Here is a 139,820-nt window from a genome sequence, read left to right on the forward strand (position 1 = left end):
TCAAATATCAGTAGTTAAGACTTTCCAGGCCTTGTTTTTGTCTGAAGCCAATTGTTTTTCCCAAATTTAAAGCAAAACATTTCTGTTGTTTTCCTGAAGAATATATAACCTTCTCTTCAATTAGCAAGCAAAAATAATTACATTCTGTGTTTGTTTTGAAGAACCTTGGCAATAGTGTGGAGAGGGAAGTGAAATGATGTAGAGAAAAATAGGGAAAAAAACTGTCGCCAAAGCAAAGTTTGCGGAAATGCCCTCATGATGGTGCTTTTTATTTTGTGCCATTCCCAGCATTTGCAGGGCAAAGAGAAGCTGAGGTAGCCTCCCATGCACCCAAAACACGCTGGGAATAGCTTGGAAACTAGGATAAGGCAGGGGCATCGGTGACTCTCTTGTGCCCTGTTCGTGTCCCAACTAACTCAGTCAGGGGAGAAATAAGCAGGAAGTGCTGGAATTCCTCCTAGATCATAAAATACCCAAAGGATGCAAAGGATGCTGAGGTATGACCATAAAGGACACCTTGGTGCATCCATGGCTCTTCTGCTCCGTCCCCGGTACAGGAATGACTTGGGCACCCTAGTGCTGCACTGACATTGCAAGAAGCTCTGGTATGGCCGGGTGCTGCTTCAGATGGCAATTTTGGATTTGTAGCAGAAATCCAGGCTAGAGGAGGCTCCATGAGTCGAGAGCAGCTTGAAGGTTAACATTGCTTTCCTCTTTCTAGCAAGTCTCCGTTGAGCAGCCGAAGGTGGGGATTCCGTGAGGCTCTTCAATTGCCCCGGAACAGCAGAGGCCCAGCCCTACATGCCCTGCCAGGTGCCGAGTGACAGCCAGGATAGATCCAAAGCCAGAGCACCAGGCTCACAACATCTTGTCCCATGGGGATTTTGGGGGCGGTGACATTTGTTTGCTTCCTGTCTTGGATCCGGAGGAAAAGTCATAGTCCCAAGGGCTCCACAACCCCACTGGCTGCTTTGCCTGTGAGTCATCCTGATGCTGGGGCAGTGCAGACAGCTGTGCTGGAAGAGAGGTCACAGCCCGATATCCAGCCAGAGGGACACATGGAGAAGGGGGTCATGGGGAGACCAAATGTGCACCAGCCTGCCTCAAAATGAAGCATCACCTCACGAAATGACAGGACACAATGAAATATTTTCCTCACCAGGAAGGAAGGTCAACCATCCTTTTTTTTTTTTTTTTTTTTTTTTTTTTTTTTTTTCAGAAGAAGCTCAGTTTTGAAAAGAAGACAAGGCACTTCTGTTAAAAAAAATGTTCCACTTGAAATTTCTTGAGCAATTTTACCATTGAGTGACTCAATGCTGATGCTAATACCTTGTAAATGAAATTAAGTGATTTCTAGTTAAAGGCCTTCTGCTCTTCCTGAGCGGTTGCTAAGACCTGAGTTACCGTCTTCATCCTTACAGACTTCTTCTGGGCAATGCTCTGTACTAAACCCCCATGACTGAGTCATCACTGCTTTCCCCTCCTATAAGCGTTAGTTGGACGTCATAAACGCATACTGAGGATGCTGCTTTTCTGCAGCAGTTTCTCTGTCGTGGTCATAGTCGAGGGAATGATTTATTTTTCAAAGTCTGCCTTAAATCACCTAAGTCTCCCTCCCCAGAGCCGGGAGGTAGTGAGTTTGGAGAGGACCTTCTTGGAAATTTATTCCCGAACTCCAAATCTTAGAAAGTCTGCTAAAAATGTCCAAGGGAAATTAGAAAACCTCATGCCAGAACCTGTCAATCCATGTGGGGCAGGCCCTGGGGCCGCTACTATGCACTGAGGATCTGTCCCTGTGCGCTTCTGCTTTGCTCAGCAAGGGTGGAAATTTCTCCATTGGAGTTGGCATTTGCCACATGCAATGGACACACGCTGAGACTATAGGATCCATGCAGAGAGCTTAGAAGAAGCCTAATTCTGAATTCCTTTGCTTTCAAATGAGCTTTTAATGACTGTGATTTTTTTCTTCATCCAATTAATTAACCCTTGGCTTAGCTACCTTTATAGATTTGGCCAGAGGACTTGGCAATTACCTGTGATGGGTCTTAGCCCTGCTCCCTGAAGTCCCTGGGAAGGCATGGTTCAAACCAAATCCCTCGGATCAGACCCAACCTTTCAAGCACTTGTGCTAGTCTTGCCAGGCCAGTGTGCCAGGAAATCCCCATTTAATGCTGGCCCATGGGCCAGTCTTAGTGACCCACAGAAGAACAGCTGCAAGTGGAGCAGAGTTATCAATATGGCATGAGCGCTGCAGGTCTGATGGGCCGATCCTCTGCCCTTAAGACCCACAGCTCTCCAAATAGAGCAGCCCAGAACCTAATCCTGTGCTATCAGGAAGAAGGAAAGCAGGAGAATGTGGGTCTTGCCAGCATCTGATGGGGCATAAAGGATGCAAGCCTGGGACTGCCATGTATTTTGATTGTTTTGGATAAGCCCTCTTTTTCTATCCTGGAAGTTTCCTGAAGGCAGAAAAAGAAGGATTTGGCCATTTCTCCTGGGTTCTGGAGAGGACACAGCAGCAGAAGCAACATTTCTGGATGAACAAACTTGCTGGCACTCTCCGAGCCCCACAAATCTCTCAAACTTTCCCACCACAGCAAAAACAAACAAGCAAACAAGAAGCCCGCTTGGGCTCTAGCAAGTTCCTTTTCCATTTAAATGTTTTTTATGGCACTTGCTAAAATGTAAAGTTTCAAAACACAACCTCTGCCAAATAGAAAGTTGTGCTTCCAAAATATTACAGTGAAATATTTCTCTCTCTCTCTCTCTTTTTTTTTTTTTTTTTTTTTTTTTTTGTGAAAAGAAATAATAAAAAGGATTTTGGGGCAGGGACAACTCAAACACAATTTCTTTGTTGAATGGAGTTGGCCTGAATATTGAGAACTTTTCCTTTAAAATAATTTCTTTCACCTCTTCCATTAGCTCACACTCACTCTTCACATTAACTGATGACCCCAAATTATGTGCATGAAGCTAGAGGTGCTTATTGCTGCCCTGGACAACAAAATATTCCTGTAGCAGGCCAAGAACACAGGTAGAAGTACTTTAATTTATTTATGCAGACAATTAGCATAACGGGCCTACTGATGGCCCATTAGGCCTCCCAAGCAGGCTGACTCCCATGTTCCTTTCCCTCATCTCATTAGCGTTAGCAAGGCAGGTTAATCTCTTCTTGATGACATCCTGACCAGTGTCACACAGGCCCTCTGTTTGCTTCCTCTTTTCTTGCTCTCCTTTGATGGCCCAGCTTGGTCTTCCTGGGAGCTGGGGTATCTCCACCTTTGGGGTAATCCATGCTTGATTCAACAAGGTCATGAGTATCTTGGTCTAATTTTTCTCTGGGCTGAGAATCTCCCTGGGTCCCTGCCAACCTCAAAGATTCAGGGATTTTCCGGTAATCCAGTTTTGCAGAGTGCCCTTTTCTCCCCTTTGATCTTGGCCTCTCATCTATTTACTGCTGCTCTTGTGTTTCCAACAAGGTAAGTGTAAAGGCAGTATAATGGGCAGGGCTGGTCAGCACACAGGGCCCTCCAGGCCTTGCTCTGGTGTGAGTGAGTTCAGCCTGGCACCCAAACTTTAGAACTCCATCAACTTTTCCTTCAGACTTGCTTTAACCAGGATTTTCCCTCTGCAAACCACCGATAATCCTGCTAGCTTCATATAATCCATTTGTTGGTTGTAAAGGTGGCACGGGGCATCCAACTCATGGACCAGCTTCTCACAGCCTCCTGGGCTGTTGATGATTCATATCACGGCTATTATCTGGAGGTTTCTCCAAGGTTGAGGCATTTCTCATTGCCTCCAAGGAAGCTGTCAGTTCTCAAGCCTTTCACTTGACACAGACCTGCCAGCTCCATTGCAGAAACACTACCAAGAGGAACATTCCCATGCCCCATGTGAGTGCTCTTTCCAGCAGATACCTCTGTCATGTTCTGAATCACCCTCCTACCACATCTGAATGCAAACAGCCCCAAAGGGGCAGGTTTTCTTCATGAGCACAGGGTCCTGTCCTGATTGGGAATCACCCAGCATCCCCAGACACATGAGCCCTGGGAATGGAATGTCTCCCAAAGTGGCCAGAAGGATTTTACAGCCCTTAGGCAAACCCGGTAGGTCACATAGCTCCAGCAAAGCTTCCCTGAAGGCTGGATATTGCTCTACCAAAGCTAGTTCTGAATCCGAGCAGTTGAACTCCAGCAGGAGATGCACTCAAGGCCCTGACACTTAGCACTTATTCTGACAGCATGAACAGCCTTATGGATATCTCAGTGCCCTCATAAGTGTGTGCTTACATATCTTGCTGGTTTGGACCCACAGGCCTCTTCTTTGCATCAAACACTCAGCAGCAAGAAGTGCCCAGAGACAGTAGACCCCACTGTCGTCAAATGAGTGAAACAGAATTGATGTTTGGAGCTCACCCACCTTGGAGATCTGCTGTTTCCCAGCTCAGAGCCTATGAGTAACGCTCCCTGGTAAGGAGGCAAACCCTCTGTGTTCCTCTCTGCTCTTCAGAATAGCTCTCCTCACTACCCTTCACGATTTCCATTTTTCCAAGGCTGTGTACATGGGCATGTTCTCTGCAGCAAGCTCACGCCACGTCTGTGGGTGAACCACAGGGCTGGGCTAGCCTGCTGTACATGGGTAACAAATGTGTCCTGGATTCATCATTTCCAAGGCTGAAGACCCCAATCTGCTCATCGACTCTAGCTTTCCATGGGTGAAATTCTCCCCCACCAAAGCAGGCTTCCCCCAGAGACTCTGCTGAGGATTCATTCACTAGCCGCTTATCAGTTGCCAGTGCTAGTCACATTAATGTCTAGTTACGGACAGAAACTTCTGACTTAGAATCCAAGTCATTGGCTTTCCATGGAAATCCACTTGAGTCTCTTACAGACCTGCTTAAATTACTCAGCTCTCCCAGCTTCTGGGCTTGGAAACGTCTCTTAGTAATCTGTAATCTGCTTTGATGCATTTTATTCCTTCTGAATGACAGAGAGCCAGAGACATTCTCCTCAGCCAGGCAATGCTGTGCTGTGAAAGGCATCAGGCTCATCTGAGAGATTCCTACTAAAAACACTGGAACAGTATCTTTTTGAGCCAGCACCCTGGCAACTAGGGCTCATTTTCAAAATCAGCAAGGAGTAATACTTCCCTATTGCAGCAGTGGTTGGTTTTAATCAACATATCTGGGGGAGAGAAGGATGTAGAGACATAAAGTATTGAGTCAGGGCAGTGGAGGCACCAGCGTGAGCACAGGCCCCTTCCTCTGGCTAAAAGCAAATGTAGAAGTAGTTGGATTTGGCCACAGAGCCACTTTTACAGAAAATAAAAACAAACAAAAATTACAACAACAGAAACAGCAGTACTAAGTCACCCTAATTACTTCCGTTAAGGAGAAACACTCATAAACAAAGTCTTCTCTTGGGTCTCAGCCTCCTTCACCCTATCTCCCCATCGCCAAGGGATGTCAGTGGTAGGGGAAGGCCCAGCCTCAGGGCTGGTTTTAATCTGTCTAAAGCTGCTATGCTGGATGCTCATGGGACTCAGCTAGAGCTAGCTTGCACTTAAAACCCATCCTTCTTTGCTAATTATTATTACTTCTGGAAACTCTTCTGGAAGGTCTTGTCTCCATGTTCTGAAGGACTCATTCCAACAAGCAGATTAAGTAACCTGAGCATTTTGTTTTCTGAAAATACATGCTTGTAAGAGGTTGTACCAAGCTTTGCAGCAGCCAAGGTTGGGAAGATGTGATTGTCTTAATTTTGGAACAGAGTAGTCCAGTCTCTACCTGCAGAGGTCTCCATACGAGATCACATCTCCAAGTCATCCTCTCACTGTTTATCTCTTGGTTCAGTGCCTAAAATCTAGACATTTTACAGAATTAGGCGGGCACATGTAGCTGTTTCCACAGAGAAAAGCATCCTGTATCCCAGCCATCCTTGTTGGCACTGCCTGAGTCCAGCTCACTGGTGCTGCAGACAGGGCTCTTGGAAGGCAAAAGTGCATGGAGCAGAGCACTTACTGGCAAGGTGGTCTCCTGCCCTCCAGCCCCCTCAAGCTGTTCATCCACAGTAGCATTACACCTGGGAGAATAGGTCATTCCCTCCTCATGTGTTCCCAGGAATGAATTCCTCCCATACAGTAAGCAAGAGGAGGGACACACTTCAGTGTCACTCGGAATGCCTCTCATGAGGGCTTCATTTCTATCCATTTTTAACCTTTGAAATTTTTATCCTTATACAAGGCAGGAGCTTTCCCAAACATAAAGCCAGGCAGTGACAGTTCCTGGACTCTGGACATCAAGATTTCCTCTATGAGAGATGGGCAATATTTGTTCCTTTCCATCTCCAGCTGATCATCATAACACAAATGGAAGCACTGCCAAGTATTTCCTCACTACAGCAGCTGCTTAGCAACTGCAAGAACAGTCTGAGAACATGTTTCATGCTCAAGACTTCTTGTTTGGTCTTCCTGACTTTTGTAAAGTTAATCAGAGTTGAATGATTTTCGGGATAATTGAATCTACTCTTATCTGATCCTAACCCAGGCCTGCAGGCTTTGCTCAACCCCTCTCCACCATCACTTGCCTTCTTTGCAAAAGTGCCATTTGGTGAGGTTTTTCTGACATGAGAGAAGCCAAATCGAACCTTTCCACTACTGCTCTGCAGAAAACTGTACCCTGATGCCTCTGAAACAAGTAGGCTACCAAGGAGCCTGCACCAGAGCGCCCTACGCACCCTCGTGTGACAGCTGCCCTGACCCTCAACAGCACTTCACATGCACTTGTGGCTAAGGGCATGATAATCTTAAGAACATCCTCACTGTCTGAATGCCCTGAGAAGGGGGAAACTTGATGCAGATTCTTCCTAGTGTCTTCCTAGCGGCTAGCCAGTTTCTTATAGGGAGTTCACAGAAGGAATGGCTTGGAGCCAGGAGGTGGGAGACGGGGCTGTCGATTCAATAATCTGAAGGATGCTCCTCAGCCTGGCCCTTCTTTCTGCATCCCCTTCCTCCCAGCTGCCTCCTTCCTTACCTGATCACTCTTAGACTCTTAGATCCCTTTTTTTTTCTCTTCTCTGGCCTTCCTCAGCTTTCCCACCTTTCTGCACTCTTACTTTGACTGCTTCAGTGAAGCTTATGAGGGCTGGTAGGAGCAAACAACTCAGTGGGATAGTTTCCTACACAACACTAGAAATCTGTGGGCAATGAAAGATATAGATATCCTGGAGGAAATTCATAGGAGAATGAAATTTCCACTTCATATGCTTTTATCAGGCATCCTCATTATTGTTGTCACTTCTTCTGTAATTGCTTCGTGAAGAAGCCCCTTCTCCAACATGTGACAGAGAAGAGACCAGAGGAAAGCAGGAACCGGCGGAACAAGGGTTGAAGAAAGTATGTGAGAATTAACACTAATTCTCTTTATAGACTTTCAGTCTTTTAAAACTACTATGGATGTGCTTCGCAGACTGCTTTTTTTCTTTTCTTGCCTGTTCTCTTGCCTTCAATAATGACAGGGAAAATAGAGGCTTTCTTATCCATCAGAGAGCTTAGTAGAAAAGCAATTCCCAAATGAAAAATCACCCTTTCCCTGCAATATTCCCACTTCCTGAGTTCAGCTTTTAGCAGCTGGGAAGCACTGGGAAACTATGAAGGAGCCACACTGTTGTGTGTTGTTACCCAGGGGTAAGAAGTGTGACTCAGGTCCTGCCCTTCCTCTACTTTCCGGCTGGCATCGACCTCCTCTTCCTCGCTCTATGACCGTTGTCCAGCCAGGCTTATTGAGAGGTGTCACAAAGTGCCACACAGTTGGCAGGAGAAGCCACTCTTTGGAACAAGGTATTCCTCAGCACAAACTCCAAGAGCAACAAATCGTGTCAGAAAATTAAGGCACTCTGCCAAACTCTCCAATCCCGCTCCTGCAAAGAGGACATGTTTGATCGCTCTTCTTTTTTTGTCGACAAATTTTTTTGTGCAGGAAATGGTTCAATCACTTCTCCTGAGTCAGATTCTGGTCGTCGCTGAGGGTTGGTACTGTCGGTGACAGCAAGGAGAGCTGTGAAACGCCTGTCTGGCTTGCCCCTCCAGGGCAAAGCTCGGCATCTGTGAACACTCAAAAAAATGTCTCATCCTCCCCCCCAGACAAGGCGAGGTTGCACAGGATAAGGAGATGTTCGGTGTTGCTCATCGGCTGCCAGAACATCTGAAGTATCCAAAAAATTCTGGGGAGATTAAAAGGCCTGTGGCTGAACCTGGAGTCAGCCCTGCCAAGCATCTACCCTCAAAGGCAGACAGAGCAGCAGGGAGTCCCAGCACTGTTATCTCAGATCACACAGGTCAGCCAGCCTCCTTGGGATGTGGATAATTTGGTAGGTCATGGCTTGAAGCAGCATTTCCCATTGCTTGGACTACTGCCAGGAAGCAGTGGGGGCGGGAATGTTGCTTGTGTTCATCTTGAGCAAAGATGAGCAGAGGGCTTTGGCCACATGCAGCGTTGTGAAACCATTTCCTTGCTTTCCTTTTAGCCTGGGTCTGCCATTAGAGCGGGATGTGGACTTGAAGTTAGCCCAGCCTGGTGATCTGGCTGCAGGACAGGTCTTCTGCAGCCCGCGCAGGACGGGGAGGAGGAAACTGTCCTTCCCTCGGCGGTCGTTCCACCTCGCTGCTGACGGAGGCATGAGTCCCCGATCCGAGGAATGTGTGATCCGGCACCCTGTCCCACATACCAGCGCTCAGGCGACGGGGCCCTGACTCATTTTCCAAGTGAAGTAACGTACTTGGGGAGGGAAAGAGAAAAAAAAAAAAAAACAGCAAATCCTTACAGGAGCAAATGCCATTTGTTTTCATGGCTGGATGGCTGCAAGGAGCAGGGTGCAGGCAGCATGCATGAAGCCTGAGGATCTAGCAGGGTTCTGTATTATTTTTTTCCATGCCTCTTCCCACAGGCCCCAGGGGGGTCAATCTGCTGCCAGCAGGGCTGGACGGGATGGCTGGGGTTTCTGTGGAAGTCCAGGCAAGCAGACACCCGGCTACCACCAAATCAAGCTCCTTGCTCGTCTGGGTTCCTTGCTCACAGCTGCTCCATTCGCCCTGAGAAACACATCTTCTAGCAATTGCTTTTGGGACACACACATTAAAGAGCACATGCAGCATCCCTTGTCCTGTGTACAGGGGACCCAGCAGCTGCTAAGCTCCTGTGAGCTGCTATATCCCTGGGGGCTCCACTGCCAGGGGAAGACTTGCCAAAGCAACCCCAGCTGCCTCAGGCTCAGACAATCTATGGGAAAGGTGCCCAGAAGACCAGATCCCACCAAGCCCTGCAAGCCAGGGTGACTCCGTTGCCACGTCTTGCCTGCTACATGGCCAGGGTAGCCACACGCCTGGTAGTGGGAGCGCAGTTGGGGAGTGAGTGTAAGCAGGGAGAGAGCCAGAAAGCCCGTCTGCCTGGTTTTTCAAGGTCACAGAGGTGGTGGGAAGGAAGGAGAAGAGAGAGAGAAAAAAAGAGTTGACTCAGAAACCGCAGGGAATTTTTTGCCTTTTTAGAATACTGGGAAGAGAAAAAATAGCCACAGTTATTCAAAGCATCCAGGATAATAACAGCCTGTTTACTGTTTATATGCAAAGATGGCAGGCAGGCTGCACAGCGCAGGGAAGAGGAATGAGGAATTTGCCGGCCTTGCTCCGCAACACGACCACTTCTGCTTATCCAAGCAAAGCGCGGAGCGAATCTCCCGGCCTGCCTTCACCCAGCTGAGGGGGAAGGAGCTGGGATGTTGCAGGCACCTCATCCCCACGGGCAGCACAGTCTAGGGGTGAGGAGCGGGCATCCGAGTCGAGGTAGATGTTGTCTTAAGGTTGGACAAGGTTGGAGGTGTCATTGGGGCCATGCAGGACCCTTCCGATGGGTAGCAGAAGATGTGGGTGGCCTGTCTCACCCAGGGTGGCTTGCAGCCTGGTGGAGATGGGTTCATGCAAGGGGCTAGATGAGGAGTGAGAAGTGCGTGCATGTGTCCTCCATGCCCATCCACCACGTCTGTCCCACACAGAGCAGCCTCTACAAAGAGGGAGAGCCTAGGGGCACCAAAGAAGCACCAAGGCGCTGGGCAGGCAGTCCTTGGGGCCAACATTTTGAACATCGGTATTGAGTGGGTCACCCTGCTGTGGCCTGGGGGAATGAGTCTGGGGTGAAGGAAAGCCCAGCAGGCCTCACCAGCTGCTTGCAAAGGGGAGGAGGTAAGGGCTAGAGAAGTGGAGAGGGACACTGCAATACCTGGGAGAAAAGGACAGATGGAGGATCCCATCTGAGGCAGCTGGGAGGAGGGAAAGAGAAAGGGCTTTGAGATGGATGTCAGGCAGGGCTGATGGAGGAGAAACAGCTGGCTGCGCTTTCCTGAGTCCTCATCTCCTCGTGGCCAGTGCTCGACAGGCAAACAGAGCTCTGCTGTTGGAGGAAAATGGCCATCTCAGAAACACAAGCTTGCAGGATCTCCCCCAGCTGCCAAAAAAGACAGAGGTTAGCAGGAATTTCACTAGAGCCATCGGGTACATTTTTAAAATAGCTGAGGAGTGAATCACAAGGAGGACATTTCTCTGCTCAAAGACGAACCTGGCAAATGCAAGCTGTTAGCCCCTGGGTGAATTGCCCAGAAAGGGGAAAAGAGGACAAGACAGAAGGTGTCCCTCCGCCTGTAAGTCTCCCACAAAGCAGCATACTCCCAAAGAGTTCGTACACAAACTTAATGAGCTCTTCAGCCATCCACCACATTCAGTTCATGCCATCTTCTCCAAGCTCATTCAGAAGCGCTACCGGGTGCTCCCCTAGCCATGTTGCTTAATAGCTGGAGCATCCTGGCCCTTCCAAGGGGAATTGCATCCACCCTGCACATGCAGAGTGCTACAGAAACTCTGGCTGGCTCAGACATGCTCCTGACACAGTGCCAAGGTCACAGCACCACTGGGCTTTCATGAGCCACATTAGGAGGCAGATTCTGCAAGGAGCATGCACAACCCTTGGGAGAGATAGATCTCTTGCCTAATCATCTCTGTGTGTTTGAATGGTCTTCTCTGAACCACAACATCCACGCAAAACTCTTGTCCTCTGCTCCAGCACATTCAATGCAATAATGCACCACAATTGGCTGCAGGAGCAGAAGGGTGACTTCTCACGAAGGGAGCAGGTGGGAGCTTATGACTGCAGTAAGATGCAAGGTCTTGAGGAGGGGCTCGTTCACTTTCTGGTAGGGAGGAAATAAGGGGCCAGACCCTGCTCTCCACCCAGCACTTTGCAAGACCTGTGCACAGAATGGAGCCCCTGAGCCTGACGGTCTGGGCAGCGCGTGAACCCTGCCAGGGAAGGCGGTGAGATGAGGAAGGGCTCTTCATCAGGATGTTTGGGGGTTGCATTGCCCCCAGCACGGCTGCCATACTTTACTAGGAAGTGCAACCACGTGGTTCCCTGGAACATCCCAAAGAGGATCACTTAGGCTGAGCATCTTTGCAGGGAGCCGAACACCAGCCCCACATCAGAACCTTCACTGCAGCCCTGTGTCTTAGCACAGGCCGCGAGCACAGAGCAGCTCCAGCTTGCACAAGTGGCCCCATTTCCCAAAGCACTAGCCCATCCGTGTCTGTGGACGCTCCTGCCGTCCTGCAGCTCCCCTGTTCCTCTCACTGTGCCCTGCTTTAAAAAGCCTCCACCCAAACCATCTCCCCTGGCCATGGAAGGAACAGGAGAGACACAGTGTGCAGGTGTAGGAGTAAGGATGGGCGAGCCCCGGTTGTAAGGGAAGGCAAAATGAAGAGCTGAGCAGGCATGGCAGGGAGATCTTCATTCCTACGGAGCTAGAGAGCAAGCCAGGACTCGAAACATCAGCGTACGGGAGAATCCAACACGGTTCGTCGGACTGGTTTGCTAACAAGCTTGCGGCAAGGCTGGCCTGCAGCGGGGCTGCAGCTCCTGGCAGCTCCCCCGTGGCCCAGCCTGGGGTCAGGGCAGCTGCGGGTGCCGCTCGGAGCTGCTGGCAGTGCCCTCGCAACCGCAGAGCAGAGCGGAGGGCGCTGGGGATTAGCTGGCGGGGAAGGTTTGGAATAGTTATCCCATGGAGCGGGGCCTTCCCCTCGCAGCACCAGGTGTCATCTCCATTGGAAAGAGATGGAGAAATGAGGGGGGTGAAAGTTCAGAGCCTTCCTCCTCCGACATCCTTCTCTAGCTGGGGGAGGAGAAACTCTTTTGCAAGGGGGTCTTTCAAAATTTCTTCTGCCAAAATAAATAAATAAATAAATAGATAAAAGAATTATTTTTAAGATCAGTGAGATTCCCTTTCTCCCCAGTCCTGTTGAAAACCTAGGGATTTTTCTGTTTCTTAAAGAGCCGCATTTCATCACAAGGGATTCATGATGAGCTTTTATTTCCTCATCCAGCTCTGACATTTGGCAAGTAGAAATGAAGAGGAGGTGCTCTGGGCTAGGGCTACAAAGGCAGAAGAGTGAAAGAGCCAAAGACTCCTGAAGACACAGCCTGGTGGGAAAGAAGAGAGGAGATCAGATGGGGGAAAGGACCAGAGGGAGAGGGAGAGGCGAAAAAGAAGGATAGTCCAGGCTCCAAGGATGTCTGGAGAAATGAGGAAAGGCTCTTGTGGAGACACACAGGGGAGTTAACAAGATGCTCCTCGATGGGGATGTGACTTTGGGAACAGCCATGGGACTGCAGTGAGATGACCAGCGAGAGGAGAAAATTAGTCCTATCCTGACAAGGTCTCTGCAGAGCCCCGGTCTTATTGTAGCAGACGCACTGTGACCACAGGAGGGACTGTCCCTGTCTAAATAGCTCCCAGGTCAGATGAGCCATCTCCCCGTCACCCACAAGAGAGCTGGTGCCCCGGGACGTAGAGTGACTCACTAAAGCCACCAGGGCGACCGCAGTGGCATTCGGAGCAGAGCCTGCTGCCCTTTTCCATCTCTCCAGGCTGCAGATGTGCAAGTGCTCCCTCGGCAGACGATGCTGCAGGCGCCAGCCCAGCCAGCTGCACGGCAGCCATCCCCCAGCTGCCCCCGCCGCAGAAACGCGGGGTACCGGGACCTGGGGAGGAAGCAGCAGGAGGAAGATGGGAGCTCATCCATAGCATTTGGACTGTGGTGATAAAAGAGGCGCTTTGCCAAAGGGCACCACTGAGCAGCCCGGGGCAGCCACTTCTCCAGGTGGCCCAGGTTCAGTGAGAGGGTAACGCTGTGGCCTGAGACAGGGCCTCATCGTGTTGTTTCCAGAACAGCATCATGATGCTCCCAGGTTACCCTCATGAGCAGCCCTGTAGCTCATGCAGTGAGCTGGACCATGTGTGGGCTGAAGGAATATGTGTCCAAGGGATGTCAGTAGTGAAAAGAAAAGAAAACAGTGGCATGAAGATGGCACGGAAAGGGTGGAGGGAAATGCCAGTGATGACAAACTCATGAAATAAGGGATAACACCCTCACCCCCACCACCTCCAGGCTCAGAGCTGCCCTCTAAGGAATGGTAGTCTCATTTTTCAGAGCAGCATCTTCACGCCTCCTCCCTTCCCCTGAGAATCCGGAGGCATTCCTCGCCAGCGGGGACCCTCCCCATGCCCTCACAGACACGGCCACATCTGGAATGCAGCCGAGCCGGCCTCCCCTGGCATGGATGTCCTTGATGCCTGCAGTGGATGGGCTGGATTCAGGTCCCCCACACCCCGGGGAACCTGCTCCCTCCAGGTTTCAAGTCCTTCTTCCCTCTTTCCGCCTGGGGAGAGCAGGTTCCTGCTGGACCAGGCTACCAGGCTCCTGTTAGAAACAGGGAAGCCAGGGAGCTACATCTTTGTGGACACGGCACCTTGGTGTCTGCAGGAGCTTCCTGGCTCCTGGAGACCTTCCTGAGAAAGTCCTGCTGGAGAAGGGCAGCAGCAGGAGCCTCCAAGAGGAGCCGACTCCCCCATTTGTGTCGTCCCTTCGCTTGACAACCTGCCTGCAAACAGCTCGCCCTGGCCAGACCCGCCGCGAGGACGATCTGCATCCGCATTTGGGTAAATAAACTGCCGGGCGTGCGAGCTGCGGTATGCCAGGAATGCCGTAAAACCTTCCTGAGCAATCGCCTGCAGTTTATGGGAAGCAGGAGGGGGTGGGGAGGAAAGCCAGGTTCTGGGCCTGCTCTCAGCATTGCTCAGGCTCTTCCCTGTTTTTGCCGACCAGGAACAGAGCTGAGGTCCCATCGTGCAAGGAGCCAGGAGCTGCTGGGGTAGCCTCCAGCCAGCACTGGAATGAAGACATGGAGCTCACCGGGGAGACCAGCTGTCGGAGCACCCGAGTGGAGACGTAGCCGATTGTGATCAGCTACAAGTGGACGCCGGGCAGTGGCTTGGTGCTCTCCGGTGCTTCCCACGCGTGCCTCCTTGGCCCAGGGATGCTGCAGCCCATGGAGGCCAACGGAAGGCAGAATAAGGGCTACTGTCTCTCTGCTCGGCTAGGAACGGAGAAGAGGCGGCTGCCAGGCTTCCTCCTCCTCCCTCGAGGGATTCAGTGCGGGCTTTGTGCACCCCAAAGGGGTTGTCACCCTCCATCCCATCAGCGACACCACATTGGGTGACCTGTCTCCCCCCAGATCTGTTTTCAAAGGCGTTTGGATGTCATCTTGTCACATTTCCATGACCGGCCATGTCTCCACCTTGCCCAAATCAGACCCCTCTAATGGAGCCCATGACAGGAGAGGAAGCAACATTCCTGTAGGTCCAGGCTGGGCACCTGGGTCTCTGCATTGCTGGCCTATGTGCAGAAGCCCTGCCATGAGGTCCTTTCCCAAAACTTAAAAACAGAGTATTTAGATGAATATTGGGACCTTATTTCCCTGCTTGCCAAAAATATATATATACATAGTAGAAGTCATGGCCCAAAGATGGGTCCCATCCAGGAGTTTCTCTATGGATTTGGAAATCTGTCCTGAAGATCCAGGACCCCTTAACTTTTCAGCTACTCTCCTTCCAGCCTCCCTGCCACTGCTACCACGTGGTCTTAGATAGGAACAGCCAAGGCTTCTCACTGCTGCTTCTTTTGCAGGAGCCACAGGTGCCTAGTAAGAGCAAACCAGTAAGAGATGCTCATGGAATTGCTGCACATCACACCCCATTGGAGATAAGTCCCTGAACTGGGTCGAAAAATGTATGGAAAGGATCATCAGCATCACCATTCCGCAGTACTACGCTGGGACCGGTGGTGCTCAGCATATTCATAAGTCATCTTCCAGCAGGATGAGAGTCAGCAGCCAAGCTTGTTTCTTATGCAGTGATCTGCATAGTCAGAGCTAAAGCCGCCTGCAGAATTGCACAAGACCCTGGTCCCCAGGGATGGCATGATAAAACCGCAGGGGAAATGAGCTGTCAGTAAATGCAAAGTAATGTGCAAAAGGGAAAGCCCCAACCCAACTGTCTGTGCATGCACTGATACGTCGGAGAGGCTCCTAGCACCCAAGCAACAGATTGAAGAGACCCCATGAAAGCTCCCTTGGAAGCGTCATCTCAGTGAGATGGGCAAGACTGGGGAGCATTATTATGTTGCTATATAAATCCCGAAGCAACCCCAGCCTGACTATCAATCAGGAGCTTTTCTGGTCTCCCCCCACCTCCAAAGAGCCAAGTAGCATGAAGAAGGCTTGGAATTGGCTGATGAAGGTGCCTCACTGCTGGTACCTTGCAGCGTTGGATTGGGAAGCTCTTCCCCCTTCAGGGTTACCATTGCCCACTTCCATCTGCCAATGCCACCGAATTCTCCTACCACCACCACCTCTCCGGAGGCCTTGACCAGCCACCAGCATCTGACCACTTGGCCAGACTGTACCTGGGAGCAGGTATTTGCCTGCAAGAGCTTCACGGCACACTAGGAGCAACCAAGCAGAGAAAAGCCCAAGCCTGCACCCACAGACACGGAGCAGGTCTCTTCCCTCCTCACACCCATTGCCAGGGTCCCTAAACCACAGGACACCACCCCTGTCCCATGGGCCAAGCCCCTGCCTGGCCCTGTCTCACTTGCTTTTGCTGTGTCGCGTGGTAAAAGAGCACCTTTGGGTCGATATTTGTACTTTTTTTATTAAAATACTGTTATACCAAGTGGAATGCTACAGCAATCTCGGTATAGGGCGGCGTAACGAAACAGCCAGGTTTATGTTTAAATACTTAAGATAACTTAAAATGCACAAACAAGAACTCATTGTCTTTGGCAGAAAAAAAAAGTTCACAGCACGAAAAAATACTTAAAAAGAAATAACCAATATTAATATAAAATATATTAAGTTGTGTTTTTTTCCTCTTTCATATTTTTTTTTGTTTTCCACTTTGTAAACAATGCACGAGAACCGAACGCATTTTTTACGTGTCTGGGAGAGAAAATAAAAAATGCAGTTGCCCAGCAAATGCATAGGTGTTTAAAGAAGAAAGAAAACAAAAATATACATGAGGGCCAAGGCTGGAAAGCACCCGAGTTCAGAGGAGTGAGAAACTCTCACTAAAATCAATGTTGGCTACTGCCAGAAACCAGCTGCCAGTAGACGAGGGAGGTATGAGGATTCCCAGTGAGAAGAGACCAAGGCAAAGCTCGGAGCAGAGCCAGAAAAGGGTCACAACGTCCCACCCCAGCGAAATCAGACATGCTTGTTTCTCTTCAAGAGTGTTTCACCTTCTTCTCCTTAGACTTCTCCTCCACCTTCCATTCTCTTCTTTTTGCACAAGCGTCATCCCATCCCCTCCCTTTATAAGGAAAATCCTGGCGATTGACACATACCTAGAACTCTTCTGAAAGCTCCTTTCCAAATCCCTCTCCCTCCCGCAGCTGCGCCCAAAGGTACCGTGCCGGCAAATAAAGGTTTTGCCTCCTGGCCCCAGGACCACTCGACTTGGCCACGTGGATTTGGATAGGGCTCAGTCGATGGGGAGCAGCTGGAGATCCCTCCGGGCTCTGCCCCTACGAAGAGCAGCTCAGAAGCAGAGACGTATCCGTACTCGCACACAGATATTTGGCTCACGGCTACTGTTCAGACAGAAGGGAAATTCCAGTCGGAGGAACCACAGGAAAGCACCTTGAAGGACACGTAAGGCAGAGATACAGAGACAGGATCCGGGCTGGAGAACATGAAGGGCCTGACAAGCGAGGGGGAAGGAGAGACACCCCAGGGTCAGCAAAGGAGAAGGGGGGAAGGGAAAGGAACTGAAATGATAAATACGTTTGCGGTATCCTGTTCTACAAAACACGGATGTATATACAAGGGGGATCACGTCTCCTGGGCTGCAAGCCCCTCGTCACTGTACAGCTTCCGCACGCCAACACCTCCAGGATCCGGAGCGCTCCAGAGCGCCCCTTGTCCTGTGCAGCCCCGCAGGACATGCCCGTGGCCACGACGGGATGCCGAGGGGTGACGTCCCAGCAGCAAGCCCCGCTCCCCAGCCCTGGCGGTGCAAATCCGCGGTGCCAGGGGATGTTGCTGGGGTCTTCTCCAAACCAGTCCACCCACAAAAGATGCTGCTGTCGTCCCGGTCAGCACACTGACCACAGCAGGATGTGTGGAGGGCCGGGGCACAGCCTGCTCCCCGCAGACTGTGACATCCTCCCTGCGAAGCCTTCTTCCCTCAAACTCCGCCATCCAGGAATTTGCTGCTATGGAGAACAAGTCCCGTCCAGGCAGCTTGTGACCAAAGGGCTTCTCTGACCACACAACAGTCTGTGAGTTGGGAGAGGATGACACGTCTGCCCTGGGTGGCCAGAACTGCCCGTCTTTAAATCAAGATCTCCACCATGTCAGACAGGTCAAGGGCTCTGGCTGCAGCCAAGTTCTCTGTGAAGAAACAAAGTGAAAACCATGAGAGCCCTGGAGGAGCAAAGAGCTTCACAGAAGTTGTACCTAAAACAGCGGCAGGTGATTTTGAGAGCTCTGCACTTTGGCAGAGGAAAACCCAGCCTTGCTCCCCTCCCTAACCTTTTCCCTTGCGCTTTTCCATGCTCCTTCCCAGCCAGCGACTCCACTCAGCCCCTCCAGCGCCGGCCGCGTGGCACCCACGGTACCTCCCACAGCCGTGGGAGGCCAAGCCCTGGTGGCTGGCACAGAGGAACCAGTTCCTTGCTCACGGCTCGGCTATGCAAGATGTGCGGAGCAGAGCCGGGGAACGGCCCCAGGTTTCCTCTGTGCCCAGCCCCACCGGGGCCTGGACGGGCGTTTCGGGTGGCAGGAGGGAAGCAGGACTTACCCAGCGAGCTGGCTGGGCACTCGGGCCCCTCGCCCTGGCCGCTGCTCTCAGCCAGGCTGTCCGTCTGCGTGCTGCCGTCCTTGCTGCCGTGCTTGGAGTGAAAGGGCAGGAGGGCAGGGGCGGGCAGCGCTGCTGCTTCTTCCGCTGGGGCTTTGCCTGCTGGAGGAAGGCAGAGGAGATGCTGTTGGAGCTTAGACGCTCAGCTCTGTCAGGGACCTGAGCGTTTTGTGACAAGTCCCCCAGACGTGTCCCCCAGTCACGCAGCTTGGTGGACAAATGCCACATCCTCCAAGAAACACCCCAAGTCTCTTGAATGCCAGAGAGTTACTCCCAAATGTCCAGAGAGCAAGGGGGACTTCCAGACAACTCTTTACCTCAAAGCAGAGGCAAGGAGCACGCGGGAACCTCCATTTACCTGCACATCCACGGGAGGTGCCCTCTGCCAGCCGCTCGCTCGGGCCAGCACCCTGCCAGCTCTGGCTCCCAGAGGCTGCAAAGATGGATGGCACAGACTTAGCCGGCCGCAGGGAGCCTTGGAGGGCTTTGCTGGGGTCCTTCCGCGAGCGCTGCTGCAGCACTTTGATGATGGCATCCTTCTCCAGGATTTGGGCGTGCAGGGCTTTTAACCTGGAGAGGTGAAGGGGTAGAAGTTGAGAGAGGGCGAGGAAAGGATGATAAAGCCTCCGTTGGACAAAGCACAGCTGGTCTGGCCACTGGTAGCCACGGAGAAGCCCCGCGGGAAACGCTCAGGGATGGTGCTGCCCAGCTGGACGAAAGAGCAGCGTGTTGCTGCTCTACACCAGCTGAGGTGGCACTACCTGCTCTCCATCTCCTGGTGCTTGTGGTTGGCCAAGAGGAGGTCCTCGTTGAAGCTGCTGTTGGGAGAGTGCCGCGGGGAGTGGCTGATAAGCGTCGTGTCCCGCTGGGCGGCCGCGGTGGCCGCAGCGTCCATGGCAAACTGCCGCATGGTGCACTCCTCTAGATACTTCTGCTCCCACTTGGTCATGTCGGCCTCCAGGGCGAGAATCTTCTCCTCCTTCTCCCTCAGCTGCTCGGAGAGCGTGTGGGCGCTCAGCTCCGAGGCTCCCGCACCTGGGGCGCCTGCCTGCCTCTGCAGGAGCAAAGAAAAGCCCCGGAGAGGGTGAGCGGGGCCAGGAGGAGACACTGCCTGATGCCCGATGCCTCCCTGGCCCCCAGTGTGCGTCCTCACCCGCGGACCCCTCACCTGCTGAGCCCGCAGCATCTTCAGCTCCTGCTCCAGGCGAGTGCGGAGCCGCAGCTCCAGCTGCTCCCGCTTCTCGCAGGCGGCCTGGAGCTGGCCCAGCGCTGCCTGCAGCCTCTCCACCTTCTCCACGTACGCCCGCTTCTTGCGCAGCTCGGCCTCCGCCTTGGCCACGCGGGCCTGGGCGCTGCCCAGCGCCTGCTCCAACAGCTCTGCCCGGCGCCGCTGGTCCTCGTTAGCGCTGCGCAGCAGGGACACTTCCCGCTCCAGCTTCTCCTTCTCCTGCTGGTGCTCGTAGCCTGCAAAAGGCAACATTCGTGTCAACCACGGCCCCAGCGCAGAGCTCTCCTGGGCTCCTGCCCTGGCAGCCCGAAGGCTGACAGAGTCCCCTGCCCACTGCATTGCAGCACAGGGAGCAGGGCACGCAAGGCAGCAAGCTCCAAGGGCTTCTCTCCTCCTCTCCTCCCCACGCATTCACAAGGCATTTTGCTCCCATAACTTTGCTCCTGTGGCCCAGCCTGCCTGCGCCATGTGGCCATCCCTCCCTCAGCAGACAACCCGGGTCAGAGCCAGACATCTACCCAGGAGCATGGAGACCCACAACAGAAAGTGCCCAGGCCTGGCATTGTTGAGCCTAACCTCGGACTCAGGCCTGGTGTACACAAGGGGAAAAAGCTGTCCTGGTGGCATCTAGCCACCTTAGGGAAGGGAATGCCCACTAACGTCCAGTCTTTCCACTGAAAAACATGCCTGAGGTGGCCTCCAGACTAAAGCAACCAGTGGGAACAGCCATGAGAGGCTATCAGATGTGCTCCCAACCTCTGGCAAAAACAAAGCGATGAATCTAGATATATTTTTCCCCTTAAAAGCCCAACCCCACGTAGTGGCAAGGTGTAAGGCAAGGGAATTACAGGAGGGCTGGGCTACAGAGGGGAGGGAGTGCGGACTTTGAGCTGGAAGAGCCAGAGCAGTGGCTGGAATGTGGAGAATGCAGGTCACACCACCAGGCCGGGATTAATGGCCCGCGTCCAGTGCCAAGAACAGCTTAATTCTCCCTAGGGAATGGCAAAAGCTTCCACTCAGGATCCGCCTCCTCCTCCAGCTTAAAGGGACTATACCTTGTCCCACCGGCATGGGCCCATGAGACAGGGATCAGGAGGTGAGTGGGCAACTCTGTCCCTGCACTGCACCAGCATTGAGCGGTCTGGTGGGGACTTACTTTGCGCAAGGAGTTTCGTCACAGTGCCTTGATTATTCTCCTGGTTTTCCTGGGTCTTGCTGGCCAGCTGTTTGTTTGCAGACTCCAGCCGTTCTGGTCCAAAAGCAATTAAAAACGATTACATTCAAATATCATTTCAATGGAATTAACTGGGAGCAGCCTGGCTCCCAGTGAAAATACCCACCCTAATAAAACTAGCTCAAAATAGATGTGCTGGGAAAAGGCCAAGGGCACCCACTGGGATGGAGGAGCAGAGAAGTGCTGCCAGCTAGATGGAAGCACCAAACCATCCTGGCCGAGGGCTCGCATGGACGAGAGGGATGGGGTGACCTGGCAACATGCACCCACTATCACTGGGAAAGGACTGACCTCCTGGAGAAGGGCAGGCATTTGTCTGGCACGTGGAGAGAGCTCCACCACCCCAGTCCAGATCACAGGCCAATTATAATTGTCATCCTCGCTCACTCTGAACAGCAGAGTTGAGAGATGCTCCCTTCCCAGTGCTGCCTGCAGCCCCTCACCTTTCAGGTCCCGGTTGAAGTCCTGGAGCCGACGCATCTCCCCATCTCTCTTATTCCTCATGGCTTTCTCCAGTGCTTCCCGCTTGGAAGAGGCCTTCATGAGGTTTTCATAATCCTCCGAAATGCGCTGAATCTCTGTTTCCAGCTGAGGGAGGAGGAAATGACAGGCTGAGGTTAGATATTCTTGGAATGAGGAAAAGAAAGGGAGATGTTGGCTAAAGATCGCCCAGATTTCTCAACTTGACCTGAGCTGCCAAAGGAGCATTGAGAATCCACAGGACCCTAGAGGTCAGTAATTTTGTCTTTCGCCTCCACCAACCCAAGCTCTCATCTCACACCTGAAACCAGCCCCTGGCCCACAGCAGGGACAGGGACAGCAGGAACTTTGCAGGTCATGACAGAGATGCAGAGCAGCAGAAAGCCAGTGAGTGCAAGGAAAAACCTGCCTGCACTTGCCTGGCCCAAGCTTTGCCCATAATTATTGCATGCATGTCAATAAAACACCTCCAAACCCTTTCCCTTCACCTCATGCGAACCTGAGCTGGCAGAACCATCTCCAGATCATTTCACAGCTTCCAAAACTCACTCATCTTCCCTTGCCCCTCTGTTTGGGACCTGCCTTTTTTCTTCAACCACATTGTGGTGCTTGGAGAATTGGGGCTTGGCTTGAGCCAGGGTTTGCTCCATCCCTGCACCATCAACTCCCCGGGAGGACACCATCAACTCCCCGGGAGGACACTCCAAGGGTAGCTCTAGCTGGAGCGCTTATCTGCCCACAGTAGTTGTGGGTCCAAGAGGCCTCCCAGGCCACAGCTCAGCGGTGGGACGCCAAGGTGGCGTTTGCTCATGGAGAACCATAGAGCTTGTGGTGGTGGCAGAGCGCACGCTCGAGCCGGACCAGCTCGACCGGTACGGGTGCATTTTTGCCCAAATAACTGCACTTATCCAAGAGGCTCCCAGCAGCGGAGATCAGAGCCCTCCGCGCCCCAACCAGGCCTGCTGGAAAGTCCTGCCTCAGCCCAAGCGCGCTGCCACTCGCGCCTTCTCCCTCGCCGTGCCCGAGCCCACCGCGCGCCTCCCCGCACTGCGCTCTGCTCTGGCTGCCGGGCCCTGGCGGTGCCCCCGGCCCGGGGCTGGCGCATGCCGCGGCCTCCACGGCACAGCCTCCCTCCTCGCCAGGAGGCCTCCAATGGCCCGTTTGTTCTGCGCCGCCGGCGGGGAACAGGCCTCCCCTTGTGCGCCGCTGCACAAAGGGCTTTCTGTGGCGGCCGGGCGCACACCCGGCGCAGGAGGGATGGCCAGAAAGAGAGAGACACAGAGAGAGACAGAGAGGGCCCAACTGTTACCGGAGACAGAGAACGGGCTCTTTTTCCCCCCACAACGCACAGCAGCTCAGGCGAGGACCTGTTGTGTGCCGTTGAAGCACAGCTGTTTGGAGGGGTAGTGTTGAGGGGTAAAAAACAGTCACTGGACAGAAGGGGAAGAGATTTAAGCCCCAAAAGGGGGGGGAATTTTCACAACAGCTGTTTGATCCTCCTCCAGCCAAGCGCGCGAGAAACCCAGGGACAAAGCCAGGGCCTGGGCATGCACGTGCCACAGCGCGGGCCCAGCAAGGCCTCCACAGAAGCCCTTGTGGTGGGGATGATCAGCCATGAGTTCGCGGCGGGTTGGGTGCGAGCTCCCATGGCCTCACTTCCCTCCTCCAAGAGCGATGAGCCTCGACGGAAAAGGCCAGGGTGAAAAGCAGGATGCTCCTGGCCCCGCAGGTTGGGGAAACGCCAGCTATGTCAAGGCAGCACATGGCCAACAAGCTTCACATACAATGTATGTGCACCACAAGGGCTTAAGTGCCCTTCAGAAAATGTCCCTTTGAGGGCCACCAGCTTTTCCAGGGAGCTCCTTGACCAGCATGTGCCAAGTTTCCCCTGAACCACCACCAAAACCAGGCCAGGTCACCTCAGCTTGATCCCCAATGCCAAAGCGCCTTGGGCTCCTCTCAGAGCCTCCCCAGACGGTAGGCGAGATGCAACATCAACGTGCAGCCCTTGGCCCTCCCGCCCCACGGGGCACTCCAAGCCGGCCCGCGGGCACCGCGATGGGCTCCTACGCCAGTCTACAGCCCCCGCCATCGCAGCTCGTGTACCTTCTGGATCCGGCTTGCTTTCTCGGCGTAGCCCTCCAGCTCCCGCCGGAGCTTCTCGCTCTCCCGCTGCAGCTTCTCGTTCTCCCGCAGCAGCTTCTCGTTGTCTCTCAGCACGGTCTCCGCGTGGGCCAAGCGGGTGCTGGCAGAGGCCACCTGGGCTGTCATCAAGGCCTCCATCCCAGCCGGGCTGAGCGAGCCCAGCGGGCTGTGGCACAGGGGACTCTGCTGCGGCAGGAAAGCCGGAGAGACGTGGGGCGGCATCACCCTGAGGAGAGGAAGGGGTAGGGGCGCTCAGAGGCCTCGCAGAGCTGACACATGTCGGGCAGCCCAGAGCACGGCCAGGCTCCTCACTGCTCTTAGGAGCCCGTTACAAGCCCCTTCACGGGACCCCCGTGTCATCAACCTCCAGCTGACCCATGTGGAAGAGCAAAGCAACAGGCAGCCCCTGCAACCCCTGTAGGCCACGCTATGCCTTGCCAGGGAGGCAGGCACTGGTCTGTGCTGACACATCTGAGGACATAGCAGGCCTCTTCAGACAGTACCTGGCTCAGCTCAAAGGAGGGGAGGCTCTCAGGGGTTTCTCCCGTGTTTTCCAGGCAGAGCTGGGAAGCCTCTGCTTTGTAACGGAAGGCCAGGGATGCACCTTGCCCTAACATCTTGAGCTATGGGTGCCCAGAACATTTCCAAACCTGGGATTTTTCAGTGTCTGGGTCACTCCAAAACCTAAGGATGTCCACCCTAGGTCAGGATGGACTCCCAGACCCACCCCACTGCTGGGAGCACCAGTAACAGAGGCATCAGGGGAAAATTCAGCTTCCTGGCCTTCTCCTGGGGGGCCAGGGCAAGGCTGCAGGCTCCTGAGGTGGCTCTTTACTAAAAGAGCTCACCGAGAGATTATTAATACCCTCTTCTTCTATCTCCAAGGCGGCCGGGCTCTCCCGCCACCCTCCCCGCCAGAGCAACTGCTCCGAGTTCCTCGACATCCCAGCGGCAGCCTGGAATGCCCAGAATGCCGCGCGGGCGCCCTGCCGGAGCCGAGGCAGCACGGGACCCACGGCTGCCCGCCAAGGGCCCGCATTCCTGCGGGATGATATAGGACCGGGAAAGAATAACCGCGTCGCCCCTGCAGCCTCCCCTTCCCCTCTTTGTTCCCGCGTGAGGAGAAATGTTTCCTGCCGGAGACACGGCCCGCAACTCCAGCCGGCAGAACAGGAGGCCTCCGTCAGCTTGCCGGAGGCTCCCCCAGGGCACGGAGAGCAAGTGAATCCAGTGCTAATCCGTCTCCCTCGGATGGCATGCCGGCTCATTTTGCCAGGGTTATTTGCTCTGTCACCAGCCCACAAGCTCCCCCCAGTTTGGGACTACAAGACTGGGTTTCCACAGATTGGTGAGAGCATTTTCCTTCCACCCTGGCCCATGCCTGTTCCAAATTTAGCCATTTCCTGGTCTGGTTCCAGCTTCTAAATTAACCCAAAATTCCATGCAGAGCATTAGGAGGGGGAAGGGTCTGTGGAGGCCATGGCATTTCATTGCCAACTGGAAAAATTTACCTCCAGTTTGGCTACACCAGGGAAAAAGTGTGGCCTTGGTGCTTCAATGGGGAGCTGAGAGGACTGGTGCACTCAGCGGGTATGGATGGTGCCCCAGCGGGGGGCTACAGGATCTCCCATAGCTTCATGAGCCCTGTTGTCCTGAGGTTGTCCTGTGTCCCATGTGCCCACCTGGCTCAGTTCACCTGCAGGGAGCGATGTGCCCTAGAGCCCCTAGAGCTCCCATCGCTACCTGAGGTGCACGGGCCGCTGTCCCCACGCTGGGTGGACAACTTGTGGCTAGTCCCCCCAGCCCAGGATCTTCTCCACATGCCAGGGCCACCAGGACACGGGGCTGGGAGGCACGTCCGAGCACGCAGCTCCCCCAGAAGAGCACAGGTCCTGCAGGTTACCTGACGCTGGGGTGCTGAAATGCCGGACCTTCCTGAGAGCAGGCTCTGGGATCTGCCAGGTAAGCGACGGAGGTGTCCTGGGAGGGGAGGATGTAGGGGTACTCCGGTGGAGGTCCCCGCGGCTCCGTCCCCTCCGAGTGCTGGCCCCTGAGGGCAGAGAGCTGGTAGTGCCTGGAAAGCTGGGGGTAGCTGTGGGACGAGCTCATGTGGTTCTGCGCCTTGGCCCCGTTCCTCTCCAGAGACATCTGCATGAGGCGCTCGCTCAAGGACCTCACGTGGCCGTGCTTCAGGTCCTTCAGGGAGTCGTCCGGGCGCCGGGCACCGCTCTCAGCCTTGCGCTGCCCGCTTTCAACAGGAGCGCCCTGGCCGTGCCCGCCGGACTGCTGGCCGCCCCGCTGCGAGGCATAGTACTGCGAGTGAGCCTTGGCCTCCTCGTACGTGGGCAGCTCCTCGCCCTTGTGCTGGGGCTGATAAAGCCGATAGAGGCTGTTTTCCAAGTAGACATGGTCGGAGTGATGCTCCTGGCCCTGGGGCTCCTGCCGTGTGGACTGCTGCACCATTTGGCTTTCCTCTTGGGTAAGGCTTTCGAGGGACGAGCGGGGGCTGCCCGTGCCGCCTCCGCGCAGCGCTTGCTGCTGGATGGCCAGCAGCGTGCGGTTCTCCGTGAGGTTGCCGTATCGCAGCTGCTCCTGAATGAGGCGGTGCAGAACGGTCCCGCTGGAATCCTCCGCCGTCCTCATCGCGGCCGCTCGCTCAGCGACCTCCGCTTCCGACGCAGAGAGGCGCCCAAAGCTCTAGCGACGACGGGGCGCGTGGGGGCACCTGTGTGGGGAGAGAGGGCACGTCAAGGAACCCGGACGGCAGGGAAGCGACACAGATGGGAAGCACCCAAAGCGTCTCCTCGCGCTCTCTCCCGGGCTTTGGTTTCCCAGGAATCCTGCTCACTTAGTGGGGGACAAGCAGCAGCCCAAAGCGCCCGCGGGGATGGCAGCAGAGGGCTGTGCCCGGCGCTGCCGTCGCGGGCGGCTCGGCGGGCTCGGGGCTGGCGGAGCGGGGGCAAAGGCGGCGCTGGCCCCGCGGGATCGGGGCCCCTCGGAGCGTCCCCTGCCGCTCGCCGGGGGGCCCGAGGGCGGCACTTACCGCGACATGGCGGGGAGCGGCGCGGCGGTGCTGCCCGGGCGGCGCGGGCGGCGGCTCTGAGCTCCGCGCCGGCGGCCGGGGGCCGCGCCGGGCCCCGCTATGCCAGGAATGCGGCGCCGGGCCCGCCCCGGCCCGGCCCGGCCCGGCCCGCCCCGCCGGGCCCGCCCCGCCGCCGGGGGGAGCGCGGGCAGCGCGGCGGGCAGGGGCCCCCGCCTCGCACTCGCCACCACCCCGGGGCTAGTAACACCCCCCCAACTCAGCCTGTCCCGGAGATTTTCCCCTTCCCAAATCCCGGAGGGAAAAGTCACCGGAGCCGCCGGCCGAGGGGCAGCTCGGAGCGGCCGCGGCGGCACCGCGCGGGGCCCCTGCCCGGGCTCGCAGCTGCCGGGGACACGCGCCTGCCGGGGGGGCTGCCCGGCTCTGCCCGCCAGCTGTCCGGGACAACAAACCTGCTGCTCTCCTCACAGCTCCCAGGGACGCTCCATTGTGTCCCGCCACCAAACGGGGCCCGGTAGCAAGGAAAGAATTAAAAAAAAAAAATCACCCGACAACTCTGCCTTGCCCATCTGCTGCTCCCCCCGCTCGGTGCGTGATGTCAAGCCGCAGCCGGCACAAGGAGCGCAGATGCTCGGGGCCCCCCCGGGGCTGCCGCGGGCCTGGCTTTCCCGGCCCTTCCTTCGGAGCAGGCGGTGGGAGCACCCCGTTTCCTCGGGATGCTCCCCAGGACCAGTGCGGGGGATCGGGCTGGGCTCGGCCCCACTTTGTGTCCCCCCCTCTCCTTCCCAGTTTGTGCCCGCCCCCCTTTCTCCCGACATTGCATTGACTTGGTAATTTCAGGAATGTGGTGATTTCCTCTCCCCTTCCCCGCACAATGCCGGGGGGAGCTGGAGGCAGCAATTTGCTCACCTCAGGTCAAAGATTAACTCCCTCCTCTCCCCTCCTGCCGCATATTTCTTGCCCCCCTCCGCCCCTGTTATCTCAGCAAGGGGGAATGGAGGGAGCCTTTCCTTCCCTGGCAGGAGACCCGGCCCATGGTCCTCCCAAGAGGGAGCTGCAGCCTCCGGAGCATCAGGAGGCCCAAGAAGCCCCTGGCTGGAGCCGTTCCCTACTCGGATGTTGGGCTCACCCTCCCTGGCGGTGATGGGGCTCCATAGCCAGTGGCTTTGGAGGAGCTGAACTCTGGGAGGTGGGATCCCATAGGAGCTGCCTTGGGAAGAATCGGGTCACCCTCAGTGTGGCAGAGACTCTGTGGGAGGGTGGCCAGGCTGGTGGTCCTCTGGCTACCAACCCACAGTAGCTGTACAGGGGTTGCCCAGACAGGTACCATCCCTGGAAAGGGCTCGCCGGGAAAATAAGGAAAAATAAGAAGTCTGTTCCCCAAGCAGGAATGCGAGTGATGCAGAGACGTGCTGAATAAGCCACTGAGCAACAGAAGAGCAACACAAGGCCCACCTCGGCCTTTCCCTAGTGCCCTGGAAGTCAGCTGGAAAGCTGAAAGTCTCCAAATCAAGGTGTTCAAGTCATAGCCCAAAAGCTAATGCCAATAGGAGTGAGGTCCTTGGTTGGGCATGTATCCTGCAACACCTTCCTCCGAGACATGCCTCAAGGCCCGAGCTGTCCACGAGCCCTGTGGCTCTTGGTGCAGGCCATGGGGCTTGCCAAGCTGGAGGAGGCTTTACTGGCGGATACGTCTTGGGGATCAGCCCTAGAGAAAGCCACCCGTGCTTCAGCCACTGTCATTTTCCTGGCTTGAAGGACTCCTAGCACCATGTTATTGGGGGACAGGGCAAAGTATTGACACTGCCGGTTGCTGTCACTTGCCCCGCTTGCTTGCAGGAGGCTGCGAGCATCACCAATATAGTCTCTGGAGAGCCAAAACCATCGGGGCAACTGGAGAGAGTCTGAAGTAAGCGACAAGCGCCAAACAGAAGCTGGCCCGTCCCCTGATGCCCCACGGTCACGGCCACCCGCCACAGGCAGCTTGCTGCTTCTGCCACTAACCACCACCCTCCGGTCACTGTGCTGGGACGCCAAAGTGAGGTGACCGCGCTCAGTTACCGGCAACCCTCACACAGAGGATTCACTGCAGCTCCCTCGCGCGTCCTCCAGCCTCAGCCTGCCCTGGCCTCCGGTCTCTCTGCCAGGCTCGAGGGCTGCGCGGAGGAGAGGGCGGCCCTGCACACTCGTCCCCTCGCGCTTTCCTGCAGCGCGCACGCGTGCTCGCCCGCCGCCGCGACGCAGCCCGTTGGCCGCGGAGACGGCAGATGGTCGGAGGGGCTGGCAGAGGGGCAGGTGCAGGGAAAATTGCTAATTAGATACGGGCCATTAAGCTCCCATTCTGCAGAGAGAGAAAGAGGGGGACTTCAGCACCTTCCAAAACCCACACAAAACCCCTCGGCCTCAGGCGGGACTTGGCGCTTCGCTGGAGACACCTCAGTGAGCCCTGTGGCTGCTGCAGCACGGAGACAGTGTTGAAAAGAGGGGGCTCGGGGGAAACCTGTCTGCTCACAGGGCCCTGGGACAGAGCCAAAGACCCTTTAGAGTCTCCATTTCAGGAGCAGGTGGGGAGCAGCATCCTCCAAAGAGCCAGTGGCAGTTGCACGCGGGATAGCAACAGATGCAAAGCCAGGACAGCACAAAACGAGGCAGCGGGTGCCCAAAAATCGCTCTGCTCACGCCAGCAAGTTCTTTGCACGGTCCTTACGGCGCTGGAGTGGCTGGAATGGGGTTGGTTCTAACTTGGGTCAAGCCTGCAGATCCCACGTGGTGCTTTCTCACCAGGTCTTTGGGGGAGGCCCTCCATCAGCTGCGACATTTGAGTTTCCAACCACTTCTTCTTGCTTTGCTCTCTCTACTGGGCTGATTCCCGCCCCCTGGGCTGGCATTAACATCTGATGGCCAAGCTGCCTTTTGGCAAAAGTCACTGTAGCTCCAGATAGGCATCAGCATTTGCAATCCTCTCACTCCAGCTTCATCTCCAAAAATAAATCATGATTAAATAAATAAATAAATAAATAAAACACAGCTCCCATGAAGTAAGCAACAGCAGCAGTGACTGAAAGCGGAGGAGCACAGTGAAGGTGCACGTGGAGCTTGCGGGAAGGGCGAAGGTGCCAGGAGGGAGAGGGACATAGCGTGGTGAGCGCTGAGATTTGGGGCAGATGCAACCCGATGGTTGTGACGCTGATGTGCTGGATCTGGATTCCTGCATGACAAAGGCCCACAGTGTCCCCAGGGATGTAGGTGCTGAGCTTATGTTTAGCACTCAGGAGGCCACCAAGCAACAAAAGGCCTAAGAAACAAGAGCTTTCAGAACAAATATTTCCTGGTGACGGGTCAAATACACCCAACCAGCCTCTTACTGGGTGGAAATCAGCACAGGCCCTTGCAGAAAAAGGAGATACCCCCAAACCCAGCTGTGGGTCTGTCCCTCTCAGCTGTAACTGGTCCTTGGAGAGAAGAAAGGATGGTGCACACAGACACCATGTTCCCATGTCCCCAAAAACATGGTAAGTCTGGTGACACATCCCAAGAGCATCAAGCAAGGCTTGGCCACCTTGCATGGTCTCCAGCAGAGCAGGGCTTCTTCAAAGCCCTCTGCTCTCCAGGCAGGCCCAAAGTGGTGAGCGGGTTGCCCAGCTGGGATGCAGCAAGCCAGCATCCAGGAGGCACCGAGATAACCGGAGCTCTCATGGAGCCAGCTTGGCTCCCCGCTGCAGCTCTTCTGGCTCATCCGCTGGCCTTATCTTCGCCTGCGTCATCCCGTTTCCCTTCCCTTGCTATCTCAGCCCCGTTCTAATTTTGGCAGCAGGAAACCCCTCCTGGGCTGATAATAACAATTTGGAAAGTGATCTGAAGAAGAAAACAATCCCCTACTCTTATTTTTTAACCTCTTCGCTGTATCCCATGCATCGCCCCTGCCTCCGGAGTGCGTGTGTCGGGCTGGGCGCCCAGCGGCAGGCGGGAAGCAGGTTGGTGGCTCATGTTATGCTCCTGTTCCTCAGGGTGGAGCAGGGTCCACGAGCCCAGATTTGGCTGGTTCCTGGGACAGGGATTCGTGCCTCTGTTTAGCTCGGCAAAGGAATGGGAACATTTGCCTGTGCAAGAAGGGACCATGTGGATGGCATGATGCCTCCTCCTCTGCCATGTCCCCGATGCTCTCGGTGGCTTGTGATTGCCAACTTCTGACCTGGAGCTTGAAACTGCTCCAGTTTTCTAGTGACCATCTCAATGCTGCCTTGTTGATGAGACTCAGAACATTTTCCTATAGCCGTGAAACTGTGTTCTTGATTCATCCAGAGAAATGCTATCTCCTATCTTACCCTTCCTGCTTTGGAGGGACTTTAGAGGTTGCAGGGAGGAGCACTGCACATGGACCATGGCTTTGGGAGATGGACATGAGGACCAGCTTCTACAGCAAATACCTGAGAAAAAAACTAATGGGCTGCGCTTCATATCTGGGAGAAGCAACCAAGATCTTCTTCAGCCTCCACCCCAAGCGTGCTAGGGATGGCAGAGCGGCCTGGGCAGCTCTGGGCAGGGTGGCGAGGGGCACTGCTGGTGCAGCAGTGTTTGCACCAGTCCGGAGGGCAGGCGACTGCAGGTGGCCCTGTGTCCTGCGTGACACACTGCTCCACAATGCAAAACCCTCCCGCTGACCTCACCGCCGAGCCTTATCTGCAAGGCGTTGGAGCAAGATGAATGAGCCAAGAAAATACTCCCGCAATGAGATCACCTCGGCTCGCTCCGTGGCTCCGGAGTGCCTCAGCCTTTGCAAATCCAGAAGCAGGGCAGGGAAGCTGCGGGCGCTTTGGCGAGGAGAGGAGGGTGGTTAGTGGCCAAAAGGAGGTTGGCAGCCTGTTCTGAGCTTGGCTGAGTGCATCTGTTTTGGTGGGGAAAGCTTGGCTCCAGCCAGGTGCGCAGTCCCCAGCGCTGGGCTGCGTAACGGCAGGGCCGTGGGATGCTGAGCTCTCCAGAGTGCTCCATGATTTTTCCTGGAAAGCTCCCTTCAGGTATCCGGTTCCTTCTCAAGCTCCTGAGAAGGGGCACCCGGGTCTGCACAGGCTGTGCTTGGGCACTTCTCCTCGCCACACAAGCAGAAGCCTGGTCTTGCTTGCCCCGACACAACCGGGAATGGGCAGCGGGCAGCCCGGGGGTGCTCCTGCACAGCATGTCCTGAGGAGGAGCTGCCAGAGATGGAGAGTTATGAGCTTAAAGAGGACCAATTGCTTGAGCCATGGAGGCTGCCTACCCACAGCTCTGGGCCTGCCATGTTAGGTGGTATTAATAGTCCACTTGTCTGACCTCAGATACTTCCCTTGGGACACAACCCAAAGGCAAGTCCACCTGCCCCCAGGGATGTTTTCAGCCCATGCTTCCTTATACACATCCCGAAGACCTCCCACCTCAGACTTCTCCAGGCTGATCAGTCCCAGCTCTCTTAGTCTTTCTACGCATATGAGAGATGCTCTAGTCCTTTAGCCATGTTAGTAGCCCATTGCCAAACCTGTTGAGGTCACTTCAGTAATATGTCTTTAAATGGCAAATACCACGGTCTCCTGGATAATGTCTTTGCTGACGTAGGGATGAAGGTTGGATGCAGCTCCCATGCTGTAGCATCTGGGCTGGAGTGCAGCTCCATGCCAGCATCTCCATATCACCAGTTTCAAAATCACCATGTGGTTCGCAGGAGATGTGGACGTTGGCCCCTGATCCCCCTTGGAGAACTGGCTCCGCGGCGGACGGGGTGCCTCGTGTGTCCGGGTGAGTGACGTTTGGACAGGGAGGCAGTTGCTGATCACACCTCCACACTCTTGTCCCTTTTCCAGGCTCCTGGACATTGCACTTTGAAGCCAAATGCTCTGAAATGGAGGCAGTGCAGTTTGGGGCTGCCTCAGTGCACAAAGGCTGGAGTTCCAGCATCCGCACCTGCTCACCCTTTGGTCCTGGAAACACCCTCAAAGCACGTCAGGCCTGAACAGGGCTCTTCTTCCATGTCCTGTGCTGTTGGTTGCTCTCCTGCAACGCTCAACAGGAGTTGCATCATTTTAGGAGTATCTGAGCTCTGACGCCAGCAGAAGGTTGGGGCTGCGATGGTGCTGCAAAGTGGGGCCGAGGGAATCCCACTCCTGGGACTTTCCCAGCGCTTCCGTGCAGCTACCGACGTCCCAGCTCGCACAGGGAGCCTGCTCTGGAGAGAAGGGGCAGGACACAGGCGTGAACGACTTCCCCTTTCTGTTTTTCTTCCCGGCTCCCTTGTTCCCCTTTTCACTGCTTGGGAGCCAGTGACTGATAAGGCTCCGTGATAAGGGCACTGGAGGAAGGGGAGGATACATCCCGCCCAGTCTGATGGGAAACCCAAGCAGCTTTGGCGTGAGCTCAGCTGGCGGACCGGGGTCCGTACTGCCAGGGAGAGGCTGATGGGACAGTCCTGTCCCCAGGACACAGCTCCAGCACCAGGACATCTGCTTTGCCTCTTGTGCATGCACCAGAGACCAAACTCACCATGGACTCCCAAGAGTGATCCAGCAGCTCTCAGCGAAAACCTCATCCTGGGAAGAGGATCACCAAAACCCAGTGCAGAAACATATGGGAAGGTGGGTCTCCATGGGGGCCAGGCCTTTTTAGACAAGGAAGATAAATATTTGGGCTAATAAAAAAAGGAGGATGAATCAGAATACAAGAATGAGCTGCTTGGCTCAGGATTCAGGATGATGTGATGATCTTCCTGAGGACATCAAGGCATCTCCTGAGGAAATAGCAGGTTGTTCTCCTTGGCTTGGGCAGAGCTGGTGTCTCGCCTGGGTCCCCTCGCAAGCAGCACAGAGACTTCCACTAAACAAGGGAGGATGCAGGGTCTGGCTGCAGGTGAGAGTCACGCAAGGTTGGCTCTAGGCCTTTTCCTATCCACACCGCATCTCTCTTCTCAGACTATGTCTTTGCCTTCAGTCTCTGCCCTGTGCTTCATTGGGGCATAACCATATCTTCTCTTCTTCTGAAAGCAAAAATTGGAGCAAATGTGTGCCTGAAGAGTGACCTCTCTCCAGTCATCAAGGGTGCCACAACCCTGCAGCAGGACATCAGCCATCACCTTGGGACCAAGGTGTTCCCTGGCCAAAATAGGCCTTGGCTGGATGGCATCTTCCAGGGGCTAAGTCGTGGGGCAGGGAGAGTTCCAAATAGGAGACATGGGCTGAGCCGTGACATGAGGAGCGCTATAGGAAATGCCAGGGACAAGGTGTGAAATTTTGACAAGGCTGTGAAAGACAGGCTGGGGTCCTTCTCTTCCTCATTTCTGCATTTCAAATTTCTGTTCCTGAGCTGAGTCATTTCCATTCCTGGATGTTAAATTGCCCTTTTTGCTGCTCCTTTATCCCTGGTTTCCTGAAACGGGCTCATTGCTCCAGGGCTTTATTTTCCGGTGCCTGCCCTGCAAACAAAGTGTTTAGCAAGAATAAAGGTTGAGCGAAGATGCCGAGAGCCATCAGCAGGCTCCAGGAGCCCCAGGGGACGCTCCCTGGCATTTCCATAGCAAAGCGCTCCGGCCAGTTGCCTAGAATGGGGCCGTCTTGTCACATTTGAGGCATTTTCACTCATCCCTGAGAAATGCGAAGCTTTGGGCGCGATTTCCTGCCCGCGGGAGGGCTCCAGGAAAGCCCCCGTGCCCCTGGTTGACGGAGCAGCAGGATCCTGGAAACGGGCCCCGTGCACTGGGAGTCCCGCCAGGGTCAGGGCATCTCCATCTGCCCACTGGTGCCTGGACCGGGGGCTGGTGACAGGCTGGAAGCCCGTGCATCTTCCATGTCTTTCTTTTTGTTTATTTACCTTTATTTTTAATAAGTTGCTGCCATTTGTTGCTCCAGTCACCATCCCAGTTTCCCTGTGAGCTGATGTTTAAAGCTGGCCTCCAACCCCACTCCTGATGCTTCAGAAACCCCACGTTTATCTTTCTTTTTTTCTCATAAAAGCAGCCCAAGGAGCCCTGCATGTGCCACTTGGAGACCTTCCCCCAGACAGAGCTCTGAAAGAGCCAACCCAGCTGGATGCCCCCACCCAGGACAGGAGAAAGACCCGGGTTTGAAGCACGACACAAACCATTTCAGCCCCACATCTCTTGTGGGAAGGATCAGCGCCGCTGGCTGCTTTCCAGGGAAGGCTTGACAAGGCTGGAAGGAGACTGAGAAGATCACGAGACAGAGCTTTTCTCAAGGCGGGGAATTGTTTTCGCTAGAGAACCAGAAAACTCTGCATGGGTTTTGATGGCCAGAAAGAGACACAGGCATTTCTGTTTCCCGAAACCTGAAAACATTCCTTTTCCTTTGGAGAAAAATGTGAAAAGTCAACACAACTTGTAAATAAGAGCTCTCAAAGAATCTTGTTGGCAGTTTTCTGAGGCAGCAAGTTTCCTACTGTGGCTGCCTCAACAGGGAGGTGAAAATCCATCCCAAAGAGGGCAAAAATTTTGCAGTTCTTTTTATTTTGCACCTGAAGTGATTTCCAAGCAGGTCTCCTTGCAAAGCAGCAGGAACCTCAGCAGGAGGCTCAGGGGTCTGAGTCCAGCCCAGCCCTGACTCTGAGCAGTGTCCATTCCCTATCCACATGGTTGAAGCACACACATTTCTGCCCAACGTGTCCTTCCCCAGGCCACCTTCAAGTCAACGTGACTCCTTCCAACAACTTTCCACTATGGGGTGGCCACAGGGCAGGAGAGGAACACGTATTGTAGGTTGAAAGATCACTTTACCTCGCAGCAAGTCCTCGCTAGTGGGGCTGTTTTCTGGCTGGTCACAGAGATCCCAGCAGCCTGTGTCCACTCTCCATCACCAAACAGTGTTTAGATCAGCACCCTACCCTGCAAAATGAATTGGAGAGGTTTGCAGCTTTAGGGGCAGAGAATCAGAATCACAGAATCCTTAAGGTTGGAAGGGACCTCTAGAGGTCATCTAGTCCAACCCCCTGCACACGCAGGGTCACCTAGAGCATGTGGCACAGGGCTGCGTCCAAGCGGGTTTTGAAGATCTCCAGAGGAGACTCCACAACCTCTCTGGGCAGCCTGTTCCAGTGCTCTGTCACCCTCACTGCCAAAAAATTTTTCCTTAAGTTCCTGTGGAACTTTTGATGCTTCAGTTTCTGGCCGTTTCCTCTAGTTCTCTCAGTGGCCACCACTGAAAAGAGGCCAGCACCATCCTCCTCACTTGAGGTACTTGTAGACATTGATTAGATCCCCTCTCAGCCTTCTCCAGCTGAACAGGCCCAGCTCCCTCAGCCTCTCCTCGTAGGGCAGATGTTCCAGGCCCCTGATCATCCTTGTAGCCCTGCACTGGACTCTCTCCAGCAGCTCCACATCCCTCTTGTCCTGTGGGGCCCAGAACTGGACACAATACTCCAGATGCGGCCTCACCAGGGCTGAGTAGAGGGGCAGGATCACCTCCCTCGACCTGCTGGAGACGCTCTTCTTAATGCACCCAGGATCCCATTGGCCTTCTTGGCCACAAGGACACACTGCTGCCTCATGGTCAACTTGTCGTCCACCATGACACCCAGGTCCCTCTCTGCAGAGCTGCTCTCCAGAAGGTCAGTCCCCAGTCTGTACTGATGTCTGGGGTTATTCCTCCCCAGGAGCTGGACCTTGCACTTGGCCTTGTTGAATTTCATGAGGTTTTTCACCGCCCAGTTGTCCAGTCTGTCCAGGTCCCTCTGGATGGCAGCGCAGCCCTCTGGGGTATCGGCTACTCCTCCCAGTTTGGTATCATCAGCAAACAAGGGACAGCAGCCCTCTTGTTTCCCACTGCTCCCTCGTGAATATGAGAAGAAACCTGGAGCCAAGCATCTGGGCTCCACACAAGCTCCAAAGCTTCTTGGCTATGAGCTTAACCTGCCAGGGATGCAGCCAAAGCAAAATCAGCTCAGCCTTGCGTTCCCAAACGGAGCAGTGGTGTGAAATAGTCATCCTGGAAAAGCAGCCCTGTCTGAGTCATGCCAGGGGGGCGGGAGGAGGGCTGTTTTTAACTCTTGTGCCTAATGATGCTGTTTTATGCTACAAGCTGTCAAATAGCTCTCCAATGCGTAGATTGGCTAAGTGAATGTGGAATAAGAAATGGCTCTCACCGAGCTCTGCTACAAGTGCAGCATTTGTGCTGGCAGGAGAGCCGCTGCAGAGCAATTTCTCTGAAAGTTCCAGCACTTCAGCTAATTCCTAGCATTATCTTGGGGAGACACTGAGCCACGCGGGTTTCCTTGAGAAGCGTTAGCCCAAGGTTTGCATTTTTCCTGTGCTGGAAAGAGATTCATCTCCATACATCAGAGCCATTCCTTTTGCATGCCGAGGTAATCAGCAGCAGCCATCTGGTTGTGTCCACTGGTGGTGGGAGGGAGGACCTCGCTTTGGTTTGTAGTAGAAGTGTCCAAATTCTGCAGCTTCCCGGGACAGCTCAGGATTTACAAGGGTGATTCCAGCAAGTGCTATGGGACCAGTGGGTGCATCAGGGGCTGCTGAGCCACAAGGCAAGTGGTGCTTTACTTCTGTAAGGACAAACATGTAAGGACATGTCAGAAACCAAGCAGAACCTCATCTGTCATGGTTGATACTCAGTCCTCCTGGATCCTTGACGTCCTGGCTCTGGCAGGAGCAGAAAGCACCACGTACTCTTTGGACGTCTTCTCCAGACTCATCAGTGCCCAGTGCAGGGAGCATATCCTGATGCACCCACCTCTCCAGTTGCATTTCTGCATATCAAGGCATCCATATAGGATCCTAGGCTGAGAAATCATAAAGACCAACTTAGGGCGGACTATACACCGGGAGCATTAGGTGGATGGGTAGCAGGATGCATGGGTGGAAAGAAGAAGGATCTTCCTCTCTCCCCCGTTTAAACACCATAGAGATTAGGTTGTCTTATCTCTACACCAATTACATGGCCACCTCCTTCAGAGCTGTGGTGACTCCTCCACGCCTTTGAAGGCTGCCTGGCTATCCTGAAAGGAGAAGGTGCCCCCAGGTGATGTACCAAGCCCAGATGCAGCAGGATTAATTGGCCAAGCAGGGCGGAGGGTGAGAGTGCAGACCGCGAAGCCCCACGGCTGGTGGCACTGATCCCCGTGCAGACCATGCCCCACGACAGCAATTGCGAAGGCCTGTCCACGCTCCTGCGTGATGTATGTGAAGGAGTCAACACCACCCTAGCCCAGGAGGGTGGCCATGTCCTCCTGCCCACCCTGCTACCCTTCCTCTGGGAAAAAAAAAGGAAAAAGAGAGAAATCCTGGTGATGTGCAAATCCGCTGCCCAGAGACTGGTCCCAGCTGCCTCTGTTTCCAGGTCAGTTTAAGTTTTATTGGTCTTTGCGCTTTGTCTAGCGCTGCAGGAGCTGCCTGCCTTGTGGTGCTACAACAAAGCATTTGGTTGCACAACCAGGGATGCGTGAGTTCCTGGGAACCAGCACGACGTGGGAAATGCAGCCCCAGGCTGCCGAGGAGCCCGGCGCGGTGGCGAGCGCACGGCCACGCGGCGCCCGTCCCAGCGCGGCAGGGGAACCTGGCGCGGCCGGCGGGCTGAGCGTCCCTCCCGGCGCCGCGCCGCGCTCCCGCGCTGTCACACACGGCGTCCCCGCTGCTCTGCCTTTGAGGGGGAGCCTGGCAGCTCTCACGGCCCGACTTGCAGTGACAAGGCTGCCAGACACGGCCTGATCAGCACCTTTTTTTTTTTCCCAGCATCTGCACGCTTTGGAGCCACAAAGGCCCGGCAGAGTCCACGTCTGCCCCTGTAACTCTGCAAACTGTTGGGCTGGTTTGGTGTGGAGATGAGGGCAATGTGCTTGGGGCACGGCAGTGTCAGTGCAACCATGAGCTCATCCCCTCCGTGGAGTTTTGACAACGTTGCTGAGCTTCACCCAGAGCCGTGGAGGTCTCGAGACTCCCAGATGTGGGAAATCAGGGGCGCTGGGCAGGGGAGGGAGACACAGTGAGCCAACCCAGCCCCTCAGCTGATGCCACAGCCCAGGTCCTGCCTGCTCACCTGCAGCCCTAGCAGCGTGGAGAGCCTCCCGGCTGCTCTGTGTCCTGGCCACTCTGGGCACCAAGGCCAGACAGCGCGGGACGGCCTAGGCCGGTGACACTCTAGGGACCGGGCCCTGTTGCATCCGAAAGGGAAAGACTAGGACAGCACCTGCCCCGAGCGGTTTCCTCCCTTGGGACGTGCACGGCTGTTGATAGAGGGACTCCAGGAGAACTCCAGCTCTATTCAACACCCATCACCTATTTACTAGCTGGTAGGACAACGAGAGGCAGAGCCTTGGGAGCGTTCAGTCTTGGAGCAGGGTTCCCAAGGCAGCCCATGGGAGCCTCGGGTTCCCCCCCAGCAGCCGTCCCCTTCCAAAACGGGCTCTTCTCTCATACTTTCCTGTCCTCATGCTTTACTCCCTGCCTCCACAGGGGCTGCTGTTCCCCACGGCCCTGGGAACTGGAAGTTTGGTGCTTTCAGCTGAGCCATGGCAGGAGGCTCCATTCTGAGGCTCCATTCTTTGAAATTCATCATGGAATCTTTTATTTATTTACTTATTTATTTACTTATTTATTTATTCCTAGAAAACAGAAAAAAAGACTCAAATTTTCAGAGCTTCCTAACTTCACTGCAGCTGGCACAGGCTGTCAGCGCTGAAAAGAAACAGCTTTGAGCACAGGAAAGGATTCTTGAATAGGCCGGGTCTGTCTGGTTGCCTCTTTTCCTCAGCCTGCTGTTTTGGAGTTCTTCTTTCTCAAGCTACTGGGCTCGTGGCAGGCCTGTTGGTTCACAGCCTGTAGGTCTACTTTATGAGCCCCCGTTTTTGCCAGGATTATCCTTTTCCAGCAGCTGCTCACACAGCTCCCCCCAGCAGACACACAAGGGCAGGTAGTGGAGAACCAAGGCAATGGGCGATGAGGGTGGATGGGATCTCCAGCCCTGGAGATCAAAGCTCACATCGCCGTCCCCAGTGCTGGATCTCACGCCGCTTTCCTAATCCATCTGCCCGGATTTATGCCCATGACCAGGGCAGTGCAAGGGGTCCGGGTCCTTGAGCAGCCTCCTTGTCTGCAGTTGCTTCTCCCATGGAGAAGTCATCACCTTCTTATCAGGTAACCATCACTGTTCCCCAGGCCAAATCAAAGCCCAGAACGGCCTGTTTTAGCCAATGATGCTCTCAATGATACAACAGAAAAGGCCTTCGGAGCGCTGGCGCTCCAGTACATTTCCTTTGCTTGCTGGAATTTCCGTTCCTTTCTTCCTCTCCCAGGCTCTCACTGGAAGAAGAACAAAACGGGGTCACCACCACATGTATCCCCTCAACAGGGCCGGGAAACGCGCTCTCCTGGTCCAGGATTTGTGTGCTGGGCATTCGGAGGGAGCGAGTTCCCTCCCTGGGGTGTCAGGTTGGGCTCAGCCATTCATTAATCACCAAGGACCGCTCTGCCAATCAGCCAAAGATTTACAAGGCGGCCAGGAAGCTCTTGTTTTTACAGGAGTGTCTCAAACACACGCACACAGTAGGAAAAGCAAACATTCCAGGCATACCAAGGGATCCACGGGATAAAAATTCCCCAAACAGCCGAGATTAAGAGACTTGCGGCACATGGAAACACTAAAACCTGAGCTGAAGGATTTAATTGTCTTCTGCAGCGGACAGCCCTGACCACTGCGTGGAACAACCTGAACTGCATGGGAAAAGCCACTCTGGAGGGGCAGGGAGGGGGTCACCGCCACCGTGCCCTTCACACAATAAAGGTCAGGGCTGGCCCCCACCCCTCTCCTTGCTCCATATGGTCACCAGAGCCTTCTGGCAGCGGTTAATAGGAGTTTTCCTTTGGAAATGCTCGGCCCGACGCCTCAGCGAGGCAGGCGGGGGTCACCGGTCGAGTCAACGCAGCGGCGGCTCCAAGCCCTTCCGAGCGGGAGTGGGTGCTGTTCCAGCTCCGCACGGAGACCCCGAGTCTGAGGGTCCGCATCCTCGCTCCATCCAGCTGATAAAGCCACTGGGAACCCTCCCGTCCTCCCCGGTGCCGCCATCCCGACCCTGGAGACGCAGCCGCTCTCCGGCCGCCGAGATCCCCCTGCGGCCAAGCAGCAGCAGGGCTGGCCAGGAGCAGAGCTGGGCCAGCCAAAGCACGCCAGATCCCATCGATCCCTATGCTATTCCTACGGAATAACCCACCTAGCGGAGACCCCCTCCACCCTCGCTGGTGGTTCCCCAGGTGTTGACCTTTGATGAGCCAGACAGCAGCAATATTTTTCATGCAGGAGTTTGCAAAGGAACTGGGGAAAGTTGGGAGGGAAGTAGCACTTGCACTTAGCTTGTTTGGTTTCTTTTAAAAGACGTCCAAATTACGTTCTTCCCCTTTCTCTTACCCGCTTTTGACCTTCCTCTGTTCAATAGGAAGCAACTATTCAACAGAGCTCACTTTTCCATCTGCATTTTCCAGAACTTGTACCTTTTTCTCAAATTATTTGCGTGACTAATTTATAATAACGCAGTAAGTCCTGACTTTGCATCGTGCGATAGGCCAATCTGGATGTCAGGAAAAGCTTTGAATCTCTCTTGGAAAAGAGGAGGAGGACACACTGCAGGACAGCAGTTAGAAGGCTCCGAAGTCTGGGGAAACTGAAAAAAAAAACTCCTTTCTTAAAGAATCAGTTGCCTCCTAAAAGCTCCTTTTGATCTTTGTGCAAGTCACCACTCTGAAGATGGAATTTGACCTCTTTTGGTTACATATAACTTGCCCATATTTTTGCTCCTACTCTGGCTACCAGTCCTCAGTGGAAGCTCCAGCTCCCACTCCCAGATGGAGTTTCTGAAGAGCTGGGAAAGGAACCAATGTGGAAATAAGCCCTTGTGTTAGCGACAAGAAGGTACTTGGGATCATTACAGAATGAAGGGCTTCCTTGCTTGCTCAGTCAGCAGCCTGCCGAGCACCGGGCGGATACGGATCACCCTGCGTGCCCGCTCCGAATCCCAGCTCGTCCTCACACGTGACACTGCCTGCCCGTCCCCAAACCAGCCTGCTGCTCCCCTCCCGCAGCCATAAAATTCATGGAGCTCCCTGGGTGCAGGAGTACGACCTGAATTATCGAGAGTTTGCATCTCACTTAAATCATCCTCTTACAGTTTCCTTGTTCTCCTCCCTTTCCTGCCTCCATGTATCACAGGCCAATGGCAGCAGAAGCTCAGGAGACCTTTTGCCAGCTAGCTCATGGCTTGGGTATGAATGTGTCCTTTGGAACTGTGTTTTGTCCTGGATAAACACGTTCCTTCTTCTGCGACTGCGGGAGCCAGTGCCGCGGCCTCGCTGCTGGGCTGCGCCGTGTTCCCCGCCAGCTTTCCTGCTCGGATCCGCTTTACACGGAGTGGGAGCTCCCTAACATGGTCGTCGCTTTGTTGTCCCGCCTGCCAGCGTTTTACCTGTGTGAATCCAAATCTGGATTTCGTGGTCGCAAAGCTTAGCACGTGTTGAAACACACTGCAGGCTCTGCCCTTGGCGGGACTGCACCCCGCGAGGGCAGTTGTGAGAAACAACTGTATGAAAGCGGCGAATCCTTCCCTTGCTTTGGAAATGGTACATTCAGACACATTGCACATTTCAACGAGAACACTCAGTTTTGATTTAGGTTTTTTTGGTTAATTCTTGCTCCCTGCCAAGCCAGTACAGCTGCAATAGGATGGGCTGGGGCTGAGTCTTTCCCAGGCTTCAAGCCTGGGTAGTTTCCTAAGCCACGGAGGGGACAAGGGTGGCATGGGCTGTACAAGGATCCCAGCCTGCTGCTTGGCAGGAGGGTCACTGAAAGCCCTATGGCCCAAGACAGAGCCAGGAGGGAAAAAATAAAAATAAAATAAAACAAAATACCCCCAAATTAAAAGCTGGATGGGCCTGGTAGCCGTTTCTAAGAGTTCACCCGGGTGCTGCAGCGAGAATGCAGCTCCCCGGCGCTCTCCTCCCGCGGATGGCTGAGCCGGGCTCGGCGGGAGCCTGGAAACGCGGAGCGGGACGCGCGAGCAGAAGGCCATAAATCCAGCGGCCGCTGCTGCGGAGCGATCCCGGCTCCAGGAAGCAGGTGGTCACAGAGAATAGCTCGCTTGTGTCGGAAGGGGTCAGGGATAAAACCCCCGGGAGCACCGTGGCCAGGAGGCCCTTTGTCAGGAGAGAGGCTATTGTCAGGCGCAGAAGGCGGCCGGAGGGCCGCAGGCCTTGACTAAACGGGCTGTTTTCATGCCAGGTTTTATTATTTTTATTATTATTAATACTATGTGAGGCAAGAGCTGCGGATCACAGTTCGCAGCACTTCTAAGAAATGCGAGTTGGATGGGAAATGCCATTTTTTAACCCCCGCCACCGCTGGACCGTGCCAACAAGGCAGCTGGGGATGGAGGTGGCTGCATGGAAGAAAACGTGGTTCCCTCGGGACCTCCCCACCTCCTTGGCAGCCTCCCTTTTCCCGGGAAAAGCCGGGCTAGAGCATCAGCAAGCACGTGAGCTTTCCACGGAGAAGCGGCCGCATGCCAGGCTGCCCCCCTGTCCCATCCCGGCCCATCCGGCCGGGGGGGACACAGGCCCCTGGCCCACATTCCTGGGCCGCTGTTTGTTGCCCTCCCGGCGGCCCGTTGCCGTGGCGACGCGGATTCCAGGCGCGCGGAGCCCCATTCCTGCAGGTCTCCTTGGAGGAGAGCCGGGCTCCCCCCCTTTCCTCGACGCTGGCGCTCGGAGCGGGGCCGGAGCTGCCCGAAAGCTCCGCTCGCCGCCTCCTCCCCGCTCCGCCGCCCCCGAGCTGCGCCGCGAGCCGTCGCTCCAGATGGTCCACGTTAAAATTCCCCATTTCTTGGTCGCTCGGCGTTTTTGCCTTCAGAAATGAAACGCCGTGGATGTTGGCCGAGGGATCCCCCTGCCCGCGTTTCCAGGGTCCTCCTGAGCCCAAGGAGAGGTGCAGGAGGCGGTGGTCACCCTCAGCTCCACGAAACGCGCCACCACACCAGCCTGTGGGCAAGGAAGTGTCTTGGAGATGCCAGCGGGTGGGCGAGAAGGGCTCCAAATTCACCCCTCTTAGCCAGGGGAGCAGCTCAGTTGATGTCCTGCAACTTAAGAGCTGGAGAAAGGGAATTTAATGCTTGGAAAACCCTCGTTTTGTTCAGCGATGGAGACACGAAGCACGTCCCGCTGGCTGCAGCGAAATGCAAAGATGTGCAGCAACGGGCAGCCCACGAGGGCCGCGCTCGCACGCGTGCACGTACCCACCAGGAAACCAGGGGGATCACGAAGAAGTAGCTGCAAACGTAACCTTCAGCTACGCACACTGCAGGGCACGGGAAACACAGCTGAAGCGAAGCAGGGGTGTAAATGCACCTTGGCTGGACACACCACGTTATGAAGTGCAATCCTGCTGAATCAGGATGGGGAAAACTGCAAGCTCCAGCCACAGAGTTATCTGGGGTGAAAAATATTCTTTTTCCAACCACTTCTGCTGTCACACGATATCCCCCTCCACAGAGCGCGAGGGTATAGAAACGGGCCGGGCGGCCAAGCAAGCACTAGTCATAGGGTAGCTATGCTGGCGGATGGAATCACATTCAGCGGGATTACACCCAAGGCAAAGGATTCTGAGGGTTGGCGAGCGAATGCGAAAGCGGCAGCTCGTCCTGCTGGTTTGGGAGCACCGCGCTTCCAAGCTGCGCTTCAAACCCCTCCTCCTTGCAACTGGGAGCTGATACCAGCGCGATAAAACCAGCACACTACAGTCGTGCTTCCATACGCCCCAAATTACCCATCGCTCACCTACCTCCAGAATTCCTCACTGGAATTATTTTATCGCCATCGTGCAAGTCCCTGTCAACCCTCCCCGTGCGCCTGGGACAAACCCTTCTGGTTGCACAGGCTTGTGTGGATTTCAAAATGAGTTTTGGAGTCACGTTAACCCTGCTGTTACTGCCGAGTACTTTCCTAGCGTCTGCAAAGTCAATTATGCAGATGTTTTGTGAAGAACTAACATCAATCTTGTGCTATCTGGGGGAGGATAAGGAAATGGTGCTGGCAGGAGGCTTGTTTAAAATTGCAAATATGTTTCCCAACCAGATTTCTCATCTTTTCTTCTAAACCTTAAGACTTCTCCTGCAATGGGTCAGGGCACAGGAGGGAAGAAGCACAGGACAACTGTGCGAGCTCTGGGTAGGACAAATCTGCCTCGGGTTGAGGGAAGGCTCCTTCCCCAAACGTCCAGCTTTCTGCTCTTCCGTGATTACTGCACTGCATTTTTGTGGTTGCAGTTTGGGGTCCAAGTCTCAGGCATTCCCCTCCTTAGCCAAATCCCTGAACCTTGAATGGAGCGGTAATTAATCGCCTAGTATAATGAGCAAGGTCATTTCAATACAGCGGGACGATGCAGCACCAGCAGTTATAGTCCCTGCAGGCACGAACAACTCATGGGACCTCCCGCAAGAAGCGCATCCTGCGCGAACACCTTCCCTGCTCCAAGCACGTTAGTCTACTCGACTCATTAAGATTTTATTCTCCAGCTTCCTTACAGCAGCTTATTTTTTTCTCTTTAAAAAATAATTTTAAAAAAGCAATTTTCACGTGGAAGGTCTGTGCAGGAGGCGGCTCCAGCAATGCCTGCAGCATCCCCTGCTGCCAGCACAGCGGATCGTCGCGGTGACACCAGTGCATCCTCAAGTAATTGCAGCGAAGCCGAGTCCCCGAAGCGAGTGGCAGTTCTGGAAAAGGTGCATTTCACAAAGCTGGAGAGACAGCAACCTCCAACCCCACCATGCCTTGGGTTTAAAAAAAAGGAGGGGGGGGAGCAGAAGCTCCAACTGTCCAACTAGGAATGTTCTGTCTTGTCCCTGAAACGCAGTAGATCTCATTCTCGGGTGACTTTTGAAACCATTAAAGTATTTGCTTTTAAGATGCCCGCTTTTTTCCTCCAAAGAGGAACCCATGAGGCAAATCCTGGCAACTCGGCATCGGCGCAGCTCGTGAGCACCCCCTAACGGCAGCCGGGCACATAAAAGCGAGGCAGCAGCCCCCGGGCAGGTACTAAGGAATTAACCCGACGCCAAGCTGATGAACTGAGTAGGGTCCGAGGCACGAGCGCCCCCAAAAGCCCGCCCTGCTCTAACGCACCTGGCCTGAGAGGGCTTCGCACTACCCACACAGCAGTCCAAAGGCAGCGATTCCCATCGCTAAGGCCATAGCCAACATTTGTCTCTCGTCTGCTCTTGGGACTCAAAGTGAAACGCCAGAAAACACCGTTAACAGCGAGACAGAAGCGCGACGTAAAACCCCCGCCTCACGGCCGCCATCAGAGGCCCCCCGCCGCGGCGCCAACGCGCATGCGCCCGCGCAGCACCCCCACCGGGGCGCCAACGCGCATGCGCCCGCGCAGGGCCCTCCCCCCCCGCCGCGGCGCCAACGCGCATGCGCCCAGCGCCTCGCGCAGCCCGGCCCGCCCCACCTCTCGCGCGCTGAGGCAGAAGGGGCGGGGCGCCGCGGCGCGGGAGCCAATGGGAGGGCGCAGCGGGCGCGTCGCGCGCCATGTGCGTACTTCCGCCGCGTCGCCGGGGCCTATGTACCAATGGCTGCTGGGGGCGCTGGGCGCCCTCGTCGCCGCCGCCGCCGCCCGCCGCGTTGCGCCGCCCTCGGCGCCGCTGCCGCCGCGCAAGAGGCTGCGCCGCAGGTCAGCGCGGGAGCGGGTTCGGCCGCGGGGTTCGGCCGCCGGGGTTCGTTGCCTGGCGGTTCGTTGCCGGGGGAGTGGGGTAAACACAGAGGGTTCGGCTTCCATAGAGAGCGCGGGTTGCGGGGGCTACGCGCTGCTGTCCGCAAGTGTCCTGCAGCCCCGAGCCTCGCGCAGAGCCACCGGCGGGGCCGCTCGGCCTCTCTGAGGCTGCTGCTCGGTGGGGCCCATCGCGCCACCTCCTCTGCGGGGACTCGCAGTCCCCCGGGCTTCACGTCGCGCTTTTTGGAGCGACCGTGAAGCTCCTCTGAGCCCGAGAAAAGCAGCTGCTGCGTGAGTAGGTGCTCCCTGCCGCTCTGCAGGAGCGAAACCCCCACGGAAGAACCCGCCTCTGCGGTGCTGAGCAGCTAGGATGAAACGCCAAAGGAAGCGCAATAGGTGACTGCAGGAGCTGTCCTGCTGCTGAAAATGAGGGTTTCCTTTTAGCTGAGGGAGGCTGTAAAATGTCAAGATACACTAAGATATCGTCAGGTTGGCTTTGTGAGCCTTTCCTAGGAATTTTAAGGCAAAAAACCTTAACTGGAGTAGGTGGCGGTTATTAAAGTTGCGGTTGGAAAGCAGATGAGCTAATGCAGCCCAACAGGTTCAGGGTAATCTTGAGCTGGGAAAAATCCCTTCCCTTGCTCAGAACTAACGGCCAGAGCGACCAGATATTTTCTGCCCACTTTTGTTAGTGTGTCAGTCGCAAACACAGTCTGTGTTACATGAGTGCTGCAGTTAAGGGTATTGGGGTGTGTGTGTGTGTGTGCCTGCTCCAAAAGGAAGGTAGTGATGGTACCAGCTGTGTTTGGGGCATAACAGTTTAAAATGAGTTATTTTCTTGTGCTCAGGTTCTTTCTGCAGCTCACGTAATGCAGTGATACATGTGTTTATATGTGACTTTAGATGGCTTGGGACTCTTTAGTGTGCCCCTCTCCTGAGGACAAACTTTACAGCTAAAGCTCAGTAGTATTTTTTTGTTCCTAGTAGAAAAACAAACAAACAAACTTGGGTGAAATACAAATAAATTAATAAAACAAATGTGAAAAGAGGCCAAAGATTCTTCAGTAGGAGAAGTGAGTGCTCCATTGCCCGAGAGAGGTGTGTGGTCTGTTGATGAGAGATGCTGCAGAGGTGGCAGTAGCTGCCGGTGAAGAGGTCCCAGAGGTTTTAGAGGGAAAAACGTTGGCACCCAAGAGCCAGTTTGGGAAGTCTGGGCCCTGCGAAGGGAACTCGGTCTCGTAGAAGCTCGTTGCGAAACTCTGTTCTGCCTGTTCTTTCCTCAGCCTTCAGTCACCTCTGGAAGATCCTGAGCAGACCCAAGCCAAAAAGCAAAAACCAGGTATTACGCACTATAGAAATAATTAATACACATTTTTTTCCTCAGGCTTCGTGCATCTCGGAAGACTCTGGCTTTTGTGCTTAGTCGTTATTACTGAAGTGACTTTCCAACCCTTCCTTTCTCCTTGTGACCGTCTTCATCAGGGGCCTGAGGCTGCATCACCACTTTGAAGGAAATTTATTTTAAACTGAGGGCAGGCAGAAAAAAAAAAATGGTATTTCTGATTGTAGCCATCTAGGGAGCTCTAGGAAAAAAAAATGGATTGAAAAGGGAAGACACTTTTTCACACTTGTAAAACAAATAAAAATATGCCAAACTGATGTCTCGCTCATCCTTTTAGCAGCACAATCTCCCCTGAGTCTCAGTGATTTTTAAGTCTTGGTAATAAGACTAAATCTGCTTCTAGGAACATGGTACCATCGATGCCCTCGTGTGCTTAGACATGATTCTCTCACCTTGAAGCCAGTGCTGTTGTGTGCTATCATTTAACCTTTAATGTGGTTGTGTATTAAATACTCTTGGCTTGGTAACGTTTGCAAATGAGCTTTTCCTCTAACTAGTGTTTGGAGGTGAACTTTTATTTATATTAAAGTCATAATGCCCTTCTTAATTGTGTTTATATATGGTCTTCCTTGTTCTTCCAGGTTACATCACCTGTAAGACTAAAGAGAGATTTGAGGAGGCTTCTTCTTCGGGGAAGTTTCCAGCCAAGGCAGCAAGTAACCGCTGGAAGGCTCTGGTCAGCAATGCAGGACCAAGCACAGAGTCTGCACAAGAGGTTAGTGAGGACTTTAAAAATAGGTCGTTACGATACTGATATTATTCAAGGTCACTCTGGCGTGCTGGGTTCCGAAGCAGTAAACCTTGGTCCCTCTGTGGTAGCAGAGTTGACTTTGAAGGTTCAGGAGGGTTATGTTTCTGTGGGTTGGCATTCATGTTGTACTCGCGCAGTGACTTTTTTGTTTGTTTTCACTCCAGACTCCGTCCACTGCTGCTGACAGTTTGTCTCGTAGACCAGAAGATCGTGCACAGGATATAGAAATGCTGCAAGTCGGTAAGGCTGGCGTCAAGTTATTTACTTATTGCTTTTTCACCTTACCTCATGGGCTGTGTGACACTGCCCATTTTTGCAGTGCTAACATGGGTAGAAGCGATAGCAGGTAAAATCTAGTACTTTCATATGAAGTCTGTTTTCTTTTCTGAATTCTTGCTTTGCTTCTGATTTGGGCCAGTAATTGCCTTGTCATCTCAGTTTTAAGTGTAAGGCTTCAGATAGAGTCCTACAGTTCTCATATATCTATTGCTGGCTTGCCTGAAGTAAATTATTCTGTGCGTTATTTTTAGATAGTAGATTTCGATAATTACTTTTTTTATTCCAAACTTAGGCTGACAGTATTGTGTGTGCACAAGTTTCTCTAGCTGCCAGCATGAACACCCGAAATTAAACATAGTAGCCTAGTGCAAATAGTTATTATGATATAGCAGAGAAAATGAAAATAATCCATTTTTGGTAAAACTCTTCATCGTTAAACTCAAAACTTTAGTTTACTATTATATTTACTGGTGGCTGGTGCCCTTTCCTAGATAAAATGCCTTGTGGATCCAATGCTCATCTGAATAAAGAAGCATTGTCCTGTTCGCATAAGACAATCCCTTGCTTGAGGTAAGAATCCTCTGTTTTTCTTTTAACTTTTGCTCCAAAAACTTTACTGTCTTTCACTTTTGTTCTTGAACTTCCTGCATGTTTCCTGACACTTGTGTCCGTCCACCTACCTCTTTCCAACATATTCTGAAACTCTTTCAAGCCACAATAATACAGCAAGGTCTTCAGCTACTTTATTTCCAGCAAAGTTTGAGCTTTTTTATTTAAATTCAGATTAGTGGTCTGTGGTAGGTAGAAATGTGGAACTTTAAGGTGTTGAGAGCAGGGAAGCTTGTCAGAAGCTCCTAAACAACCTGATAGGAAGCAAATAAGTTGCTGCATGATGTTGAGCATAATGTAGCTCATAAGTTTATAAGGGGGGTGATCTTCACTTTGTCTTTGTTTCTACTTATGTTTGGGCATGCTTTACAAAGAGGTGGTTGGTGCAACTGGAATCAGGAAGGGCTCCCTTGAATGTTATTGTTTCTTTTGCTGTTGTGTATTTAGCACGAGCAGGAATGGCAAGCACCAGGTCAAAGCAGCTCTAGAAGACACCTTAACGCTGCGGCCACCCATCAGGGAGCACGTTATGCTGGAAGCCACATCATCAGAATCTGGCAAAATGGGGAGGCCTTTCTGTACTGCTGAAGAGGTAAGCTTGAGGGTGTGGGAATTCCTGCCAAAATAAAACTGAAGGCTTTTCCAGAGTTCTGGAAACACCTATGCAGTATGCACCAAACTTACAGTATTGTGTTGCTTCATATACAGTGGTTATAATATGTGTGCTTAATTTTTTGCCTTTTTTTCTCTCCCCCTCTGCTAGGATGTCCAGCGAGGTGAAAAAGAGAAATACAAACAACTCTTGAAACTAGTAAAGGAGAAATATCCTAGAGGCTGCCCTACTCCTCAGTCTACAAACTTCTGCAAGTAATTACTGTACCGAAAAAAAACCAGTAAATTTTTGATAGCAAGTTTAGCTGTTGTACATGGGAACAGGAAGGAAAGTTGATACTCCTTTGTATTTGCATTAAGAAATATTTCCTAGTAGCATAACTTCTAGTATAAAAGTCTGTAGCAGTGATTGTAGAGTATAAAAATTCAGGACAGTGACCAATTAAAAGGAATTTATCTTCCTCTCATTTGAAATTGCTGAGTTTTCCTTTGGTCAGGTGTCCTAATTTATTTAAGAATGTGAAGCTTAACTTCAATGCAGAAAATGTCAGGTTTCTGCCTGTGCCAGCCCACTACCCTGCAAGTTCTCCTACACTTTAGTAGGAAGGTCCCTCTTTGCAGTGCACAGCCCTGTGTGTAGAATCCCAGGGCTTAGAACAAACAAAAAGGCATCTTGTGGGTACTTTTGATTCTTATATACCAGTTTTAAGTATAAATGTATCTCATAGCTGTCCCAGTGTCAGCATATTGTACTAAATTAACTATGCCAGTGTAAAACAAAACCTTAAAGGTGCTTGTGGAGAAGTAAAAGCAGCAAATTTCATGACTTATTAGTCTCTTAAAATTTTGCAGATAGAAAAATTGACTTCTATATCTCCAGTGTGTGTGATTAGAAAGCAGTCAGACTATAAACTGCCCAACTATTAATAGAATACTTTTTGCATTTTATGATGAAACCAGTGTGGGAGATGCCTCATTTTTATTTTGCAGGCTTCTATTTCTTAAATTTATAGTCTCCAACTCTGTAGTGCAGGCACTCCTGTAGAAAGAAGCTGTATTTTTTTAGTATATTGGTATGCACTGATAACAAATACTAAATATAGAAATTTTTGTTTTTCTCTTGTGTTTCTTGCTGCATCAAAGTGCTCAAGCCTATTCCAAGGAACCCGTGATGCCTGCAAGTCTTTGGGAAGAACGAGGACAAGGTGAAGCCCACTACCCATATATGACACTAAAAAATGGTGAATATCTCTGCTATTCATGCCTGTTTATTTTACAGGTAGCATTGAACAAACAGAGTGTTCTCTTAAGTCTTGAAGGTACAGTCTGTATTAAAAAAGATTTGTTGGTACTACTGTATTTTCAAGCTGCATTTCTTTATAAGGAACTCCAGATGGGTTAGAGCATTTATTCTGGTATAGCTTATGTCAATCTTTGAACGAAGAACCCTCTGGAAGGAAAGGGAATAAACTTAGTTACTAGATGAAGGGGCTTTGTAAGGCTTTCGTTGGAGTGAAAAGGTTTGTTTAAGTTAAACCTGAGAGCTGTTGCTGTGTTAATGATGGTGTAGACATAACTCTACATACATATACACACACACACCCCAGTAAACTGTTTAGGATCTGGTTGTCTGTGGTGGTAGAGTATGATAAATTAAATGTGCACTCTTAGGTGACTTAACTTAAAAATTGGATCATACGCGACTCATCCCTTTTTAATCCTATGCTTGACTGTATTCATGATAGCAGCTTCAAAAGCAAACAAGCTAATTGCATCTTTTCTGGATAGGCACAATAACATTGTTTTATTTTATCAAGTTAGCTTCTTTTATATATCTTCTTAGTTATGCACCTTTGGCATAATAAATTTGGTCAAGCATACAACCTAGGCTTCAAAACTTAGTACATTTCCTGCTTCACTTTCCATAAATATGCATGTGATGTCCAAGAGGTGTGTTGCTGGAGTTCAAATTTTCTAACAACACACTCGGAAGTCTTTTTGTGTGATCACCCATAAACTGAGAACCACGTGTGTCTCCTTGCTTTTGCGAGTAGCCTTTTTGTTTCTTCATTAATGCTTTCCTGTCTTTCTGTGCAGGTGTGAAACATGCTGATGCTCGTGGCCCACAGTGGTCCCAGAAAAATGACATGCTCAGGTATCAAGTCCTCTTCTACAAAAAGAGAGTCAGCAGAGGATGAAAGCGGTGGCATTGCCAAGCTGTCCTTGCAGTTGCAGGGAATGTGGCCATCTTCATCCCTTGCCAGTGTCCCAACCATTAACAAGTTGACTTTGTACTCCTTTAGCTTTGGAGCTACTGTATCATAAGCATAAGGTTGAGGACTCTTGTAAAGCCTGATGGGACTGAGGCAGGTTTTGTAACTTACAGGATGCTTTGGGTTTAAACCAAAGCAATGCTTTGGGATGTAAACATCTTTTAGCTGCCCATTTTTAACTGAATGTGCTGGTCTTCGTTTCAGTAAGCTGACTGTATTTGGATGCAAGTACAGTTGCAATATTTCTGTTGCACCTTGTAGTATAAAGCTTAGCTGGCAGTATTTCTCACCAGCATATCCCAGAACATGTTATAGAAGAGGGGTTGGTTGCTTCCCTGTTTTCCGAATAATGAAACTGGTAGAGAAACAAAACGAATCTTGCATGTATTGATGGAAGGAAGTTGGAAAGACTCCCAGCTCTTCCTTATCTCCTACTTGGGCTGCTCCACAAGCGTAGTGCTGGAAGTTGAGGTGATGTCTCCTTTTGTTGGTATGTGTCACTGAGCTTCTGGTCAGAGGCAGCTCCACAAAAAGCGTTTCCTAACGAGAAGATGATTCTGTGGAATTAAATGCAAATAACTCCTTTCTTTCCTTCTTCCAGGTATTACCCACCAGCAGAAGGCTCTCATGAACGCAGGAGACTAGTGAAACAGGCCAGTGCAGGGGTAAGCCTATCTTGCTTAGTAGTTTATTATTGGTAAAATATGACTGGCTAACTTTGATCACACGTTTCTGCACTCTATCCTTACATGTCTGTATATATGACATGTCCTTACATGTCATATCCTTACAACTTGCTGAGTAAGTTAAGTGTTTGGGAGTGGTGGTTGTTTTTCTCAGGAAGGTGGGGAGCATTATTCAGTTGAATGGTGCTTTCACACAAAAAAATAATAATGGCAGCAGGAAACTTATTTCTGAACTGTTCTGTCTTGCCTCTAAATTTTGGATGTAGCTTCAATGGCACTACAAATAACACTAGAGTTTGCTGTTTAGATGCACATACAAAATATCCTTTTATTTTTATGCAGGAATAAGACTTGCTGCATTTATTCTCAAGCCAAACAAAGCTGTATCTGTTTGTATCTTCATGTCCTTTTGTCCTACAGAGACAACGTGGGTCAGAAATCTCAGATGAAGTGTCATTTAGACTACATCTGGCTCCTGTTTCGTCCAGAAATTCATCCACCGTTGATGTGGAAGAGAAGAAATTCCCAGGCTCAGAAAAAAGAACAGAAGGTCTTTCTCTGCTCACAGAGGTACAACAGCTATTAATCAGTTCAAAGCAGAAAGGTTTGAAACAGCTGTGAGCGACTCCATTAGTTTCTGGTGATTTTTAGGGATTTCTGAAGTCTTAAGGACTTGCATGTGACTTCGTAATGCTGACATAAGGGTTTGGGGACTTCTGTGACCAGGGCAACAACAGGTCCAGGTTTAAAAACAGGCTACCAAGGACAATGTTTAACACAGGTTTGCTGACTAGTTTCATACTGTTTTGCTGGCTTTGCCTCTTAACCTATCCTGCCATGCAAAGGGGACCCGAAGGGTAAGTTTTTGCTGATCCAGAGTGTTGCATTACTTCCAGGGAACTTGAGCATCTTGCATGTGTCTCCAGGATCTCACAGGTGCATGTACACTGCCTATGGCCAACGTACACTCGCTCTGCATGTAACAGCTATTCAGGCTATTCAGGCTAGGTTATTTCAGGCTTATCTGCTTGGTGTGAAGACTACATAAACATCAGTTTGGGGAGGGCTCCAGCTTTATGTGGGAGGTTTGCTGTATTTCTCTTTCCAGGACTTCAGGTTAGCATGCCCAAACCCTTTTTGAGCTATTTCCTGTTTCTCTTTCAGGCCATGGAGAGAGAAATTATTGCTGCGTTTGATGAAGGTGAGCCCGATGAAATCATGAGCAGTGCCTTCAAGCTAAAGGTCACCCGTGAGGACATCCACACACTGAGGAACCTTCACTGGCTGAATGATGAGGTAAAACTTGTAACACAGAGATTTTCTAATTCCGTATCTATTTTAAAATACACCTTGAGAGTATAAGTTTTCTTTTCATTCTGCAGATCCCAAAGGTACCTGAAGGGGTCTGATTTTTTTAGGCCTTTAAGAAACCCATATTACTGGAAGCACCTTTATTTCTTCTTTCAGAATTTAATCAAATCTGTAGCTTGCTTAGTTGGAATGTTTGCCAGGTGTTTATATCAAACTGCAAAAATAACTAAGTGCAATATTCTCAGGACAAAAGCTGAGGCTGAAGATTTGTCAGCTGCATTCTTGGTGGTAGCCAGCAGATACGTGCTGCTGTACTTTTGGTGATCCAGTATCCTAATTCTCATGTAATGTTTGCTCTCGATTATACAGATCATTAATTTCTACATGAATCTGCTGGTGGAAAGAAGCAAGAAAGAAGGATATCCAGCGCTTTATGCTTTTAGTACTTTCTTCTATCCCAAGCTAATTTCTGGGGGCTACAAAGCAGTAAGACGATGGACCAGAGACGTGGATCTGTTCAAGCAGGACCTCATCTTAGTGCCCATTCACTTAAGAGTGCACTGGTCACTAGTGGTGAGTCAAACTGACTTTTCTTTAGAGTTGGATGTGGAGGGGAAAAGAAAAACAAGCAAGAAATGTCACTTAGCACAAGCTTGTGCTGTGTCTAACCAACTTAATCATGTTCTTCTAACAGGTTATAGATGTCAGAAGGAAAAGCATCAGATACTTTGACTCAGTCGGACAAAAGGGTGACAAGATTTGTGGAACTATATTGTAAGTAACTGCTTTGGTTTTCAACCATGAAAAGTTTCTTGTGTGTGTTGTTTTGTTTTCTTCAGACTTCTTCCCTTAACACATGGCAAGATGTGCCAACTTTTCTCATAGATATAAACCAGAAAACTTGAAATCTTTCTGATTCACTTGCTGAAAACTGTACATGAATTTTGCCATTGGCTATTTACCTACTCTTGTGTTGTCCCTTCCATGCCTGCATTCTACCAACTTGACAATATATTCACAGCCAAAGCTTCACTAGCAAAAATAAAATAAGCCTGTGACACAAATACATTAACACTGTTAGCAGAACATAAAGCTGAGCTGTTGACTAGGGAGAGGAATTTAAGGGATGTGTTTCAAGATACATCACATTTTCTCTTCCAGACAGGGTGTATGTGATGTCATTGTATTTCTCCAAGCATTTTTCAACTCTTCTTGCACTCCACTCTTACAATTTTTCAAATTACTGCAGCCCAGTAATGTTAGCATCCTATGGCATGTGCTCTCCTTTTGAGGATAAGCTATGCAACTTGCTTAGCTCTTTATCCTTTTCCTTTTTTCATGCTTCTAACATTCATCCCTCTTGCTGTAGTGAGCTTGTCACATGCTTCTCCTCGATTCTTCTGTGCCCCTGCCCTTCTGGTTTGATGTTTTAACCACGCTCTGGCTCAGCTCAGCAGACCACCCTCGTGCTGTTACTGGGTGTTATTCAGACTTCTGAGATTCCAGTTCAAGGTAGATGACATCTGGAAGCATTTCCTACAAGACAACTGACAGACATTAATCTTTACCATTATAACTGTGTATAAGCCACCAGTGCAGAGGCAGTAGAAACTCAACCCTACAGCTTTATCAACCAGGCTTGTGAAACCTACTGGTTCCAAGCAAGTGCTGTTTTAGCTTGGGGAAGCTTTTAAGAACAAGGTAGTGTAATAATTTTTTCCTTTCCTTAGAGTATTCTAGCAGCCCGTGGCCTGGGAACTTCCTCAGCACCCAGTATGTGGGACGAAGGCGTACCATGGAAGCACAAAAAGATGTACTGGAAGAACTTGCCTTTTCTATTCTCTTTCTGATAGCATTTTATTTGCTTTCTTGATCTCCAAGCCATAAGCTTATGCTTTATGGAAATTGGATTTCGTTCCTGACCAATAGCCAGTAGCTCACAACCTGTCACTGTACACAAAGTTAAAATCTGAGTTTTCCCTCCAAGTGCCTTCAGCTGAATATCCTCTGACATTTTCTGTGCAGCCATTCACTATTCTTTGATCCTTCTGCAGCTTGTTGTTGTTGTTCATATGGGCATGAAGAGTGATTGTGTTTTTGTTTCAAACAGCCAATACCTGCAAGAAGAAAGCAAGGAAAAAAGAAATCTGGAGTTGTCTTTTTCAGAGTGGGTTCTTCACAGCATGGAGCCACATGTATGTGAGCACTATTTGGATTTGAAATGTGAACTCTAACTCCTCATCATGAAGGTCTTAATGTATACTAATAACTCTAAGGTACTTAAGAGGTGCTTAAGCAGTACCTCTCCTTGCTGACTGAATGCTTTTGTAAATTATAGTTTTGTGGGGTTTTTTTGTTTGTTTGTTTGTTTTTTAAATGGAGAACATCCCGAACAACCTGAGCTGAATCTGGTTTTTGTCCCAGGTTCGCAAGTCACATTTAAGAGTCTGTTTAGTTGGTTGGAGGATGTAAGCTCCTAAAAACAGTTTTGCATTTGGTCTTTAACTCTTCTGTGGTGTGCAACAAAGCAAAAGGTTGATTTTTCAACAAATCTAATAGTGAAAGATAGTATCTAAAGACTCAGCTTTAGAAACAGAGGCCTGTGTGCACTGGGCAAACCTCAAGACACCTTGCAGAAATGGAGGTTGCTGTCCACTGTTGGCTTGCCAAGAACTTGGATTTTAACATCTAAGCAAAGGAAACAAAAGGGAGGTGATGGTGTGTGGTGAACTGAGTATGTTCCTTGTGTGTGTGGTAGGAGTCATTAGTGGATTATAAAAGTAGGTTCACAAGTGTCTCGGTGAGTGTGTTCTGCATTGAGTACTTAATGCTACTTCCAAACTGCCTTTTGTTTAAGATAGAGGAAAAGTCAGCCGCCGCCTCCTCTTTTTTTTTTTCTTTTTTTTTCCTCTGTATTAGGAAATTCCTCAGCAACTTAATGGGAGCGACTGTGGGGTTTTTATGTGCAAATATGCAGATTATATCTCCAGAGATAAACCAATCACCTTCACACAGGTGAGTGAAGCTCATTTAGAATAACTATATATATGTGTGTGTGTGTTAGATTTCTCACACAAGTGAAAACGGGGGAAGTTACGTAGCAGCTAACTGAAGTCTCAGAGGTTTCATTTTTAGTGCAAAAACATTTAATAGGGGAGTAGGGTAGGCCCAAAGCAGCAGATGTTGAGTATTTGTAAAATGAACTTGGTCACATTAAGGAATTAACAGCTGGATGGCTATATTGTGTGTGTGGTTTTTTTTTTTTTTTTTTTTTTTTTTTTTTTCTGCTCTCAACTATGACTTCCTTTTTAATGAATTTCCTTTTTCCTTTGCAGAGTAACATGCCTTACTTCCGCAGGAGGATGGTGTGGGAAATACTCCATCGGCAGCTGCTGTGACACATGCACTATTAGAGTAACACTGTGATCACCCTGTGGTGACTAACTCTCATTTTAATTATTTTTCTAATGCCTTATTTCAAAAGGCAACAGGCACACAAATTTTCCTCTTTAGGCTATAAAGTAGTGATTTTTTTTTTTTTCTTTTTAATTCTGGGAGACGGTAACTCTCTTTGAAATTAGCTAATGCACCATGAGTGCAAGACAAAGATTGCTGTGCTGTTGCCCAAGGAATGGTTAAGAACAGCTGCTATGTGAACCTCTGCTCATACCTTGCAGCACATGTGGGCCAGATTACGGACAAATGGAACTTTTATTTGTGGTGGTAACGATTCTGTTACTAAAACTAATCTCCGTAAGGACAATGTGCTTAGCTAATGTTTCTTCAAGGAGAGTTTTCTTCTGTTTCTGGACTATCCACAAACTACTTGATTCCTAAAACTGGATTTGTGATGACCATAAGAAAGCATTTACAATCCTTGATTTGTAACAAATCCATAGTGAAGCCCCCATACTTGGGGTTGGTGGAGTTTTTTTTTTGTTTTTATTATTTTTGTGCGTCTCCATGAAAATATCTAATGTGAAGAGAGAAGTATTTATTTGTTTTCTTTGTTAAAATAAATATGTAACTTATATAAAGAAACTTATTGAAATGAAACTCTACCTGGTACTGAAGTGTTTTTTTTTCCTTTCAATTGAAAAGGTTTGACAGAAACCACTTTGCCATAACTCACTTATCTGCAGTGAAAACAACTAGACAGGGTCAATAGTGGGGCACAAAAGCCTCTAAGCATCTGTCACAAAATCCCAACAGGGCTATCGGGATGTCATTCAGCAAAGAAATAAACAAGTTTAGTACAGGCAATATCTAAGTACAGGGCTGAAGAACAGATCTCTTTGGGATAACTCAGTAGGCTTCTCAATGAGATAAACTAAAATAAAACTCCACTGCTTGGAGAACGTGGCCTGTGCAGTAGTCTCCACGTGGTATATTAAAGAGCAGTGTTCCTCTGGGGAACTGGAATAAAATGTATTTCCAGGTGCTGGTACACATGCAGAGGTTTTTGAGCTGTGTCCTACCCCACACACTGGTGTTGCAGCAATGTACTGCACTCCCCAGCCGCTTCTTGTCTCTGTGCTGGAGGGTGGTCTCCTTATATCTGCTCCATGAAGTGCTTGTGTGAATTCTTCCTGCTCTGCTCCAGTCAGACACAGAGGTTAGTTCAGGCTAGTTTATCCCCTTCCTTACTTTTTTTTTGCCCTTTAGGTTTTACTCCACAATGGGAGGAGCAGTATAGTCTTTCAGGTCCCAATTTACCATGGTGGAGGGAAGCTTGTCCTGTAGTTTGTGAGGAGCTTCTTCTAATGTTAGTATAAATAGATACAGAAGCCTTGTTTCTGTGCTCTCGCATTTCTGTAACACGGATGGAATAGTGTCTCTAATGTAAGGGGATACCTCCACCTCACTGGTGACAAGGAGGGTCTCTTCTGCCCTGGCAGAAGGGTGCTGGCTTTTCAGACATCGTCTCTGTCACGTGGTTACAATTCCAGACAGGGCCATGTCTTACAGACTTGGACGTTCAAGGAACCGCTGCTCTCCACAAGTCCTTGTGGGGACATTCAGCTTTTACAGCACTGCTCTTGCCTGAGGAACAGTTCCACATCTGGAAAAGCAGGTAAGTTGGTTTGTCTGCACTGTGGGCCAGGTTCAGGCTTTGCTTTCCAACTGATCAGCATAATCCATCACAAAAATCAGATTCTCCAAAGAGAACAACCACTTAGGCAGTCATCTGTGATGTTTTGTCCTTAGATGAGATTATTTCTTATTTTTTAGCTGTGTATTGACCTGTGGATTTGGCAGTTGAGTGCTGTGCTTTAAGTAACCTTTCCTTTTTGCTTCAGTTCTTGCCTTGTGATGATGTAATTTTGGAGGATGACCCTGCACTTTTCTGATCTGTGAAAACAGATTTTTTTTTCTGTTTTTGTTTTCAAAAGCAAACCAATCAAAACTGACAGCCCTGCTGTGCTGGTAGCATAAGAGGTTGTGAAGCAGGAGAAGGCTTTCTGTGTTCCTGTGCGTTCTCTTAGAGGATGCTCACACAGCCAGACACACAGACAGCTAAACGTGCAAACTCCTAAACTAGAGTATAAACCTTGCTAGGAGATAACAGCTTTGGCCCCTGCAGCTTGGTCCCCCTAATTAAAAGTTAGCTGTGTGTCCAGAGCACCAGGCTGCCCAGAGAGCTTGTGGAGACTCTGTCCTTGGAGATATTCAGAAGCCATTTGGACAGAGTGCTGGGCAACCGCCTGTAGGTGACACTTCTTGAGCAGGCACTTGGACCAGCTGATCTCTAAAGGTCCCTTCTTGCCTCAACCTGGCTTTGACTGCTGAAAGCCTCAGGAGACATTATGAAGAAATTCTGTATGCACCAGCTAAGGCTCTGCTCTCTATGCAAGGTTATTTCACAGGTTCCAGCAGTAGTTTGGTTCCCTACATAAGATGCTTTGTGTTACCCAAAAACATCCTTTGGAGAGGAATAACCTGTTTGAAGTCTTCCATGCTTTCTGGCCCTCAGACCTGATGTGCAAACAGTTGCGTGTTGGCTCTGGGCATCTCTTCTAATTGTAGCCGGTAAAGGGGCTATCAGAGCTCATCTGCTTCCCCTCTGTGCTGGCTTGGGAGCACACGTCAGGCCTGTGACACAGTGTGACTAACACCGTGGTCCCTGGCTGCCTCCGTGGGCATGGAGATGTGCTCCTCGTCCTGGTTTGCCCTTTTCCTGCTGCTGCCAGAAGCAGGGTGACTGCTGCCTTACTCACAGGAAGGAGTAAGCGAATGTGGGTCAAGCAGGCCTCATTAAAGCCTTGGTGAGCACGAGCCTCCCCAGAGCTGAGTCACTTGCGACAGGAGTGATTCATTGCCTTATGTTGCCTTGTTTTTGTTCCCCTTCTCTCTTTGGAGTTGGCCCTTCTAACACCATCAGTCCGTGGAGGTGGTGGGCTCCTCTCCATTGCTAAGCCCAAGCTTTTGGTTAGTCAGAGAAGCAGCTATGGGAGCTGGTAGGGATGACGAGGGATCCCAAGCAGTGATCCCCATTAATAAATGCCATAGTGCCATGCTATCAGTTTGGCTTTGCTGGCCACAAGGGCTAGTAACAGTACAAAAATGAGGCAGCTTAATGGTGGTAACAAACACCTCTGAAGAGGTGTCAGCTGTGCTCAGGGCACTGCTGTACCCACCACCTTCCTCCAAAGGATCCTGAAAGCTCTGGGATGGGAGTTGTGGTGTGTTTTGAAGCCATCTCTGGGTGAGACAGGAAAGATTTGGGCCCAGCACTGCTTCCCTGTGCCCTTAAGGCCGGAAGCGAGGGAAGATACATAGATAGACAAATAAATGAATAAAATTCAGCCTCTTGCTCGATGGAGATGCCGGAAGCAGCCTTACCAGGAGGCCAGGAGGTGGGTAAGATGGGCTGGAGGGCCTCAGAGCAGAGCCAGGACACCAGAGGCCACATCCCACCCGCCACCAGCCCTCACCAGGGCCCAGTGGCTGCATGTGGCTCCCCCACGGCTTTGTGACTGTGGGGAGGGCATCACCACCTGGTTTGCTCCTCAGGAAACGGCCCCAAACCCAACCCCATCACCCTGGTGGTCCAAGCAGGGCAGACCCCACTGCCGTGACCGCGACGGAGACAGCAGGAGCCGAATGGCCACCTGGTGCCATCACGGCAGCCCAGGCCGGGACCTGCTCTCACGCCAATGCAAAGAACGTGAAAGAAAGCGACAGAGAACAAACACGGGCTCTGGTTAGCTGAATATATATATATTTTTTTTCTTTTTTGGTGGTGGTGTTTTTATTTTTCACAGAACACTGTTTGTAGAGAGAAAAAAAAAAAAAAAAAAACCTGGCGTCGCAGTCTGTCATCCCAACACCAGAGACCGGTCACCCTATCCAGGCTAAGGATCCTCGAGCGGTGCCGTGCTGGTCTGCTGCTTGGGTTGGGTTATTTGTATTTTTTCCCACTGGTTGTGTCGGTCTTTTTCTTCTTTTTTTTATTTATTTTTCTTTTTTTTCTTTTTTTTGTCTTTTTTCTTATAACCATTTCTTAAGCTTTCTCTGAAGGAATGGCCGCTGGCTCTCAGCTAGCAAAAGGAGACTACAGAAGAGCTCTGGGACATGTTGGGCTGGTTTCCTTCTCCTGCCTCGCTGCTGACTTGCTCTAGAGTTTTTATTTTTCATTTTCCAACTTGTTTTTTATTAAAAAAATAATAAAAAAAAAGAAAAACGCTTCAACTATCAGTTTTACAAGGCATACAAAATCTCTAAAAGGGAAACACAAGCGCAAGGTGCTGAGGTACGAAAACCTGAGGTAGTTTTTCTTTTTTTTCAATCTTTTTGTGTGTGTGTACATGTGTGGGGGGGTTATATTTAATTTTTCTTTTATTAAAAAATTGCCTTTTTTTTTTTTTCAAGCCCTGGGCCAGCAACCTCTTGTAAATTGGTTCTTCCCCCTTCTCTCCCTCCAACATTAAAGAAAAGGGATCTTTCGTCAATGCAAGTCCCTAGTGGTAGCCCCTTGGCCATGCAAGGTGAGGGGCTATCCCACTTCCCTGGCTGGGGTGGGGGCAAGGACACCATTGTTACTAGTACAGAGCTGTTTTGGATGCGGTTGCTGGGTATTTTCTTTTTTCTTGCCAAAAAAGAACTGCTGGCTTCAGTACCGGGGGGTGAGGCCAGTGCTCCCCACCGCAGATGCGGCTCTGTCGGTGGCGGGGAGCAAGAGCGCTGCGTTGTCCAGTGGCGAGGGCAGGACAGACAGACAGAGCAGGGCACACAGATGCGCAACCCAGGTGGGACTCAGCGAAGCTACGAGGAAAGGGCCCGGGGAAGAGAGAGAGAGAGAGAGAGAAACAGAGAGATTCCTCCATGAAGGACGGTATCCCTGCGGTTGGCTTAGACAGGCAGTCCCCACTGCACGCGGGCGCTGTTCCCCTTTCAAAGCCCTTGAATTGCCTTAATTTCACCCTTGTTTTTCCTTCCCCTCCTGGCAATCCCGAATCTCTGCTGTACCTTGCATCAGAGAACCGAGACACAGGTGTCTTTCCTGAAAAGCCTGTTTTTTTGCTTTCTTTCTAAAAACAACCATCTCCCACCCCAAAACTCCAACCGTTCCCCGCTTTGAAATTACAAAAAAAAAAAAAAAAAAAAAAAAAGAAATTGGTATTAGTTTAGTTATTGATACATTAATACTAAATATATATTGACGCTGCTGCACAGCAGCTCCCCATGTGGGGAAATCTCTTCTAGGTAACGGCCATGTGAGTACAAAGAGCGGGTTGCAAAAAATAGTTGTCGAGGGGTTAAGTTTAGGGTGCGAAAAACAAACAAACAAACAAACCAACCCCAAAATTCAAAGAATCTCTGCCTGTGTCAGTCCAACTCGAGGGATAGCGTCGGGAGCAGATAGAGCGAGGTGGCGGCGGGGGCGCATTGCCCGGGTCTGCAGCGCTTCGGTGCCGCGGCAGCTTTGGGACCGAGGTGGGAACCCTTCTCCGTCCGTCCGTCTGTCTGTCCTCCACAGGCCCCCCCTGGCCACAGGCAGACTTTCGTGCCTCAGGACGGGTCTTTGGTTTGCGCCGCTGGCGGGCTCGTCATGGCAGACATGGGCAGGGGTACATTCATCGGGGGTTGCTGGCCGGCCCGCCGGGAGCCTCCTCACTTGCCGTGCTGCGAGGCCGGGGCGCCCTGAGCGTGTTTCTGCTCCTGCTGCTTCACCTGCTGTACGATCTCCCTGATCTTGCGCTGCGCGGTCTGCGGGCAGAGCGAGAGCAGGGCGTCAGGGTGGGAGAAGAAAGGCCGTGGCCCTCAGCTCCTTGGCCATTGGGCTCTTGGAGGTAGAATGGGCCAGGACCATGATGGTTTGGTGGGAAACCTCATTACAAGCTTTCCCTTGCAACTGATGTATTCACAGAGTCACAGAATGGTTGAGGTTGGAAGGGACCTCTAGAGATCATCTAGTCCCACCCCCTGCTCCAGCAGAGACACCCAGAGCACGGGGCACAGGGTGGCATCCAGGCGGGTTGTGAAGATCTCCAGAGATGGAGACTCCACACCCTCTCTGGGCAGCCTGTGCCAGGGCTCTGTCACCTTCACAGGAAAGGAGTTCTTCCTCATATGGAGATGAAACTTCCTGTGTTTCAACTTGTACCCATTACCCCTTGTCCTGTCACTGGCCACCAGTGAGAAGAGTTTAGCCCTTCACATCCTCCCCTCAGGTATTTGTACATGTTTTTGATAAGATCCCCTCTCAGCCTTCTCTTCTCCAGGCTAACCAGGCCCAGCTCACTCAGTCTTTCCTCATACAATAGATGCTCCAGTCCCTCCATCATCTCTGTCACACTGCGCTGGCCCCTCTCTAGCAGCTCCATGTCCCTCTTGTCCTGGGGAGCCCAGAACAGCCCCCAATGCTCCAGGTGCCTCCCCAGAGCTGAGCAGAGGGGCAGGATCCCCTCCCTCGCCCGCTGGCAACGCTCCTGCTCCTGCAGCCAGGAGCCCATTGGCCTTCTTGGCCACGAGGGCACATTGCTGCCTCATGGGGAACTTGGTGCCATCCAGGACTCCCAAATCCCTCTCCATGGATCTGCTTTCCAGCAGGTCAACCCCTCATCTGTGCTGGTGCCTGGGCTTATTCCTGCCCAGGTGCAGGACCCTGCACCTGTCCCTGTTGAACCTCAGGAGGCTCCTCTCTGCCCAACTCTCCAACCTGTCTAGGTCCCTCTGAATGGCAGCGCAGCCCTCAGGAGTGTCGGCTACTGCACCCAGTTTTGTGTCATCCACAAACTTATTCAGGGTGCCCTCTGTCCCCTCATCCAAGTCACTGATGTTGAACTGTCTACTCACATAACCCACACTTCCCGAGGATGTTATGGGAAATGATGTCAAAAACCTTGCTGAAGTCAAGGTAGATAACATCCATGGCTCTCCCCTCATCCATCCAGGCCATGATCCCATCATAGAAGGTTATCGGGTTGGTCAAACAGGAATTCTCCTTGGTTAATCTGTGCTGACTACTCCTGATCACCTTCTTTTCCTTGACATGCCTAGAGTTGGTCTCTAGGATGAGCTGCTCCATCACCTTTCCAGGGACAGAGGTGAACCTAACCAGCCCGCAGAAAATATGTTTCTGCCTGGTTTCGAACCGGGGACCTTTCGCGTGTGAGGCGAACGTGATAACCACTACACTACAGAAACACCCTGTACCTCATCCTTTTTGCATCCACAGCTTCCAAGTGAACTTTTTGGGGTGATGCTGTCCTATCTGAACAGCTGCTTGCAGGCAAGCAGGCTGTGGCTTCTGCACTAAGGTGGGATTCATCTCCTCCCCCATCATACACCTATGGTACCTGTGGTATAGATGGGTCTCAGTCTGCTGGGCCCCCCTCCCAGCACCAGCAGTTCGGATACAATCCCAAGGAACCGGTATGTGCCTGTGGGAGAGATGGTTCCCACCCTGGATGCCACCACGTGGGGTTTTTAAGATAATTTGTGGGTGTCTATTTTCAATTAGACTAGTGCTGTCCTCATGCTTAGTGCCAGTGCGCCTGAGGAGAGCTGCTGAAATAGCTCTCACGCGTCCAGGAAGAGAGGGACCCATCAAGACCAGAGATGCTCATGTACAAACAGGAACACTCATGTGTTTGGTGCCTGCTGGCAAGACTGACAGGTTTCCCTTCCAGGGATCCAACCAACAAGGAATATATATATAAATATATACTTACCTGGCTGGCAAAGAAATGTCCAATGATTTTAACAATGACCTCCTCGTTCTCATCTGGGGTTTGGTCTCGTGGCACAATGACTTCTGCACTGGTTAAATTTTGTAGTTCATTCACCTGAATCAAAAGAGAGAGTCCTCATTTTTGTGCAGCTCTTGAAAAGGCTAAAATCCCATTTTTGGTGTCTTCCCATCCTAGCCATGTGGCAGCATCAGGAATCCCTCAGCTCCCACCATAGGCTGTGGAGGGCCTGATTCTGCACCACCGTAGGGACCATCGTCACCCAGCAAGAGCCACCATCACCTCCAGACCTGACCACAGCAGGACTCTGAATGTTGCTGGAAACAGCCTCTGGATTCAGCCTTCTTGACATGCCCTCTGGAGATGGCAGGGGCAATTGCACGGCTCTGGTGGCCCTCCACCCCAGGAGAAAACCTGCAACCGTAGCTGCATGTGTGAGGCATGGCTCTGTGCAGCCCCAGCCCACCCCAACGTACCGTTTTGCCACCTTTGCCTATCACGCGGCCGGCTGCAAACGAAGGCACCTTGATGTGGGCTTCAAGCTTCACCTCTTCTTTCGGGTTAAAAAAGTTTTCTTCTTTGAGCTTCCCAAATATCCGCCCTTGAGCCTGTGGGAGGACGAGGCAAGGTCAGTGAGTGGTAGAGAGGAGCACCTGGGCCATGCTCCCTGCAGGAGGACACACAGGGCCCCAGGCCCCCTTGTAGACCTGGTGGGACTATATATAGAGGAACGGGATGCTAAACTCAATATGCTCTTCCAGGCATGCTGAACTTGGGGAGCAAGGTGCTTTCCTTGCCTAACCAGGAGCACCCAGATGGAGCAAATGAGCAAGATGGCCTCACTGTTTTGGTGCTTTGGTGCCCTTTCAGCCCTGGTGTCTCACAGCTGCTTTCACTAGACCCACAAGTACCTGCAGGGCCAGGTGTCCTACCCGTGGGACCAGTGCCCAGGAAAGGCACTGCTGCCTTCTTCCATGGTCTCTGCCTGCTGCATCTTCCGGCAAGAGGGGTTGTTCCGCAGTGTCCCTTGGTCCTCCCCCTCATGCAGCCCACGTCCCCAGATGCGTTCTGCAAGCAGCTCACCTTGAACTGGGCCTCAGGTGGTCCTGTGATAACAACCATCTGCTCGCTGGCCTCAGGGCCTTCTGCTGGTGCAATCTGTAAGCCATGGGAGAAGCCAGAGCATGAGTGGCTTTGGCACAACCAGCCCACCCCAGCAGATCCCCATACAGGATGTTCCTCCAGACAGGGATATCCCCCATGTAGCAGCCCAGTGACTTCTGCTCAGGAACAGCTCAGGTGGAGGGACAATTTGATGGAGAAGAGCAGGTTCTGCAAGCTGCCCTTTACCCTTGGGGCTTTGCTTTGAGCAAGATCCTGCAGAGACCCTCCTGGGAGCCAGGCACCATGGAGCTCTCCACCATTTGGCTACGGGCTGGTGGCTGCAGGCACCCCCAGGACAGAGGGCACATGTCCAGCTCGCAAAGCTAATGCAGGTGTTGCAGGGCAGGGATGATGGAGACAGAGCAAACGGTCTCCCTAGCAGCTGCTAAGTAAGCAGCAGGTCCTGGCATGCGCTTCTAGTGCTGCCCCCCTGGAAGAGAGTCACGGCCCTACAGCAGAGCTGTCTCTCAACAAGACTGCAGGGGCATGGAGTCTGGTGGACACCAGCTCATCACGCTGAGCTATTTTTGTCCTCTGAGTGATCACTCTCTTCCTAAAGGATCCAGGAGAGCGGGAAGGATGAATCCGCTTAACGTCACCTTTGGCACATGCCCAGCCTTAACAAGCCATTTCTACCCAGCTGAGGGTTTATAATTGCCTGTTAGGAGGCAACACGTGGGAAAATCTGGATGCCCTGCAGGGTGGGGAGACACATTTGCCACCTTCCAGCAGGCAGGGAACTGCAGAGCTTGCAGCTTGGCAGGGATGAGGAGGTGGCGGGTCCCCAGCACAAGCACCTCCAGGCTACCACCATTTGGGGAACCCTTTCATCACACCCAGCAGCAGAAATGGACACACAACCCCCAGGAGATGAGTAATGAGGAGAGGAGGAGAGACAGCGAATGGCTGTGGTTTGGGATACCCCAAGAGCACGGGGACAGAGGAGACCTTGAGGACCATGCAGCACCCGATGCTCTGCTGACCTTGATGGAGGCTCCGGCAAATCTCGCAAGCTGTTTGATGTGTTGCCCCTTCTTCCCAATGATGGCCCCCACGGCTTGTGTTGGGATGAACAGGTTCACAACCTCCTGCTCCGGGAGCTGGGAAATACACAGAAGGGTGAGATGTTTCAGAGGAGCAACTAGGAAGGACGGTGCTTCTCATCCGACCAGCAGGCAGGGCTCTGTGGGCTCCTCTGGCTCCCGCATCTGCACTCAGATGACTTCTTTGATTATAGGAAAATCCTCCACCAGCCCTGAGAAAGCTACGGGACCTGCCGTGCTGCAGGACACACACGCCTGGTCCCCGTGCGCATACAGCCCCAGGTTGTCCTGCCTCTGCTCTCTGCTGGCACGCAGGCCACTTGCCCATGTTCAGGAGCTCCGCCAGGAGCTCCCCACCACAGGCACAGGTTCAGATCACAGGATGACTGCATCGCCCATGCCCAGCACCTCCCCGTCACCACCCGCTAGCTGGGCTCTCACAACGCAGTCAGCGTGGTCCGGTGGCTGCGTGGTGGTGACCTCCAGAGCCACGAAGCAGGAGGACAGGTTGGGGAGATGCGAGGTGTGTTGCTTGAGAAAGGGAGGGCAGGAGAAAGGGAGCCCAGTGTTTCAGCTCCACCTTGCTCTTCCAGAACCAGGCAGGGCATGAGGTGAAGCCAAAGGGATGGAGACGCAGGGCCATTTCTGCCCTGCAGAGTCCAGACCTCTGCACACACACACGTGCCTCCTGCCCAAGGCGTCTCCTCCAGGAAACATCTACCTTGCTCTCAACGGTCCTTGTGTGCGGTGTCCGGGTGCTAACCTGCTGCCAGAGGGACATCAGCCTGTCCACAGAGCTTGCCCAGAGGGCTGAGCTGGGGGAGAGGAGGGAGGCTGGCAAAGAGATACGGGCAGCAAGTCCTGCCAGCATGGAGAGCTCCAGGGAGGGCTGGAGCCCTGGGAGGCCCACGGGAGCCTTGGAGCACCCCTGCAAGTGGCACCCCAGAAACAGCCCCCTCCTTGCGCGGCTGGAGAAGGGCAAGGGCTGCAAATGCATCGGGGAGACGGGAAGGGGAAAGCAGCCCCCAGCAGCTGCGAGACGGGCCGAGGGGAGCGCGCGGGCAGGGCTGTGAGCAAGGAGCACGAGCAAGGGGCAGGGGGGCGCGTGCGCCTCACGCGGCGAGCGCCGTGCAAAGGCCGGGGGCCAGGCACGAGCGAAGCAGGGTGCAGTGTGGCGGGGAGGCCGCGGCACTTACGGGGTGCTGATGGGGGAAGGCACCAACCGGGGAGGCTCCGTACAGACCCGAGAGGTACGCGGAGGAGCTCTACGGCGGGAGAGAAAACGAGAATCAGTGCGACGTCCCCGCCGGCAAGCGCTTGCCCGCTCCCCAGCCGGCCAACCACAGCCTTGGCCGTCCCCAGTTCCATGAGCAGCAGCGTGTGGATGCCAGGCTGGAGCCCAGTGGGGACCCAGGGATGGCCCTCGGGCCAGGAAGTCTCATCGCGCCCTGGCCAGAGTGCGGGTGCAAAGAAGAGGACCTTGGAGGTGAGGGTGCAGAGCTGCGTCCTCGCCTCCGAGTGCAACGGGACTGCAAGGTGGACAGGGACCTCTAGTTGCCTCCAGGCCCGTCACGTTGCTCTTTTCCCTCTGGTTGTCCTCTCGCCCTGTCCCACTGCTATTTGTAGCGGAAAGCACTGCAAGCTCCAGCCCTACCACACGCCGGCACGCTGGCACTTGCATCACGGCACACACATCTTGGCAAAGAGAAGGCTTTGCCACCTGTGCCACCAGAAGGAAAGAAAGGGGAGGAAAACTCTGCAAAACTGAAGACGACCCATGCAGGACCCTGCATGATAAATGGATGGATGGTGGGGAGTAACTGCTGCTCTGTGGGGTTGAAAAGGCCTTTTGGCTCAAGAGCCAAGACAACAGTGTGAAACCAAGGTGGTTTCACCTGCCTATCCTCGACAGGAAGAATCATGGGACACCTGAGGTTGGAAGCAACCTCTGGACATCATCTAGTCCAACCATCCCTGCTCAAGCAGGGTCACCTACAGCAGCTTGACCAGGCCCGTGTCTAGTCTGGTTTTGGATATCTCGAAGAAAAACATGCTTGAGGAGAACTAAGCAGAATCATTTGTTCAGCCCCAAGCCATTTCCAACTACGTTTCTCTTTTCCAGGTTGCACCAGAATGGCGTCCAATCCAGCCTTCTTCCTTCCTGCCCCACAACAAAAAAATCACAACACAGGCCAATAGACAGGCTGCATGTGAAGATCTCCCACTTTCATTTTGAACACAAGTGTTTTGGATGGTACTACTCAGAAACAGAAATTCTGGCAACCTCCAAAACGGACAATAATCTGTTTGCCTACGAGATTTATGCTGGGTCTCACTAGTAGATGTTTGTTGCTGGGTGAGCTCAGGCAGTCACACTGGTGGCACATAGAAGACCTGCGGTACATCCAGACCAGGCTGGAGCGTTGCCCAGCAGGGAACAGCCTCACTCCAGTGTCATCGTGGTAAGCAGGTCACTCACATGATGAGGCCATTCGTTCAGAGGGCAAGAGGGATCCTGTATGCCACGATACCCTGGGGAGGATGGCAAAGGCACTGAGGGTCCTGTGAAGTTACAAGAGCCCGAGCACAGGACAAAGATGGAGGTGAATATCTCACCCATGCAGGGACCATGCTGAACCACCTAGATCTTGGGGCAGAAGGAAGGACTTGGGCAGTGCTTTGCTCCACTTGAGTGTGGTTGGGGGCTCAGCCATGCAGGGCTCAACCTGCAGCTTTGGGGACCCGTTGGTGGAGGGAAAGGACAGGCTGAAGAAAGGAAGTTCTCTTGAGACCCGGTTGGGGGAGTCATGGCCAGGCTGGAAATGGAGAGAAAACAGTGTGTCCCTCCACAGACCAAAGCAGTGGCTGAGGCTCCAGCATCCTGGAGCACAGGACCTCTGGGGCTACAACATCTGGAGCTCTCCACATCACCCTCAGAAACCCAAGGGACCCTGTACCTATCAGAAGCCACGGACAGCAGAACTGGTGGCATTTGCTGATTCCTGTTGGGGACCGGGGCCTGGCTCATAGGCTGACTCAGTATCTTCAAGGAGCCCAGTGTCTACACTCTAATGTCCAAAAACGTGACTGATGCCCTCTGAACACACACACATTCTCAGCAACTTCATAGCCTTTCTATCCATCTACTTGGAGCTGAGCTGTTTAATCAGCCCAAGAAAACCAAGCTCTCTAGCTTGCATGGATCCTACTGAAACCTCCTAAACTGATGTTACCCCAGCGAATGCACCAAGCACCAAGGGAAAAAATGGAAGCCTCAACATCCAAAGCCATTTGTCTTCAATTCTTTAATGTCTGTAATACATCAGAAGGGCAGAACGCACAAATTTCTTCCTGGAAGTAGAAATAAGTCTTCTCTCTGGATACATGGAAGAGCATCCAGATGGTGCATACAAATCACAGTTGCTCCTACTCAGGAGGGGAACCAGGTCCCTCGCCTGCTGCACACTCCGCATTAGCTCTCAGCTCTCTCTTTCAGCTCTGCACCAAGACACTACCACTCTTGCACTAAGCCTGGTAAATCATGAGGGGCTAGCACAGCTCCATGGGCACCACGCCTGTATGCACAACCATGAGGAGATGGCCAGACTCCCACCAGACCTTGTCCTGCCTGCTCACCCATGCACTGAGCTTGTAATTGTCTATTCTGTTGGACTTCTGCTTCTGGCCACGGGCTTCTCTTCCTGCAGCCTTCTTCTGTATCAGTGAATCTGTTCATCTTCAGCAACTTCTCAGGAGACTAGGGCATGGAGACCAGAGGAACTCTCCAGTTTCCTTAGAGCGTAGCCACCAGACTGATGTCCTCAGTCTCATTGACTCACCTGTCTCTTAGCTGCCTGGCTGAAGAGCCTTGGACAAACGCGCTCTCCACTCCTCACTATCACAGACCACCCTTGTCTTCAGAAACAACCTCTCTGACTTGTGCAACAGATGATGTTTAGAGGGAAGCAACAGCTTTCCTTGTGCTCCGGCTGCTCCCAACCACTGCGCTAATGCTTTCAAAGAATACTATTAAGATGGAAATCAAATGTCACTTCCTAAGAGCTAAGCTGGCTTCCTTTTAACTGTTTGACTACACTTTATGACGGAGAAGAGAAGGCTCAGGGTAGAGGTGATAGCTCCCATAGCCCGGGTAGCTTTAAAAACTCCATGCAAAGTTTGGGGGAAACAAGTCCAAGTAAGGCAAGGATGCTTTTACGTTGACCTTCCCATCGGCTGCAGAATCCCACCTCCACTCCTGACTGGGAGTCTGAAGAAGGAAAGTGAAGAAGCTTGGCTTGGTTTTGGACTCAAAAATCAGCTATGTGTCAGCCCAGGTGACCAGATGTATTCACAGGCAGTGGGGAGCTGTGCACACACATCCCACAGGCACAACTACCACGTTCACACTCATCCGTTCAGCCCGTGCATCATAACCCTAGGATTTGGGCTCCCAACTCACCGTTCTTCTCCGACCACTCTGCTGCTATGGTTTTCAGAAAAAAAGAAAACAGTAAAGATAAATTAACTTTTTCCTCCAGTCTCCACGCATTCATAGTATCTAGGCAGAAATATGTAGAAAGACTAAAAGACGCAGAGTTGACACCAGACTCCTTCACAAGACTTAAACGCTGCCACTTGGTCTTCCTAGGGCTGATTTGCAGCTTCTGAGAGGTAGGAGACAAACCATCCCTAGCAGCAAAGCAGACAACCTGTCCAACCCCTGCCCATGGTCTTCACGGGCTCCCTGGCTGCCACCCAGATGCCTTAGGAGAAACGGGTATCTGCAGCCCAGGCACACAGGTGGATGGATGCACCGTTTCACGAGCAGAGCTGAGGAGCTCCTCCCCAGCCTCAGGACACATGCCCTTGGCCAGTGTGTTTTGCAGGTGCTGGCCCGTTCCTGCCCACGTGCAACCTCAAAGGCTCCAAAACAGCCTCTAAGGTTTGCTTCAAAGGTGTCACGGCCCAAAAGAACTAAAAACCTTGCCTGTAAAACCAGACGAAGAAGATAAACCCCCAGCAAACACAACCCTTTGAGAGCTACAGCAAGGATCGGGGCTGAGCGAGGCAGCTGCAATGTGTGCAGTACTCAAGTACTTTCAAGCCATGCTCCAAGCGTATATAGTAATTTCACCATTTCCTACGTCACAGAGGTCACAGTCTGTGTCCTCTAGCTAGGACTTCTTGCAGTACTTTTTTTTCTGAAGCCAACCATTGACATCACAGCAGGAAACCTCCCCGTGTTTTCTAGGCTGTGCTGGCATAGCCCTGACGCGCAGGGCTGTGCCCAACACACACATCCTCCACTTGCACCAGGGAAGTGTAGAGCCAGCAAGGGACGTGGCAAGACGGTCGTCCTTGCCATGGCCAACGGCCTCTGCACCTCCTGGCAGAGACCCAAGGGAGTCCCGGACACAACACAGACCCTCACAGCAGTCCCAGGCTGCTGCAGCCACCGCAAACAGCCCCATGGTGCACGCACAGAGTGAGCACCATGAACCACTCCCACAAAGACTCAGCTGTGGCTTCAAGGCTCTCCGTGATATGGCTCTTATAGGCAACTCTAAGAGCTAGACCAAAAGTATCTAGCAACCACCCGGCCCCCAAGATAACTTCCCAGCACCCCAAAGTGTCTTGCACTTACTGCAAATGGGTGGTAAGGAGCGGCGGCAGCAGCACCTCGGGTCCCTGTTGCAGATGGGAGCATGGACAGCCCTGTCGAGAAGATGCCCAAAGCGCTGAGGTTCAGTCCTGGAATCAGGTTGGCTTGTTGCTAGAAAAGCAAAGACACAGGCTAAGGCGTGGTGTGAGGTTGGCGGGGATCTGATCGCGTAAGCAATGGGTGAGCCCTCTCCATAACACCTTGACCCCCTCCCAGTTCTGCCTGGCCTCCTTGGAAATGACTCTGAAGCACTGGTATCCCAGGCAGGAGGTCCAGGAGCTTACATTGACGGCCACGACGTCGTTCTCGTAGGCCTCTCGCAACTTCTTCATGATCTCCACTTCTGCATTTGAACACGCCTCCGTGCTGCCCTTCACTGTGATGGTCCGCTCAGGGTTATAAATGGTCAAATCCTGCAAACTAGCTCACACACAGACAAAAACAGAGAGGCTGTCAGCCAAAAAATAGGAAAACTGTCAAATTAGGGAAGAGGATCCCTCCCCTGAGGTAGTGTAAACACCTCCTAGGCTACAAGCCATCCCCTAACCAACACCACTGTCCATACAGGAAGAGGAATGTGTACAGGAGGACGTGACTGCGTTCTGGTTCCAGGGTCAAGTGTGTCGGACTGTGTGAGACCCAGCCCTGCCCCTGGAAGGTCAACGTCCACCAGGACTTACGGAGAGATTGTGATCTTCGTTCCGGTGTCTTGCTCAATCTTCTTGAGGTTTCGGCCCTCCTTGCCAATCAACCTCCCAACCAGACTGTTGTGTGCTAGGATTTTCAAGGGAATTTCTTCTGCTCTAAAATAAATTAAAAAATAAAAACTTAATTTACTGGGTATCTATGACCCTGTCCAGGCTCTGCAAGTGACAATGTCTTTACAGACTCCTATGATCTCCCTCCCCAGTCTGTCCCTCTCTAGATTGGAGAGTTCAGAGTCAGTTGAGAGTCCTAAATTCCACCAACTGCCCATCATCTGTCATTGTCTGTGTGGTGATAAACCCCTCACTCACAGATCATTTTACATCTATCAACCCTGAACTTCACAATTATTTTGTTGCTTTCCCCCACTACTGAAGAGAGAAGGGTGGGTGAAAAGAAACACCAGTGCAGAAATGACTTTCAAGTAATGACTCTGTGTGGGGAAGGTAAATAGAAATTGGTTTCTTGACTCTGGCAATCCAGGTCTGGGACTCTTCCAGGGCTCATTGGTGAGCTCTCCAAACACGCAAATTAGCTGATCGAGTTTCCATGCCTTCCAGCAAACATGCTGATTTCGCTAGGGCAGGCATGCTGGGTATTACACTTACGATTTCGTGTCATCAGCCTCCTTCTGCATGATATCAAGGATCATGCGACAGGCTTCAGAGCACCCTTCTGGTGTGGCATGGATGGTGATGGGCTTTTCAGCTGCACCGGCATTCTCTTTTCGATGGATGTCAACCCTACAGCGAAACAACCAGCAGAGAGGAGCCCCCTGAGATCAGACTGACTTTGCAAGGAGGCTTTTGAGAGCTTATGAGCTCAATTCATTATTCAGAAAAGCTCATTTCATCGTCTGCTCAACCCAATCTTTGGGGTGAACCTAGGTCTTGACTGTCACCCTGTCTCATGCAAGCCCAGGTAGCATTTTGTTTCGGCTTATTTAAAACAGGTTTGACTCAGATTTAGACTCCAATTGCTTCTACGATCTGCCTAGGAACTGAGGGACATCAATCAAAATGAAACGTTGCATCAAGACAGGGCAGAACAAATCCTCAACTGCACAAGGCACTGAGCAACCTCATCTAACATGGAAGCTAGCCCCGCCTGGGGCAGGAGATTGGACTAGAGACCTTCAGAGGTCCCTTCCATCCTCAATCTTTTCTGTAGAAAATACCTGAGGCTGTACAGAGAACAGCTTCTGCCAGGACTGTTGCATGTTCTTCAGGAGAGAAAGATAACTTACCAGTAGCCAGTGTTTTTCACGACATGGAGTCATACATGCACATTAACAACAGCACTTGTACTCACGCCCTTCCATGTGAGACCAGAAAGTTTTCCCTTGCGGTATCTGTAGAGACTGTGCTCTAGTTCCTCTGATCCTTCCCCTCAGCACATGGCAGAAAGGAAGAACATGCCTGCTTCCATTTCAGTTCCTCACTGCAGAACCGTACCTGGCAAAGGCCCTGAGAAAGAGGGAGAGAGGAAAGCAGGGTAGGAGACTCCCGTACGTGAACCACGCATTTTGAAGAACATGGGTTACTTGTAAGCAACCTTTCCTTCTTCTCCAAGTGTGTCCACACGTCCTTTCCACCAGAGGATGACTCTGCGCAGTCATCCTGCCGCCAGTAACCTGGCGGCGATCGCAGGGTGCTGTGGGCCAGCCGCCGGTGGCACTAGCATGGAAGAGGCTGTGCGAGCCTGGATCTTCTGGGTACGCTGCAGTACTTGCTGCTGACTGCACAGCAAAAGCCTGGCATGGCAACGCTGCACTCATCTCCAGCATGATGCCCTCTGGTCAAGACCAGACGCTCCAGCTTTCCATTTTTGTAAGAGATCCAGGTGCTGACTGAGACTGGCATGGGTCACTGCCGGGCAGAGGCTGCAAGACCAGGGGTTGTGGTCCAAGGAGTTCCCTCAATGAAATGTTTGGGCATCACTGGGTCGTGGAGACTTGGTACACACCGATCCTTCCAGGAACTCCTGAACCAAAGTGTTGGAACATGGATATTTAATCAACTGGAATGCAATGGGTAGAGAGGGAGCAGTTATGTGAACCTTCCCTAAGCTAAGAGAAAAGCCTGACTCCATTCACTTCAAAATGCACCCCAGTGTGATTAGAGCTAAGCACTGAAGCAGAGGAAAGGAGGGACACAGTCTGATCCCTTTAGAGGTTTATATCTGTCTGGTAGATCTACGCCTGCCAGCTAGTAGTGCTTGGGCAGGACAACTGTGGTTGTTGAAGGGGCGCAGGATAACTGCACCCCTGAGAACCCAACCTTGCTAGGCCTCCATCACAGAAAATAAGGTGGGCTTGCCTAGCCTTAGGCTACGTCTGCTATGTCACTGTGGCCACGTGGTATGCTGTCACTTGCATGTGACATCCTCTAAGATATTCTGGGGACTCTGTGGAGCTCCAGTACGATGACATGAAGAATTTATTCCTCCGGAGACTCTAATCCTGGGACAACCAAGTGGTTGAGGGAAACAGGGAGACGTCCGTTGCAATTCCCTTTGCCATAGCAGGGAAGAAGGCAAATGCATTATGATGTGCCAAAGATGACGACGACGGGCTCGTACTCTGAAGGGGTGCAGTGATATCACATTGGCTTGACGCTGACAGTTCTGTTAATCTCCCGGGGACAGACTCAACGGGAAACTACAACAGCCCTGACAACCCCACTGGAGGGCCGGAGTCACAGGCAACATCTGAAGAGTTGACAAGGAACTGAGCTTGGTGAAGATGGGAAGCGTTGTGAGGCAAGAACAGAAAGCATTGCACCGTGGTGATCCTCCACCAGTCCATCACTGACGTATGAGGACAAAGCCATGCTGAAAGCAGAGAGAGGCTTTTGTAACACAAAGGAGCTGAGACCATCAGCAGAGATGGATTGAAGGGAGGGACCGAGAGGACCATCATTCTGGACAAGCACAGGCGAGGGTCTCGCTGGCCTGCTCACTGCCATCCCCCACCCCAAACCTGAACGGGTGAATACGGGAGTCGAGTTTGCATAGAGGACATAGGGTGCCAGGAAGCAGCTATGTAGTCAAGCATGTCCCACCCCAAAGAGCAGGAAGGTGGAAGAGGACTCCAGACTTCCCAGCATGTCCTGAGGTTGCTGTTACACAGCACCAGTCCAACAGGAGGATGAAGACAGTGACCTTCAACCCCCACATGCCCAGCAGCAGCTGGCCTGGGACCCTGGGTCACTACAGGAAGAAGAGACTGGGGCAGCAGACACCAGGATCAGAGGGATGGGGAAGGGGCAGGTTTGTCTATGCTGCAACTGCAAAAAACTAAGGCACTTTAGGGTGGCCTGAGAATGCTTCAGAGACCAAAGGCTTTGAAGGGAAAGCTCTCACCAGAGGACTGCACCACATGCGTGTTGGGGCACCCCAGTCCCTTGGAGGCTTAGGAAAGACAGTCCTCCCTCATTAAATTAGAGAGACTGCAATGACATTGAAAGGTCTTCTGGACTGGGTTCTTGGTCTGAATTCCTTCTCGGTCAAGAGAGAAGAAGGCTCAATATAGTGAAAATCTTGCCTTCTAGAGCTCAAAAAAGCATTTCTGGTTATCACCACACATAGAAGCAGGGGTGAACCTTTTAGCTACCCACTCGGAGGACAAGAGCGAGGACTGTGCAATGGGATTTTCACTAGCTCCCTTGACCCCAGGTGCTCCAGGGTCAGTGCCCCTATGTATGCACTTCAGGAGGGAGATCCCAGCAAAAGACACAAGGGACCAGGGTGCTTAGGACTCCCAAGGGCGCCCTGAGCAAAGACAGAGCTGTGGACTCCAGGCTGCTGCTACAAAGTCAACTCAGGAGTGCAATGTTGGTTGTGCCAAGGCCTCGCTGGAGGAAGAAGGTGCACTGGAGGCCAGAGCTGCCGCTTTGGCCTGGCAGGAGGCAGAGCGAGGCTGTCCCCCTTCCCAGAAGAGGCTCTTGCACGGCTGCACGGGCCAGCGAAGTCCCAGGCCTGACAAGCTCTGCGCCTTGTCAAGGCTGGGGCAGAGGTGGTGGCACGCTGTGGCACATGGCAAGCCAAAACACAGGTCAGAACACGGAGCAGGGCCTTCCTCTGTGGCACGAGGTCTTCAGGGCAGGCACCGGAAGGCAAAACGCAAGGAGAGATGGCTCTGCAGGGGAAACCGTTCCAAGCAGCGGTGTTTCACCTCAAGCGCATGGTCGGGAGAAACTGGCAGCAGGCGCATCCTACCTTTCACACCACGCATGGAGCAGGAGTCAGGGCATGCAAAGGAAAACTTTCCAGTCTCGGCTAACAGGGCAAGGAGACACCCACTGCTGAACCTAGGAGGGGACTCACCTGAAGAAGAAGGGTTTGAGGCTGACTCGGATCGACTACAATTTACTAGCACGTTGCAGCTGGGAGGGCAGCATGTGCCTTCACAGCTACTACGTGGCCACACTCTATGGTTAAACCGAGCTGCTGGTCTCATAAAAGAGCTCCTCTCCCTACAGTTCTGCCTTCCTTTCTGTACAAACCTTTTTTGATTTTGGCAATCTGTGCGAGCAATTACAGCTGTGAGAACCAAACGACGTAGTGTGACTTGTTCGGTTGCAGAGCATCGCTTCGTGCTAACGGGAGCCACCCACCACCTCTACGTCCTGCCAGGGACCCTTCGTGTCTATGTCGCTCCACGGACAAGGTGAGAAGGTTACACACAAAGAAGGGCATTGGCCTGTGATCTTCTCCCAGCTTTGCTCTCTGCAAGGTGCACTGAGACCCACGTTTTACCCTCTCAGGGCAGCTTCTCTCTCAGTTTGACTGAGCAGCAACATTTGAGTCCTAGGTTCAGTCAAGGGACATAGATATGCAAAATCTTCACATATTTCTCTTACCCAGACTGGAGGTTAACTTTCATACCAGAACAGTCAGGCTTTGTCATCGGTCTTTTGCTAGTACTGGCAGAAGTGAACCAGGACAGCATCCTCCTGAGCTATGCTGAGCTAAATGCTACTTCGATTTGCAAACCACTAGGACATGCACATTGGAAACCATATTACAAAACTCAGTAGTGGTCAGCACATTTCAGAGACAGCTGATTACCAGCTGGGTCCAGAAGAAATTCGGCTCAAGCAGGTGCACTATTACGTTTTAAATAATTTCCTCTAAAAGCTTCTCTGAGAAATAGGCCGCCCTGGCGGATGGTTCTGGTACAGGAGTCCTATGTCCTGTGGGATCATCGGTTTCGGGATGATGAACATGGGAGAAGACAGCTTTGGGTTAAACACAAACAAAATCTGGGCAGGAACAAACCGTGCAAGAAAACCATGCAGAAAATCAGAAATGAAATCAATGCAAACATTAAGAGGAGAAACATGGAAAACTTCCGCAAGACAATCTTTTTTTCTTTTTTTAAAACTAAAAAAAAAAAGTTAGATCAAGAAAAAAGCTTCAAACAGTTACAAAAAGCACATCCTTTTCAAGGCAACCTTCACACAATGTCACATCTCCCCCTACACTAACTCTAGGGCATACTGAGCACTACAGGATGAACGAATCCCAAGGACAGAAACCCCATGGGCACCGGGCACTGCTTTTAGGATTCCCCTTACACAGTTTTATCCCAAACTCATCATTTTTTTCCCCTCCCGCCCCAAGCTGGGCCCAGGCCACTCTCATAGAGTGAGACTTATAGAATCAAAGCAATAGTGGCTGAGGAAAGCAAGTCCATTTGTTTTGGGGGTTATCAGGGCTTGCTATATTCTGAAGTTCAATGCATGGCCAAGGGTCTTCCCCTTTTTTAAAGTATTGGGCCTCAGAAACCTTCTTCTGGTGGTGGTTAGAACGGATCCCCCTCCAAGAGACATGCTGCCCTCAGACCTTGCTGGCCAGCAGCAACAACTTAGGGTCTGGGGCAAGACTCAGTGTTGCAAATTGATGGTAAAGGGCCAGGCACTAGGAGCACCCAAGGAGACAGGTAAAATCACTGCCCCAGCAGGAGCAGGAGGTACCAGGTTGTTTCTGGGTTCAGGCTGCAGGTTTAGCTGGCCTGGCCCACCTTCCCCACACTGGGTAGGAGCAACGTGTTGCACCTCCCTCACCCTCCTCTGAAAGCCACAACCAGGTAAAATAGCATTTGCTCACAGTCCAAAGCAATGAAGCATCCTGCCCTGCCTCTGCCCCCCGTATGCCATGTGCCAGGGACCTAACAGAGTCCTGTGGAAGGAAACAAAACCATTCGAGGTACTTACTTTGACTGGGTTTGCTTAGTAAGGTTCTTTATGGTCAAGCCCTCCTTTCCTATGATCGCACCAACAAACTGCGTGGGCACCAGCATCCGCAGTGGGAAATCGAGCTGTTTGGGCTGTGAGGAGCCCCCCGGGGAGGAGCCCTGCTCCCTGGAAGAGTGGCCCCCGCGGCGGGATCGCTGAGGGGGCGGAGGGGAGCTCACCTCTTCATCCGGGATGTAGGAAATCTTGAAGGAATAGTTCTCAAACTGGTGACCGCTGAGCTTCTCAATTGCTCTGAAGGGCAAGCAGAGGAAGGGAGTGGTGAGCAGTGTGACTCTTCAGGAGGTCACTGCTTTTCCAGCAGCTCTGGGCACCCGTCCTTGCAGAGACCGCACCAGGACCATGGCCCCTCTCCCACCCTACTTCCTTCTTCCTTTCTCTCCTATCCTACTCTCCGGATGACAGAGAAACCAGGATTTGTCAGCCATCACCGCACTGAGGAATGCGCCCCCAGCAAGGTGGGCCAATGGTCCCTTCCTGGTTGGGCCAGCAGCCAGGCTGACCCTGGTGTGGGGGTCAGAGAGGGCCTCTCCTCAGGCAAGGTGGGAAGAGAGCCCAGGAACACACTGCTTCATGCCGGGGAAGGAACACAGCCTCGAGGCTGGACATGAGGGAGGGAGAGGATCTTCAGAAGGGGCTGGCAGAGCAAGGCCAGGCAGGACAGGGAGAGGGAGGGAGAACCTCCCATACTGCGTGCCCGCACATCCATCTCACACATCTGCAAACAGGAGGCAATACCAGGACACAATTTAAGTGGCAGAGAGGGTTCGTTAGAGATGGCCAGTGCACGCTTGACCACATGCCAGAGAGGCCTCTTCAAGCTGCTCAGCGCAGCAGACAGGGTGGTGGAGGAAGCCGCAATCTCTATATGTGTCCTAGTTTAGGTTCATTCCAGTCCATCATCACGTTTCTTTTTTTTTTCTTTTCTTTTCTTTGGCAAATGCACTTTGAATTCTCTCAAGCAAGACTAGTGATAAATTCCTTGGCCAGGAGTCTGCCCTTGGTACACCCAGCAATCTACCATCAGCTAAAAACCCAGCTACAAGTGCTTTTCCATCACAATCAAGCTTTTCATTTCAGGCCTCTGCGGTTACCTGATGAGTAGCAGGCACCGAACAGGCTCCAAACTTGTTAACATCTGCATTTGGGAACTAGCTTGACTATCTGTGACTATATTAGAAATACCCTGACCAATAATTATGAGATACATTAATCACTTTGTAGCTAACTCAGTGCTAGTAGCTAACATATCACTGAAGTATTTTTAAGTCTGTAATAAAGTGTTTTGCTTGAAACAGCCCTTATATTTCTGAATTACAACAGAGTTCACAGTTTTTTCCTTGTTACCTTCCTTTGGATATGGTAGACCTCGAGACTGAGATTTAGACAATGACCACTTTGATCCACAGGTACAGTCAAGCAGTCAAGTTCTTCCCTTTTCTTTCCCCCCCCCCCCTTTTTTTTTTTTTTTTAGTTTTTCTTAACGGGGGGCATTTGTTGTAGCCTATTCTGTAGTGTCTCTACACAACACAAAATATTGCCCACTGCTGATCTCTATTCCCTTCAGAGACTAGTCGTTGACAACTCTCCTCTACCTCACATCTTTTAACCAGTTATCCAAAGACTTTTTTTTATCTTCTCCATGGCAGGGGAACTTTTTGAAAGGCTTTTAGAAGGTTGTTGGTTGGTTTTCTGCTGCCCCCTTTCTTTTTTTTTTAATGAATATCTTTATTTTAGGACATTCTCCTTTTCTTTTGGCATAAATATGACTGTCATGGATGTATTGTATGGTTCCTGTGAGGAAGTTAAGTCTACATACATGGCAGTCACAGTTACCAAATGGTTTTTTCACTAGAATATTTTGAGCCACGCTGCCCGAGGCCAAGAGAAGGGATGCAGGAGTTGATGCTCTCCGAAAACTTTGGTCTCCAACTTGAATTTTCTCCAAATGATAAGGAGTACCTGGCCATATTCCACAGCTACCATCCCTCAGACTGGGTGGCTGGATGCACCAATGATGAACATAGTGTGTTCCCAACTCACTGCTACGATTCCACCTGCCTTCAGGGAGAAACAATGACTTGGTGTAATTCTAAATAATATCCCAGAATTGTACAAGATCCACAGAGCTGGGCTCCTGATGAGAAGTGGGACCCAGACATCCTTCCTTCTTTGACCATTCACATCAGTTTTTTCTCTGCCAGGTACTGCCTCAGCATCCACATCTTGATACAGAGGATCCTTAAGGATCAGCAGACCCCTGGAGTAGAACTCAACCTCTCCGCCTCATTTTTAGGCCCATTGATGGCACAACTATGAGCAAAAGGGGATGTCTTCAAAGGGAACAGAACCACAGCAGAGACAGGACACAACACAGCTCAATTTAAAACCAAACACGTGTGCTGTATGGTAAGGAGAGCTGCTATTAGAAAGTTTGGCAGGATCCACTTAGATAACAGTACAGCATTTGGTGTTGTATCCAGCAAACTTACTCCCACTCTATTAAAAACACCTTGGATACAAGAACAAGCAGTCTGATGGCTTCAGAGGGGCTGGACAGACTGCCCTTGAGATGCTTGAAGGTTACACTATAAGATTTTAGATACAAGCCCATGAGGCCTGCAGAGAAGAAAAAATGGTGCAGTTTGGAGAAATGGTCAAGGGAAAATACTGAGACTTCTTTGGGAAAGGGAAAGGTGGGGATGCTGGCAAATTTGTCCTGTCTGCAAGGTCTGTAGCAGGGGCAGCTACCAACAGGGTCAGTCAGGACCTGGATCATCTAGGGTCTACTCTCCCTCAACACCAAAGGTTGCAGTCTTTTATGGACATCACAGACAACATTTATCCTCATTATATGGAGATAAACCAGCTCTTGACAGTTGAAGAAAAAGTGGCTCCCATCCGATTAGGCAAACTGCACACATTCCCGAGAAAGAGTGGAAGGTAAGAGCAGAGCAAAACAGGAGCCACTTACACTTTTGCTTCTTCTTTAGTTGCATACGTTACGTTGACAACTGCTGTTTCTGTGTCTGTGTTGACTGTGGGAAAAGCAACACAGGGTACATTAGCTCATGGGAGAAGAGGGCCTTCCCCTCCTCTGATGCCCCCCCACAGTATGTTGGCCAACCATAAACACAGGAGTTGAGAGCTAGAGCATGGTACTGGCTAACCACTGTGTGGAGGGGGAACTTGCTCATGGACCTCATCTGGATGACCAGGGTGATTACAGGGCACAGCTAAAATGCACATGGGACCCAGTTCTGCTAAGGTCAACTTAATTCATCATGCCCACCTGGTTATATTTCGGAGCAACATAGCTCTCCTTTGACACTAGTACGTATGAGGCAGCACAGTTTTATTTTCCCCATTGCCTGTGCGCTAGTCTGGTCCCCAAAACAACTTGCTTGGCAACTCTGTGAGGCAGGGCTGGGGCCTCCAAGACAGGAGGGGGCATCCCAGACAGCACTGCTGTATTTTCTCCCCAAGAATATGGATGCAGCTGGACAAGCAAAGGAGATGCCCTTTGCTGGTTTAAGATGGAGATCTTGGCAACTCAAGGTCTTTTAGTCTTGAGCTGCAAGCAGATGACTGCTTAGCTCTCTCTTACAGCTTCTCTAGAAAAGTGATGTTCCTGCCAGTCTGTGGCACGTGGGTGGACACTGGGTTTAGCTGGTGCCAAGGCTACACAGGGCAGCAAGTTACCGTTACACCCAGATGCCATCTAAAGCTACCTGGGCTTTAGGCATCCAGCTGACCATGGGGAGTTCAACATGTTCAGCTGGAGCCCCTGGTTCTGAAGGGCTGGAGGAGAGAGCAGCGGGTTGGAATGTGGCTTCTCTGAGCTGCCCACCTCATCTTGGGACCTTTTGTCATACTTTTTTTTTTTTCCCCTCCTATTTTCTTCCTGACCCAAACAGTAACACGTGTTTTATCTTCATGAGAGGATTAATGCCAAGCGCTGTCAGCAGAGAAACAAACTGCTGTGCAGTCCCAGCCTGGCCCCGTGCCTCAGCAGTAAGGGCAGCCACATGCCTCACAGTTGAGGGACGCGTGGGACGGGCTCCTGCGGGCACCTCCTGATGGTCGGCACAGGCAGCCCAGTGCTTCCCAATGTGCTCTGGACAAAACCCCTTCCCGTGCCCTGCTCAAGCAGCACGAGGCTGGTTACGTGCCATCACCAACCGTGTGCCCTTCACAGGGACAAGGGCGACCACGACAAGCCAAGGCAGCAGAAGCCCAAGTCATCCTGTCCCCAGACAGACGGTTCCGCCTCTGCCCTGCGCTGCCAGCAGAGGTTGGAAACATTTGCCAGTGGGGTCTAGCCCAGCTCCAAATTACTGGGCAAAGCAGATTTCACCCTATTAGGTCCTTAAAAGAGTGGGATTTTATTCTCCTGCAGAGGGGATGCAGAGCTGGGGAGAGGTGCTGGGATTTCTGCGCAGGTGAAGACCCACGTCAGACTGTCTTACCTTGCTCTACATTGTCCACAGTGCCATACTGAGCTAACAGGCCATCCAGCACCTGGGAGAGAGAGCAAGCAACGGAGGTGAAGCAGGCGGCAAGGCTGCTGGGCAGGCGGGCGCTTCTGCCGCTGTCCTCAGCCAACCTTGGCAAGCAAGGGGCAGCAGGAGAACCAGGCTCCATCCCCGCCTGACCCATGATGAAGAAGTCACCTGCAGCAAGGCGACGAGTTTCCTGGCCGCCTTCCGCCGGCTTTCAATACCCAGCCGTTGTGACAAACGGACTAGAGGCACTTTGAGACTTATTAGAGAGAGTGCTGCCCCCCCAGGGCGCGATCCGGCAGCAAGCCCAGTTTCTGCAAAGGGCACTGAAACACATGGGATTTGCGTTCTTAGTGGCCAGACTATTTTCAGAGTTGGCAAAGCAGCAGCCTAAGAGAGAGATGGCTTTCTTAGCACAAACAGGGCTGGCACCAAAGGAACTAGAGAGCTGGGTCTCTCTGGCATCGGACCTGGAAGCCACTCTCAGGGCAACGCAGCCACCATGTCTCAGGCTGAGCAGATATACTCATCCCAAAGAGCACTCAATGCTCCTTCTCCCTCACATCATGGCATATATCGACCACAGAAGGGCCAAAGACCAGGAACCCAGACTTGGACACAAGACATGTGGCCAGCATTGCACCAGAGTGTTATTCACTTGTTTGACCCGTCAGTTGTGTTGCTTTCAGGAGGACCCATCTGTTCCGTGATCCTCACTTCGGTCTGGTTCACAGCTGACGTGTTACTGTAGCTGATCTCCTTCCTACCTTGCTCATCCTAGAACCTCATGGTGATGGAAACCATAGCTGAGCATGAGACCAAATGTCCCCCATTTCCTCAAAGCCGGCCACTTGCACAGCAAGACGAGAGATGTCTCGAAAATTGTCTCAAGCCTTTCTGAGTCTTCGCCCGCCTGCTGCCTCCATTGTCCTGAAGACCCTCTAGTGCTCATAGCAGCCCAGGGAGCCACCAGGCAGGAGAACATCTTCTCTGCACCAGTTTACTCTGTGTCTCCCACCCTGGGTTAGTGGACAGGTAAATGGGGAATGTGTGCTGATCACACCTGCTGCTTGGGTACGAACAGAGGAGGAAATAAATGGGGATGCTTTTAAAACCGCCTTGCCCTTGGAGGGGAGGTAGAAGGGGAGCCCAGTGCTTCTTACCTCCCACTGCAGGTGCGGGGGGATATTCCGGATCTGAATCTTTCGGCTCCTGAAAAGACAAAGTTCCAGATCATGATCCGAAGGACCAGGCACGCCGGCCCTGGGGCTGAGTGAAAGCGGCCCTCCCTGGGGGGCTCCAAGAGCCAGGCAAGGCCACCCCATGTAGCTCTCAGCGGCCACCTCCCACCGGCGCTGGACCTGTCACAGGAGACATCTCTTCCTATCACGGCTGCTGCTCTGTGTTTCCTAGGAAACCTCTCAAAAGGAAAACCTCCACATTCATTGTTCCTAGCAAGACCTGGCTGCTTTCAGATGGGAAACGTGCAGCCAGATCCTACATCCACTCACCTGCTCTGAGGGCTTCCCTTGAACGTGGCTACCATGCCCAGATTGGCCATAGTGTGACCTTGGGCCACGGGAGCTCACCGAGCATTGCAAAGGCATCTAAGAAGGAATGGCCACCAAAATCCTCCTCGGCCTTGCTGCAGGAGGACTTGAGGGCAGTAGTGACTTTGGGGAGAGCCGAGTCCATGGAGGACCCACACCAGCCATCACCGTCCCACTCTTGTGATCTGGAAATCAGAGGCCGAAATGTTCCCCAAATGGGAGACTCCAAGGCAGTTTGGAGATAGGGCCCACATCTGCATTCATAATCCTGCTCTTAATCAATTAGCTCCAACTAAACCATGTCCTATATTGTCATCTGGTCCAGCCCAAATACCGCAGTGCTTATGCAGTGATACCTGCTGGTGCATGGTGCACCAACACCAGGGCTGGTGCTGTCAAGAGAGCAGGATCCTTTCCTTTTTCGATGCTCTTCTCTGACAAGATCAGTTCATGAAGTTAACTTACTCTGCACCTGCGCGACAACTAAACCTGATGCAAGAAGCAGTGGCAGTTGCAAAGCAGAGCGGGGCTACCTCTCTCAGTCGCAGAGTTTAACATTAATGCCAAAGCACTTCCTCACACACGAATGCCCAAAACACATGGCATGGATCAGCAGCTGGAGGCATTGCTCTTTCTGCAAGGGTTTATCCTTCCTCCTGGAGCTTTTTGTGTCAGGCTCAGTAACACAGTAGAAAAAGATGAGCTCAAGGAGGAATTAACTCCAGCTAGGGAAAGAGCAAATCTGTTGCATGCAAAGGCTGCCCTGCAGCTGCCCGTGGGGCTGAAGGGTTCTCCTTCCTGCAAGCACAGAAGTTGAGTAGTGAACTAAAGACTGTAGGAAAAGGCAGACCTGAAGGAAAGAAGAGATTCCCTTGGTCAAGTTATTGCCAGCCCCTAATGGCAAGTCAACCGAGAACTTAGCTTAGAACAAAAAAGAGACTTGAAATAACAAAAAAGAAAGAACATCTTTTAAGACCTGCATGATGAACCTTGGGCCATCGGCAGTGGTAACAGAGCTGGGACTAGCGCATCCTCTCCAAACCTCCTCGCCCTGGCTACCGGGCCCGTCGCAGGGCCGAGCGCTCCCTTCCTGGAGCTCGGGCACCCTCTGTGGCACCCTGCCCCTGGCTCTGGGGCCGGACGGCGCCCGGCTGCTTGCGGAGCTCACACTGAACAATGAGACGCGAGGACTGATGACAGGATGGCCAGTGACAGCCATTCCTCAGCAGCCCGCTGGGACAGAGTCGCTGGCGGCGGCGTGCAGGCCGGGCAGCGCTCCGTCTCAAAGAGTCCTGGTGACGGGTGACGTGATGACACCAGGAACCCTGCTCTGCCATCGCCGCCAAGTGCCCATGGGAGCTGAGGGAACTGCAAGAGCCAGTGTTTGCAGGGGCAGGTGAACCAGCGACTCGTGCAGCACCATTCTCAAGGGGCTGGAGCATCCAAGCTGCTCCATTTCTGCAAGAAGCCACCGATTTAGCCTCCCTTCCACACTGCCAACCTTCAGCAAGCAGCACACGCTCTGGAAAAACATTCGAGAGCCACCGCAGCCTGTTCACAGACCCCTACTTGCTGCTGCCTGTGCAGCCAGCACCCCCGAGAGCCACGGTAGATGCTCTTAAGGAAACCATAGAGCCATATGTCATCATTGGCCACCTCTCTTCCAATGTTTGGAAAATGAGACTACTGGAAATGTAACACATGGAAGAAATCCACACCTTGCACCTTTCAAGAAACATGCAATAAAAACAGCTATATGAGCCAACAACCACTTATTATTTGGAAGGGGTCTAAATAATGGTGTGGCATAATAAAGGGACACCTTTGTGTTCTGCAGGTCGGCAAGACAAAAGAGGAAACACGTTCCTGGTTTCAAATATTTCCTTGCTGGGAATTAGCCCTGCTCAGAGTTGGTTTTGCTGGGAAACCTGTTCCGCCCGCTTGTTCTGAGCGGGAGAAACCAGCTCAGCGCACACCGGTTGGTGAAAGGGGACTGGTTCCTTCCTCCACGGTGAGAGCCCAAAGGAGGACTAGCTGGTGGCCCAGCTACATAAAAACACACGCTGGAATATGTCAGTCCAGGAGAAGACATGGCAGGGAGCAGGCGTCCACGGGTACGACACATCACTTACGGATCGCTCCCGAGACATCACGGATATTGTTATTGGCCCCAGTCCTTCAAGTGGAAAGGTCAAACCCCTGGAATCAGAAGCCTTCCTCTGAAGGAAGTAATACAAGACAAAGACCAAATTTCTCAGGCAATTTCAGACATTCAGGGCCAGAACACTTTCAATAAGGCCCTTTTTTGTCTCATGAAGGCTAGCACTTTTGAAGCACTTTGAGACAGACACAGGGGATCAGGACGAAACCTGGGGCAAAGCACAAGGCACAGGGAAAAGAGAAAAGCCTCTTTTTCCTGAAAATCCAAAGACACCAGAGCAACAGGAGATCTTCTACCCAAGAAGCCGGAGGTCACCGTGCTCCCGACACGGGATCGCTTTGCCTCTACAGCCACGACTCCTCCGTTAGCCACGTACCTTCCTCTTTCCGATTGAACCATGTGGGACGAGCAGGATCAGACCCCATCTCCATTTTTAAATATGACTTAGGGGCCTAGCACTAGCTCCAATGGATGCTGTAGGATATGAGTTCACCTTGGCAGAGACCTGGGGTACCTGACCCACATACGGTACTGGAGCCCACCAGCCACACGATAGATAAAATAAAGGCTCCAAAGGAAGATGTAGGCTACACAGGCAGGAAAAATTCCACCTGCTAAATTACCACTTGCTCAACAAAATATCAACCCCTGGGCACACTACCTCCTGGCCATGGTTCCATCTCAAACCCTCTGCTCTGTGAATATACATGGTGCCCAGCCAGAGAAACAGTGACTCGTGGTGCTTCAGACACCTGCGCTGTGGCCATCAGCCCACCAAGAGCATCCGCTGTGGTACTCAGAAGAACAAGAAGGAAGGTCAGGGTCTCCCGGCCATCATTCTCCCATCTTGCAGAGGAGGGGCCACCAAGGAAATGAATGAGAAGCAAACAGGAAACCAAAACCAAATCAGCCATGGGCGCCAAGACCTCTCCCACCTGAACAAGGACCTGCTAATTCATACAAATGCTGCACGCAGATGGCAAGCAACTCCCACATGCTGGTCTCTGGGCTCCTCCCTGTCTTCCTTGTGGCCCTCCAGAGACCCAGTTTACAGCTCCGGTTTCTAAACTGTCATATCCCCACCACAGCGAAGCAGTTAGCTGGCTTCGTGCTTGGTTAGTGACTTTCCCTCCGTGCCACGTGTTCCTCTGCAGGGTCAGCTCTCCTGTTCAAAAGAAATCCATGACTACAGAAAAAGCACAGAAGTGAGAGCTAAAAAAAGCGACTCTCTAATGCTAGCAAGCACTCCTTCCCCAGAGGGCACGGGCTCCTTCTGACTACAACCACCTCCAAGGACTTCAGAATAGGACACGTACCTCTCAGATCCTTGAGGAGCCTCTCCAAGGCTCTTGTCTCCTTTGGAGGAGCTACCCCATCCCTAAGGAGCTTCTCCCGAGAAAGGAGATACAGCTTAGCTGGTTTCTCCCTGCACATCAGAAGCTGTGGAGGAGCAGTCAGCATCCATGCTGACTCTTAAAGCTTCATCAACGATGACCAAGACAGACTTCTACTCTGCTAGTCCTTCCTCAGCAGATAATGCCCTTCATGCAGGCCACCATTCTCCAGATGGACTCTTTTTTAAGGTGTGCAGGTCTAAGCCTGGGCGGCCTCAAGCACCCGGTTCACACCCCTATCGGCACGTGGACCTGGTCAGGACAGTGAAGATGGAACAGCTAGGACACGGAGCTGGCCAGGAAGCTCTCCACATCTCACAGGGGATGGCTAGGAGGAGAAGGCAAAGCAGGGGCTGAAAGGAGGAAGCATAACAAGGGGCTGGGGGAAAAAAATGGAGAAGGAAGATGAGGGAAAGACAATGGAGTGAAAGAAGAAAAGTCAAGTAACCTAAAAATAGCTGCTCTCCAAACACAGCTGCACGTGATGCTGCTGGACCTAGGCCACGCTGGGAAACAAAAAGCAAACAAGACACCATCCTCTGTTCCCAGATGGAGAGATGGGAATATTTCCATTCCTCAGGTCGGGCGTCGCGCCTCCGGCGCCGGCTGTTGCTGCCCTGCAGCACAGTGGCTTTGGGCAAGCCCAGCACCTGGCTTTGCTGTTATGGGAAGCCACCAGCAAACAGGTTGTCCCTTCACTGCATCAGGTGCCACAGTGTGGCCTCGCCAATCCAACCCGCGTGGACACACGTGTCCTCTTGGGATCTTTCTGTCCAGCCTGCAGCCTCTGCAATGTGGTTGGTGGGCAAAAGTAGGTTCCTCACAAGGAAGGGCTGGGAAGAGGTTTCACCTCAAGCATCTCTGGACTTCTCCGGCTTCCGCATGTGATTTCTGGTGACCTGTAGGGAATTTCTGGGAGCCTTTGGGATGAATCAGACCAAGCAGTCTTGAGATACGAGTCATGGATTAATACAAAAAAAAGACCATTCATTTTGGAGAAGTTCTTCCTAACTCTTCTGATAGAGAATAGGAAAATAGATGGCTGATGTTGCAGGCCCTGGATGGGTTGGAAACCATCCTGCTACCCAGGAATGCCCAAACCATCTTCTCCGGAGGGGCCTGGCCTAGGGAAGGAAATGTTCACCTCCAAACGCCCACGGCTCCTTCCAGGAAAGCAGGAGCAGGTCCCGGAGCACAGGTCCCTAGCCAGGCAAGGGGTGACGACGCATGGTCACCTGCCAGGAGGCTGCGGATTTTGCACCTACCCTTGCTACCTTCCAACGCGGGTGTTTTGTGTTTGCGGCAACTTCTGATGGATCCGCGAGCCGGCAGGGAGGAGCTCCCAGGTGCTCCAGCCCAGGTGACGGCTACCGAGTCACCTGCCCAGGCCTGGCAGACACCTGTGGGTGCAGTCACCAAGATCTGCAGTGAAACCCTCTGAGGAGGCTGGCAGAGCTCCAACACGTGGCAGAGTCCAACCATAAATGATTAACCCTCGGGCCCTGCGGCTGCGTTGGCGAACAAAGTCCACGGGCCCAGGCCTTGCCACGCAGAACGAAGCTCGTGCTTTGCTTCGGGATAGGGAGGGAAAGCGCAGTGTCCATAATGTCATTCTGAAAATGAGCCCCTGCGCTGGTTGCCCCACTGCTATGGGCTCACCAGCCCCATAAGGGTAGCCCGTGCGAGGCCAGGAGAACCCCCCTGCCCTGCCAGCATCGGCAGCGCACTCGGAAGTCATCTGCTCCCTTGGGGTTCCTTCTCTGGGGCATTATGAAGATGCCAGGTCTCCTTGGAAGGAGACATGGAGAAGATCTCAACCAGCAACCGAGCAAACGCGAGTCCCCCAAGACACAGGCAGGCTGCGCACGCAGACCCACGGCCAACAGTTCCTGCGGCACGTGGGCCAAGCTGAAACACTCCGAGATGCTACATTTAAAACAAACAAGTGAAGTCCCCCATCAGCATGTTCGATCCTCTGACTACAACACCAAGGGAAGGAGAGAGAGAGATGTGTAAGAAAAGCAAAAGCCAAGGTTGTTCTCATGGATCCATTGACTGTGCTAGGACAAGGCTTTGGTGAATCTGTATTTTCTGAGTTGCCTGTACCAAAATCTCCACAGCGGGCACTACCTCTCTTGCCCTGTGATCTGTAAGGCGGGTCTTGCAAAGCTCTGTGTGTTCCTTTGACTGCATCTCATCCCTGGAGACACCGCACTCAGCACGCTCTGGTTTGGAGATGCAAACTCCCGTGTTCTGCCCTTGACGCATGCGAGCCCTGACTTAAAACCATCCCCACCGGGAGCCCAAGTGCAAATCCACGGGTGATGGGAACTGCATGAGCATGACCCTGAGCAGGGCCAAGCTCGGTCTAAACATCTGGCTGCTGTTCTTCAAACACACTTCTGCCGAGATGTCAAAGAAGTCCTTATCGTGATCCATGCTTTGAGGTATGGATACCATCACCTGTGTCCTTATTTCCTTACAAAGGAAGTGGCAAACTCTGATGAGACCTGCTGTACCCTGTGCCCCAGGCCATGGAAAGCGGGTGTGGAGCATCCTCATGCCGCCACCTCACTCTCATCTTCTGTAACTCGGCCACAAGAAAGGCTGATCTGAGCCTGCCAGCCAGCTACGCAAAATGAAATAAATGAGTAAAGAGGTTTTGCAGGTTTGGAGTGTCCCTGGGAGCTTTAAAAGATTCATCTCCCTCCAGAGGGCTGGCACATGCCTGCGGCAGCGCTCGCGGTGGCGGCTCGTGTGCGGACGCGTGTGGAGCAGCATCACCAGCTGGTCGGCAGCAGGGTCACTCAGTGCCACCCCGTGCTGCCGAGCGCCTGGGTTCCTCATTACTGCTGCACCACACACTGCAGCTGGAAAAAGACCTTTTCGGGCCTGAAAATTCAACAAAAAGCAAAGGCTGGCCTCTCACAGCAGACAGACCTGCTGCTCTGACGGCTAGGAGCCGATGGGACATCTCTACCACCAGACGCCTTCCAGCATTGAAACAGAACTAGTGACACCTCTTGGCCCAAGAGGCCATCACTCAGCAGCTCAAACCGTCACCCAACACTGTCCCACTGTCCTCCTCCCACTGAGGCTCCCAGTGCTTGGAGACATCTATGCTGGGCACCTGGATAACACCATGGTTTGGACCATACACCCTCCTTTTTTGTTCGTTTTTTCTCTTATCTTTTTTCTTTTCCTTGTGCTTTCGATCACCACCCCTGCTTCCAGGAGGAACATCCTTAAACAGGGACACAAACCCAAGGTTCTCAAATCTGCCTACAGCCTCACCCTGACAACGGGAACCTGTCTGCCAGGCTTCCTGCTAGAAGAGCAGCAAAAGGGCCATTTAAAGCCGACTGTCACAGAGTCACTTGGTAGCAAAGTGGGCAAGCGCTCCTCGGAGAATTCAACCGACTTTCTACGGAGCACAAGGCAGGATGACAAACAGAGGGAGATACCTACAAAAATGGGGAGAGGGAGAAGAAAGGCTAGAGTAACTCTACTGCCCCACACAAGTCTGGTCTACTGTAATGGGCGGCCTGACACAAGCATCACCTTTGACTCAGTACCTTGCCTTGGGTTGAGGTTGAGTGACTTTCCACCGGCCACTGGCAGCAGACAAACATCTCGGCCACAAGTCTATGGCGGGATCTTCGTCGAGCCTCCCCTCTCCCTGCCCGAACGCTCCCTTTGCTCCCTCCTCCCACACTTCCAACACAAGAGCCCGCGGGCGGGACGCCAGTTGTGCCAAGGGCCATCTGCTAGCGCTGAGCTGGGCCGCTGCGAGGCCGAGCATCCTCTCGCCTTGCCAGGCAGGCCATCTGCTGCAGCACCACGCAGGTGGCAACCCTGCCCTGCCACACAGCGGCCCCCGGGGCCCCTCCGTGCGCGGACCAGCCCTTGGGAGCTTTAGCGGAGCGTCGTCGAGCGCAACGGCTCGAATCTGCACCCCAAAACCAGGGCCACGGAGGGCTGCTACGCATCCTCGCCCAGCACCTGCATGCAAGAAGAGGGCCAAAGCAAAGGCGGCCTCTTGGCTGCCTGGGGAACAACGCGTTTGGAGGCAGCTCCGCCAGCTAATCCAGGCAGAAGGAACCCAAACACCGGGGATGGACGGCTCCGCCGTGCGGCATCACGAGGAATGCTTAAAAAGCCTCCTTCTCGCTTGAGCAACCTGCTGGCTGCCAGACCTATAAATAGAAAGGAAATGGGCCACCAGCTCCTGACCAAGTGTTATCGGCTCCCTGCGCTGCACATCCCGGGCTGGGCTGCTCCGCAAGCAAGGATTCCCGGTGGAACACCGCCAGGGTCTCCAGGGCAAGAGCAGGCAGTGGGGAGGAGGCAAAAGACCCAGCACTCTCAGCCCCTTCCTGGTCCCCTCAGCAGCAAGAGAGGTCTGTGAGGGCCAATCTTGGCTCTGCATAGCCCAGGCATTTCCCTGGGAGAGGTCCAGCTAAGCCCGAAGGAGACCTCCATGGAGACGTAGGGTTGGATGGCCACCAGCCCAACGGATGGGCAAGGGGGCCAGGAATGCGCGTTGGGCCTGGCTGCCTGAGCCAAGGAGAGCCAGGTGGTTCCTCCAGAGAAACCCTGGCGAGAAATGTTACATTAGATGTGAGGGCAGCTTAACTCCCCTCTGTGAGAGCTGCTGAAGACCCCAGCTTCATCTGCAGCATCTCAAACCGAGGAGAAAGCCAGTGAAAGGAAGAAGAGTTCACAGGCATGGTGGAGAGTGTGGATTCCACCTCTGCTCCAGCTTTTCATCAGCATTTTACGAAGCCGGCCTGAGGCCATGGAAATGAAAACACACTCGGAGGAAAGAAATGGCATTTGTAAAGATGCTGCAGTTCTTGGCTCCCCGCGGGCCAGAGGAAGCGCTGCACGTGGTGGGGAAGGGGATGCATGACCCGGGACAAACTTCAGCCTTCGCACCAAAGGCCACTGTAAACACCCCTCCTCTCAAAGACGCTGGGTTTTGAAGCAACACTCCAGGCTACTTACGCACTTTCCAAGCCCTTCCTGAACACATCCCTGCTCTCCAAGGTCTCAGAAACCCAGTGTCAGGTCTTCTACCCATGCCCAGGGACCAGCAGCTGGAGGCACGTTCATGAAGCTTCACCCGCTCCTCGAAAGCCAAGCAAGGAGGTTCCCAGCACACCCCCACAGCCACAGCAAGGTCCTAAGTAACTACATTGCAAACAAGACCAGGAATTCCCATTTATGGCACCCATTTGAGCTAAAGCAGAGCTTCCAAAAAGCCAGCCCAAATCTTCTTTAAGGCTTCCCCACCACTAACACTACCATTGGCAGGTTCTCCCAACTGCACTGGAAACGAGGTTGCACCGGCCCAGTTACTGTTGTAGAAAACCTGAACACAGCTCGTGCACTGGACACATCGTGCAGGGTCAGATCATTCTTCCTGGGGGTGGGACAGGGGACACGTGGCCCCTCAGCAGCAGGAGGAACCACATGTGATCCACCTAAGACAAGGGAATTGCGCAGAGGGATCGCAGTCACCTGCGGAGCTTGAGGCCAAGCTCCTCAAATGTGCCATTTAATACAACTTGCAGAGCTGCACAGGAGGACGCGGGGGCAGGAAAGCCCTTTACCTTCTTCTATCCTTGCTCCTGTCTCCTCCTCTTCCTGCTCTCTCAGCTTCCTCTGAGCAGAAGCTGAAGGCCTGGAGGTGCCTCGGTCTAATTTTAGCACACACAATAACCCCGATACAAGATCCCGTGATGAAGGCAGCAGTCGCATTTCACCCAACCTGTTTTGCAGTGGGCTGGTAGGAATTTATATGTATTTATATATATATGTATATCTACAAGCATGTGGTTTATGGAAAAATACCTAGCTCTATGTTACAACCAGCTCTGCAATATTGAATTGGCCTCAGTGTGGGAAAACAGATAAACACAGAATTGAATTGAACATTTCTGCATTTTCCCCCTTATTCACTCTCTTCTTTCATCCTCTCTTCAACATCTAGATTTGCTGCTTCTTCCTTTTATTAACTTGGCTGCTGTTGGTTCCTCATCCCCTCCGTGAAGGCTGCCCCTCTTGCCCTGCTCCTGCTTCCCAGCATTTCCCTCAACACCCCCAACATTTTGGGGCATAAAACTAAAACACACAACAGCTTTAATCAGATCCCGCTAGTTTTCCCCACCTGCTCTTTGTGCCCTTCACACTTCCACGAAGTCACCCACCCTTTTGGTGCCCACCTGGTCACGAACAGCCAAGCGAGCCCCAACAACGCAACCAGAAACACCATGGGGGAGTTCTGCACCAGCTGCCCAACACTCCAGTCCATTAAAAACAAATAAGCCTCTTTTTCAACTGTTCCCTTCCATCATTTCAGTTTTCCAATTTCCCTGGGTTTTGCTGCAACGAATTGCCACATCGATCTTGCCTACAAACGCAGAAAGCCAGACAGACAGGGTGAAAAATAAGCTTGAGCTCTGGTTTTGAGAAAGCAGATGCTCAGATTTCTGTTCATCTACATAAGATCACCTGCTTTTGGGCCTTCTAAACCCAACCCGAAAGCACCCTCTTTGGTAGGGGGTGGCCTTGCCATGGGAGGGGACATTCCCCTCCATGATGGAGCGCCGCGCGGGCTCCAGGGCTGGCGATTCCAGCTCATCACCGCTAATCAGATCAACCCCGGAGCCACGTTGCAGCTGCGACACCATCGTCATGAGCGCCGTAATCCCAGCTCTCCTTCGGGCTCCTTTGCGGAGCCGACGCACATCCGTCCCCGCTCGCGGCCCCGCTCGCTCCTCGCTCGCCTTCCCCGCTGCCCAAAGCTTCCCGCAGCGCGCACTAGATTTCGGAAGAAATCTCCATACTTGTGGAGATGAAATAATGAAAAAGAGAGGATGCGTTAAGGCTGGAAGGGCTCCAGAGGCCTGTGCTCAGGCTACACATTTCATGAGGCTTTTAATCAGACCTAAGAGGTGCAATCAGCTGCTTGAGCCTCCCTCCCCTTCCCTGGACGGCTACAGGGCAAGCTGCACCTCCAGCTCCAGACACAGTGGCAACTGAGAGAGTAACGAGCTCCCACCTCGATCTTCGCTTCACGCAGCACCTCCGAATGCCAAAAGCAAAAACGAGAGGAACCAGAACATCTCCGCTTGCCTTTGGGCAGAGGGAGCAGGATTTCGCCATTCTGCAGGATTTCAGGTTTGCTTTGGACTTTACGGGGAGCAGATTTGCAAAGGTTTCATTAGGTTTTGTTCTGAACAACAAACATTTTTCTATCCGAACTTTGCATTGCCTTCCCGTAATAAAGTCACACAGAGAATTTTACCACCTTCCACCTGAGATCAGTATTTGGGATAGAGCAAATCCAATTCAATTTCTCTCAGTAAAACTTTGAGAGAGCAGGAGAAAAAAAAAAAGGTCGGGGGTGGAAGCGTGTTGTAATGTGCCTGCCTGCAAGACAACCCTGCTTTTCTTTTCTGAAATATTTTAGTGCTTGCTTGAGGAGAAGGGTATCAGGATATCCCGACAAGAGTCTCCAAGAGGGGAGGGGGGTTCCAGCTGGGTCAGAATTACGAAGATCTTTGCTTTGCAACCAACCTCTCCCCATTCGGGAGAAGAAAAAAAGAAAACCAAAAAGAGGACCACTTTTCACAATCAGAAAATGTCTAAATAATTCAAAAATAATAAATAATACTCAGTAAACCAGGTAGCAACGGTTCATATTGATCTGCATGCAATGAGAGCATCCAGCGCCGCAAGGACTCACTTCCTACCAGCCCAGAGCTTTCCTAACCCAACAGCCGAACATCAGGCGTCTCCTCTGGCCCATGCCCAGTCTGGATGGTCAAGGTACCTGTCTCAGTGCCTAAAACCTCCCCGCGCCACTTCTGGGAGGGCCGGGCAGGCTCACAAGTGCCCAAGGAACGCACAAAAGCAGAAAACATCACAAATTCGTGTTAGCAGACCCAGCGAGCTGGAGGGAAAAGGACCGTGTTATTTCAAGTGCTGGTGGGCAACTGCTATTCAAGGTCAAGATCTGGATGCCAGGAGAAGATGCCCATGCGATGATTTAGGAGCTGGAGTCAAAGGACTTGCTCCTTGCTCCATCAGGATCCCTGGGTCTCGCCTCCATCACCTGAGTCTCCTGCGGCAAAACAGGCCCAAACGCTTCACACCATCAACCGCAGCAGAGGCTGCGCGCGGCGCCGAGAGCTACCCGGGTTTTCCAGAATTCTCTCAGTCCCAACAGCCTTCCCAAAGAGGAACGATTCATTTTTGCAGTCCCTGGAGCACCCATAACGTTTGTGTCCACCAAGAGAAGCACGCAGCTTATCCTGTGGCAGGGGGACCGAGTTTGTCACGGAGGGAAACCTGGCCACGGGTACAAGCGTGGTAGGTGGCACCTTTCATGGAGCGACACGATTAATAATGAAGAAGGTGAATGCATTTTCCACTTATAAACCCTGCCTGACCACAACAGGGCACAATTTTGTGAAAACAGGACCTCACCCAGCCGGACAGGCAGGGAAACAACTGCCTGCCAGCAGGCAAACTATACCCGAAAAGCCTTCACTGGAGAAGCGGGATCGCGGGTTATCTGGCAAGGACAAGTCTGACCGAGCGAGGGCTCCTCTCCACACAGCCGGGGGACAACAGATGACAATAACCACAGAAGAGCAAAGCAACTGAAACAATGTATTCTAGCCAGTCCCAAGGCAATTGGAAACATCTTGGAAAGGAAACAAAGCCCTTCCCCAGCGCAGAGGACAAACCCAGCTACACAGGAATCTCCTGAACCACCCCATACGCGCCGCTGTCCCTCTTCAGCCCAGCAACAGGAGGCGAGACTTGAGTTTGGGGCTTCCTACTTGCTCCTAGTGCTAAGTGGAAACACGAGCATCTTTCGGAGGTCGCTCAGGCTGTCACCGCAACACATCTCCTGTCCCGTCCCCCAGCTGGAACCCGTAGGAATTCGAGTAATGCTGTTCCCCTAAACCTGCATCGAGAAGCATGACCGTGTTCCCGAAACGAGGGCGAAACGCGAGCGACTGGGACGCGGAAGCGGGACGGGCACGTGCACAAGGAGAGCGCGACGGGCAACCGGCCTCGGCACGGCGCTGCTCAGCGCAAACCCTGCCCACCTCCAACTCCTGCAAGGCGAAACACAGCGGGAGTCTGATGAAGCAGCACAAAAGCAGGATTCGACCCACAAATATCTTAGTCCATATTTACCAAGGAGAAAAACAAACAAAAAAAAACAGTGAAAACCAAAGGGGCTGCTTTTATCAGACTACTTGCAAGAGCGTGATATGATAACCCCAGTGATATGCTGGGGAAGGGCTCTCCATTAATTCCCGGTGAACTTTTATTTCTATGGCTCTCCAAATCCGAACAGCACAAGTTTATCTCATGGTATTTGTTCAGCCAGAAACCGGACACGACCTGGATCCTTGCATCAAAACCCCCGGCTCGCTGCCGCTCCAGGGAATCATAATAAATGCTCGTGTGTTACTCATCTTTGCTTTCAGTTTTGGCTGCCTCCTCCCCACACCACGTCTCGAATCGGACGTAGGCAGGGGCAACTCCTTCTTGCCTCAGCCCTGGCATTTTGAAGGTCTGGATGGACTTGGGCAAAGAGGGGGAGGTTATTTCAAGTTGCCGCAAAGTGTCTTCACCCTGACCCGCTGAGATGTCACAAAGGCCACCTGATGTCGTCCCCCCTCGACGCCCATTCACAAAAACACATCCCTCAGTTGTCACCTTCAGACCATGACAGCCCAGGCCAAGTCCCCAGGGTCAACCCTGCCGTTGAGCAAAGACTCAGGCAAAACCAAGAGGAAAACAATAATAAATTATTATTATTAATAATGATGATTTTGACCCCAGCTCCCTGCTTGCCAGCCGCCCCCCTGGGCCAGGCAGGGGACCGTGGTAGCACCTCCACGGCCTGGCCTAAGGGGACACAGCCCCATCCCAGTCACAGGAAAAGCAGAGCTCTTCAGGTGCCATAATCCCACCTTTCCCGCCCCCAATCTGTATCACGCACTCTCTCTAATAGAGCAAGCAGTAAAACAACTATTAATTTTTTTTTAAAAAAAGCTAATTTAGATATACTAAGAAATACAGATCAGCCTGCATACGATTGCTGCTTCTCAGGTGCATTTGAAGTTGTGCATGTTTTTTTTTTTTTTTCCCTTGTAAAATAATTCATTTACACATAGATATGATTTGCACGGAGATTTACTCTCCTTAAAAGAAAAGCACCCGTGATTAACAGTAAGCAATAGCAATAAGAAAAGAAAAGATTAGCTACCTATATGAAGGGCTTGCAAACTCCTTCCAGGCACATTTAGCCCCAGAAATCTTAATTTCGCCCACATTTTAGGGTTTTAACTGAAAAAGTACAAATTAAAAAATTAAAGGGGATGGGTGGGAGTAAGTGACTATCACAAAATCAACCGGTGTGGCAAAGATCAGCACTAAATTAATCCACGTTTGGAAACAAACACACACAAAGAAATAATGGAAAAATACACTTGGCTGGCGAGAACGGATGAGCGCGATTTGGCCTGACGAAATAACATTTCTTTGAGATAAAGCCCGAAGTATTTGGGTAGGAGAGAAGGTTTATTCGGCCACCCCAGGGTGGTGCATGGTGAGCTGCAGACCCCCTTCCTGCAGGAGGAATGTCCCCGAAAAACGGGCAAATACTCGGCTGTGGCGTTAGCAGAAGGGGCAAGGGAGGATTAAATTTACAGTCCAAAGAGGGAAGAGCAGAAGTTTAAGAGGTAACGCGGAGCGAACGCTGCTCGCCAGCCCCAAATAGAAGATGCCCTTTGCTGCAGAATGGAAAGGGCCACTTTGCAAAGCGAGCAGGGGAGTTATAAAGACCGAAAGAGAGGGGGAAAAAAATAAAATAAAATAAAAATAACAATAAGTCATACACAGCCCCCGGACCAGCAGGTTGCCCCACGTTGACACCTCGGGCTAACTGCTCTGGCTGGGCTCTTTCCTCTCCAAACTGCCCCCAGGGCCCATCCTGCTCCAACATGCAGCTCCAGAAACAGGACTGGCAATTTAAACTTTGATTAACACTTGGGAAAATAATGATAGTAAGAATAAAACATCATAATAACAAGAATAATCAAAAAAAAATCAGATAAACGTGACACCGTTCGCCGCGATAGCGGCTCGCGGCCCCTTCTCCCACAGCCCGCAGCACCCCGGTCCCCAACGCGCCACCGCTCAAGTGCTGCCATCGCCGAGACCGTCCCCGGGGGCGGTTTATTTTGTCCCCCCCACACGCACACACTGTTGCTTACTTCAACCCACGAGCACGAACATGAATCATGGAAACTGCTCACCGAGGCGAGCCCGTTCCCTCGGACCATCTTGGGCAAGCGCCCCGGCACGAGCGCGAGCTCCGCTGCCACCAGCGACCCCCCTCCGCGTCCATCCATCCCCCCGGCCCTCCCTAAGGAGCTTTAAACACTGTGTCCCCCCGCTGGCCCCCAAAGCCGTTTCCTTTGCACCAAGTTTGCACCTCGCTCCCCCGCTTTTAGTTAAACTCCGACCAGACAGATTTAAGGCAATCTGGGCAGTTTTAGAGGGCAGGTTTAATTCGTGCTGGGGGCTGTCGGGTCCCCCCACAAACTCTGTTAAACACAAGAGCTGCTAAATGCAGTAGTAGCCCCCGGCGAGGGGCCGGGGGCACAGAGACATTCGAGTCTCTGCCCTCAGCATCCTCCAATTCGGGATTTTAGGAGGAGGCAAAATTTAAGAGTAATTCCTTTCCAGAAAATAAAATAAAATAAAAGCTCAGATTTGCAGGCAAGGAGCTGCTTCCCCCCACCAAAATCCCAATGTTTTGGAGTCTCTTTCTAAAATATTTTTATATACAGACCAAAGACGCACCAGATCTTATCACTCCCTGCACCTGAGGGAGAAAAGAAACAGCGAGAAAAGCCGAAGTTTTGCCACTCGCTGCAAAGGTCCCTCAAATATTACACTGATTCGAAGTCCAGATGCACCCTGATCACGTCCCCTTGCTTGCTGTTTATATGTTTTTTGTATTTAAAAACATGTTTCATGTTTATAAACAACAACCGAAGCAGAAAGCACCAAGACTCCCATAAGGAAATTAGAAATCTAGAGGTTTTGCCCACATTTAGTCGGGCTTTGCCACCTTGCTGCTACTCACTGCATCATTTCCTTTATTTTTATCAAATACTTATATTAAAATTAGCATCGGCGGTGGTGGATTTTTTTTCCTTTTAATGTTTCACAACAAATCATCGTTTTCTGTATTTCCTCCCCAAGGTTCAAGGTAGGGCAGGGGCAGCACGAGGGGCATCGTGATCCAGCGCCCTTTAATGCTGAACGCTCCCGAAACAGAACCGTGTCGCCCAGTTGCAAACAGATAAAAAAGGAGGGGGGAAAAAAGAAAAAAAGAGGATTCTTTTTTCTTTATTTAGTTTGCCAATGCACAAAGCGACATATACAAACCCCAGACAATCGCACACTGTCTTATGGGTCCTATAGGAGGCCCAAGCATCTGCCTCCGAGCAGAGCCGCGCGCTCTGGTCCACGTTTTTTGCACCAGTGCAGCCCCCCCAGCACCTCTAGACTCCACGATGACACCAAGTCACGAGCCCCCGTGGCCGAGCACCCCCCGTCATTTTATAGGCAGATTTCTCCTCGCGTTTGCTTTGCGTTTAACCCTGTATGAAGCCCCTCCTCACTGCATTAAATGTCCGAGTGGGGACGTAAAGCACGAGCAAACACTTTTATACTGCAAATTCTGTACGTCTATATTTCTGCACGCACACATGTGCATGTATATATATGCACGTAAATAAAGCAACTCAGATTAATTCTAGAGCCGAGGGGAAGTTGCCTGCAATCAAACCCCACAGATTCCCAATCCCACGACATTAGAAATGATAAAAGGGGAAAGCTGAGAAGCCCTCGGATGCTCCCGACCGCACCACGGTGCCTCTTGCCCAGCTCCTGGGTGGAACGAGCGGGGCCCTCGGACCCCCAGCGCCCCCGAAGTCCCCGCAGGGCTTCGCGGTGGCTGCCGTGAGCCCCGTTTCTGTGGGTTTGGAGGGGAACGAAGACGGCTGCATCGGCGGAAAAAACTACAAACACCACCATGTGATCCCTTCTCCCACGCCAGAAAATCACGTTAGAAAAATAAAGCGTGGCCAAATCTATAACCGAACCCGCACTAGGGCAAAAAGCACAATCGTGCCGACCGGGAGGCTTAATATAAAGCAGTATTTGATTATTTTTTTGTGAAAAAATACACACACACACACAAAAAAAAGGCACCTTAAATTAAATATCCACAATGTGAGGAAATGGGAGTCAGGCTGAAATGGAAAACTTAAGAGACAGCTGAGCCCAGATTAAGGTAAGAATTGTATTAGCTTATTTATGGGTTGTTTAAATGCATTTTGGCTTGTTCTTTTAATAACCTAACGGGAAACTAATGCCACTTGGAGGTAGATTATGAATTTCGGTAAAGACGTATTCCTTGTTTACATCCGTTTTGCCCGGCACAAAACTGCAAAGCAACTTCAGCTCCGCAGACGCGCAGCTCTGCCTCCGCCGTGCATCGCGAGCCCTCGACACGCCGGGATAACGCGGGACACGGCACCCGTGCCGAGATTTGGGGGCTCGGGAACACCACGCGCACGAGGTCTCGCCCGCAAGCGTCGCCAACGCCGCGATGGCGCGTCGCGCGCGTTGCCCGCGCGGCGGGGAGAACGCGGCCGCCGCAAAGCCACCTAACGCTGCCTCGGGTTTTTGCCGTGTTTTTAATCCACGCGGTCGCGCAGCCTGCCCGGCCTCGGCGCTCCGGGGTCGGACGCGAGGCGGCCCCGAGGCAAGCGCGAGGTTCGGCCTCCCCGGGTGCGCGGCTCCCCACGCGCGCAGCGAGCAGGGCTGCTTCGAAAACAAGCCCCGAGAGCCGCACGCGGCGGGGCGCACGCTGCCCAAAGCAAAGCCGGAGCGGGCTATTTTAAGGAAAATAAATAAATAAATAAATAAAGGCAAGGAAACGCTTGCAACTTGCTTCTCACTTTCACCGTGGTGGATGTAAGAGGCTCCCCAAGCTGCCGTCGGAGCTGCCCTGCGGCAGCGGGGCCGGTACCAGCCTCCGGCAGCTCTGCTGCCCCCCGTGAGCGACATTTTGTCTATCCCCGGGCAAGATGAAAAACAAATCAATCGAATAAAGAAAGAACTAAATAACAGGGGGGACGAGCGCAGTACGGAGGGGGCAACCTGGGGGAGGGGGCTGGAGGACGGGGGGGCCAAGCCGGTTAATCGCAACGCGGTTAATATTTCCCTCCCGCTCCGTCCCGGCGGGGCTCCCGGCGGAGCCTCCTGCTCTTCCCAAGGGAGCAGCCGTCGGGGCGAGGGGCGCCGGGGGCCCGCGCTGCTTCACCCCCCACCCGCCGGCCTGTAGCGAAAGTAAAACCGCGGCTCCCCCCTGCCCCCCCCGCCCCGCGTTACCTCAGCTTTTTGGGCACCGAGTAATCCACCTCCACCACTTTGCCGTGCAGCTCCGCTTTACCTGCGGGGGGACACGAGGGGGGACACGGTGTGTGTGTGTGTGTGGGGAGGGGGGCGTCGGCAGCGCGTCCTGCCCGCCCCGGCGGCGCGGCCCCTCGGGGAGCCCCGCGCCCCTCCCGCCGGGAGGGGGGGGTTGGGGACAGGGGGACACGGTGGGGACAGGGGGGTGCTGGGGGGGACGGGGGTCGCCGCTGCCCCGCGCGGGCGCTGCGCGGGCGGCCGGTGCGCGCGCGCGCGCCTCACCGCGCCCCGGCCGCCGCCGCCGCCGGGCCCCCAGCCGCCCCTTCGGCCGCCTCTCCCTCGGCGCCCCCGGCGAGTTAGCTCAGGGCACCTCGTAAAAAGGTGCCCGGGGCCGGGCGGCTGCCGGCGGCGTGAGCGGCCCGGCGCCTCGGCGCCCCGGCGCCCCTCAATAAAATCGGAGAAAAAAATCAGCGAAAAATACCCGGCGCCGGAGAAACCGGCGAGCGGAGGGGAGGAGGGGGGGGAGCGGCGAGGGCGCGGCGAAGCGGAGCCCGCGGCGGCCCGGGAGGCTCCGGTGGGGCTCGGGGGTGGCCCCGGGGATGGGGGTGACGGGGAGGTGCGGGGGGGACAGCGGGGGGGGGGGCGCTCGGCGCTGCCCCGGGGGGCGGCGCGGGGCCCGCGGGCAGCAGCGCGGCGGGCCGGGGGGAGGGCGGCGGGGGGCGCCGCGGCCGGGCACGGCGCGGGGGGCAGCGCGGGGGGCGCCGCGGGGGGGCGGCGAAGCGGCTCCGTCGGGGGGGCCCGGTGGCGGGGGGGGGGGGAAGGGGGCGTCGGGCCGGGCTGCCCCCCGGGCGCGGGGCGCTCGGCGCCGCTTACCCGAGAGGGTCTCGATGGCGCGGATGGCCCAGTTCTGGTCCGGGTAATCCACGAAGGCGTAGCCGGACTTGAGCAAGACCTGGCCGGCCAGCGGCAGCTTCCTGTCGCCGAAGAGCTGCTTGAGGTCGTCGGCGGTGGCGGCGGGGCTGAGGTTGCCGATGTAGAGCTTGTTCATCATCCGCCGTTTCATGGGGAGCCTCGGGCGGGCTCCTCCTGCCCCGGCGGCCGGCGAGAGAGACCCGCTGCGAAACGCGCCACCCAGCCCGCGCGGAGCCCGCAACAGCGCCCCGCCGCCGGGCAGCGGGCGGAGCCGCCACGAGCCCGGCCCGGCCCGGCCCGGCCCGCCCCGCCGCGGGCCGCCCGCTCCCGGAGGAAGCGGCCGCTGCCCAAGGGGGAACTGCCCGCGCCCCGCACGCGAGCGGGCTGCGAGGCGACCCCCGCGGGCGGCGGGGCCGGCCCGGGCTGTCCCCGCCTTCGGGCTGGCCCGGCCCGGCCCGGCCCGGCGCGGCGCGGCGGGCGGCGCTCGGGGCGGGGGTGGGCCCGGCGGCGCGCGGAGCCCGCAGGTGAGGCTGGAGCGGGAGGAGGTTTCTGCTTTTCCACCCCAAAAAGCCAGCGGGCTCTTCCTCCACCTCCCCGTCCAGCTCATCGCACCTCGCGGTGCCCCCCGCACGTCGGGGCTGCGGCCCATGCGGCCGCTGGGGCTGCCCCGGGCAGTGCGCGAGGGGCTTGCTCGGCAGCCAGGGCAAGGAATCTGTAGTAGTAGTGGTGCTAGTAGTAGTAGTAATAATAATAATAATAATAATAAAGCCCGTGGTCAATGTGCTGTTTTTCCCTGGTGGAAAGACCAGCTGCTCCAACCTGTCTTCAGTCTGGTTTTGCCTCTCCCAGCAGGAGCTCTTCCACTCGTGGGGATTTGGGCCCGTTTGGAGGGTTCATGCTGCGCCCGCGCACACAAGAGGATGGATCCATGTTTCCTCTCATAATGTGCCCGGAGACTCTGCTTAAGGGCGTCCTCAAGGAAGTGAGTGCCCAAGGATTTGTGCTGTCTACCTGCTCCATCCCAGTGGCTCCCACAGGTGCTGGAAGGTGAGGGGGAAACAAACTGAGTCAACGTTGGCCTTGGTCATGTCTCAGCCCAGTGAGTTTTAAGACGGCTTGGTCCTCCTCTCCCCTTCTCCCTCACACCGTGGGGAAATGGATCACGAAATATACCTTGTTTTTTTTTATTTAAAGTTGATGCCAGATCCTTCCCTTTCTTGAGATGGCAAAGCTGAATGTCCATGGAAATGTGTGAGGGGTACCCCTGGAGGCTAAAATGAGGTGCACAAGCGAGGCTGGGCCAGCAGGAGCAAGTATCCCTGGAATGGGGTGTTGCGCCCTGCGCGCTTGACGAGCTGGTAATCCTTCCCCGGGGGTCAGCGGGGGATTAAGGGCGATAATCTCATTCCCCAGATTTTAAGTTGCCTCACGGGCCCACTAAGAACAAAAAAATCCCCTTCTCCTTCTCGCAGCGGCGCAGCTGCCATCCCCGCGCGGTTTGCGGGCTGCCGTGCGGAGGTGCCGGTGCGCCGGATGGGGTAGGAATAGCAGTGACGGGTGCCTGATGCCATGCGCATAGCAAAAATAGATGCGGCTGGACTGCGATGATGCAAAGCAAGAAGAATCCTTTCTCCTCTGGTTTCTTCCTCTTTGCTTTCCCTGCAGCTCCTGCTGGAAATGCCGTTGAGCCATGGGAAAGGGGGCGCGACCATCCCCAGCCCCTGGCTGTGCTTTTTGGGGGTCCTTATGGCGCTGAGAGAGGCCCAACATGTCTGGTGCATCCTTCACTCCTGTCTTCTCCTTCTGCACTGAAGCCAATGTTAAAGATATTAACATGTAAATTTAACATTTGTGTTTATTATCTGTTGCTTTTGAGGAGTGTCGAACGACCAAGTCACAATTCCAGTGCATTTGTTAACTGGAAAGAAAAGAATCATTAAATACTATCTCCAGACTGAGGTGATCTCCCCATCTCTCCCACCGGTTTGGGCTTTCCAGGAGAAACTTGAGATTTTTCATCAGATTTCTTTCTGTCTTTACCAATCTATTACTTCCTCTGTTTCATAGCGTTTTGGTGGACCTTGATCCACCAAATTCAAGCCCAGATCAGTGAGATGCTGTTAAATAAGTAAACAGGTAGGTAAATAAATAAATAAATAAAGTGAAGTGTGTGGTTTGGGATTGAAGCAGGATTGAAGTGCACTGATAGTTGGTGAGGCAGCAGCTGTGTACAAATAACTTAGGGGAAATGAGCCCTAAGCCAACGTTGGACACAGCGGGACACAGGTCTCCTTCTGGGATGCAGATAGGATTGGGTGGCAGATAGGATGCGCAATGTGATCGTTCCTCTCCACACGGTGTAAGGATGTGAAGATGTAGACACATAGCAACAAGTCCAGGAGGCAGCAGCAAGAGTGATAAAAAGAACAACAACAAAAAAGAATGCAAGCAAGGGAAGGTCGAAGGAGGACTTGTTTAGTCTAGGAAGGAGATGGTTGAGGAGGACGAGATAAAGGGCTTGTTGTCTACGTGTGTGAAGGGCTGCTCCAAAAAGGCAATTGGGCTGGATATTTGGGGAAAAAAATAACCCTTTGGACTGGGGCTCTGTGAGAGTGGCTGGAGGAAAATGTTTGTCCACAGAAACACCCCTGGACCCCTGGGCCTTGTTTCTGGTGTTGGAGGAGGTGAAGGAAGGCTCATCAATGCCACAGGGACATGAATAAAACAAATGTCCAGGAGAGAAAGAAAAGCTGAAGGACACTTGTCTGCTCTTGCTTCCCAGCCCCTCTTACTATCAATTCCGTTTAAGAGCCGTGTGGAAGGAGTGGGTCTGGCAGAGGAGCCAAGGCGTGAGGAAGGCAAAGCAGCAAGACCCCAACTGATGTGTAGATGGAGAGGGTTTGGAATTGGAGAGTGGAAGTGGCTCCACGCCAGGTTATGTGGCGTGAGCAATTAGTTGTAATTAACAAAATGAATGAGGTTTGTAATCTTCTGCTGATGACTAGTCATCTCACGGAGGTGGCGACTTTGAAAACTTCGGCTCAGAGAGGCTGGGGGAGAGTAGCTGAAGGTCTCCCCCCGGCAGTGTGTGCTGTGAATGGGTGAGAGAAACATCAGTTTGATAAATCAGCCTGGCTTTTCATGAGCCACCCATCACGTTTCCATTGGTGGAGGCTCTCCCGAAACTGCAGTGTGCTTGGCGGGGTTGGCAGCCATCCCAGCTCTGGGGAGAATCCGGGGATTTGCTCTGTGAACCATCACAGAGAGGCCCACAGTGAGAATCCCTCACACCTGCAGAGGCTGTAGAAACATCCAAGGAAAGACGAATGGCAAAGCTGGAAGCTCACTATCAGCATCATTGGTGGCTACTCTCTTGTCTCCTAGTTTATCTGGCTCCTGGTGTCCTGGCATCCCTACTGTAGGTGGTCAGCCAGATGTTGTAGCCAATGAACCTCAGCAGCATCCAGTGCTGGCAATGCTTGCAGTGGCTTTTCTGCTGGTACATGAGAACAACGCACATGTGGTTGGTCATTGCCCAGAAAGACGACGCTTGTGTTTAGTAGCAGTGCTTGTGTTTAACTGCAAATCAAGTTGGATTAATCCAGGATGCTGCAGGCTCCGAATGGTGCCCATCCAACATCAAAACTGAGGCACCTAAATGTCACTGCTATGTGGAGACACCAAAGGGAGCTATAAAACCTCCAGGTCACTGAAGGTGGGTGTTAGTGGCCATGAAGATGGCACCCATCAACCCCTTATGTAGCTTGCTTAGGAGCAACATGCCTTGTAGCTCTGAACTGACCAGGTGAGCCATTCCCTGGCCTGAATCATTAAGGACATCCCTTTTCCACACAGAGCTGTGGAGTCTGAAGGAGGAAAGTGGATCAAGGTGGAGGTCTGGGAACAGCCTTGTGGAGTGCTTTGGGCCCAATGCCCAAGTGACCGGGTCAGAGCCGCCTCTCATCCAGGCTCATTCCTTTTCCCAGACAGCAACCTGTTGTGTTTGGGCAGCGCTTCCCAAAAGTAAAGGTCCAAAGTTCTTTCCAAAGTGACCTTGTTGTTGTTTTTAGTTCTGACAAAGTCACAAAAGTGACTTCAGGTGCCGGCAGGCTCTGCAGAGTGAGATCTGCACTCGCGGGGCAGCTCCAGCCTGCGGACGGGGCTGCAGCTGGGTTCACTTTGTCTGAAGAGGGCTTTACTTCACGTGTTTATCCCAAGCAAAACATGTGCCTGAGGCACAGCATCCAGTACCTGCGGACTCAAGATAGAGGGAATCCAGCATAGCGGGGAATAGAGGAACTGGGCTTTGATTAGAGAGTCTAAAAACTGCTGCTGCTGCAACTGCCCAAGTGTAACAAGGGATGATTTTTTAGAAGCAGCGAAAAAAATGTCTTTTCTTCCCCCCCTTCCACCCAAAGCTTGGCATATTTTTAGTTGTGTTACATAATTTTAAGGATCGTGACGGTGACAATTACTGTGCTGAGACAAGTTGCAGCTCAGAGATGCAAAGCTTTGTCCATCTCACGACGAAGGGGGAGGCGATTTTGTAAGGACTGGAGACAGTCATGACTCCGGGAAACTCCCATGGTCTGTGCCGATGCCTTCTGCTTGCTATGGGGCCTGGAGACATCGTCTCGCTGTAGCTCTTGGCAGCTTCCTTGAAACGGTGTCTCAATCCTTGATGTCTGAGCAGCAAAGCCAAGCAGCTTCTCCAGAAATGCTGGAAAAGCATCACCAAAAAAAAAAAAAAAAGCATCACCCAAACTATCTAACTTAACAGCCCTTGACTGGGACTACGGTAGTCCCTTGACTGGGACTACAAATTAAGTCGTAGTTTTCTCCCAGATGTGTTATAATTTTGGCAATGTGCCCTGGTAAGATGGAGCTACCCATCCCAAACAGCACATTAGCTCCACTTTGAGGAGATGCTGCTTGAGAACAGTTTGCCAGGACGCAAGCAAAAATCTACTAAACCATTTTTGAGGCTGCAGCAAGACAATATGGGAAATCCAAGAAGTAATAGATAGAAATTCAAGCCCAAGTGGCTTGAACACAGTGTTCCCCTATAGAGCCTACGTCAGCAAGCAAGTAGCATATGGAATTGGGCTTCCTTCTATTTGTTCCATTCCAGCCTTCATAGTACGCAAGGGCATGCTGCAGAGAAGGCATCGCTTAATTTCCAAGGTTGCATAGCAAGATTTTCTAATCGGTTTTCCTTATCTGCCTGAAGCTTTTCAGGCGGCTTTTGTGTCATCAGCGTTTAATACTTAGGAATGCCGAGGTGGAAGATAATCATCTTGGCCCAGTAGCTTAAGGAGTAACTGGGTTTCCGCTGATTACAACTCACATTTGTGCAGTAGTTGAGCACTATTGAGACAACTTTCAAGCCTATTAAAGGCGGAAATGATGGACAGAGACTAGGTACAGACACACAAGAAAGTCATAAAGAGCTGTACATAAAGAGCGATTGCTGGGAAAAAGGGGTCAGTTTTTCCTCGCTCTGAAACCAGCTTAACTGTGGAGAGCTTTCTGTGGAGAGCTTTCTTGAGATTTGGTTTGCAGAAATCAAACTGTGAACAATAAAATAAGTCAAATTAATGAGTTGCTAAGTTAAAAAAATATATGGGGAGGAATCATGTCTTTAGGAGAGAGCTGAAACAGCTCTGCAGCCTCAGGTGCTCATTGCTCTGCATGATTCTTGGGTAGAAAAGACTGTGTTGACTGCAGAGACCTGCTGGACACAGATGCTCTTGAGGCCAAGTTTCACGTTGATTTGTATGTGTAAGAAGTCTTAGGGCTTGATTTTAATGGTATTTGTGTTTTTTTGAAATTTATTAAAATGCTATTGGCTATTATAGATAAAAATTTGGACATAACTGACACATGTATGTGACTTCTCACCCCCAAATGCTAGAAGGAGTGATATTTCCCCAGGAAGGATCTTAAAATGAAAACTGTTGGCTCTTATTTCTATCTTGGAGATTGGTAGCCCATCTTGACTAGTGCTGGGAACATTTCCAGCTCTTACCCAGAGGCCCTGGGAGCTGTCGTGTGGATTTGCCTTCTGCAGCCCCTCGCAGTGCTCGTCTCTAGCAGCTGGCAGAAACTTGGGACCAGCAGCCATCGTGCCCAAGAACTGCCCCCGAGGTGCTCTGAGGCCACTGCGTAGAGGGGGTGGATGTGCGTAGGAGCCATAATTACATTTGTACCACAGCAATTTTAGGAAGGGATCAGAACACCACATCTGTCCAGCTCCCACCTCATGTCCACTTCGGGGTCACATCAGAGCTCCACCTGTAGCTGTGCAGGGCAGCAATCTGCTGAGACCCACATGTTGGTCAATTCAGACAGCTCTTTAGAGATCATTCAAGGCTGGTCATCCTGACCTTGATCCATGGGACAGTGATGGAGTAACAATCCAGGTACATGAAGGACAGGAAGGTGATCAGGAGTAGCCTGATCCTTCCATTCTCCTCAGATCTACTGAGGCCGTTCCTCGAGTACTGTGTCCAGTGCAGGGCTCTGCCGAACACTGGACACAGGAAGGTTCTCGAGCAAGTCCGGGAAAGGATCACTAAGATCTTTAAGGGACTGAAGCATCTCTCACTTGAGGAAAGGCTGGGAGAGCTGGGGCTGTTGATCCTGGAGAAGCCTACTGAGGGGACTCTTCACTGCCTATAAATACATGGGGAGAGGATATAAAGAAGAGCGGGGCAGACTCTTCAGTGGTGGCCAGCAATAAGACAGGAGGCAACAGGCACAAGTTGAAGTAGAGGAAGGTGCATCTGAATAGAAGAACTTTCTTTTGCTGCGATGATGACTTGGTACTGGAGCAGGTTGTCCAGAGGGGTTATCGAGCCTCCATCCTTGGAGGTATTCAAAAACCAGCTTCATGGGATCCTGGGCAATCTGTTCTAGGTGACAGCTTGAACATGGGGGTTGGACCAGCTGATCCCCAGAGGTCCCTTCCAACCTCAGTCACTCTGTGATTCGGGGCAACTAGTCCTGGCAGAAGCCAGAGGAAAGTATTGGGGTGAGGAGAGGCTGGTGCCCTTGTCGAGCATGTCAGAGCAGTGCTTGCTCTTTACTGGGTTGGGAGAAGTTTGACATTCTGTGGTATCCAGTCTGTCCTCAATGAGGGGTCCTCTCCTTTGGATGGTTTCTGCTAAGTCTATTTGCAGCAGGGTGCTGGCCCCACTGCAGCAATCAAATGTGCTGTTCTGACACCTGCATTGGTCTCGTTGTTGTGGCTGATGTGTGGAGGTCCCAGTGTGGAGGCCAAGGGTTAGTGGACGGATTGCTCCCTTTTTGCTTGTGTTGACATGAAAGGTTTATATGGAAGAAGAGCTAGGGAGGTCATGGTCTAAGGAGACCAGCAGTGACTTCTTGTGGAAGCACAGCATTAACCATGACTTTTTCTCCAGCTGATGACTCCCTGAGCAATGACCTTCACTCAGAGCCCCTTCCTTGCCCTGTCTGGATGTCTGTGCTAAATCCAGGAGCCCAGGAAAGAAGTTGCTGCAGATAGGGCAAGGCTTCATTCAAGAAAAGCCAAGTGCGGCTGACTCAAGTCACAACGAAGTGTGATCAATAACTCAACTGGGCTTATACTGGTAGAGCACTTGTTAAACCTTGTGTGCAGAGGTCCCTACAACCAAATTCTCAGGAGCTGTCTCAAGCTGCCATCTCAGACAGAGATCCCCCCAAATCTCTGGTGCAATCAGCAGCATTCCGTTTGTCAGGAGTATTCTTAAAACGCCTGGTAGATGGGTCCGCTTGCAGATTGAGGAAGTCAAAGAGCAACTTAAGAAAACTGCACACAGTGGCCACCTCATCATGGGAGTTGTGGTTACATGGAGCTGCAGGAGGCCTCTGTGAAAACAGGACTCCTGAATTACATTTTTAACACCCATGGCCAGCCTGAGGAATGTCACCGAGAGCTGAAGCGTGGGGCTGGGCTGATGAACTGGCTGTGATTTGAGGAGACATGAGCAGGGGCTGCTGCTACGGGGATATGCCCCAAGACCCTGACCATTGGCAGAGCATGGCCACGCAGGGACGAGATGACCCTTGAATCGCTTGCTACCACGCTGTGATACCTGCTTTCCATGCTTTTAAAAGTTCGGTGTTTTTGAAATCTGACATTTTGGTCGAATGGGGTTGGAATTGGCTAAGGGATCATTGATATTCCTGAGAAGACTGGTGGTCCCATTGCCAAAGCCTTGCCCAGGTGCTTCAGTAATCCAAACCATGTCAATAGAGACTCCTCTCCCAGCGGACCCCTTGGCTTGCATCATGGCTCTACAGCTCTTAACTGTTCCCGAAGCAGCTCTTGACCTGCAAAACTAGAACTACACTCTTGGTAAGAAGGTCAACAAGGGCCACGTATTTCCATCCCAACAGACGCTGCTTTCCAGCACAGGGACGTGCAGCTCAGCAACCCGAGGAAGCTGCTGCAGGAGTTCACCCATGCACCCCACCAGCACTTACACGCCAGCAGCAGTGTTTTCTCATCAAACCACACAGAACCTCGTGGCCACGCTCCTACCGTCACAGGAGCGCAGACTCAGCAGTGTCCATCCTCCAGTTTGGCTGAACCTGTTTCATGAGCTGCCTTTCCACAGGCACGTGGTAGCAGAACAATTCCTGAGTCTCCAATTTCTTCGGGCCTGCTTCTCAGCAAAGGCCAGCTGACAGCAGAGTGTTGGGCAGCATTTAATGGAATTAAGACACAGATGACCTCCCCACCAGGAACCATCAGACTCTGGCCTACCTCTCGAGGCTGTTGAGAGCACAGGCACTTACCCATGCTTTTAGTCAATGATTTTATCAATCTGTCAGTGAAAATTAAAATTAAAGCAGAAGGTTGCTGTGTGCTGTTCCTAAGAGAATTCCTCCTTGTGGATTTCTCCTGCGGATTGCCTCCATTGCTAATTAAGAAGTAGTTTAACCTGTCTTATGCAGTTTCCTTTATTTGGGATGGCTTTCACAGCAAAGGCCAGTGCTGACTCCCACACATTTGTGATCTGTGTTTGAACCTGGGACTTTCCCTATACATGTTTTAGGCTGAGCTCATTCACAAATGCTGAAATTCATACGGTCTCTCCCCAAGCTAAGGAGATGCTTCTTTTGCATCTTTGAGTTCCAGGGGCAGACTATGCAGACACCCAGCAGTGATTCAGACATGTTTTGGAAGTGTATCATATACCACAATAATCCATCATTTCTGCTTAACAGGGTAACATTAAACACAGCAGAGGATCCCCAGACTAGCAAGCATTTCTGGACTTCATAAACACATAGGAGGATTCAGCAGGGGGAAAGAAAATGTGCCTAAATCTTAGATATACCTGGAAAATAAGTTTTACAGGGCCAAGGAGCAACTCCAACACATTGCTTCTGTTCTTCTAATAAGAAGAACTTTAACTGCAAGCGTTGCGATTCTTCGGAGAAGCCGTGGTTCAGGGCAACGCTCTGCTGTCACCTCTTGCTACCTGGAATATTTCCCTGGAAAGCGGCACAGGGTTCAACCCCGCAGAGAGGCTCACAGGGCTCACGCAGCCGGAGCTGCTGGTTAGGGCAGCAGGTATAGGAGGGTGAGGGCAAAAGCGGGAAAGGATGCAAATCCTCTCCCTTTTGGCAGCAAAAAGCCATTAGATGAACTCAGCTGACAGGAACAGTCCCCACAGATTGCAAAATTCTGATTTTACTAAAACCTTAAGAGTTGCTCACCAGAGGACACATGCTCTTGAGTCTGCGTTTGTCAAATCCTCTTTAATGAGTCAAAGGAAGCAGCAGATCATGACTAACCCCTTATGGTACACAAAGTGGGAAAGGTCAGCTCTGCTCAGCAAGGGCAGCCTGCTCAGAGTTTATTTACACGTTAATGCAAAAGGCAGCAACAAGGCCCTAGAACAAAATCCAGGGAACACAGGCAGTGATGGGGGGGTTGCAGGTAAGTGACTGAACACAGCAAAAGTCCTAAAGGATTTTCAGGAAACTGCTCTGGAAACAGTGAAGGTTTTTATTGCCTCCAGCCTTATAAGGGCCCTTCTTAAAAACAATTTGTTTGAGAGGAAGTAAGGAGAAAAAAAAAAAAAAAAAAGGCAAGTAGCCTAAGCATTATTTTGTTGCCTTCTGCAGGCAGGTGAATATTTAAACAAAGACTCTCCCACTTCTAAACTCTCCCCCCTTAGGTGATATGTGTTGGAGTGCATAAATCTCAGCCTCCACAGGGCTGCGCAGCATTAAAACAGTTTAGGATTCCCGAGCGACGGTTCCTGTTCGGGGTTGCTCTACCTGAAGGCACCACGTTTGAGACAATTGCCAAAAGCACAGCAGTACAAAACCAGTTTGTGTGAATTTTATTTCTGGCCTCTGTGCTACGCCTTCTGGAATACCAGATGAGAAGATAGTGTTGTAGAACGTTTAAAACTGACATTCATACTTTTGCCAAGTAATTAGGAAAAAAACAGTATTTTATTTTTTTTCAACTTTTTGAAAGTGTTTTACACAGGTTTAGATCGTCAGAATACCTTGGAATCAGTAGAAAAAACTAACTGAACAGTTTGTTTTTACAATAGAAACCTTTCAGGAAGTCAAAATGGAGACTAAAAAAATACATGCAAAACATACTCTTCAAAACACAAATTGAAACAAAGCACCAAACTACACAAATATGCAGAATGAAACAGCACTTAACATCACAGAAAGAGTAGTCTTCATAAAAGGTGTAAAAGTCACCTATTCACTAGGCACTGTTCACTTGTTTTTAAACAGAAGAGACAATAAAAAATATTGTCCACAAACTTGCAATTTCAACTCAAAGGCTGCGACTAGAAATTCCTCTACATGTCATGCTTTAATAGCGACCTGAAAAGAGAAAATACACACATTAGACTTAAGTACTGACAGATTTTAAGTTGTGTACATGAACTCACTGATATGCCTCAAATCCACAGCAGTTAAGAGCCCAATGACTTGTCTATAACAAAAATGCAACAGGACAATCCTACCAGTATCATAGAATCATAGAATCATAGAATGCTTAGGGTTGGAAGGGACCTCTAGAGATCATCTAGTCCAGCCCCCTGCACACGCAGGGTCACCTAGAGCACGTGGCACAGGACTGCGTCCAAGCGGGTTTTGAAGATCTCCAGAGAAGGAGACTCCACAACCTCTCTGGGCAGCCTGTTCCAGTGCTCTGTCACCCTCACTGTTAAGAAATTTTTCCTTAAGTTCCTATGGAATTTTTGATGTTTTTTTTGATGTAAATTCCTTTATGTAGAAAAGTCCCAAAACATGCACAGGGATGATGTATGAAAAATTATGTTCCAATCTTCTGCCAATGGCAAAGTCAGTTTTTCTTTTCCCCTGGCTCCTCCCCTAACATTCTGCTATATATGTACATCTATATACTATGTGCAGATAAGCAATTTGGAAAAGGTGGTGCTGTCTGGACCTCTAAGTCAGCCTCCTCTTTAGCAAGGTGAAGTCAGGAGAGTTGCTTTCAGCACTACAACGTGCAGAACTTGACAACTTAGTTTTGTTGCTTGTCTTTGACATAAGCAAACTGTCAGCATGCTCTAAGGCAGTGAGGTTGTAATTTAATTCCCAAGACAGATACAGCTTTAAACTTTTAAGGTGACGGAACCTAGTTTAGCTGTTGCAAACTTATGTTTCTCTGATCAAATAACTACTCTGAGGGCAGAGCAACATTAAAGGAAACTGTCCCCAAAGTCTAAATAGTTTTTTTAAAGGCTCAAGGGAGAATTTCAGACAAAAAACAAAGTTTGCTTTCGATTTGCTAGCTCCGAGATGGGATTACTTACGAGGTGAATAGGACCGAGATCTGGATCGAGACCTGTAGCCCCCGCGGCTGTAGTATGGGGACGGTGACCTTCTCCTGTGGAAGAGCAAACAACCATTTGCTTTGTTAATGCCAACAGCACACATGTGGCAGCAACTTTACATGGACATCTTTCTCCAGCCCAATCCTGGTATCAAAAAATTACTGGGAAAGCTAGTAGAGCATCTAAAGAGCTGATTAATATTTCTATTTGACAACAAGGCAAACATTTGAATTTTCTTAATTTTTTCTCCATGAGTTACTAGTCACAGTAATATTGCTTTGGACTAAGAAATAAGCTCTCTTGCATTCACAATTTGACTAAATGGAAGTCAACACCATCCCAAACAAGCAGAATAAATGAAGTCTTACTGTAACTTTGTATTTAAATGTTTATTCTCAGATACAGCATTATCTGGCACATCCAAACCTGTTCCCCAAGCCCTGGGAATCCCTCCTTACCTAGGCACTCCTGCTTCCTTGACCATTTCCACTAAATTTCCCTTAATAGTAGTTCAACCCAACCCCATACATTCAGCATATTAACTTCTTGAGGAAACCCCCAGCCATTTTTCTCTTGTGCAAAGCAGCATTAAACTGTCCCTGTACTGATCTCATGCCTTTACCCAGTGAGGACTGGGCCCTGCAGTGAATCGCTACCAAAGTGCTACCAAAGAGCAGCACCTATTCAACACTCACACCCTTGTGTTAATGTAGCTGAAGATAACTTGGACTTCTTTCATCAAATGCTCATAATCCCCTTCAGAAACACTGCTAGTGTTGTGGAGATACTGAAGCCTTTTTAATACCTGTAAAACTGATCCCTGTCTTGGACCGCTCTCCATCCTCCTCCTCCACCTCCTCCGCCCCCTCTGTGAAGACAAAACAATTGTGACTGTTCAACATTTTCAAATATATTTCACAATAAAGTAACAAAAAACAATGAAGTCCTACAAACAAAATGCATCATCAAGCACAGGGTTCTGGAGACAAGAATTCCTACACTAGATAACATTAAGTAGCTTTGTCATCGCAGTTAGTTTTACATCTTCTTGGAAGAAGTTGGCCTGAACACAGTGTCAAGGAGCAACTAAAGAGAATTTATACCCCAGCTGGCCAGCACTGTATTTTACAAAATCATACTCTCCACAGAGCAGCAATCCAAGATTGGTTCAAAGCCTTCGCTTCAGACTGTTTCTATTCTCAGAGGCTTGCCCACTTAAGGCAAGTATTTCATTTATTTTTTAATTTTATTTAAGTAGCAAGTTAAGCTCCCTGTCCCAAGGAATATGAGCATGTAGATTCTGTGGTTGAGGCAGGAAAAAACATCCTTTTGCTTCAGCACATAATCATCACCTTTGAACAAGAGCATCTTTAGAACAGGAGTGGTACAACTTAACCTTACATAAAAGCTGTTCCGAACTGAAACACTTGATTATAACATTTAGGAGTATCCAGCAGCTGGTGTGGCACCTCCACACACTGAATTGTCAAGATGCAGGTCAAGAGCTTTCCTCCCAGTCTAAAAGAATAAATGGGAACAGCAAGAATCTCCTCCCTAATGCTGCATTATACAACAGGCCTGCAACAGTAGACACGTAGATGTTTAGAAAAGAGTGGCTAAGCAGGATAATATAAAACAAGGGTAAGTATTCCATGGCAATATGAGAAAATTAAGTTTAACCTGACAATTCCCATCTGAACTTGTATTTCCCTTAAGGTTTTACTACACAGAAAGCAAGAAATAAAATAAATAAATAAATTGCTGCTGTTTTCTGGAATGGAAGACTCAGATGCACTGTTTAATTGAATCTTTGAAGATTCCAAATTAATGCATCCCTTCCTTGAGGAAGTACTCATGACACGTTATCCTCCCCCTTCCCTCAAAGGTCTGGTATCTGTCGGAGAGCAAGCAGACATCTAAGCTGTACAGTAGCCACACACAGACTGTTGGTGGCTTATTTTCAGCCACCAAGAGACATTCTATGATTATAAAGGTGTTGCAGAAGCTCTAAAAATGTCCCCCTTCCCATCCTGTTCAAGTGTGGGAAAACACAGTCTGTGCAACTACTCTCACTAGTGCAAACAAAGCTGAAATAATTTCCAACTTCTGACGAAGTTTTATAAAGATGTTACAATTCTCCAGAGAGGACAAAAGCAACATTTAAGTGAAAACTACAATCACATCCTAACTTAAACAAGGGAATCCCTTATACACTGGAGTTTTAAAACACATGATAGCAAAAGCAACGACAGGAAGGATACAGGAAGGACAACAGGTATAACCTGACCTAACCACTGGGAAAGAAGGAAGACTCTTCTATAAAGCAGTAACAGAAGAAAGTCAAACACTGCATAGCTCCAACACATCTTTTGCTGGTCCTTACATGACCAGCAAACTGGTCCATTCTGACCAGTTTACACTAGAACCACAAGCCAAACAGGATGGAAGATGAGAGAACAAAGCAAAGCACAAGCTACTAGCACCATTTCACAGACTGAAACGTCTTGTAGCATCACCTGTTGGGCAGTTTCCAGAGCTTTAACAGCTTCAGGGCATTTCCTTACTAGATAGAAGTCTTTACAACATGAGGTGAGAAGAAACCTACGGCAACTATCCTGGAAACATTGTATGCTCTGAAATTAACTGGCAATTTGGTCAGAGAGGACTTCTGGGGTCCCAACTCCCTCTTCCTGTCACTCTAAAAGCCAACATATATCTTGGTTCTTGCCTATCCAGTATCAACTTAAGATTTTAGCTGCTTCTAACTCTCCAAAATGTTCAAATCCATCCACATAGCAAGAGACGCAGAGGGGGTAAAAAAAATACCTTCTCTAAAGACTGTATCCCAGAAACTAACAAGACATTTTTGTCTATTCTCTGTAATGTACCAGGAGCACATTCACTCCCACCCTGCAGCACTGGGAGCTTCATAGAAGCAGAGCATTTAGTTTACAGACATAGATAAGGTGGGAAAAGCAGATGGGAAGGAAGCAATGGTACTAGAAAAGTACTGTGATATTAGTCAGCTTTCAGGTATTTAGCATTTATATCATCTCTGAGCTACGAGGTGATAACACAACTTCCCCTATCACATTAGGCAACAAGATATCCACCCAGTGCAGATGCATTAAGGCCAGTCAAACAGCTCAGGAAATGCAAATTCAGCAAACATGTACACGTTTAGTAATTCCAGATAGGAAAGATTAACTCCATTACGCTTACACCTAACTGAAAAGGGTTCCAGACAAATGCTGAAGATTTTACAAGGGGCCTGAGCTGCTGGCAAACTTAACTTTAATAAATGAGCTGTGAATATTCCATGTTAACTACTGTGCAGTTGAACATAAAGGTATAGACTGAAGACAGAGAGGAACAGGAGGTGTGAACTTCTAAGAACATCATACAAGTCAAACATGACAGAGGATCAAACAGTTAATTTTAGAAAACACTAGATACACGCTTGGAAAATGAAACTAGATTAAAAATGAGCAACTCTATGCATGAAAAGATTCAAACTACCAGATTGACAGCTTGTGAACACACAAATCCCTTCAGGGAACAGCAATTCCTAGAGAACAAGAAGGGCTTCCTCATCATTCTAGTTAAGCAGAAGCTTAAATTTTGTCATGAGATTCAATCACCCCCTATCGAGCTGATACACGAGCTAAACTAGCTTACCACTGTAAACCTTCCCTGGAGAAATGCCTGTTCCCAGTATTTTATCATTTATGCTAGTCTAGTAACAAGGCAGAAGATGTTTAGGAACAATTAGTAATGACCTTCCAGAATGCAAAACACCACAACACTCTCACTCCGCCTTGTAAACCTGGAAGTCTGGCAAGGTGGTTAAGGTCTATCCAACACTGCAGCTGTGTCCTTGCGGAACGAGGAGACCCAGACTCTGCCACGGTCTAGGACACACAAGCCTCAACTCAAAGCTCATTTCTGCACAATATACTAAGCAGCATGGTTTCAGTTTCTTCTCTATTTTTTTTTCCCCCCAATTTAAAGTTGTCATTTCCTCCTACTGGCACATGCTGTTGTCCTGGCTTCCGTAACAAGGAAATCCCAATTGTGGGTGCCAAGGAGTTAACTGACACACTGCCCAAGGGAAGGTAATCCCCTTTCCAAGCTCCATGCAACAATCTAGCTACTTTTGTTACAGGACAATTAAGCTTTGTGTTGGGGTTTCGTAACACTGTTTACTTTATACACAGTTAAGTTTCCAGCATGTGGAAAAAAAAGGCTTTTCATATAAGTGTCCAGTACAGACCACTTTAGCCTTTCAATTTGATTCCCATTTCTGGCATAGCCGAGACACCAGGATTATTAATAAGAGATACTGGCAACCACTGATACCTCCTATTGCCTGCCATCTGACTCCTCTCCAAATACAATTTGGCATTAAAACATAAATTCAAGCATTAGGTCTCCACATCTGCCCATACTGCTTCAGTGCTAACAGAGACAGACTAATGAAAATTTAGCCTGACAGTATAAAGAACGTACTTCCCCTTCCAACATTTAACAGAGACTATAAAAAGCATTATGAATCAACTTGGGCCAAAACTAAATATCCCATTCAGAATATTTCTCAATCTCACCAGCATGTGGATTTGTTCTGAGCAGTCATTTTGATTAAGATTTTGTAGTAAGTACAAGAATATTCTACAAAACATTGTTAGGACAAACATGACACCTAGGCAGGAAGGAGGGAGGTGAAGAAAAAAAAAAAAACACAGTTTAAAAATCAGTGCAGTATTAAGAGTGTTGGCTCACCTGTATGATCTGCTGTAATAGTCACGATCATCATATCCTCTATCGTACCCTCTGTCGTAGTAATCTCGTCGTCGTGAGCTGCCACTACAAGCAATGAAACAGAATGATATTTAATAAAACAAAGCACTACCTGTTGCTCACTGTGATTCACAGCAGGCATAAAGTCAGAAGTGGTGCTACAGCAACATGCTTGGCATTATCACCACTCACCCTCACAGCTGAGGCGACTGAGCACCTCATTTACTCATCAATGCTTAAACCATTGCCTTTTCAAGTGCCTGAACTTTAAAATAACCATCTATTTTTCTCCTTGGTTTGAAAGCTCTTAACCTTTTGATATTGCAGACACAAGGACACACAATTCCCATTCTTGGTAACTTTAAATGGAGACTTTTTGGAAAACAGACATAAAGCTGCACAACTGATGCTCATTATTGTACTCCATTCTTCTTAAAACTTACAGCTTACAAAGCCATTAGTACTTGAGGCCATACAGGAGACCTCCCATTAATCACAAGCATCTTACTATCACTTGTAAAACGTCAGAAATGCTACCATAAACTTCTTTAAATGGTTAGAGAATGCATTTCCTGGCAGCCTAGGTAGCAACACCAATGCTCATGATCCCAGATCAGTCACTGACAAGTACTGTATAAATGAACCTCTCCTATCTGAAGGACTTGAGTGCTTTTTCATTTGCAGAGCCTCCTTCATCAGTTGAGTTTATTATTTACTGAAACTCAGCTAGATAACCAGGTGTTAGCACACCTGTGCGCATGTCTAAGTGCCTAAAAGTGATCTGAAGATTTTTTCATTCCATAATTATGCATCAACAGTGATTTTTGTTATCTTAGTTCCCCATAAAGAAGTGTCCACATTGGAGCATACAATTCAGGCAGGGAAATACAATAACTTACTAAGTTGGTCTTCCCATGTAGATACCAGGGGTAGGTGTGTGAGGTCTTTTTGTTATGGAGAAGTCTACCCGGATCCTCCTTCCATCCAGCTCCATTCCATTGGCACGTTCTTTAGCCTGCGCCGAGTGATAAAATACCCTTAGCTATAGGTTTAAACTTTAATACAAACAAAGTTTCTAAGCACTGTCTCTGACACCAAGTCAGAGTCACTAAGCTTAAAATAGCCCAATTAAGATTCAAGTCTAAACTTCACTTAAGCCTGGTACATAAACCCTTGAAGTGTACATTCAGGGCTGATGAAGACAACTGGAAATTAGCTCCAGCATTTAAAATATAGCTTGTACAGCATGAAATGCCTGAAAGGAACGTAATTTAATACTGATTATCTTACATGATTAAGGCACACCTCTGTCTACAGACTTGCGTGCAGTCGCAACTACTCCACCACGGAATATGAAGCACATTTAAGCTAACAACAGATCAGTGCTTTATCAGCTACATCTCCCCACCCCTCAAATACATCCTCAGATTCTACTCTGACCTTAGCTGTAACCATATTTGAATCATTAAAAAAAAAAAAAACCCAGATGCAAAGCTTCATGTTGTAGCTCCCAGCATGGAGGCCGTCACATCAAATTTTATAAAAGAAATTGCAGTTTTTAAGATTGGATTCATGCAGAATTTAAGCCTGATTACAACCCATCAGCACAAGGTCTTTCGCAGGCTCGACTGAACTCAAGCTGGCGAGCTCCCTTTCTTGGTCGTTTTCTATTATTTATAACCACCAAATCCCCAAACTTCTTATGCACTATTAATACTATTAAAATGTAGTTAGATACTTTAGTGTTTCTAAAGATCATTTAAAGGACCAGAGAGGCACTGAGGTATTTGCCTGACTTTTCTGAAGAGATTCCTCCTTTCCCCCCTGCCCTAACACTTTCCTGAAGCACCAGAAGTCACCAGAACACAGGTTAATGCTCCTGCAGTGCACTCGAGCATCTGAGAAGCTTTCAGCATGCTGAACATGCTCAGCATTGAAAAGACTTCCAAAGACGTGGTTAGGAAGGAACTTTCATCTCAATAGTTAAACTGGAGAGGACTTTGTCTCTATTTTCTTCTTCTGTTGACATACTTTGCACTATGGCTAGGTTGAAGTTTGCTTTGGCAAACTAAACAACAACTCAGCCTGCACAGGGAGCAGCGTCCTTGCCCTCACACCATTTCCTCTGGTGCAGAGAGGATTTTGGTCACTTGAATTAAGATTCTTAAAATTAAGATAAGGTGCTGAAGATATTTTAGGCTCTGAGAAGGCAGAGAAAATAATGGCCTGGAACATGTGATCTTGAACACAGTTTTCCAGACGGCCTCTAGCACACGCTGTATGCATTTGCTTTCCATCCAGATTTAGGAATCTGGAGAAATGCTGACAAAGGGCACATGTTTCCTCTCCAAGAAACCCAATCCACAAATCATCCATGTGCACTACAACCCCTCTGAAAGTTATCAGTGAAGAGTGGAGTTTTACTTAGTAGCAAGCAGGAAAATACCAGTTTTTGCAACTGGCCCTTTGCATTCAAGAAAAGCTGTGTCTTATCAACTCGCTACTTGAACATAAATGCCATTTTTTCCTCTACTCCAACCTACTTCCTTAGCATCCTCGACGTTTTCAAAGTACACAAATGCAAATCCTCTTGAGCGCCGTGACTGTTGATCGTACACAATGGAAACATCAGCAATTGGACCATACTTGGAGAAAACTTCTCTCAGATCCCTTTCTGTGGTGTACAGACTCAATCCAAACACGCCGAGACAACAATTTGGGTCAGGATTTGCCTAAAGGAAGAGATACCTATTAGCATAAAATTGCTTCATTTGCAATAGAAAGTATTCCACTAATTTGAATTCGCTAACAATTCAACCCAGAATTAAAAAAACCCACACTGCTGCAATTTGTTGGCTTAACTTGCAAATAGACACTTCTACCACTCTCCACAGAGGATTGCAAGCAGCTAAGAGTTAGCAAGCTCGCATGCCTTCACTTAGTTAAAATCTGTCTTGGTGATATCTTTTGAATGTTCTGATTTTATAAGTAATTATAATCAAGCAGCAGCATTTCTCCCTCCTTTAAAGGCATTTGAAAACAAAAACACCCTCTCCATCCCATTAAAGACATAAACCACCCAAACAGAAACCTGATTATGAACCGCCCCCCTGCATCGTAATCTCTACATACATTGCCAATTTATGGACATCCAAGGTATATCAAAACTAAACTGATAATCGTTATCAACCATATCTTTTATATAGACCTTAATTTTTTTTACTAGAGAATTCTTAAAGTTTACTGTAGTAAGTTCCTTATTTTTTCATGCTATAAAATTAAATAGGATCAACTCAGTACCCGAAGAGCCAAAAAATGCTAATTTTCCTATACCAACAAAAACACACGAATTGGAATATGGTAAAATCTCATCCAGGTTCTGAAATTTATGGAAAGATTTCCGAATAAGGACAAAGAATTCTTCCACACCTGCATTTTGCCACCATTCACTAGTTTACCAGGAAAGCAGTTTTATTTTACAGTGGGAAGTTGAAACAAACTATTTCATTTCTTAAGAGCAGAATGTTTTCCTGGAAAACTCCGATGCCCAAATGGAGCAGTTTTAAGATGCAGTGAAGACTGGGGCCGAGTTACCTCTGTAACAGACCTACCCTGTTTCCAATGTGACGTCTGCGAGTAGACATGGGGGAATGGCTGTGACTGTGTCGCCGCCGATAGTCCCGACTGTAAGACCTGCTTCTGGATCTCCTGTGGGAGCGGGAACGAGAACGGGATCTTGTGTAGTGTCTACGAGAACTCCTCCTCGATCTAGATCTGCAAGAAGGATGCACAAGTTTTTTTGAACTTTTCAAATAGCAAAAAAAAAAAAAAAAAAAAAAAAAAAAGTCAGATATTCAAAATCAAAAGCCCAATCACTTTCTAAGAATTTGCAGTGTCACATAATTGTTTTCCAGAAAACAAGTGTAACCAGTTTTTATCAACTGCCTTTAGAGCTACATTACTGCAAATGCTCTCAGAGCATTTACATTAGTGAGGAAAAAAAGGCAGGGAGGGAGGGGACTTCAGTTTTCACTATAAATAGCTTTTAACTCCCCAATTGTTTCTAGTTTTCTCTAATGTGGCTATCTTGCTTTGAAACAGTACATGTTTAGAATAATCACAGCATTTACAATAGCATTTAGGTAAAAATAAAATAGCTGCTGTAGCTGTCACAAAGTCCTAGCAGAGAAGGGAAACAGGAATAAATTGTGTTTTCATACCAAAAAAATCCATGATTGCAGAGATGCTTATTCTAGCACTCAGAGTAAGACAGCTCTTAATGAAACTGAAAGGTTTCTTAATGAAACTGAAAGGTGTCCTTTCTACACAGCACATAATTAAAAGCACAAAAGCATGCAAAAATACCTATGAAACAATTCAACAAGACTCAAGAGATTAAGCTTTTCTAACAAAGTAGTAGTAGCTTTATCCACCTTTTGGTATTTCAACAGTTACTTAAGATCAGCTGCATGTGTAAGCAAGTTTTACACGTTCAGACATGTAGTGTATTTAAGCAAAGGAGCAACTCACTAATTTCATTCAACCCTCTCCTCTTCAGAGTTCCAGAAATGTTTTCCAACAGCACTACGTTGGAGACGAGCTCACAACACACTTCAATTACTTCCACCAAGCCCTCGGCCTTTCAAAATACAGTTGCCCCACAGTTGAGGAGCAGGGAGAACACTTACAATGCAGTAACGTTCCTGAGCTTAGCCTGCTGCTTGCATCCACTGAACAACTTGCATGCTACACACATATTTACAAAGTAAATTACTGCATGGAAAAGAAGGGTAATATCTGGGGGAATTGGGGGTTGCTCTTAGGCATCAGTGAGAGCCTGAAAGCTGACGATTTGTGACCAAATCAGCTCTACAAAGTACAAGGGAGGAAGTATTACCAAGATTAAGAGCAACCATCAATGCAGAACCGTGTTTCTGAGCAACCAACTGGCATGATGGAAGTTCTTAACCTGGATCAGTTTTTACTCTCCTGAACATTTAACAGCTCCCATCATCAGGATTTCTCACTAGGTTTCCAGACAGCAACACTGTGTGACATGTTCTTCGAGTAACAAGCCTCCTTAAACAAAAGGACATCTCCAACTCTTCCCCGCCTTCCTCCACTTGAAACTCAAATATGTTTTAGGGAAATAGACCAACTGCTGTTCAACTCTTCCCACTGCAACACTTCCCAAAGTACTGTATTTAGAAAGAACAAGCCTTATGTTTTTGGGCAACAGGAAGAAGAAAATAGCTGAACTCCCAAGTGAGGCAGAAAAGGCAGGACAGAAAGACAGTGAAATGCCAGACAAATATGAAGCTCAGCACCTGCATAAGCCACGTTTTAGTCTTTGACATTGAAAAAGCTCATCTGAGGACAAGACACAGAACTGATGGTCCAGGTTTTAAAATGCATCCCCTACAAAGAACAAGAGTTGAACCCTTCTAAATCAGACAAGCTGCTACCTGAAAGAATACTTAAGTAGGCACTGCTTATTAGTAGCACACTAAGTACTACTGCTGTTACTCTCCTTCGCTGCAAAGCCACCACAGGTTAAAAACCCCATTCCTCTGCTGAGGATGCTTTAGACCTTAAGAACCTACACAACCAGCTAAAGAAAAAATATATATTAATAATAGTTAAAAAAAAAAAAAAAAAAAGCTTGCAGAGGTTCTTCCCCATACTAGTGAGGAAGCTTCAATAAAAAAGTTTTGAATTTCTTAATCAAATATTCCCAAGCTCCAACTCATGAATATAAACGTACAAAGATGTGAACAATCAAAACTTATCATACTAGTGATAAAAAATGAATTTGCAAAAGAAGCCATCAATAAATGTGAAAGTTGTCACAATGTGACTTCTCCAGTCGCAAAGTTTACACAACATGCTCAAGACCAACTGTGTGACGGCACTGAAGAGAGACCCAAGTATGTTGATTCTACATGTGTGCCTTGACACAAGGCTGCAAAACTCTACTCCAAATCCCTAATGGACCTGTTCTATCTCTGCAGTGTAATTCCAGGATTTTCACCAGAGGCACTTTTAGGACAGCTGTTAGATGCTCAGGAAATCTCAGCAGTTTTAAGCTTTTCCTAGTGATCACCAGGAAAACCACTGAACCTGCAGCTGCAAAGATATATTTAAAGGGTGATTTCTCAGCTGAGCTACCAGTTTGCACAGTTTGCTTCTAAAATGTATTACTGTGCAGGACATGGGATTTCCAGATCTTGTGTTTGCTTCTTTCGGCATTATATGCTACCTGCATCTGCATTCTTACATAACAACCTGGGTATTTTAAAGCCTTGTATTTCACTTGCAAAAGAAGAGCATTAAAACCTTACGGATTATGGATTAAGGTGCCTAGACCATGCTGGGCTAGGCCCTGACATGCTTGTGGTTTCAGAAGGTTAAAGGCTACCTAAAGAGGTTGTGTAGTCTCCATCCATGGAGGTTTTCAAGAGCCAGTAATAAGAGTCTGAGCCTGTAGATGCCCGTTTCAAGGGAGGATTTGGTTCTCTTGAACTACCCTGGGATTCTCTCACTACTAGCAGTTATCCAGGTGACTCGTTTCTTACAAAGCAAAGCAATATTTTTTATAAATGTGTAAATTGTAATCATTAAATACATTAAAATTGTATCTCCAAAAATAAAAAAGTACCACGTATTTAATGTTTTCACTCTACTATGTCTAAATTTGATAGTGACTAGGTCTGAACTACAGAGAGAGAAAAAAAAAAGTCATGCCTATTCCTATCAAAATTCCCACTCTACCTTCCCACAGGGAGCTCTTCATGCTGTACATAATTAGCTTCACACACTTAGTGTACACACTTAGCTTCATTAGCTCCCCAAACTGCACCACTGCTGTGCTCCTTGTCTGCAACACTGACTATAAGATCAACTGAAATACCTGCGCTACATGGGGAGACACTCCCTGGCTACCACTAGATTTATTACAGCTTTGCAAGCAGATCTAAAAGTACTTAATAGTATTTCCTATCATGGGTTATTTACTCATGGAATGACATCTTCCAAAACTGCCCTCTGCCCTAACCCCAGCCTTATTTTAGCAAGCCTAATTCAGTGTTTATATACGAAAACATAATGTGAACAGCTCAACAGGAAAACTCGGAAATCTTTTTTTTTTTTTCCCTCTCTGAATGCCCACAAGTGAGCAAAGGAACACTCATTTCCTTCTTTAGTCAGCCCTGAATTATCCTGGTTTTTAATAAAAGTGACATTCACCAATTTATAGGGTTGTTGACTTTCCATGTGGTCTTCTTAAATGCACAACTTAGAAATCCTATCTAGCAAATCTAATGGCAAGTGGCTAGCTCAGTGATGCTTGATTATCTTTAGATTGTGAATAGAAGTTATTTGGTCAGTGTGAAGATCCTTAAGGGTTTCATGAGAAATTCTGAAGGTACAGTTTGTGGCAGGCAAGTAGGAGGATTATGAATACAGCCAGAAGTACATTTGCATAGCATCCAATTGTGTTGTGCTATAAAACGAATACCAAAAGGTACTTTCTCCATAACTGAGAGATAGGAAAGGCTCCAAATTTTACAATTTTTCTCCCTGTTACTTTTAAAATATATACTCATTTGAAAATTAAGAAAGAAATTGGCTGCAGTTCACATTTACCTCTACTACTATTTTTTCCCCCCCACTAAAAATCTGTAACATTACTGTGGCCTGTAAAGGAAAATATCTGTGGATGCACTTAAGGCACAGAAAGACCCAAAGCATCTCACGTACAAGAAACCAGTTGTAATTTTAAGTCTTAAAGGCAGGCCTCCTCCAAGTATACAAGCAAAAATGCAGCACAATCTCTCAGTAAAATAAAGCCCTTAAAGAAAACCTAGCTTGACGATTCAGTATTCAGTAAACACACGTGTCCCTTAGCATTCAGTGTTCTTAGATCACCAGTTACCTTTGGCACCAGACTGGGCTAAATTAGACTTCAGTTCAGCTCTGCCATAATAATCCAAAGACTTGCGAAGAGGAGGAAGAGGTAAAAGAGGTAAAAACTCACCTGGATTCAGACCTGGATCTAGATTTTGACCTGGAACGCCTCGAGTCCTCCTTAGAGCGCGATCTTGCCGGCGTGTGCCTGCCCGACTTGCCAGACCCATGAGCACTTCCGCTTCTGGAAGCAGAACGGGATTCCTGCACGCAGATATTGAAAGCCTAATTTGTACACAATTTCTGCTTTACCTCGAGTCTGTAAACAAGCTCCAGTGAAATAAATGGTAAAAAAAAATCATATCTATGTGTCCGGGCAGTTGGAATTAGAACTGCCTAGATTTTTAAAGAAGTTTTTTTTTTTTTTTTTTTTCTTCCCTGGTAGACACTTCTTTACCCTGCATATAGTTTTGCTATTAAACAGATAATGCATGCATGTTTAGCAAAATATACAGGGACACATAAACAGACTAGTAATTACTTAGCGTAGTGCTTTCAGATTCCAGATTACTTCTTATCTTAACTTCATTTTTATTCCTTTTCTTCATTCTTCCGTTTCAAATTCTGACTTCTTTCATCTTCCCCACTTCACACAAATTGCTCAATATTCTATAAGTGGGACTTCTGGTCTGATAAATAGCATGCATTCACTTTCTTTTTTTTCAAATTTCAGCTTCACTTATTCCTGAGCTTCAAATAATTCTCATTTATAAAACTTGTCAAATGGCGACTTCCGCATTTTCCTTCTTCAACATTAACCTTAATAGAAAAAGAACAGGATGAAGAATATTTAAAAACTCCAGGATAAAAATCTAGTGCCAAAACTGAAACTAGAAAAAAAAAAGTTTTGTGGATTTTGACTATATATGCAGTTCAAGAATTGATCTACCAACTTTCCTATTATTTTATAAACAGACTCAGTCAATTCAATTTAACTTAGTACTAGAGTGAATTCACTATTTATGCCTACATTTAATATCAAGCGTACAGTGGCCCAATTAAAGACTTACTCATCGATCCTGGCATTAAGAAATTCAAGAGTGTTTTCTAAATTCATCAGCCACATACTTAAGACAAAACCAGCAAGAAATGACTTAAGTAAAATAACTCTCTGCTATGGTCAGAGGCTCAGGAGGTGCTTTTTGAACGCAGAAAGCACAGAAGCGGTTTCACTTCCTCTTTTGGGACATTCTCACAGTTTAGAAGACCTAGTTTTAAAATCCCCGCCTATTTTGCCCACATGAGTGTGATCCCACACGCAGGGCTCACACTTTCAAGTAAAACAGGATTTTCCACAGAATGAAAACATGATTCTGTGCAAAATAAGTATTGCTCTGAAAAAAACATCCCATCTCCTTTATTATTTATTGATAAGCTATTTTGGTAATGATATAACCTAGTTAGCTTTTTCAATTTTTGTACTTCCAATAGAAATCTCTGGGCCATGTCTTTCTAAAAAGAGACCAAGTTCCACATTGTGGGTCAACTCTTATCAAGGCACACTACAAGAGTAGCAGAATTTGTTCAAAACCGTTTTACCTAGGTAACATTTTAAAAACCCAACTCCTGACAAAATTCTAATAGAAAAAAAGTACCAAGCACTTAAAAATCCATTTGCCAAATCCATTTTTAGTTTTGCTTACATCACTTCTACGTCACTCAGAATGAGGTCTAGCTGTTTACAATTGCCCACCCTATACACTCAGAGGGTTAGGGGATGCTTGTAGGATGAAGCAGATTTCTAATTAACAGAGAGCCACACAAATAAAGCAAAAGTTAATCACACCCATATTCCTTGTCAAAGTGTGTAATGAGCTCCAATAAACTCTAAACACCTCACTTACTACACCTGCAAAGGTTAGTGCAAGCACTGAAGAGCTAGTTTGTGACAAACACCAAATTTACCCTAAACTCATCAGTGCATTATAAAAATTCTGCAACGAATTCTGAAGTCTCACCTATTAATTTAACCAGCAGCAGTGTTCAAATTATTTTTAAATTTCAAAAAAAGATTTGAAGGAATGAAAAAACTCAAACTATGCCTGCTCTACATTGGAGAAAAATACTTAATTCTCAAAACATTACACTCTTGACAAATTCAGTCAAAACAAGAGCACAGCAGAATATCTAATAGAAAGAAAACAGAAGTTTACGATGCTTTGGGAGAGTGAAGGAAACAGCAGGGAAGAAGACCTTGCCCAGAAACATACTCCAAAGCTATTTCCCCACCACCACCTTAGCTTTTAGGGACACTAGGCCTTGAAGAAATCGTTATAGAAGTGGCACTAGAACACGCAGATGATCTAAGTCTTCATCTACTTCACACTTTCCTCTTTTATATTGAAGGAAACCTATGAAGAAAACAAAAAGCCTGAAGATAAGTAACTACATCTGAAAACAGGCAGTTGGCTTATTTCCATCTTGCTTCTTTGGACTTCACAACATTTTGCCATTTTTAAACCTACTACATTTCCCTCCCCACCCACCTTGGATCATCCTCTTCCAAACCTTACACTTAACTCCACATTTTACAGCATTATATCACTTCTCCTTTTAAGCCTCAGCAGAATTAATTGCTCCTCATCTGCTCAAGGTATTACCAAGACTGGAAATAATAATCTCTAGAATTAAAAAGGTATTACTCCCTCCCCCAACTAAGGGAATCCTCCCTACCTAAATTATCCCTTTTCAAGCATCCCCAGCCAGCCAAACTTAGTTTTTGCTCTATTATATGGCCTCCTGTTGAGGGTTTACAGAAGCCCTTGCCTCCTCCCATGGTTCACTTAAATCAGACAGTTTCTGCCATCTGCTTTTGTTCTTAATACAATGTTGTTCTTCCTTTTGCGTAAGGAGTTTTAACCTTTTTAAAGAAGGTGAAGTAAGCTCCTTGCTCGTGACATATGGAAGAAAACAGACAGGGAAAAGGTAACTTGTTCCTCCGACCTATTTTTAAGCATTGCAGGTAAGCAGATCAAGACCATGTTTGCTGTTAGATCTTAAACACTTCCAGATTCCCAAATAACCACTCTAAATAGTCATTCCAAAACAATCATTTTCCTAACATTGAATTTCTGAACTTCAGAGTTTAAAAGCCACCAGGTCACTTGATCTGTAGCTACAAATCTCACCTACTTCCACCTGAATTCCAGTAAGGCATGACGGAGGGGAAGGCCTTAAGCTGTGGTTTCCAAATTATCCCTCAAACATACTTAAGCCTAATCAAATATGTTAACTCTCTTGAGATTTATTTTAATCTTACCCCTCTAATCACATTCACAAAGCTTGCTACCTTTATCTACACAGTATCACAAGGGCAAAATTATTCTGAGGACAGCAGGTTAAGAAAACTTCCTTTGACTGAAGCAGCTATAGCATACATAAGGCAGGATCATGTGCTTTTTGTACCTCAGAGATCCATTTTTTCCTCACAGGAATTATTGATAACAGATTTCAGTTATTTAACAACATAAAATATAGCCAAGCAAAACTTTAGTTTTACACTAAATCCCTACAAACGGCAGCAGCTTGCAGACCACACTCCTAGCATTTCCCTTCTAAGATCTCATTAAAGCAAATTTGTAAAAATATTCTGATATGAAGAAAATTCAGTTTTTTTTTTTTCAAAACATAGTTAAAAAAAGACCACTTGGTTTGAAAAGCTAAACTTATGACAGCTCAACAGCACCAAATCCTTCCTCCACTACGTCCATCATCTGCCTTGACCTCAGTTAGACGACCTCAGCATGCTAAGCTAGGAGGAAACTAATCCAGCAACGAAAAACAACTGACTTTCTGACAGCTTAGGGTATTGAATCAGCACACCAAGAGGTCAGATCAAGTGCCAGATGGCAAAGGAGAAGGGAGAACAACCCAAACTTTTTTCTGACCACCTCAGAGTTTCTTTCACAATTCATTTCTAATAAATGACACAGTATTCTGAAGAATATTGACTTTAGCTTTTAAGTGATCTATAATAATTCAAGGCATTTTAACAGTAAAAGGAAAAAACTGGCTATAGTATTAAAGCTTCTTTTCCCTGATCAGATACGTACCATTTCACCATTGTCATTATTAGCTAACCCACAGGAGTCTCACTATTCTCTTAAAAAAAAAAAAAAAAAGGCAAAAATTTAATATCACTACAGAAAGTTAAGCTACACAAAATAGTTTATCGAGGAATTTGTACTAATATTACCACTCACGACATAGTAGCATCTCAAGTTTAAATGCCTTGAGACAGCAAGCCTTGCTCATGTGGCTCCTGCAGTCAAATCTGTGAACCAACACAGCTGGAAATTGAATGAAAAATAAATCTCAGCTGATCCAGTTCCCAGATCCGACTTGACTACAGCCACTGGCAGAAGGGAAAGAGCAGGATGGAGTTTCTGGAGTGTAATTCTTGTTGGCAGCACAGGCCTGGAACAGTCTAACAGCAGGCCGTAAAGCCATATCCTAGATTGTCCAAATAATGTTTCTACTGGTGAAATGGAGACTTCAGAGCCCAAGAAAGCTGCTGATTTGGTAAAACACAAGCTTTAAGCAAGCAAAGGGTATCTGTAATACTGGGATAGCATTAGAAAAGCCACTGCCTGGTCTAGTCTACAACAGCAGCCTCACAGCTACATGGTGCTACCTTTTACTTCTACAAACATGTATTACATAGGACTTACCTATAAATGAGTCACCAAAGTTCAGTTATACAGAAATAATGCTGTTGTTCTGAACAAGCTCTAATGGAACATAGCTTCTCTTAAGTCTTGTTAACTTGGTAGTTAGTAGAGACTGCCTGAATATAACTTAGTTTTATTCTTATAGGTCCAGTAGAATAGAAAAACGGGCATAGGGAAAGCACGCAACACCCTACCACACCCTGCACCAAAGGCTTTGAGAAGACTTTACAGCAATAGTCTTAACATTTCTATTCACACTAAATAAAGTTAGAAAGTAGGTTACCCTGACAAACTGTGCTAAAATTAGGCTATTATCTTAAATTCATTTTCAGTCTAATTTGCACTGTAGCAATTGGATCTCACATTCAACTAACATGCAGTAATCCATCTCAGGTAAGAGGCAATAGTCCATCAAAGAAAATCTACTGGCTGTAATAATACAAAAATATTAGACGAAAAAAAAAGCTGCAAGAAAGGGGTGTAGCCTACTCTTTGGTCCCTATTTTTCAGTGTTCCAAATGATCCATTTTTAGCTTCCAGGAGATCAGAATTTTCTAATATAACCTGCCTCGAAGTAATATTCACATACTAATAATGATTATTAGAGTGAATCTGAGGAAGAAAATCCCATATTAACCAGGAAGAGGCACTGCAAAAATGCAATCTCTTGTCCAGCATTAATAAGTTCTAAAACAAACAAATATTTCTCTGGAGGTTTACAAGTCTAAGCTACCAACATCTAAGCAACTACCTTCGGTGCTGCAATAACTTAAAGAGTTACTTACATTGAAAATAGAACAAAATACAATATTGTTTCCTGCGTTGCACTCTACCATGGCAGCAAAAGGCCTCAAAGGATAACAATGCACTTCCCTTACCCCCACCCGGAAAAACAACCCCGCAACCAACTCTGTGCGTTTTTTAAGTACAAATTAAACTCCGATGTCACAAGTGAGCTGCAGCTTTAGTGAAATTCGCCCAGCCAGAAGTGTTTTGCAGCCGTTTGAGATACCTTCGACCACAGGGCAGGCGCCTTGGCGCGATGCGAGCACAGAGAACCGCCTCGGCGCGAGGAGAGCCTCCCTGCCCACGTTTACACTAAGTTAGAGCGCAAGCCCATGCGAAGCTGCAGCTCCAAACAAGCGCAATTAGCGTCTCGCAAGCAAGCACGGAGAGCCGCAGGGCAGAGCTCGGCTGGCGAAGCCATTCACCAAGGGGGAATCGCAGGGCAGGAGAGGAGGAGAGGGACGCAACCGCTGCCTTGTCGCCTCGGCCCTCTCTATCCCGCCCTGAGGGGGCTGGAGGCGCAGGGCACAGGGCGCACAGGCAGCAGAAGCGCGGAGCGCTGCCTGCTCGCCCCCCACGGCGGCCTCGGGGGTGCTCCCGGCCGCTGCCCCACGACAGGGAGGCGGCCGGGGGCTCTGCCGCCCGCCAGGGCCCGTGGCGCGGCCCGGCCCGCGGCGGCGCCGCCGCCCTCGGCCATTTTGTCCCTCTCTCGGAACGCCCGGTCACGAGCCCAAGATGGCGCCGGGAAGACTCACCATGGAGCGCGCGGGCAGCTAGAGCGTCCGCGCCCCGCGCCCCCATTTCCTCTCACCGACCCGAGCGCCATCTTCCCGCGCCAACCCCTGGCGGGCCTCCCCGCACGCTCCGCCGCGGCCCCTTCCTCCTCCGCCGCCGCCACGACGCGCCGCGGCGGCCCCTCCCATGGCGGCTCGGCCGTGCTCTTCTCCCGGCGCGGCGGAGCGGGCTCGGGGGGCTCCGTGTATTTACCCGCTCGCCGTAGTTCTGCTCGCCGCTGTCGCTCATGGTCCCTCCGCGCGCGCTCCCGCCGACCGCCGCCGCCACCCGAGCGTCCCCGGCGCCAGCGCTGCTCCCGCACCGGAAGTGACGCGGGCGGCCCGCGCGCGCGCCGCGCCTCCTCCCCCCGCCCGCGGCGGCGGCGCGCATGCGCCCTGGGCGGGGCGGGGGGAGGGGAGCGCGGGCTCCCTCCCGAGCTCGTCCCGTGTGGCGGCGGGATGGGAAACAGCGCACGGGAGTAAATTGGACTTCTTCTCCCTTAATTAAAATTTAAATTATTTTATTTTCCCTTCCCTGGTCTGTGGTATTGACTTTTTTCATGCACGATCCGGAAAAGTGATTCTTGAGGGTTAATAAAGTTTGCAGGTGACAGAATGTTATTGAAGTTGGTTGAGGTTGGAGCCGGGAAACAACAATGTAGCTCTGGGGGACTGTGTGGAATGTGGTTGGTGACAGGGATGCCACGTGTGCGGGCTCTTTCTTTCCAGTTTCATTTGTGCGACTGCTGGGCTCTTAACTGGCCTTTTTCTGTCGGTAGCAACATCTTGGAGTTACCAGAGCCTTGAGGATGTTTTGAACTTGTCAGAAGGGCACGAAGACCCCTAGGAATTGCAGGAAGGGGATGGGATGTGACGTGGAAAGCATCATATTGCCACAGTATGAAGCACAAGGTGCAGTTGTGGGCGCCCCATTGCAAGCAGAAGGAACAAGGCTTGCCGAGGTGGGGGAAAATGGACTAAGACGATGCAGGGATACTTTCCAGGAGGGAGAAGAGGTCTGTGGAGAGAGGGGATCGTAGAACCATTATGGTCGGAAGTGACCTTCAAGGTCACTGAGTCCAACCAGCAGCCCCTCGACACGATACTTGTTAAACCGTGTCCCCATGCGCCTCATCTACACATTCCTCGAACACCGCCGGGGACGGTGACTCCACCACTTCCCTGGCAGCCTGTTCCAACGCTTGACCACTCTGGGCGGTGAAAAACCTCATGCAATTCAACAAGGCCAAGTGCAAGGTCCTGCACCTGGGGAGGAATAACCCCAGACACCAGTACAGGCTGGGGACCGACCTTCTGGAGAGCAGCTCTGCGGAGAGGGACCTGGGTGTCATGGTGGACGACAAGTTGACCATGAGGCAGCAGTGTGCCCTCGTGGCCGAGAAGGCCAATGGAATCCTGGGGTGCATTAAGAAGAGCATCTCCAGCAGGTCGAGGGAGGTGATCCTGCCCCTCTACTCGGCCCTGGTGAGGCCGCATCTGGAGTATTGTGTCCAGTGCTGGGCTCCACAGTACAAGAGGGATGTGGAGCTGCTGGAGAGAGTCCAGCGCAGGGCTACAAGGATGATCAGGGGCCTGGAACATCTGCCCTATGAGGAGAGGCTGAGGGAGCTGGGCCTGTTCAGCCTGGAGAAGAGAAGGCTGAGAGGGGATCTAATCAGTGTATATAAATACCTCAAGGGAGGGAGTGCAGAGGACGGGGATGGTCTCTTTTCAGTGGTGGCCACTGATAGGACTAGAGGAAATGGCCGGAAACTGAAACATCAAAAATTCCATAGGAACTTAAGGAAAAATTTCTTAACAGTGAGGGTGACAGAGCACTGGAACAGGCTGCCCAGAGAGGTTGTGGAGTCTCCTTCTCTGGAGATCTTCAAAACCCGCTTGGACGCAGTCCTGTGCCACGTGCTTTAGGTGTCCCTGCATATGCAGGGGGGTTGGACTAGATGATCTCTAGAGGTCCCTTCCAACCCTAAGCATTCTATGATTCTATGATTCTATGATTCTAAGTTCTTCCTAATGCCTGGCCTGTACCTCCCCTGGTGCAACTGGAGGCCGTTTCCTCTTGTTCTATCCGTAGTTATTCTGGAGAAGAGATCACTGTGATCACAAGGGCCTTTCTTGGAGCAAATGCCCCAGCATAAGAAAGAATTAACTTTGTACATGTTGGCATTGGAAATGGGGACATATCTAAGAAGCCCACGGGAGGGCAGCGTAGCACCACTATTATAGCCATCGTCGGCCGTGCAGTGGAATGGTTCTTCAGGAAGCACGAACCCTGGAGGAATCTTGCAAATGCACCTCCACAGAGTAACACATACATATATACGTATATGTATATATATATATATGTATATTTCTCCATCAAAAGCGCACAAACTGTCACTGTCATTGCAAACTGAACGACACACACTCATTGTAAGAGACCATCGTGCACGGAGGGGCAACGTGGCTCCATGCCTGTTCTTTGGAATTGCATGGATTCAGGGATAAAAGTAAAAGCAGATCCTCACAAAACTTGCTGACTTTTGCCAAGGCTCACCTTTACTTACGTTGTTTTAGTTCTCCCTTTCTCTCCACCAAGCAGATAAATAAGCAATTTGAATTTGCAAGCCTCCGTAATATATACATTTAAAAAAATCTGTAAACTTTAAGAGCAAGTTAGTGTTAGTATAGGCAAGAGCAAGGAATTATGCATCGGTTCTCCCTCTTCCCCCTTTAAAGCAACTTATCTTCTTTACACATACTTTGTATGGCATCACTTAACACTTTTATCAGCTCGAAATCCTATGGCAAATTAACTGAACGAAAATGACTTAAAGTGCATCCCTCCCATTTAAGCAAAGCATCGATGGCTTTAGAATTCCCGGAGAACCAGAGGAATTGTACAAGGCATTAAATTTTAATACGAAAGCGAGACAAATGGCGGGTGCGGCGGGGGTACGGCGGCTCGGCAGGGCCACGCGCGCCGCGAGGCACGCCGGGAGTTGTAGTCCGCGCGGGCCGCCATGTCGCGCGCCCGCGGGGGCCGCCGCGGGGCGCGGCCGTTGGCGCCGCCATGTCGCGCGCCGAGGCGCCCGCGGGGTCCGCTGTGGCCGGCGCCTCCCCGCAGCGGGGCCCGCCGCTGCCGCTGGGCGAGCTGAGGTTTTCATGGGGTGCTGAAGCACATCCTGTCCGAAAGCGGAGATATGCTATTCTGTGGAAAACCAAAAATAAAGTAATAATAAAAGCAACTGAAAAGACAACATCAATAAACAAACAAGTGAACAAACAACAACAACAACACTAGCAAGTTCTTTTTTGACAACATAAAGCCCTGCAAAGCAAAGAGATCGGAAGCTCTGCTGCAAAGCAGCTCTGAGGAGAACAACAGGTCAACCACGACCACCAACGTGCCCATGTGGCCCAGAAGGCAAATGGTCTCCATGTGGAAGAGCAGATGCCTCCCAGCAGGTCATGGGAGGTGTTCCTTGCCCTCTCCTCAGCCCTGTGGAGCCCAGTCCCCACATCCTGTGACCAGTTCTGGGATTCCCAATACAAGAGGGATGTGCAGCTGCTGGAGAGAGTCCAGCGCAGGGCTACAAGGATGATCAGGGGCCTGGAACATCTGCCCTGTGAGGAGAGGCTGGGGGAGCTGGGCCTGTTCAGCTGGAGAAGAGAAGGCTGAGAGGGGACCTGAGCAGTGTCTATAAATACCTTAAAGAAGGCAGTGAGGAGGATGGGACCAGCCCCTTTTCAGTGGGCAATAGGACAAGAGGAAAGGGCCACAAACTCAAGCACTACAAGTTCCACAGGAACTTAAGGAAAAAATTCTTGACAGT

The 139,820-nt window shown here is 50.5% G+C and overlaps 4 protein-coding genes and 1 non-coding gene across 9 annotated transcripts; 1 reads left to right on the top strand and 4 right to left on the bottom strand.

The window, feature by feature from the left end:
* Nucleotides 1-17,546: 17,546 nt before the first annotated feature.
* AMOTL2 (angiomotin like 2) lies at nucleotides 17,547-26,024 on the bottom strand. Of its 3 annotated transcripts, none has more exons than XM_088530279.1 (9): nucleotides 25,284-26,024; nucleotides 23,342-23,606; nucleotides 21,199-21,343; nucleotides 20,678-20,770; nucleotides 19,462-19,757; nucleotides 19,055-19,347; nucleotides 18,658-18,863; nucleotides 18,237-18,434; nucleotides 17,547-17,827 (listed from the first exon to the last, which is right to left on the bottom strand). In XM_088530279.1, the coding sequence occupies exons 1-9, from the start codon at nucleotides 26,021-26,023 to the stop codon at nucleotides 17,769-17,771; spliced, it is 2,295 nt and encodes a 764-aa protein (XP_088386405.1). In that variant the 5' UTR covers nucleotide 26,024; the 3' UTR covers nucleotides 17,547-17,768. The 3 variants fall into 3 exon arrangements, with proteins under 3 accessions (XP_088386405.1, XP_088386404.1, XP_010219524.2); XM_088530278.1 differs by having other exon boundaries at nucleotides 18,237-18,392; nucleotides 18,652-18,863; XM_010221222.2 differs by having other exon boundaries at nucleotides 18,237-18,395; nucleotides 18,652-18,863.
* Nucleotides 26,025-45,764: 19,740 nt separating this feature from the next.
* SENP2 (SUMO specific peptidase 2) lies at nucleotides 45,765-57,860 on the top strand. Its single transcript, XM_088530178.1, has 17 exons — nucleotides 45,765-46,108; nucleotides 47,431-47,486; nucleotides 48,131-48,264; nucleotides 48,465-48,540; nucleotides 49,071-49,149; nucleotides 49,636-49,780; nucleotides 49,952-50,055; nucleotides 50,944-51,037; nucleotides 51,873-51,955; nucleotides 52,675-52,738; nucleotides 53,180-53,329; nucleotides 53,924-54,055; nucleotides 54,440-54,643; nucleotides 54,765-54,844; nucleotides 56,181-56,265; nucleotides 56,990-57,085; nucleotides 57,406-57,860. Exons 1-17 carry the CDS (start codon nucleotides 45,765-45,767, stop codon nucleotides 57,466-57,468), a joined length of 1,989 nt encoding a protein of 662 aa, XP_088386304.1. The 3' UTR covers nucleotides 57,469-57,860.
* Nucleotides 57,861-63,121: 5,261 nt separating this feature from the next.
* IGF2BP2 (insulin like growth factor 2 mRNA binding protein 2) lies at nucleotides 63,122-105,312 on the bottom strand. Of its 3 annotated transcripts, XM_088530280.1 has the most exons (17): nucleotides 105,103-105,312; nucleotides 104,209-104,269; nucleotides 85,762-85,810; nucleotides 84,566-84,617; nucleotides 83,071-83,134; nucleotides 80,058-80,330; nucleotides 74,448-74,582; nucleotides 73,815-73,937; nucleotides 73,419-73,554; nucleotides 73,117-73,245; nucleotides 71,932-71,955; nucleotides 68,669-68,737; nucleotides 67,413-67,529; nucleotides 66,349-66,423; nucleotides 65,742-65,873; nucleotides 65,248-65,361; nucleotides 63,122-63,280 (listed from the first exon to the last, which is right to left on the bottom strand). In XM_088530280.1, the coding sequence occupies exons 1-17, from the start codon at nucleotides 105,290-105,292 to the stop codon at nucleotides 63,185-63,187; spliced, it is 1,839 nt and encodes a 612-aa protein (XP_088386406.1). In that variant the 5' UTR covers nucleotides 105,293-105,312; the 3' UTR covers nucleotides 63,122-63,184. The 3 variants fall into 3 exon arrangements, with proteins under 3 accessions (XP_088386406.1, XP_088386408.1, XP_088386407.1); XM_088530282.1 differs by lacking the exon at nucleotides 80,058-80,330; XM_088530281.1 differs by lacking the exon at nucleotides 71,932-71,955.
* On the bottom strand, nucleotides 64,648-64,720 carry TRNAV-CAC (transfer RNA valine (anticodon CAC)). The gene has a single exon. It is a non-coding gene; the product is annotated as a tRNA-Val (tRNA).
* Nucleotides 105,313-115,778: 10,466 nt separating the features above from the next.
* On the bottom strand, nucleotides 115,779-136,319 carry TRA2B (transformer 2 beta homolog). Its single transcript, XM_088530283.1, has 9 exons — nucleotides 136,199-136,319; nucleotides 129,826-129,959; nucleotides 125,402-125,564; nucleotides 124,334-124,522; nucleotides 122,690-122,805; nucleotides 121,773-121,856; nucleotides 117,799-117,861; nucleotides 116,973-117,046; nucleotides 115,779-116,013 (listed from the first exon to the last, which is right to left on the bottom strand). The coding sequence occupies exons 1-9, from the start codon at nucleotides 136,232-136,234 to the stop codon at nucleotides 116,003-116,005; spliced, it is 870 nt and encodes a 289-aa protein (XP_088386409.1). The 5' UTR covers nucleotides 136,235-136,319; the 3' UTR covers nucleotides 115,779-116,002.
* Between the last annotated feature and the right edge of the window lie 3,501 nt (nucleotides 136,320-139,820).

The sequence above is a fragment of the Tinamus guttatus genome, unplaced genomic scaffold (genome assembly GCF_059628265.1).
Source record: "Tinamus guttatus ecotype Peru unplaced genomic scaffold, ASM5962826v1 Tinamus_guttatus_pri_ptg000364l, whole genome shotgun sequence".
In the NCBI taxonomy this organism is placed as follows: domain Eukaryota; kingdom Metazoa; phylum Chordata; class Aves; order Tinamiformes; family Tinamidae; genus Tinamus; species Tinamus guttatus.

What these genes read in the sequence shown, in the direction of transcription:
- SENP2 (XM_088530178.1), top strand. Translation starts at nt 45,765, where the DNA reads ATGCGCCCGCGCAGCACCCCCACCGGGGCGCCAACGCGCATGCGCCCG. An exon ending in CTTTCTGTACTGCTGAAGAG is followed by an intron (nt 49,781 to 49,951) that starts GTAAGCTTGAGG and finishes CCCCTCTGCTAG; the next exon opens with GATGTCCAGCGAGGTGAAAA. An exon ending in ACCCATATATGACACTAAAA is followed by an intron (nt 51,038 to 51,872) that starts AATGGTGAATAT and finishes TGTTTCTTCATT; the next exon opens with AATGCTTTCCTGTCTTTCTG.
- TRA2B (XM_088530283.1), bottom strand. Translation starts at nt 136,234, where the DNA reads ATGAGCGACAGCGGCGAGCAGAACTACGGCGAGCGG. An exon ending in AGATCCAGGTCTGAATCCAG is followed by an intron (nt 125,565 to 129,825) that starts GTGAGTTTTTAC and finishes TCCTTCTTGCAG; the next exon opens with ATCTAGATCGAGGAGGAGTT. An exon ending in TATTACAGCAGATCATACAG is followed by an intron (nt 117,862 to 121,772) that starts GTGAGCCAACAC and finishes TTGTCTTCACAG; the next exon opens with AGGGGGCGGAGGAGGTGGAG.
- AMOTL2 (XM_088530279.1), bottom strand. Translation starts at nt 26,023, where the DNA reads ATGAGGACGGCGGAGGATTCCAGCGGGACCGTTCTGCACCGCCTCATT. An exon ending in AAGCAAGCCGGATCCAGAAG is followed by an intron (nt 21,344 to 23,341) that starts GTACACGAGCTG and finishes CTCCTCCCTCAG; the next exon opens with CTGGAAACAGAGATTCAGCG. An exon ending in GTGCCCAGCCAGCTCGCTGG is followed by an intron (nt 17,828 to 18,236) that starts GTAAGTCCTGCT and finishes GTTTCTTCACAG; the next exon opens with AGAACTTGGCTGCAGCCAGA.
- IGF2BP2 (XM_088530280.1), bottom strand. Translation starts at nt 105,292, where the DNA reads ATGAAACGGCGGATGATGAACAAGCTCTACATCGGCAACCTCAGCCCC. An exon ending in TCGGTGCCCAAAAAGCTGAG is followed by an intron (nt 85,811 to 104,208) that starts GTAACGCGGGGC and finishes TTGTCTTTTCAG; the next exon opens with GAGCCGAAAGATTCAGATCC. An exon ending in AGAGTGGTCGGAGAAGAACG is followed by an intron (nt 68,738 to 71,931) that starts GTGAGTTGGGAG and finishes CTCCCGCCGTAG; the next exon opens with AGCTCCTCCGCGTACCTCTC.